Source organism: Manis javanica, chromosome 3 (genome assembly GCF_040802235.1).
Source record: "Manis javanica isolate MJ-LG chromosome 3, MJ_LKY, whole genome shotgun sequence".
Taxonomy (NCBI): Eukaryota; Metazoa; Chordata; class Mammalia; order Pholidota; family Manidae; genus Manis; species Manis javanica.
This window is the reverse complement of record NC_133158.1, coordinates 132,715,274-132,859,452: the sequence shown is the minus strand read 5'-3', so window position 1 is coordinate 132,859,452 and position 144,179 is coordinate 132,715,274. Positions and strand designations below refer to the sequence as shown.

General features: G+C 36.4%; 2 protein-coding genes across 7 annotated transcripts in view; one reads left to right on the top strand and one right to left on the bottom strand.

Moving 5' to 3' along the window:
- The window catches only part of NCEH1 (neutral cholesterol ester hydrolase 1), a 62,549-nt gene extending 17,041 nt beyond the window's left edge, over window positions 1-45,508 (bottom strand). Inside the window, exons 1-2 of the mRNA XM_037003172.2 lie at window positions 45,163-45,508; window positions 285-513 (exon numbers count right to left, since the gene is read on the bottom strand). Coding sequence (XP_036859067.1) covers window positions 285-513; window positions 45,163-45,300 — 367 coding nt within the window. The 5' untranslated portion in view covers window positions 45,301-45,508. The remainder of the gene's footprint in view (window positions 1-284; window positions 514-45,162) is intronic.
- Window positions 45,509-73,926: 28,418 nt separating this feature from the next.
- ECT2 (epithelial cell transforming 2) lies at window positions 73,927-133,593 on the top strand. 6 transcript variants are annotated; one of them, XM_017666599.3, is made up of 25 exons: window positions 73,927-74,057; window positions 77,081-77,231; window positions 77,866-77,945; window positions 78,045-78,137; window positions 79,713-79,895; window positions 81,089-81,178; window positions 81,904-82,011; window positions 83,286-83,359; window positions 84,065-84,195; window positions 84,334-84,449; window positions 84,548-84,610; window positions 85,932-86,154; window positions 95,811-95,944; window positions 101,527-101,646; window positions 104,249-104,317; window positions 105,432-105,542; window positions 106,197-106,293; window positions 107,894-107,975; window positions 114,778-114,856; window positions 115,017-115,136; window positions 118,164-118,302; window positions 119,607-119,761; window positions 127,413-127,520; window positions 128,526-128,672; window positions 131,718-133,592. In XM_017666599.3, the coding sequence occupies exons 2-25, from the start codon at window positions 77,108-77,110 to the stop codon at window positions 131,805-131,807; spliced, it is 2,736 nt and encodes a 911-aa protein (XP_017522088.1). In that variant the 5' UTR covers window positions 73,927-74,057; window positions 77,081-77,107; the 3' UTR covers window positions 131,808-133,592. The 6 variants fall into 6 exon arrangements, with proteins under 6 accessions (XP_017522088.1, XP_073088177.1, XP_073088176.1 ...); XM_073232076.1 differs by lacking the exon at window positions 73,927-74,057 and adding an exon at window positions 75,466-75,633 and having other exon boundaries at window positions 85,932-86,067; window positions 131,718-133,593; XM_073232075.1 differs by lacking the exon at window positions 73,927-74,057 and adding an exon at window positions 75,468-75,633 and having other exon boundaries at window positions 131,718-133,593.
- The last annotated feature ends 10,586 nt before the right edge of the window (window positions 133,594-144,179 follow it).

Below are 144,179 nucleotides of genomic sequence, written 5' to 3'. Positions count from 1 at the left end.
ACAGGAAATATTTTCTAACAGTCTCCCTGAATTCACAAAGAGGCAAAAGACTTTATTACTGTAGGGTAATCATATAATTCATTATTCAAACCTACACCCTTCTTAGCATGAAAAGGGGACACGATTAATAATTTTGCTGATGTAACAGGGGTAACTGAGAGTGTCCAGGGAAAGCAAGTCGAATGTGCCTCCTTTCCTCATCCAAAGAAAGTCAGATTCCAGCACGCACCCCCTCCCTCAGGGCCAGCCACAACCCCGAGGCACCTGAAGACGACCAGACATACTTGCACTTGCCAGGGCCCAGCCTCCTCCGTGGATATAAACAACGCTGCGTTTCAGCGGCTCTTCTGGCTTTGGGAAGCCTTCAAACACTCTGACTTCCACCCCGTCAAAGTCGGTGTCAGTCACCTTCACTTGAGCAGATGACCATGCGCTTTTCTTGCCGAAAGAAACGATGATAAAATTGAGTGCCAGCAGATGATGACTCAGGCCCAGGAAGTGTATCAGGTTACTCTGCAGGTGAGGGCAGAAATAGAGGGGAGCAGGCGTCAACCACCAGAGCCACACAAACCAACTCTACGAATCTGAGTTCATGCAAGCAACTGCAGCTGCAGCTTAGGACCCCTGGCTACTTTCACTTGAATTTGCCTTTTGCTCCAAGAGTTTACCAAGTATTTTCATTCAGGAGACCTACTCTCCTTTGATCTTAGGATCAGTGCTGAGAGGGGGTGGGGACAGGTACATTCAGACCCATTTTATCAAGAAGGCTTAAAATGAAATGAACTTGCCCATTTGCAGGATGAGTGTAGCTCTGGGACTGAAACCTATGACTTATGAATTACAGGATTTAGTCCTTTTTCTCCCCCTAGAGCCACACATCACTGTTCCAATGATACACTAGGAGTGGAAAAGGAATACTTTATCTGAATGCAAATAAAAGGAAAGCTTTACATTTTGTGTAAGTGTTTTAAAAGTGTTTTAAGCTTATGTATTTAAGAGTGTCTATCTTAAGAAGAAAGAAATGAGTGTGTGAGAGGGAAGGAGCTGGGTCAACTGAGGCCCGGGCATTTAGAATCCAACCAACTCAGACAAAATCAGGAGCTGTTCAGAAATGTGCAAAGAATATACAGCCTGCTGTCCTTTCCCCTTTGAACCTTGAGGCATCAGGCTCTGCATTAAGCGTTCACAGAAAGATACTTGGTTGCAGAAGGAACATAGAGAGAAGGGACCCACTTCATCCACCCAGCAAAGATCCTGTGGAGTGTAGTCCTTTCTGCTTGTTATCCAAGCTCTTCCTATTGAGGACATTTATAAAACTGACCTCCCCAGGGCATAAATCTGCAATGAAGTAAAAAGCTAACCTTTTCAAACAATATGGCTTCTCTCTCACTTACCAACTTCACATCTCCCTGTATGGCCCCGGAAGATGACTGGTTAGCCAGAGACGGGTAAGATTCCTCAAGGGAGGAACAACCTAAGACAGGCACAGTCGCAGGGGGGCCATCAGGTGAGAAATTGGGGATCAACAGTGGTGAGGCTTAGAACCTCACCCCCCTGTTTTGAGAGAAATCTTCTGCATCCGTGGATGTTTTATTGCCCTTGTCTAGCTTGGATTAACACATAGTCTACAGGCACACACCTGATCATCTACAATTGCTCCCTTACAACACTAAACTATGTTTTCTACCTTTATCTTGCATCTACCTACCACTTCAGCATTTTATTAAAAATAAAAATAATAATAATAATAAAGGGAGAAATGTGAGATCCACATATAAATCAAGTATAAAAATCAAACAAATATTCATATTTGACCTGATTGTTTATAGTTCATAATGCGTGATCAAAACTGAAAGTTTCTGTGATGACTGCCCTTGTACTGTTCACCATGTAAGAACTTATTCACTATGTAAGAATTTGTTCACCATGTAAGAACTTGTTTGCTATGCTTCAGAAGATTGGAAACTGACGAGAATTAGGCTTGAGATGGATTGATGATTGTGCATTGAGCATTGACTCCCCTATACAGAATTTTATTGTTGTTAACAACCATTTGATCAATAAATATGAGAGATGCCCTCTCAAAAAAAAAAAACAAAACTGACCTCCCTGCTAGACTTAATGGCCATGTTTCAAAGCCAGAGAACTGCAAGCTGTCCAGAAGCCAGTGACTAGTCAAGCTAGAGAGGCCCAGAAGTGTCAAAGAGGGATTGGAAACTTTCCTGGCATAGGCACATGAATTTAGATACTGTGTCTCCTACTGGCTCTCAGACCTGGGAAGGGAACAGCTAGAGAGTAGCAGTGCCCTTCTGTAGAATATGAAAACAAAACACTGATTAGGGAAATATTTAATGCCATCATAAGATCAAGGAAACAAGGTGACTGGCAGAAATCAGCACTATACGAAGTCTGCAGGACACTGTACAGAACCTACCTCGTTTCCTTTATGTACTGCATGCTCTGAGTGCATGCAGACTCGACTCAATTTGCTCATACCTTTGCAGAAACACCTCTGCTGTGTTAGCTTATGATCACTTGCATTAACAGAACTTCTGATCAACTACCTACATTGTTTACAATACTGACAGGTGGCCTGGAGGAAGAAGTGTTGATTGAGAAAGGGACAGTTTGTTCAGGCAGGAAAAAAAGACAAGCATACAGGAGTAAGAAAGAGTGGATGGGTGGGAAAAGAACCCAGAAAGTTCCTAAGATAAAACCGTGCTAATGTTTGGCATTGTATTAATACATTAGAGAATGAAAAATAGTTATCCTACAGACAATATTGAGATTGTTTCAAAATTTGAAAATGGAGAGAATCAAACAGTAACCTGTCATTAACCACTTCTTATCACAGTTATCAGTCTGAGTGCCCACAGGGCTAGGGTAGGTTATTGAATTCTGGCTATATGTTTCTGAGTTAGATACTGTATCCTCCATGCGAAGAAGAGAGAAGAAAAGCTTAAAGACTAGGTACCCAGCACAGAAGTCAGCCCATACTTGACAGGACTCAGAGCAGCTGCCCAGGCCTACATGTTCTAAGCTCCTGAGGAGCTATAGGAACTACAGAATTGCTCTAAAGATTCTGACTTAGAACATGTAGGCCTGGGAAGCTGCTCTGAGTCCTGTCCAGTATGGGATGACTTTCACATGTCTGTGTGATAATATGTGGCATGATAAAATTGTAAATATTATCTAACCTTTTTCTCCAATATCTAATGCTTCCTTTAGTTCTTCTCACTACTCCCCTCCCATCACTACTGCCCAGCAAATAAATTGAGTAGCTGAGCCTTTTTGTAGCTGTTACTTTAGGGAAGGGATATGATAACAAATAGCAAAGAAATAGGAGTGTCTTCATGTTTTATTTTTCCCCTAAAGCCTATATGCTTTGGAGAATTAAAAGAAAAAAGATGATTTAGAGGATTACATGATGGATAAGAAGACTCCTAGAATGGGTAGAACGGAAAATGATTTGCCAAACTAGGTGGTGGGGGAGGGGAGGAAAATGTGCTGGAGATGAAATGGGGACAGTATGGGCTGATATCTGAGATCTAGGAAAAAAAGAATCCTAGGATGCAGCAACCTCAGGTATGTCTGTGGGATTTCAGAGGAGTAGATATGTGCCCCATGCCCAGAGAGAACCACAGTCAGAGGCAAGAACCTAGGGAAGAATGGCTGCAAGGTATGTCTAGGATGGTGGTGCCTCAAAGGGCTTCAGAGAGTTGCCCAGGCTCCAGCTGGTGCGGGAGTGACAGAATGGTCCCATTCTCCACTAAAGTGTACAAGAAGCAAGGGCTGCATGGGTATCGTGCAGATGGACCTGAGGCAACCTATCCATTACCCACAGCCTATTATTTGTTCTCAAGGGTCCAAGAGGAACAGAAGGGAGCACTAATGAACCTGAAGGGGTCTTACAGACAAGAACAAAGGATATTTGAGGGCAGCTTACAGGGCTCAAATATGAATGCCTACAATGGTAGAACAATGATGTGTGCTGAGGATGACTGCCAAGATGGCTTTTCCACCTCGTTATGCTTCAACGTTGTATAAGACCCTCCAAAATCTCAGGTAAACAGCAATGGAGAGGAGTGCCTAAATTCACTGGGATAAACTTCTACCTAAAGAATGAAGGCTCAAAACATAGATCAAATAAGGTTTCCTGCATCCTTGAGTTTGTGAAAAGAGATTCAGATCCACCCAAGAAACATTCTCAAAATAATAGTTTCCTGAAATCTCTTTAGAAGTAGCTGGAAAACTCCAGTAGCACAAAAAAGCAGGCCAAGTGTTAAAAACCCACAGGTTGAGAACTGACAGTCTTAGCTAACCGAAGTATTCTAGGATGGTGTCAAACTTGCCTCCATAACCATTCCAGGATCTAGGAGGGGAATTCTGCCTGAAGAGGTAGAGGGATGAAGGATACTCACTGCCCCTCAGTGGAACCAGACACAGGAAAACAGGTGGGCCACTGGTTCGCTACCCAGGTATGATGGCTGAGAATCAAAAGACAAGCAAGCATCAAAGGAAACCAAGCAGAAACTATACTCTGCTTATTAATACATGTTATTTGTTTTGTTTGTGAATGGCATTGTTCTCTGTTCATTCATACATCTAAATTAGGGAATATATTCTATAGGCAGGGAATCTTAAGCAAGAGAAAGAGACAATCTTCTGGAGCTTAGGGAAACAGAGGAGAAACAAGACTTGTAAATGAATAGCTGCTGTTAGTTAGCTAGCAATATGAGCACTAAAAGAGGCCTACATAAAGGGTTGCACAAGCACAGAGAAGGAAGGCATTTCTTCTGTCTGTTCTTTCTGGGATGAAATCCAGTAAGGCATCTAAATGAATTCTGTCTTAATGGAAGATGAAGCATGGGTAGCAAGCAAAAGGGTCAGAAACCAAGATGTAAAAGTGTTGAGCAAGTGTTATAATCCAAATGCCTCTGGGAAGGTAAGGTAAATAAGGGAAGGGGAGGCAAGGGGAGCATGGCAGTAACAGGCTCGATCTAAAGCAAGTACAGCACCAAAGTGAATGACACAGACCCCAGAGCCAGGGTGCCTGGGTTAAATCCCAGATCCCTCTCTGACCAGCCTGGGGATCTAACCCTCTATGTGCCTTGATTTCTCATCTATAAAACAGAAATAATACTACTAACTATGTCAAAAAAAAAAGTAAATATACATGAACAGCACCTTGAACAACAAAGCCTTATCCAGGTTGATTATTGTTATTATTATACCTTTGATCCAAAAGATCATTGTGTGAAGGATGTAAGCCCAGAGACAGAGAGGGCAACGTCTCTGCAGAAGCTGAGACTATCATTGTTTCCCATTTTGTACATCTGTTATTAGGATCACATTGATTACCAAATTCTGAAACTATTATAGGTTAAACAGATGTAAAATAATTATCTCTAAAAAGTTCACTTGTATGCTCATGTCAAAGGGAGAGTATCGGAAAAGCCACAGAACACTTGATATTCCACATACATCAATAACTTAGCATGTGGTCAACTGTCAACATGAACCAACCACATTCAATACTTAGGGCATATACTATAAACCACTACTTGCTTCATTTCTCATATTTGAAAGTTTGTATTTTGTCAGTGGTTCTCCAATTTTTCCAGTGATGGCCATTTCATCCTGACAAACAGCTTTTTAATTTTTCTCTTCAGATTCTAATCCTGACAATTATGGGAGAAAAAAATCATGGAACATTTATCTGCATGAAAATTGATGATCTTTTCTTAAATATTGCAAAGGTTGAGTGTACTTTCAAATGCAGATTTAATATTTTTATCATCATGCAAATTACATGACTTATATTGAAGACCACTGTACAGATTACCTGTGATTCACTAACACAGAATTTTTGTTCCACAAAAACCTCAATGTTTGTGCAAGAAACTACCAAAGGTCAAATAACTATAACTCAACAAGTATTAATTAGGCACCTACTACATGGAAAGACTGCTACATGTTCCAAGAATGTGAAAGTGGGTACAAAATGGACTGAGCATTTAAGTAGTCAGGAACTTAAATTTTGACTGATTCCCTCCCTTTCCACAAATTTCCATCTCTCTTTAAGCTTTCACAGTTCTCTGAACTTTCTCTAAGGCTTAAACTCTTAAAGGAAATCTCTCATTCTGAGATATTGATACAGATTAATTTTTTTTTAAATCACAGACAAAACAAAACACATCTGTAGGCCAAATCTGGAATAAGGGCTATGAGTTGCAACTTCTGATGTAGACGATGATCCAGTTCAACTGAAGGTGCAGCTGGAAAGATGGCAGCAGATTAAATGCTCTTAAGTATGGACTTTAGTTGCCAATGGTAAAACAACATACTGGATACTTTTTTTTTTTATGAGACTATACTTTGGGAAAAATTATGCAGCCACAGTGCACACAATCTATTGATGAGAGAGGAGACTGAAGGAGGCTAGGGCAACAGCTGTAAGAACTTGGCAATTGTCCACAGGAGAGAAAGTGAAGCTCTACCCCAGGTAAAAACAGAGGAGGGAACATATGCAAGAAAGATCACTGAGGAAGAGTTGATGGGCTTTGGCAACTGCTCAGAGCAGAGGGACTGGGACCAGGTAGGGCAGGCTAGTGGGCCACGTAAAGATTTGAAGGTATGGAGGCTCTTCACTGGGGGTTTAAGAAACAGAGAACACAGGCAGAATAGTCAGGGAAGGTAATGTAAGATCCATTGTAGTATCCTTCCATTTAAAGCCAATGGGACATCTCAGTAGATAGGTCTAAAAGGCAGACAGCGAAGGTGGTCAGAGATTCAAGAAGGTCAGGCCTGGAGGAAGAGGTCAGAGTAACACTTAGGAAAGGTAGCAACGAGACAAAACATGGTGTCAAAAAACAGACCATGGAGGAAAACATTCTTTGACAGGCTAGAAAGAATAATCTAGAGACAACTTAGAGAGTGGCAAAAAGAAAACTAATAGTGAATCATACTGCAGAAATCAAATTTGAAAGAATTGTTTTAAAAAGCTGACAGTCTGACAATTCAAGGAAGGACTGAAAAATGGCCATTAACATAACTAGAAAGTCATCACTAGCAGCCAAAATAAGGTTTAGATGCCTCATAGAGGCATAATCCAATTATTTCAATAGCTTTAGCATCATTATCTTTGCTATGCGCAAGATAGTCCAGCTCTGCACTTGGACTACTGCCCCCTTAAGAGGTTCAGAGGCTACATTCATCATTGGCTATGTCGAGATTTTACCATCCTCCCATTTCAGTCTGCTGAGAATTCCCATACTTACGGTATCTCAGGCCAAGTGGCAAAGGTGCCCGTCCAGGCTCAGTGATAAGCAGGAGTGACATCACCATATCAATTTTTCTCTCTCATCACACAAAACTGGCCTAATTTCCAAGCTATGTGTTCAGGCAAATACAGAACACAGGCTAAGAGCTTGGACAAGGAAGCCAGACTGCCTGGGTTTGAATCTCCTTGCTACTACTTACTGGTTGGGTGTCTTAGGTAAAGTTCCTGAGCCTTAATTTCCTCATCTGTAAAATGGGACTGAATAATCATACCAAATTCATAGAGTTGTTTTGCAGAGTTAATATATGGAAATCACTTGGAACAATGCCTGGCACATGCTAAATACTATATAACTTTATTACTATGATCACCAACCAATAATTTATATTATAAAAGTGTTACTTCAGTTTATATCCCACAAAATAAACCTAACAATATTTATGTGTAGTAAATGAAGAATAACTCGAGTATTAGGGAATGTTTGCTTAATTTATTAAAATTTACAGCTTAAATATTTATAACAACTTGACTATCAGTAACTCTCAAGTTAACTTGTAACTTATGCTTTAACTTGTGAGATTTCCAACATATCTTCTAGTGAAAGCGAGATTCTGAAGATCTCCAGAAACTAAGTGATTTTTGTAGTTCTCTTTGTAATAAATACACAGCATATAGAACTTGGAGAAGGGGAAACAGTGTTATAAACATCAAAGACGATCCTCCAAACCTTAAAGGAATTAACGTTACTAGATGACTTGGAAAGGAAAATTAAGATTTATAGGCTCATGTCAAGACTGGAGGGGAGGATTGTCCTATGAATGTGAAAGACCTCACACCCTTACACGGGCTGATTCCCATCCAACCGCACTCTTAGAGGTAGAGTAGAGCTAATGCCACATTGCTCCAAATGCTTCACAATTCAGCCAGCTGGCCAATGCTCTACCTCTGAGAGAGGGGATAACAGACTGAATGGATTCCCCACCAACTCGCAGGAAGCTGCCAGGAAAGCTATAAAGGCAATGCAAGCAAACAGAGTCAGAGCCAAGCCCTGCCTCTTATCAACTTCGTAGGTTATATAGTTATTACATTGCTCTGAGTCTCATCTCCTTTCACAGAGCTATTGTGATAAAATTTAATTTAATTAAAACATCTGGCATACAGCAGACATTGATATATTTGTTCACTTAATCCAATGGTTCTCAAAACTGGCAGTATATTAATATCACCCAGGAGCTTTTCAAAATGACCAACACCTGAGTCCCATCCCACACCTATTGAATAATCATCTCTAGGAGTGTGACTTTAAGCACAGGTCTTTTTTCAGCTCTCTAGGTGATTTCAGTATAAAGCAAGGTTGAGAACCACTGAGTAAATTAAGTCACCTAATTCATTCAGCCAATGTTTATTAAGCACCTATTTGGTCATGACTGGTCTAAGCACTGGGGATCCAAGGATGAAGGATGAACAAAGCACAAGGGCCCATTTTTGAGGACTATACAAACATGAGAACATCCTAGATACAATAGATGATTACGATATGATGTAGAAACTTCAAGAATAGAGATAGGTACATAGGTTATGTGGCCCAGCCTGGGAGAGAAGAGACAGAGGCTGCCTAGAGACAGTATCAGCTGAGATGCACTAAGCTTTAATGAATGATCAGTAGGCTGGAGGAGAGAAAGGGGAAAAGCACAGAGATGCTCCTGGGTGCGCTGCAGGTCCACACTTGCCTCACACTTTACAAGTGTTCAGTGTCACTGCTCCAGGAAAGGCAGGAAGGCATCAAAGGCATCTCTCCTATTCCTACCCAGAGGGCAAGGGAAAAAACATTCCTTCACTTGCTGGAGGCTGGATCTCTAATCTAACCCAACTCTGATGAAAGGACCTAGCTGTCTGAACACCATTTCTGGGAGGCTTTAGGCTATATGATAAATTCCACCAGAGGGAAAGTCAGTTTGCTCAAGGAAATCAGGAATTGAAAAGTTGAATAAAATTAAAAATGAAACCTTAGGAACACCATCATTCAAAGGGGCAGTGGGGAAAAAAGGGACAATAGGCAGAACAGGAAGAACCAATCATTAAAAGACACACCCCAGTCCACCCCACTCCACCCGCCTCCACCCCCCAAAAAGAGGAGGAACTATTTGCTTGGCAAGAGAAACAAGAGAGATTGGAGAAGTTAAGGGGGGAAGGGAGTCTCAGAAAGAGCAAGTTGTTAAATGCCCTCAGAGAGGCCCAGTAGGTCATTGGTGCTGGCAGTGGGGTGAGGGGATCACTGGGGAAAGGGGTAAGGACATTCAGTCTGAGATACTGGCTGGAAGCCAGACTGACAGGTCACACAGTGGGTGGGAAGGAAGAAATAGAGAGTGACTATGGACTGCCAGCAGTACTTTCCCTGCTGTGGAGATAAGGAAAGCAGTAGGACAATGGGCAGAGGGAAAGGGTAAAGAAAACCTTTTAAGGTAAGAGAATCCAGCAGGCCTTTAAGGAAAGGACCTGTGAACAAGGAGAGACAAAGAGAGAAGGCAATAAATGACAATGAACTGAGACCCTGGAAGGAGGAGACAGGATCTGGAAATTAGATGAAAGGGTTGGCCTTGAGGGAGGACTAGCAGGTGGGTTTATAGAGGCTGGAAGGAAAGCTGAGAGGGCTTATCTCCAAAAGAACCCCATTTCCATTGAGATCAGTTCTGTTTTTCCCCTAAAGACAGGGACCTTTCAAAGACTGCCCTCTTCAAAGGGAACCCTTTACAACCTGGCTTCCAGCCCCAAATCTCTGACTAAAAAAAAAAGGTCCTTATTTGGTTCCCCAGTGATCCCCTCACCCCACTGCCCTCACCAATGACCTACTGGGCCTCTCTGCAGGCATTTGACAGTTTGCTCTTTCTTGAGACTCCCTTCCCCCTTAACTTCTCCAGTCTCTTGTTACTCTAGCCAGGCTAATAATTAAGTCCTTTTTTTTTTTTTATTGATTGTTTCTTCCTCTCAAGCCCACTGGCCTTCTAAATGATTGTATTCCAAAGTTCCATTTTTAATTCTGTTTAACTTCACAATTCCTATTTTCACTGAGCAAGACAATGTACTCCTATGGCACATTGCCTAGCAAAGAGGAAGTGCTTACTAGGAGCCTATTAGGTTGAATGGTTATGACCTCTGTCTGTATGCTGGGGACTACCAAATCTCTGTCTCCAGTCCCTGATCTTTCTTAAGCTCCAGATCCATTCTTTCCAACCACTTCCAGGATCCTGCCTATAAGCTCTTCAAAATTAACATGCTCCACTCTTCCTCCTCTGCCCCCAACTCAGCAACTCATTCCATTAAATTCTCAATTAATGATCTAACCACAAATCTAACTTCCAAGCTAGAAACCTTTATTTGGCTCTTTTCTTCTCTCATGTGATAGCCAATCAATCACCAATTTATGCCAATTCCACCTGCCAGCATTTTCTGAATCTAGTTCTACTCTCAGCCTTAAGCCCCACTCACACTGCGGCCTTGATGAGATGCTCATTATTTCCCGTGCTTGCCTACTAACAGGAATTTTAGACAATACCTTCCTTCTCTATAACCTGCTGCATACTGCTGTTAAAGGTTCTTATCCTAAAAGGCTGATCACATTACCTGGTCACTTAGAAACTTCCACTGACTTCCAGTTTTCTACAGAGAAAAAAAATATATGAACTTGGCATTCCACTCTGACCTCACTCTCCATTCCAATCCTATTTCTCACTACCCCAGCCCTTTGTACTCTCTAGTTCTCTAGAGTTGAACATACTCAAGCACAACTTGCATAACTTATTTTTTTCTGTGCCTGCTATTGTCCTTGGCAATGCCCTTCAGTGGTATGCTGGACCCAGTTCTTGCCAGGTCACAAAAACCAATTGTTAAATATACAAGTCAGCTGACATTCAGGTCATTAGCTTGAAATTGGCCATGGCGGGAGTATTTACGTGATGGCAATCAGCGATAGCTACAAATCAGGGTTTCTTCACTCCCCACCCTCAGTAGGGCACTCCACTGCCTCTAGCTCACCCCTCCTCTCTCCCTGCTTCTCTAGAGCATAGCACAGTACTTTACAGTGTACACTAATGAAGTTGACCAGCCAAGGTTCAACCCTGACTCTGACACTTAAGAGTTGGTGATTCCGGACAAGTCACCAAACCCCTCTCTGCCTCAGTTTCTTAACCTGTAAAATTGGGAAGACCAAAATACCTACTTTGTAGAGCTTTTTTAGGAATGCCTGGCATAGAATTTAGTATATAAGTGAGACAGGGACCATGGGCTTAGACAGAATAGGGTGAGGGCCTCTGGAAAAAGCAAGGCAACATATTTACAGTCAAAGCAATGTAACAATGTAAAGTCTCTATCGAAACTCTGTGTTTCACATTATGCAAAGTCAAGGTCACACTAATTCTCTAGGGTAAAGATACCGGACTAGGAATATAGACATCTTCAATGACATCAGTTAAATGTCAAAAGGTCAGGAGAACCTTTGAGTGTTCTGCAAGGGTATCTCAGCATAACCGGTGACTTCACTGTAAACAGCCCTAGCAAACAGACAATAACCCAGCCTACCTTGAGGGCAGGACAGGTGGTACAAGTCTACACCCTAAGCCCTCAATTCCCAAAAATTCTCAAATGCCTATAAATCCCCTAGACAATGCACCACCCTGGGCTCTCTTGTCCCCTCCTGGCGTGAACCAGGAGCTCTGTCCTCTCACTTTATTTCTAAATAAAAGCCCTCCTATCTTGACTGTTTTCTAAGTTTATTCTTGGACTCCGCAAATAAGAACTCCAACATCATAAGTGCTTATAATGTTACCTCTTTTTATTTGCTCATGTCAGGCCCTCATAGCATTTCAGCATGTCATAGAATGAAGTCTCACTACCTTAGCTTAGCTATGGTAACACATAGAGTAAATCTCACATTAAGTTTGCAGCCAGGCTGACTCACCAGTTGCATGTTCCTAAACTGATAGATATACAAGGACTCTAGGGTAGAAGAGGTCCTTTAAGTGTTATAAGCCCATCCTCAAGGCTTTGCCAGGAAAAACGGTCATAAAGAATCATTTGCCATCCTCCTGCTTTGACATTCTTTGAACAAGGGCAGAAAGGGTTCAGGAAATACGTGATGGAGAAAAGAGAGTGCAGACCTTAGGCAAAGACCAGAGCCAAGGTCTAGCTCTGTCCTTCACTAGCTGCAAGACCTGGGCAAGCTTCCTATGTTCTCTAGCCCCGAATTTCCCAAATAAAGAGGGAAAACAAGAGTGCACATCGCCTGCAGTTGTCCCCCTCTCTGGAGGCCCTTCATTGGCAGCAGCCTTGCTCAGGCCTTTGGTAGGTCCCCATTTGGTTCAGGACCCTTGCTACACCTGTCCTTCCCTTCTTATATCTTTAACTCAGCATTTCTATAAAATAAACCTTTTATCCCACACTCTGAGAGTAGTCATGGACCAAGAGTTCTGTGTGAGCCACAGCTGCACTCTCTCCATATGGTAAAGCACTAGAGGGAATTATTAAGCCAAATTGTGAAACACAAATATAATTATGTAACAGCAGGGTTCTCTGAGGAGCTTGCTCTATTACAAAATTTCAAATTTATCTAGCCCAGTATCCAAGGATTACATTGCAAGCTACAAAGCAAACCTGAAGAAAGCCCCTCCATCACTCAGTTAACAAGGTGACCTAGAACAGAGAAAGGGAAGAGCACAGAGAGGGATCTGACACCCGAACCCCATCGCCCTAAAGCTCCCTGCTTGTTCTCTCACTCCCCAGGCTGCGATTCAATCTAGGGAGGCACAAAAAGGATAAGCTTGTCTTATTCCAGTTCTGTAACCTTTCTTACAATCACAGAGAAGACAGACAGTTTCTGTATTATGAAAAGATTTGCTCCAAAAGCCTCCTATATTCCATCAGGATATGTCAGGGGGAATAATAGCTCACATGTACTGACTGTCGCTTTCTGCCAGTCACTGTTCTCAGAGTTAAGGAGTCTTAGACCAAGAGTGGTCCAGTGGATCCAATGGTGTAATGAATTTTAAACCAAGAATTTTGGTTCCAGAACCCTTTACCATCCCCTGCTACTGCTACTCCCAAGTCAGTTTATTCTCAAACCTGTATCATAAAACTGGAAGATTTCACATCTGGAATGAACATTTAGCCTCCCATTTTACACAAAGGGAAACTGAGCCTGGGAAGGGCTCCATGACTCGCACAGGGTTAGTAGCTCCTGAGAGCAGCTGTCGCCTTCACAGCTTGGGGGGCAGAAGGCATCCCCCTCTTCCCTGCCCTCGCCAGCACATTTCTCTCGCAAGCCTTATTGAGAGGTCACACTGCTTTCTCAGCCCTATCTCACTCTCCTTGCCTTCCAGAGACAATGTACATGACAGTTGAGACTTCAAAAAATTGATTTGAGTTTTTTTTTATTCACATCTCAGTTGCCTAAAATAGCAGTAACTAGATTGTGAGCTCTTTGGGACAAGGTCTGAGACTTGGGGATCAAGTTGTTTTCCAAAGAGCCTCATGTATAGCTGGCCGTAAACAAATGTCCTTCATGAGGCTACTCAGGCTGCTAAAAGCCTCCCTTGATTGTCAGGACAAGCCGCATTTGTTTTCATCTCTGTGTCCCAAAGAGCAGCTGACTAAAGGCAGCACAAAAGAGCTGAACTTCTCAACAAAACCTCCCAAACTCCCTTCTGCTATATGGCAATTCAGAGCTTTGCCTGCTCATGCCCTTGGCCTGACTTCACAGTGTGTCACACAGAATACTACAAAAGTTGGGTTTAATTTGCTGCTTTATGTAAGGTGAAGGAAGCAGCAAATTAGACATGACCTTTGAAAAATTATTTCTTAAATGGAGTGCAAACACAAAGATACAAGCCAACCGATTTTGGAAAGATATCTACAGATGTCTGAAGAGTTAGATTCAGATGATTATAATAAATTAAGATCCCTATGTGTACATTCAGAATGTGATTTCTAATAAATATATACTATGTAACAAAGATAATAAATTATAATAATTACTCTTTAGTGCTTCACAATTTGTGACTGAACTTTTATGTGTTTGAATCTCACAAGGACTTGTACAATAGGTTAGAGCAGATTTTATACTCATTTTATGCTCATTTGAAGCTTAGAGAAGTTAAATGCCTTGCCAAGGATCATAAAGCTCTTATGTGAACAAGGCAAGTACTGGAATCCAATCACTGAATGCTATTGCCCAGAGTTCTGAGGAAAATAACTAAGCAAACCATTATTTAAACCTGAGCTTCTCCCATCACACAGGTTTTAAACATTCAAGAGTGTTCAAAGGTTCAAAATCAGGGTGGGAAAGGCGAGCAAGTCAGAAAATGTATCCCAAACTCTACCCTGCTGATAGCCTATTAGTCAGCAGATCTGCTAGGCTGGTTAGAACAATTTGCCTACCTAAACACTGCCTTAAAAAACTGGCATTAGTACAAAAGCCAGTGGGTTTACACCAATTAGAATTTCTATAACCAGCAGCTCAGTCATTCCTGGCCTGAGGCATAAGGAGACATGACAACCCAACAGTCCCAGAGGCTCAAGGATATAGTCACAGGCTTTTGTGGTAGAATCTGAGTCCCTAACAATGTAAGGTTTACATCTACCCAAGGAGAGGTTTCTTGATTTACCAGATGCAGGATATCGAAACAATTTAGTCCTGACAAACGTTTAGTCAAGATCCACAACAAAGAATCTAACAGGTATAATGTCTAACATATTAAGTCTATATCAAAATAGCTATACAACACATGAGGTAACTATATTGCCCTCCTGAGGTGCATTTATAGAACTTACACAAAGAAAAGGGTCCATATCTACTTTTCATCCACTCAGTAAACATTTGAGTGCTTATTGCATACCAGACATCAAAACTGGTACTGAGACAAGGGGATATACAAAGACGGGCTCCATGCTTAAGGAGCTGACAGTGCATAAGGTGGATATACATACACCGCAATGCCGTAGTGCGGTAAGTACCATGGGAACATACACAGAGAAGAAGTAACAATTTCCACCAAGAAGCCTACAAAGCATTCATGGCATTGATGACATCTGAGCTGGGTCTCCAAGGTTAAATAATTTGCCAGAAGAAAATGGGGGAGAATGGCATTCTATACAGTGGAACAGAGTATGGTGATATTTAAAGGTACAGAAGACCAAGGCTTTTTGGAAAGTTGGGATGAACAACTGTTCTGCGGCCCTGAGAGAAACAGCATCGGCACTGTATTTTAATATATCAAAACATTCTTAATTGATGGCTTTGAATCTGTTCTTTATAATACTTTTTAAGAACATTTATTCCCTTTTCTGTCCCCAACTCCCCCTTGCCTCTCAATAACCCTGACAAAACCCAGGGAAGTAAAAGTCTGATTCCACTAAAAAAGATAGAGCCCAACTGAAAGGACAAAAGGAGTGTGTCTCACCAGTAGCTTAGTAAATCATTAATTTTTAAAATTCACCTGCTTTTAAGAGGTTATTGAGAACTAGTCTTTTTATCTCTCATCTGTAGTATCACCATTCCACAATCAAAACTGTCCAGTCCAAGGCTACTCAAAGGGTGGTTCACAGACTGGAAGCATCTGAATGCAAATTCCTGTGCCCAACTCCACCCAATGGCATTAAGGAATCTCTCCAGGTGGTCTTTTGCACCTAGAGTTGAGAAACACTGGCCTAATTAATTCTAAGTGTTAAACAGTCTTTTATTAGGCAGTATTTGTAATTACTGATTTTCTTGGCAACGAAAACGGGTGAACCCATCTGCATTAAATGCTGCGAAACGCAGTGCTTGCAGTGAATGACTCGCGTTTCATTGACAACTGCCGGCCTCCCTCTGGATTGAATGGTCCCTTACCCTAATTCCCACTGATCTTCAAGACACCTCTTCTGTGAAGCCCGCCGGCTTCCACCTGTCGCCCCACCACCGGCGCCCCTCCCTTACAAAGAGCTAACTCCTTTATGCTCGGTGTGTCTTGCTCTCGGGGTCAAACGTGACTTAAACGCATCTCCATTTCTGCACCTCTCCTTTCTCAGTGTGAGGTTTCCTTTTTTCCGTCGCCCCTGTGAACTTCGTAAAGGCAGAAACCGGGTTGCAATTATCTGTATATCCAAGCACCTAGACGGGCGGGCGCGCGGCTGTGGGGTAGAGATGAAGGGAGGCGAGCGTCAGGGCTGCTGCCTAGGCTGCAGAGGACGCATAGGCCTGGCGCGCGGAGGTAGCCCCCTTCCTGCGGCAGCTGCACCCCACCCGCCCCCTCCCGCGGCCCCAGCCCCTCCCGGCAATGGGAACCACTCTTTCCGCGTCAGCGGGCCACCGGCCTCCGCGAACACCCTTCCCCTTTGCCACTTGCTCTCAGGACACAAGGGACCTAGTAGCTCTGCCGCCGGCCGCGAGGTAATAACGGAAGGCGCCACACAGGGTGTACACTGAGCGCCGTGGTCACTCGGCAGAGGAGTCCCAGGCCCGGCAGAAAATGCACCAAAGCCTAAGAACGGCTTTAGTGACGGCCTGCCAGTCTTTGCGAAATGCTGCAAAGCAGGACCAGATGGAAGCCAAACTAGATAAGGAAGTTCTGGCTCTGGAAGAACGTGTAGTGCCATCTATATAAAGCCTTGCTTGACAAGATCTATGATTCCACTGGCAAAATGGAGGGAAACGATGAGCCTTAGAGGCTGAGGATCCGAAGAGGTAGGAAGGGGAGGTGGAAGAGGTGGCACCTAATGAGGATACCCACTCAGAAGGGTCTGAACACGTGGAGACATAAGAGGGGGCAAGAATGAAAAGGAGAAAGAAAGTGAAGGAAAAAAAACCACGGAAACATTTGAAAATATTGGTGGGCTTTAAAAAGGGCCAGGTTTTTAAAAGAATATAACAATGTGCTACGAACAATAAACAACAATAAAATAACAATGTGACTCTATTCTGACATTTCTGTTTCTAAAATCTGTTAAATGGAAGCAATCAGATCCTGGCCAGCCCCTTAGTTTTGAATTTGATTTTCATTTTGAAAACAATATATCCGTACGTGGTGAAGAAGAGTTAAAACGGAGACTATTTTTTTCACAATCTCTTCTGTGAGGACTGGGAATTGAGGTTTATAAAAGTGGTCAGGCAAGTATGAAGTAAAGATTTTCACTTTGAAACCCATTCCCCATACTATCACACTACACATGAAACACCCCAGCCAAAAACTGAACATGTTCTCAGTGCTTAATTCTTCAGTCCCTTTCAGCCCTGAAACTGCCTAGTGCCGAAAAAGCAGAATCCAAGAAAAATGCTGCCTTTAGAACCTAGAGATGAGCTTTACTTGAGAGGAGAGTGATGGATTTGAGGAAGCTTGTGTTGGAATCAGAACACTACTGTTAAGAGGCTGGAAAACCCCCAATCCAAGTTTGTGTCCCCCAGGTCCCTCTCCGGCTTAGAAGTAGAAAAGGTTTAAGTTTATTTGCATTAGTTGTGCCCTCATTATTTTGCTATATAAATACAAAATGGCTCATAGTCACATTTTGCTTGTGGATAGACTGGCATACAGCACTAAAGGATTTTCAGGAAGAACATGTTCAGTCTGAAGACTTTTAGTTTTATAGTGAGTTTTGAATTGTGTGTGGCCCAGGATTTATAAGGACATAAGCATAAATTATTTGCCACTGTGGTGTTAATGAAACTTAGTATTTATCAAACATTTTCCTCCTCCCATATCGGGCACTGGGTAAATAAGGTGTCTAAGCATATTTTCTTTCTGGTAAAGCTTCTCTGAAAGTTACCATTTTATCATTCTTTTATGACTTAAAACAAATAGGATCATTAAATAAAAATGAGGGGAAGAATGTTTGCAACAGGCAATAGTTCTTTGTTTGAAGTTAGGTGCCTTTCCACACAGGTCATAAACATAATAACAGTGCATCTGCTCACTGCTTCTTCCCTAGCACTTAGTGCATTTTGCCTGGTATACAGTATGTGTACACCAAATGACTGTCCATAATCACACTTAAAGCATGTAATGCTTGAAAAAGAAATACACTGGTGCTTCCCATATATCTGAAACTACCAAGAAATACATTACTGTGTATAAGATTATTAAGTCTAATTTTAACTTAGCAAGTGCCCAAGAAAATCAATTCTAAACAATGTCACAAGACTACAAACAAACAAAAACTGGCAGCTTACCAAGGTGTAATTATCCAGACTACTAACCAGAAAAGGATACATCTGGGTGAAAGTTAATCAAGTAAATCAGTTCCTTAGGAGAGTTCATGAGAATTCAATCTGGTTCAGATGTCTCATGGGTTTATTTGGGAAATTAAGCCACATTAACATAAGAAGCCAGCAGATACCATCCAGTCTATGCAAGAAAAAGCCCAGGAGTTGAAACTCCGAGTTGCACAGAGCACCATTAAAGTTTCACCCTCTCTGAGTTTGTAAAGGGCCTCTGTTGACCTACTTCTCTTTCATCTCTCAGCCCTCATTTCTTCATACCTCTTGGCTCACCAAATCCCTTTCAGAAGGGCTCAATCCTTACTAATTTAAACCAAATGCAAACAATTTCACACAATTGTAAAACCTAAAGAGCGCACATATATAGACTCTCCTTGAAAACTGAAGAAAATGATGCTCAGAGAGGTGAGGTGACAAGCCCCACATCACCCAGCTACTGACATGTTTCAACTAGACCCTGAGACAGCAGATCCTAGCAGCATGTTTTTTTTACATCTCTACTAAAAAGAAGTTCCAATTTATCTCAAAGTTTCTGTGACCTTAACTTTTCTTTTAGTCTCCTACAATGCAAAATCACTTAACTCTGCACTTATTTTTGGTGTTTTAATTCTACATTCCCACCTTACTATTCCATCTGCCTCCCAGACCTAGGGCTAAAATATCCATGTTTCAACAGGATCCTGCTGAATCCTTGCTTTCTGCAGTCATTTTAGTACGTCCAGTGACCTGATCCTTGAGGTTTTTTGTTTGTTTTGTCATGTCTGGCTTTCTAGGCTTCTGTTGCCTTTTTACACAGAATGTTAGACCTGGAAGGAAAACTACAAAGAAGCTTTTCTCAAACTGAGTTCTTGGGAACAGCAGTTTGAAGAGATAATTCTGCACAAAGAATAAAGGGTTTTGTGATCCTATGATGGACTGAGTTTGGGAAATGTCTGTATATCAAGTCTTCTCTGTGAGATTCACAAGCGCAACTGCTTCGAGAGAGACTGACAAGCCCCAGCAGTAAATGAGACATTTATTTAACTCTACTTAGTCTTTAATCTCTTCACACCTACGAACTTTCCTTAAACCTCACTTAGTCTAGCCCCCTTTACAAATCAAAACAGAACCCACATGTGAATGACTTACTAAGGTCACCTCTATTCTGGGGCCATAGCTAGGGATCCAATCCAGCTCTGACCCAGGCCAGCACCTACTTGCAAAGCATTATTTCTCCTCTGCTGGATCCAATTCTTTCTGGTCTTCAGCACACACAATATTCAACCCTTTGACCCAAGATGGACTGCAAATGTTCACAGTGTGCCTGTGGGGGAAGGTGGATGTTTGATCTTATTTCAGCTTGATCCTGTAACTGGGTTTCCTCAGTTACACTTCTATGCAACACTAAACACTGGGACAAGAACCTGCGAAGCCCTCCTAAGGATCTTTCTCAGGGGTTCCATGCCCAGAACAAAGTGTCAGGAGGTAACTTGAAGATGAGACTTTTCAGATGGGGCTCCTCATCATTAGGTCAAAGGGTTGGGTGAACGTAGACCCCTCCAAAAGTTTAGTGGTAAATGCCAAACTGCCCTTCCTTCCCCTCCATGCTTCCTTTTCATTTTTGCCAAGTTTTTCCAGTTGTTTCTAGAGACCTTACTATGTCATGAATCAAGGTCTCCTCTCCATTTTTTTCTTGGGGAGAGGGATAACTAGGAAGAATTAACCCAAAGGAGGAGTTTTAAGAGAATGGAAACATGCTTTGCATAAAGAGAGGTGGGCCAATATTAGAGGTCACTATTCTCCCAGGAGAGGAAGGCCACAAACCAACAAGAAGGGAAGTTCTTCCAGCCGTCACTAGTCCCAGCTCTGCAAACTATTCCTATCACCATGAAAAGACAAAATTACAGGCAAACCAAGATCACAGAGACACAAGAGAAGGAGACAGACCTAACCAGTCTTCCTGACAAAGAATTCAAAATAAAAATCATAAACATGCTGACAGAGATGCAGAGAAATACGCAAGAGAAATGGGATGAAGTCCGGAGGGAGATCACAGATGCCAGAAAAGAGATCACAGAAATGAAACAAACTCTGGAAGGATTTATATGCAGAATGGATAAGATGCAAGAGGCCATTGATGGAATTGAAACCAGAGAACAGGAACGCATAGAAGCTGACATAGAGAGAGATAAAAGGATCTCCAGGAATGAAACAATATTAAGAGAACTGTGTGACCAAGCCAAAAGGAACAATATCTGTATTATAGGGGTACCAGAAGAAGAAGAGAGAGGAAAAGGGATGGAAAGTATCTTGGAAGAAATAGTTGCTGAAAACTTCCCCAAACTGGGGGAGGAAATAATCGAACAGACCACGGAAATACACAGAACCCCCAACAGAAAGGATCCAAGGAGGACAACACCAAGACACATAACAATTAAAATGGCAAAGATCAAGGACAAGGAAAGACTTTTAAAGGCAGCTAGAGAGAAAAAGGTCACCTATAAAGGAAAACCCATCATGCTAACATCAGACTTCTCGACAGAAACCCTACAGGCCAGAAGAGAATGGCATGATATTTTTAATGCAATGAAACAGAAGGGCCTTGAACCAAGGATACTGTATCCAGAACGACTATCATTTAAATATGATGGTAGGATTAAACAATGCCTAGACAAGCAAAAGCTGAGGGAATTTGCTTCCCACAAACCACCTCTACAGGGCATCTTACAGGGACTGCTCTAGATGGGAGCACTCCAAGAAAGAGCACAGAACAAAACACCCAACATATGAAGAATGGAGGAGGAGGAATAAGAAGGGAGAGAAGAAAAGAATCTCCAGACAGTGTATACAACAGCTCAATAAGCGAGCTAAGTTAGGCGGTAAGATACTAAAGAGGCTAACCTTGAACCTTTGGTAACCACGAATCTAAAGCCTGCAATGGCAATAAGTACATATCTTTCAGTAGTCACCCTAAATGTAAATGGACTTAATGCACCAATCAAAAGACACAGAGTAATAGAATGGATAAAAAAGCAAGACCCATCTAGATGCTGCTTACAAGAAACTCACCTCAAACCCAAAGACATGTACAGACTAAAAGTCAAGGGATGGAAAAACATATTTCAGGCAAACAACAGTGAGAAGAAAGCAGGGGTTGCAGTACTAGTATCAGACAAAATAGACTTCAAAACAAAGAAAGTAACAAGAGATAAAGAAGGACACTACATAATGATAAAGGGCTCAGTCCAACAAGAGGATATAACCATTCTAAATATAAATGCACCCAACACAGGAGCACCAGCATATGTGAAACAAATACTAACAGAACTAAAGGGGGAAATAGACAGCAATGCATTCATTGTAAGAGACTTCAATACACCACTCACTGCAAAAGATAGATCCACCGGGCAGAAAATAAGAAAGGACACAGAAGCACTGAACAACACAGTAGGGCAGATGGACCTAATAGACATCTATAGAACTCTACATCCAAAAGCAACAGGATATACATTCTTCTCAAGTGCACATGGAACAGTCTCCAGAATAGACCACATACTAGCCCACAAAAAGAGCCTCAGCAAAATCCAAAATATTGAAATTCTACCAACCAATTTTTCAGACCACAAAGGTATAAAAGTAGAAATAAATTCTATAAAGAAAACAAAAAGGCTCACAAACACATGGAGGCTTAACAACATGCTCCGAAATAATCAACGGATCAATGAACAAATTAAAATAGTCATCAAGGAATATATAGAAACAAATGACAACAACAACACAAACCCCCAACTTCTGTGGGACGCAGCGAAAGCAGTCTTAAGAGGAAAGTATATAGCGATCCAGGCACACCTGAAGAAGGAAGAACAATCCCAAATGAATAGTCTAACGTCACAATTATTGAAATTGGAAAAAGAAGAACAAATGAGGCCTAAAGTCAGCAGGAGGGACATAATAAAGATCAGAGAAGAAATAAACAAAATTGAGAAGAATAAAACAATAGCAAAAATCAATGAAACCAAGAGCTGGTTCTTTGAGAAAATAAACAAAATAGATAAGCCTCTAGCCAAACTTATTAATAAACAAAATAGATAAGCCTCTAGCCAAACTTATTAAGAGAAAAAGAGAATCAACACAAATCAACATAATCAGAAATGAGAATGGAAAAATCACGACAGACTCCACAGAAATACAAAGAATTATTAAAGACTACTATGAAAACCTATATGCCAACAAGCTGGAAAACATAGAAGAAATGGACAACTTCCTAGAAAAATACAACCTTCCAAGACTGACCAAGAAAAAACACAAAAGTTAAACAAACCAATTACAAGCAAAGAAATTGAAACGGTAATCAAAAAACTACCCAAGAACAAAGCACCTGGGCCGGATGGATTTACCTCGGAATTTTATCAGACACACAGAGAAGATATAATGCCCATTGTCCTTAAAGTTTTCCAAAAAACAGAAGAGGAGGGAATACTCCCAAACTCATTCTATGAAGCCAACATCACCCTAATACCAAAACCAGGCAGAGACCCCACCAAAAAAGAAAATTACAGACCAATATCCCTGATGAATGTAGATGCAAAAATGCTTAATAAAATATTAGCTAACCGAATTCAAAAGTATATCAAAAGGATCATACACCATGACCAAGTGGGACTCATCCCAGGGATGCAAGGATGGTACAACATTCGAAAATCCATCAACATCATCCACCACATCAACAAAAAGAAAGACAAAAACCACATGATCATCTCCATAGATGCTGAAAAAGTATTTGACAAAATTCAACATCCATTCATGATAAAAACTCTCAGCAAAATGGGTATATAGGGCAAGTACCTCAACATAACAAAGGCCATATATCATAAACCCATAGCCAACACTATACTGAACAGCGAGAAGCTGAAAGCTTTTCCTCTGAGATCGGGAACTAGACAGGGATGCTCAGTCTCCCCACTGCTATTTAACATAGTACTGGAGGTCCTAGCCAAGGCAATCAGACAAAACAAAGAAATACAAGGAATCCAGATTGGTAAAGAAGAAGTTAAACTGTCACTATTTGCAGGCGACATGATATTGTACATAAAAAACCCTAAAGACTCCACCCCAAAACTACTAGAACTGATATCAGAATACAGCAAAGTTGCAGGATACAAAATTAACACACAGAAATCTGTAGCTTTCCTATACACTAACAATGAACCAATAGAAAGAGAAATCAGGAAAACAATTCCATTCACAATTGCATCAAAAAGAATAAAATACCTAGGAATAAATCTAACCAAAGAAGTGAATGATCTATACTCTGAAAACTACAAGTCACTCTTAAGAGAAATTAAGGGGACACTAACAAATGGAAACTCATCCCATGCTCGTGGATAGGAAGAATCAATATTGTCAAAATGGCCCAAAGCAATATACATATTTGATGCAATCCCTATCAAAATACCAGCAACATTCTTCAATGAACTGGAACAAATAATTCAAAAATTCATATGGAAACACCAAAGACCCCGAATACAAAAAGCAATCCTGAGAAAGAAGAATAAAGTAGGGGGTATCTCACTCCCCAACTTCAAGCTCTACTATAAAGCCATAGTAATCAAGACAATTTGGTACTGGCACAAGAACAGAGCCACAGACCAGTGGAACAGACTAGAGACTCCAGACATTAACTCAAACATGTATGGTCAATTAATATTTGATAAAGGGGCCATGGACATACAATGGCGAAATGACAGTCTCTTCAACAGATGGTGTTGGCAAAACTGGACAGCTACATGTAGGAGAATGAAACTGGACCATTGTCTAACCCCATATACAAAAGTAAACTCAAAATGGATCAAAGGACTGAATGTAAGTCATGAAACCATTAAACTCTTGGAAAAAAACATAGGCAAAAATCTCTTAGACATAAACATGAGTGACCTCTTCTTGAACATATCTTCCCGGGCAAGGAAAACAACAGCAAAAATGAACAAGTGGGACTATATCAAGCTGAAAAGCTTCTGTACAGCAAAAGACACCATCAATAGAACAAAAAGGAACCCTACAGTATGGGAGAATATATTTGTAAATGACAGATCCAATAAAGGCTTGACGTCCAAAATATATAAAGGGCTCACATGCCTCAACAAACAAAAATCAAATAATCCAATTAAAAAATGGGCAGAGGAACTGAGCAGACAGTTCTCAATACAGATGGCCAACAGACACATGAAAAGATGCTGCACATCACTAATTATCAGAGAAATGCAAATTAAAACTACAATGAGGTATCACCTCACACCAGTAAGGATGGCTGCCATCCAAAAAACAAACAACAGCAAATGTTGGCGAGGCTGTGGAGAAAGGGGAACCCTCCTACACTGCTGGTGGGAATGTAAATTAGTTCAACCATTGTGGAAAGCAGTATGGAGGTTCATCAAAATGCTCAAAACAGACTTACCACTTGACCCAGGAATTCCACTCCTAGGAATTTACCCTAAGAACGCAGCAATCAAGTTTGAGAAAGACAGATGCACCCCTATGTTTATCGCAGCACTATTTACAATAGCCAAAAATTGGAAGCAACCTAAATGTCCATCAGTAGATGAATGGATAAAGAAGATGTGGCACATATACACAATGGAATACTACTCAGCCATAAGAAGAGGGCAAATCCTACCATTTGCAGCAACATGGATGGACCTGGAGGGTATTATGCTCAGTGAAATGAGCCAAGCGGAGAAAGAGAAATACCAAATGAGTTCACTCATCTGTGGAGTATAAGAACAAAGGAAAAACTGAAGGAACAAAACAGCAGCAGAATCACAGAACCCAAGAATGGACTAACAGGTACCAAAGGGAAAGGGACTGGGGAGGATGGGTGGGTAGGGAGGGGTTATGGGGGGGGAGAAGAAGAGGGGTATTAAGATTAGCATTCATAGGGGGTGAGAAAGGGGAGGGCTATACAAGACAGAGAAGACAAGTAGTGATTCTACAACATTTTGCTATGCTGATGGACAGTGACTGTAAAGGGGTTTATAGGGGAGACCTGGTATAGGGGAGAGCCTAGTAAACATAATATTCTTCATGTAAGTGTAGATTAAAGATAACAAAAAAAAAAAAAAAGAAAGAGAAGGGGGATTACTCCCTGACAGGATAAAACTAACTGTAAATCAATGATTAATGCATGCTTTAAATATCCTTAATTTTGATCACTTAAAGGGTGTCAGATGATCGGCTATGGATGTACACTTTTCTGATAATATTCCTTTCTCTACACAATGGTATAAAGGGCATATCAAAGTGTGGGCAAAGGGTCTGTTTGTGTTTATACAGAGGATCAAAGCCTAATTTGGCTACCCATAAAATGAACTAAGATATGATATGAAGAAGAACTTCCAACTTCAGCACTCTCTGGAAGAGACATACCAGAAGATGATCATCAAAAAACCTCAACAAAGATCCAGGCGATGCTGCAGTTGAAGCTGCATTCATCCCACTGGTTCCTGGACTTGCCATTGGAATGAAGGAGATATCTAAGCTGGCCTGTGCATACAGTAAAACAAAAAATTTGACTGGATCTATACTGTTGGAACTCAACCAAGAATTAGGAGAAGTGCAAGTTGTAGCGCTCCAAAATCTTACAACTACAGACTATCTACTGTTAAAAGAACATATGGGATGTGAACAGTTCCCAGGAATGGGTTGTTTTAATTTGTCTGATTTTGCTCAGACTGTTCAAGTACAGTTGGACAATATCCATTATATCATAGTCAAATTTTCACAAATGCCTAGGGTGCCTAAATGGTTTTCTTGGCTTCACTGGAGATAGCTGGTAATTATAGATCTGCTTTGGTTATGTAACTGTATTCCTATTATGTTAATGTGTGTGTGCACTTTAATTAGGAGTTTAAAACCTATACATGCTTAAGTTACTCTACAAGAAGATATGTCAAAGAAATGATCAATCTTCCCATGTTTTCTTCCATCTGCTACCTCTATAGCTTTTCTTCTTCCTTCCTAATTACAACCCTTAAATAGAATTCATGCCTCATATCGACACGGAGTATCGTAACTCCTCCAAGTGGTAAAGATACCTCAAGACAAATGCTGGGCATAGAAGCCACAGGGCATAAATCTGCAAAGAAGTAAAAAGCTAAGCTTTTCAAACAATATGGCTTCTCTCTCACTTACCAACTTCACATCTCCCTGTATGGCCCGGGAAGATGACTGGTTAGCCAGAGACGGGTAAGATTCCTCAAGGGAGGAACAACCTAAGACAGGCACAGTCACAGGGGGGCCATCAGGTGAGAAATCGGGGATCAACAGAGGTGAGGCTTAGAACCTCACCCCCCGCCCCTGTTTTGAGAGAAATCTTCTGCATCCATGGATGTATTATTGCCCTTGTCTAGCTTGGATTAACACATAGTCTACAGGCACACACCTGATCATCTACATTTGTTCTCTTACAACACTAAACTATGTTTTCTACCTTTATCTTGCATCTACCTACCACTTCAGCATTTTTTTAAAAAATAGTAATAATAATAATAATAATAAAGGGAGAAATGTGGGATTCACATATAAATCAAGTATAAAAATCAAATGAATATTCATATTTGACCTGATTGTTTATAGTTCATAATGAATGATCAAAACCGAAAGTTTTTGTGATGACTGCCCTTGTACTGTTCACCATGTAAGAACTTATTCACTATGTAAGAATTTGTTCACCATGTAAGAACTTGTTTGTTATGCTTCAGAAGATTGGAGACTGATGAGAATTAGGCTGGGGGTGGATTAATGATTGTGCATTGAGCATTGACTCCCCTATACAGAATTTTATTGTTGTTAACAACCATTTGATCAATAAACATGAGAGATGCCCTCTCAAAAAAAAAAAAGAGAGGCGGGCCCTTGTTTGTACAAACTGCATGCTGTCTGTTTGGGGATTTCCAGAACAATTGAAAAGTGAAGAACAATGATGGAGAGAATTAAAGGATGGATGTCAGATAGTTCTCACTGATGATAAGCAGCCCATACACTTCTGAACAATTCCTTTACCCAACCAAACAGGCCTACTCACAGTTCCCCCAAATGCTCCTTCTTACCAACTTCTGTTCATATTTTGCATTATTTCCCTCTCCCCTCCCTTCCCTCAACCCCCCTGCAATGTATTATGAACGATTCATCAATGTATAGCTTTGATCTTAACATTCTCAGAGTTGTTCCAGCTCAGTTTTCACTTCTCTGATTTCACAGCCCTTGCTAACTGTACTGCCCACTTGAAAATTACCCATGTACTTACTGCCTCCTGACATCTCTAGGCTTATGTTTCTGTCTTACTTTATTAGCAATGCAACAGTGTCTCATCTCCCCAAATAGATTCTGAATCCCCTTAGCATAGGAACCATTTGGAACACTGTGCAAAATGAAAATTGTTCAATAAATACTTGTTAATTACATGAAAGAGTAAATGACTGTTAACTGTAGATCATAGGTCATAAATTCATGTCTTCAGAGGCCAGAGCAGCTAATGCAAATGAGTAAAATATGCATAATACATCAGGGAGTGTGGAGGCTTGTGCCAAACTGGAGAAAAAATGCCCTGAATTAGGAAGAAACTGCTGCTCTCAACCAGCAGCTGCATGATTGTATGATGTGGAAATTCTGGCCCAATGTTGCCATATGACCTGATTTTTCACAAGAACAAGGAAGCCCAGATCACTGTGTGAACTGTCATGCATTTTTAAGTGTTGGCAATGAATTTTAAAATGTTTAATATACAAGTGGAGGGCAAAAATAACATATCCTAGTTCTGAAGCTGGTTGTTTGAAAAATCACATTTTTTTCATACAAAAGTACAAACAGTATGGATCATTGACAGTGTTCTATCCCCAAACCTGGAAAATAAAAACAAAACCAAGACGTTGAATTAGAAATATTTGACTTTCTTTGGTTTTGTTTTATATTTTTAAAGTATGATGATGCACAGAAGCAATTTAATTAGAGAACAATGACAATGGATGTGGGATCATGGTGAATTCTGAATGGCATGTATGAGCTCGCTCATGGGCTACGGAGGCTGCTGCACTTGTTTCTTTAAAGTTTCTTTTCCCTTCAAAACACATAGATTTCCTTTTCCTTGACTGGGGTAGATTTTTTGTCAGAAGTAATTGTGGTCATTCTTGGGGGATTACGAAAGAAACGGGGCATAAAGATTAATTTTTTTGATCTTTATCAAGCCATGATCAACTGGCTTAGAGTTAGGAGACAAAATAGATATGTTCAGAATATGTCACATCACATTATCACATAAATATGAAAGTCCAAGCTGCCTAAATGCTGTCTCCTTCAGCTCCCATCAAGGATGCCAGGGAGTCAGAACAGGGTGTTACAATGATAGGTGCCCCACATGGCACTAAGAAACACTGGCCCCTCTCCTTGATGCTGATAGATGTTGACAGGCTACTAAACACTTGGTGGTAACCCACTGGTGTCCTGGACACGCAGGGCCCTACAACATAAGCAGGAGTAGAAGCTGACAATCCTCACACAAACTGAAAACCAAAACTACTAGGGCATGTAAATGTCTTAACCCTTGCAAAGAAGTGGGGAGCTCATATGTGTGATCCAGCGTTGCTACTACTGACTTTTTTTTAACAACTGATTTCAGAGACTTTGGTTCATTCCTTCATTTATATACCTTTAATTAGGACAAATCCTCCTTCCCTGGGATTGAATTTAGTTCCTGGGAAAGCCGAAGTTCCCCTAGGTAACAAGGTGTGTGATGAAGCCGAGGACTGCATTTCTTCATCAACAAGGTGAGGCTATTAAGGAATGAGATTGATGTGCATGTGTACCTCATGAAATGGCTTGGAATGAAATTCCTAAAGAAATCATCTGATGCTCTCAGTATTAGCAATGGCATCGTCATTACATGAAGCTCAGAGGAAAGATACTTGGAGCCACAGGCCCTCTCCTAACAAGCCCCAATATTTCCCTTTGCAGGGTAGGGTAGCAGATTGGAAAGACCATGAGACTAACTAAAAGATCAGGCTGGAATCCCTTCTTCACCATTTACCAGTTGTATGAGTTTTGCAAAAACATTTAACCTCTCAAGTATTTTTTTTAACATAGAGGTTTCCTTAAGTATAGGGTGAAGTAGGAATTACACTTATTTAGTACTTTTCCCCCAGAACAGAGCTGATACAAAGGGGATGTGGGATAGTCACTGAAGGAATGAACAAGAATTCTCATGTCAACAAACTAAAATTAAACAAAGTATCCATTTAAGCTATTAAGTTAATATGTGTTTAAAAATCGATTGCAAGAGTTCTGGCTGGAAGGAACATAACACAACTGGCATTCTCTCACATTGCCATTATGCATCTAAACAGGGAAATTACTTGGAAATCAGAAACAGGATGGTCAAAAGGATTGATACTCTCTTTGCTCTAATAGTTCTATTGGAATTTCTTGAGGAAAAATCTTAAAAACAGAAAAACTTACTTACACAAATATGGTCACTGTAATATTATTTATTTATAATAGCAAGAAACTAAACAGTCTAAGTTTCTGGTGATAGGGGAAGAGTTAGATTAAAAATGGTACATGCTATATGATACATCCACTACAAAGAGGGAATACTACACAGTAATAATGTAGTAAACCCATCTAGTAAATTATAAGTAAAATAAATTGTGCTTAAAACCTGTGTATGTACAGCATAGCATCTAAAAGAGTAAGACAGCTTATACATAAACAGGTTGAAAGGAAATAGAACAAAAAGCAAGTGGCGGCTGTACTAAGGTGAGATTGTGGTTAAGCTTTTCTATTTCCTGTATCTTCAGTAGCATTATATGCCTCTTACGATACATATAGAAAAAAATTCAGTCCTTCAATTTCCTAAAGGAATTATGCTTCTTTAAAGCAGCTGTGAAAGCCAGTGATTCCAGAACTTAAAGAACTCTCTCCACCCTCTGATATCCACCCACTGTGCGAACACACCCTTTACCTACTCATATCCCTACACACCACTTTCCAGAACACACCTCTGCCTGACAACTTGTCCGTCTTGCCCATGCAGTATATACTTTCCTCAAAGATACAGAGGCCTGAACTGTAGGGTTCATTTGCTACTGGAATTTCTCCTGCTTCCTCTCACAACCAAACTCCTGATCATCCTCTGCTGTTCATCTCAAATAGTCCCTCCTCCTCGGCACCCTGCGCAGCCGCTCCTGCCTCAATGCTCTCTAGTACTTGTCTCAAGCTTGTATTTTTTGATACTTATTATATTGTCACTGTCAGTTTCTACATCTACCTCGGCCACCTTTTTTCCTTAGGCCAGCATACTGCCTGATACACAATGAGTGCTCCATATAACTGTTGAATGAATATATTGTTGATAATGCTTCCTTTCACTGTTGCTTCAGCATTTTCTGAAAAAGCAGGCAGCTTGCCCCTTTCATTTTCCGACTTGGGCTCTACATGAACCCAAGCAAAAAGCGAGCACATTTTGCTGGCTGATTGTGCCGGTGAGGCCTTATTTGAAAAGTGGGACGTATGGGGAATACTTCCTGTCAGGATGTTATCACCACCCCTCTTTACTGTAGAAGCTATCCAGGGACTTTGGGTCACTCACCATGTATTCACCCAGCAAACATGTGAGTGTTTACTTTTGGCCAAGTAATTTTAGGAGCTGGGTACACACAGACATGCCCCCTCCCCTCAGGGAGCTTCCAGCCTGGCAAAGGAGACAGAATTACTTAGGAAGGCAAATAACTTAGGAGTAATTAAACAATTACCAACAGCAGTATATTCTATGAAGGGAAAGAACGGGGTGGAGTGAGAGGAAAATAGGGGTGAGACAGAAACTAGTCTGGGTGGTTAAGACAAGGTCTCTAACCCTGGGCCCAACCCCTCTGATGAATAAGCAAGATCCTTTTGTCTCAGGTAGGGCACCACAGCTGCCAAAAGCTGCAGTGTTTTGTTCCAAACTTCAAACAAAGAATGACTTTCTGAAGCATTGCATTGGGGGCACAACAAGAAAAACAAAAACGTCAAGTCAGGCAAAGACTAAAAGCTACTGAAACCAAACAATAATAGAAAAACAAACTGTTTTCCATCAAATTTCACATTTGGCCACCAAAATTTAAATGCTAACTCTACAGGGTGGGAACAGAGAACATTTTTTAGTAAGCAGTTTAAAGTTTACTTCATCAAGAAGCACTTTTTAAAAACCTTAAGTGTTTGTGTGCTTTCATAATCCTCCTCATAACTTACTTAAAGGGACCATAATTAAAACAGTGAAATAGATCTTAACAACACAAGACAGAGTAGTTCCACCCATGGTTCACAAATGTAAAACTCTCCTTCAAACTTTTTGTACCTTTCAGGAACTCAGTAGAAGCAGCTCACCATATGTGCCATGCTGTCACCCCACCTCAGGTCTGCCAACTGCTGTCTTCCTGGAAAGCCCTCTTTCCCCAACTGTGTCATGTGTTTCTTCTCACCCTTTCATACTCAGCTCAGCCAGCACTTCCTCTGGGATCATCTGCCTGAGTGCCCCACACATACAAAAAGGGGTGTCCTTTGCCAGCACTCGGCATGTTCTTGGTTTTCTGAACTAGAATGTGAGCACCTCAAGATCTCAGCAGTGCCTGGCACATTCTGAGTGATCAGTACATTGCTCAAAATCATTGTTCTGGAGAACAAATAATACATGGTTTTCCTCTGTGAAGAGAAAGAGGGAGAGGTGTAACAGTATAACACTATACATTTAAGGATAACTTCAGTGTTTACAAAAAGCCCCTAAATAAACCTGGCTTAGGTTACTTAGTAAACCCAGTTGCACATAAAACCACCACTCTTTATTACACCAGCTTGAGGGATCACAGTTAAAAGTGCTTCCAATGGTTGCTTGCCATTCTCTGAAACCTGAAAACAAGGGGGTAAAAAGCCAGAGTGGGGATTGGGACAGAGAATGGCATAAAGACCTTTAACCACTGACAACAAAACAAATGAAAGTCCAATTTTTTAAGCAGTTAAAGTTATATGATTTGCCTAACAATATGCTTTCATGGAATCAGGAAATCATATTTATATTTTTAGAATAACTGAAAATTACTTCAAAACAGGTTCCTTCTGTAGACTTAACTAATAACAACGTTTTTCTTTTCATCAAGATTATACATTTAAACTGCAGAAGTATACAATCTCAGTTGGCTATGTTAGGAAATGAGACTTCCAAGTTACTGGTTTTGGTCAGTAGGAGCTTCTGTGCCTGTTAAGAACCAAAACTGGCATTTGGGTGTCTGGAAAAATACTGGCCTACTGTCCTAGACACAAGTATAGTATGTGCATTTAAATGACAAACAACTATCACCAGAATTAATAGGTATCATTCTACAAGGAAGCAACTTCAACATTTTTCTGATGTGAACCTCATTTTGAGGAAGACAGGAAAAGCTATTTAGCTTGCAAGAGTCCAAATTTTAAAATATGTTTCTACATAGATAAACCAAACAATATAATTTAAAGTTAGTTATTTGGGGAAGAGGAAGTTTCTCTACTTTTCTCTTCCCCTTGTTTTTTAAGAAATATATATATATATATTTAATGTACTAAATGGTTTTATATAGCTATATGTAACTATTATTTATATATAAAATTCTTCTGTACCTCAGTAATATCCATAAGTAACCTCTACTTTAGGTTTTAATGATAAGCTATCGAGTATATTTCGGCTATTTCATGCCAGAAATGATAGTTTGGTATCAATATTGCCAATTTCAAAACATTAGTTTTGGCAAACAGCCCTGAAGCCATCCAACAAACAGCTACAGGTTGTGGCACTGAAATATGAAAAGCACAGTCACCTGGGCACACGTTGTCTGGCTGACACACCGAGGGGCCCACCAGGACATGAGCTGATGAGAGTCCATCCTCTGGCTCCACAGTCTCTGGAGAATGCCACATTTGACCACCCGTTCCTGCTGGTCCTCTTTGGTGGTTTACTAGTCATTATTTCCCCAGTTCTCCTCATTTTTCCCTGACTGCTCTGTCTTCTTTGTTGTCTTTATCTCTTCTTGGCAACTTTAAAACTGCTTTATTCTCAGTCAATACTGTTTCCTTTGGGGATTACATGTCTTTCCCAGTTTCCAGTTGCCATTGACCTGCCAACTCATTTCTCCATATGTCCCATATTTTCCTTTACATAATTACTTATCACATATTTTTGGCATGGATTGTAGCTCTAGGAAGGCTAAGTTCTCTTTATCCCGTGAACTGCTATAACCCCAGTGACTGGCACAGATGATTGTTCAATTAATGGCTGATAGAGGCCACAGCAAATTTCTTCTATTATGGTGGTCAACTGAAGACACCTACCTTTAATAGCTTTAGAAGTCAAAGTCATCTTTTCCATAGTCATAAGACAGATCTCTGGGCCCAACAGAGAGCAATCATTTGAGCAAATCCAAAGCCCTTTGTTGAGGAAAATATAAACCCTGCTTGCAAGTACTTCTTCACTACCTTTGCACTGTGGCAAGATGGCCCAGTATTAGGACAGAATTCGAGTTAAGCACTCTGTATAACAAACTGTACCTTCGGCACCTAAAGTCTAAGGAAGTCTTTTCAGGTGGCACATAATATTTTAAAACGAACTGATACCTTGGCAAAGTCCCATGGAGATCTTTGACATAAGACAGTTATAGTCAAGAGACAGGAAATTTCTCCAACTTTTGGAGCACTGACTCCAAAGCTAGAGTGCCTGATTAGAGTTCTGGCTCTAGACATGTGCCTTGGGCAAGTTACTTAAGCTTTCTGTGCCTCAGTTTCTTCATTTACAGTACGGGAATAATAGCAGTGCTTATGTCCCAGGGTTGTTAGAAAGATTGGTTAGAACAGTATGAATTAGCTAGGAGGAGGAGGATTCAAGTATCCAGATGGATCATCAGCAAACGAAGCCCATGGACTCCAAAAGTTTAAACATAGGAAGAGGTTTTCATTCTTGCTATATACCAAACATGGTGTTAAGAATATTATAAATACAATGACAATGAATCCATACAATAAGCCTTGAGGGAGGCACTGTCATTATCTTACTTTCATAGATAAGAAACTAAAGCTTAGAGAGTTTAAGTAACTTGCCCAATGAGCCTCAAAACCAGTAAGGGCCAAAGCTAGGGTTTAACCCAGTAGCCACAGTCAACAGCAGTACAGGTTAAGATCTACACCTGTCCTGAAATCCACTAACCTGAGAGCAGTAGGAGACTGACAAAAATAATGGTGAAAATAAAAGAATAAAAACCAGTACATTACTAGTGGAGTGTACTGTATACAACTGCCAAAAATCAGGTCTGGACTAAATAGATTGATTATGTGCCAAGTACTGTTCCAAGTGTTTTACATACTAGTAAGGTATGAGGATGACAAATAATAAAGCTTTATACACATATTCTAATGCAATCTTCACATAACTTCATGGGCTAAGTATCATGACCACTTCCTAGATCAGGAAACAAAACCAGAAGTTAAATATACTTTTCTAGGTCACACAGCTAGTATAGCTCAGAGTCTGGATTTGAATACAGGTCTCCCTGATTCCAAAATCCATGCTCTTAAACACTACAAAAACGATCCCCAAAACATGGTAAATATTTTATAAAAACCTCATGACACTCAAGGTATAAAGATCTCCAGTCAATTAAATTTAGGACTCAGTCTATGTTCTCTTTAAGATTCAAAATACACATTAGTATGGGAGGAATTCTGAAATGTTCTACAATGAAAAAAAATCTTGATTAACTGTTTAACTGTTTAATCAGCATTTCCCAGCCTTATTTAACCATGGAACCGTTTTTAATGTGTGATACAAAGTCCTCCAGGACTAAAATCTGTAATACATAATACACTCCTTCCCTGCATGATGCTTGCTTACTGTGGATTGCACAGCTAATACAAAATTTTTCAGAGTGAAGGGTGTGGAGTGGAGTGTAAGGGGAGGAGAGGAGACTGAACAATCATAACAGGAAGCTGTGGAATACAGTTGAAAGGGCTACACAATCCAGCAACCTAGTTCACAAGCAGCCTCACTAGGCAGTCACGTGTCTGTGAACCAGTTACTTAACCTTGCTCAGTGTCTTGCCAGGGGGTTTCAGCCCCGGGAATGTTCACTATGGATTCAATGAGACTGAAAAATGACAATGGAACGTTCTTGGGGTGAAAGGGTTTATACCCAACTTTATTCCTACGATGTCAGGTCAATCACTAGAATCCCATCCACTCACAGCACGTCTGCATGGAGCAGGCCAGTCTCTGCCTCTGGGCCTCTCTGCCCCTGCAGCCGTTTCAGTCTCTGTCCTCAGCAGTGCCACCACTCCAGTCTCGTCTCTGCTCTCCTGCAGCATTGCAGCAGCCGTGCCACCAGAGCACTGGGCGGAGCTCTTTATATTGAGTCAATTGCAATGTATTGGCCACACGTGTGTAGTGAGCTAGCTGACCAGGGCAAGGTGAGAATCTTCACTTTATCCACACTGAGCTTCCTTTATCATTATATGAGGACATTTATTACTATTTCACATGATGGCTCTGTTAATTACTCAGTAAATAGATCCATTATTATGCAGATATCCATCAGTAGTCTATTCTACTCTAGTATTCTAATAGTCAATTAAAAGCAGATAATTTTTATAAGTAGGACTGCCTTGCCTTGAGATAAATGTCAAGATTATTATTGATTATTGCTCCTGTTCTGGACTTGCTTCTCACTAAGGGAAGAACTGTGCCAGGAAATGCAGTGACTGAAACCTTGGGACAGACTGGCCCTGTCTTAGAACTGATGCATGAAGTAGGAGTAGGGAGATAAACATCTTGCATTTTAGAAAAGCAGACTTCAGAACAGTCAAAGAAAAGGTAATTTGAGTCCCAGGGGAGGGACAAAATTATGGGACAGGCAGCAAATAAGAGGGTCAAACTTATTTCTCATGGGGCATTCATCAATTACCATTCAGGAGGAAAAGCAGAAAGGTGGATGTTATCAAATGAATATGGAATTCGCCAATGATCTCTTAAGGAGATGGCCTGTAACTGTAACTAACCTTTAGCTAGGAACAGAAACATAATTCACTACAAATTAAAAATCAAGCATAAATCTGCAAATACATTATGAGGAAGTTAGAAACCCAGAAAACAGCAAGGCTTGCAAAAAAAACTTGCAAAGAACATCAGAAAGCCATTCTGGGGTAAGTTCAGAGTCAGAAGCACACAGAAGCATTAAGTCTGCCTCTTGGAGCAGACGGAGTAAGACTGAAAGAAAGCAGAACCATGAATTTCTATTTTCTCTATAATGAATGATCTTCAAACAAACAAACAAAAAAAACACTCAAACAGTGAGAGGGAAATTATGTCTATAATAGATGAGAAATCTTAAGATTTGGTGGGAAGCATATACATAAAGAAATATCAACATAAGGGAGGAAATATACAAAGGCTGGCTATAAAAGAAAAAATGCTAGCAGAGTATAAAGGAAAGAGAAATTCATGCTGACTGGGGGAAAAGAGCAAGTTTCCAAAAGAGATGATTTCGGAGTAGGTGTTGAAAGATGTGATTTTTGTCAAAGTAAGGGTGGGAAGGCGTGCAAGTTAGAGGTGACAACAGGAGGAAGGTGTCAGATGCAAGTGTGTAGATTGTCATGCAAACACTTCAAGGCTAGATTTAGCAGAGGGGTACCAGGTTGTAGCAGTCCCTAACTGTCAGCTAAGGAACTTTGTACTTTGATTCTGCCACTAGGCAGACTAGTCTTAGTGGACAAGAAGCCAGGGGGTGAGCAATGGGGGATGGTTCAATACAGAGTTAACATTCAGATTTAAGTAGCCCAAGCCATACAGGTATCATTCCACGACTTTGACTTGATTATGATGAATGCTTGCTCATCAAATAAACGTGGGCTGAGCATCTGTCCAGATTTGTCTGGGAATAATTTTGGCTTAAATTGTTGTTCTAGCATGACGATTAAAATGTCCTGGACAATAAATTATATGGCTACCTAGGTATATGTAACTTGGGGACTATCTGTGCATTTAATAGCAATTATAATAAATGTGTATAAATAGCTACAGACTAGAGGAGAGCTTCCCAATAGGTATGCCACAAATGAGCTACAGGTAGGCCACACAATATTGATGTTTAGGTATTTTAGAGAGGTAAAAACTTAAAGCCAATTTTTCTAAGTATTCAAAATTTATCAGAGTTGAAACCATTTGAAAACCATTTGTATAATTCTCTTTATCAATCTTGAGAATTCTTTCACCTCATATACCTTCCAGTTTCCCTTGGCATACTTTACTAATGTAATCAAGTCTGTGGCATGAAAAAAAGATTGGGAAACACTAGTGTAGACAGAATTAACAGCGGGAGCTCACCAAGAGGTCAGGACACAGTGTGCTAGTGACAAGGTGTCATGAGCAGCCCCACATGCATGGCCACAGCTATGAGGGGCCTGCCAGAGAGACAGCACCAGAGGCGGAAAGGGGCAAATTGATCATGCAGGACTTTGGCTTCACACCAGCCTGGCCCAGCAGTGAGAGCAGAAACTAGGAGTCCAGGGATTTCGATTCCAGTCCCTATCTTGCCAGTATAAATAAACATGTGATCTTGGAGAAGTAAGTGACCCTTTATGAACTTGTTTCCTCACTTGACTAATGCCAACCAGTTCTTTATTGTAAAAATAAAATGAGATAAATGAAACCCTCTGTAAAACCTAGTGCTATATAAATCTAAGGCATAATAAAAAGTCATGTACTTAGGGTCTCATTTCTCTTGGGGCTGCCTCCTCTTCCTCTCCCACTGGTATCCACCCCCCTGGAGTACCCTTGGTAGGATCTCTCAATCCCCCCCTCCACCACCACCCTGCTCACTCCACACACACCTGTTCCCACTACTTCCACCACCACCCATTCACTGGCCACTTAAATCCATGCCTCCAGGCCAGCTCTCTCCAGCCTTCCTGAGCACTGACTGGTCTTGTGTACACAAGCTATTTGTGAACAGCTATCTTTGGACTTGTGCCAGAGATATGTCAAAACTAGGTCCAAAATTCTTATTATCTTCACTCTCAGATATGCTCCTTTTCCTAAATCAGGGTCATTGTCACCATTCACCCCATTACTCCCCAGTCTGTCCCAGGCGACATCTTTGACTCTTTTCTCTCCTTCACTCTGTACTCTCCTTCCATCAGCAAGCCTGGTCAGCTGCACTCCTAACCAATCCCATGGTATTAGTTCATGCTCTCACCTCTCATCTTCACTTGCTCTCTGAAACTCTAGTCTCTACCCTGCCACAGTGAAAGATTGTTCTCAAACACTAATTTGACCCTGTGATTTCCCTGCTAAACATCTTTCCGTGGCTCCTTTCTTGGCCCACAGAGCCCTGCATTATCTGGCCTGTGCTTCCTTCCTGCCTCACTTCTGCCTTTTGACCCTTATGCTCCAGCCAGGCTAAATCACTTTTAGTTCCTTAGCCGTATCATCTTCTTCCATTGGAATGTCCCTTCCAACTTGAATGACCTCTTCACCCTCCTTTCTTCCCCTTTTCTGCTCTCCCACTTTCTCTCAGTTAGCTCCTATGAAAAGGCCAGCTGGTACAATGGTGAAGCTCTTGAGCTGAGAGTAAAACAGGCTGGACTTGAATCATTATTGCACCACTTATAAACTCTGTCATCTTGATCAAGTTACTTTTCTTTGCATGTCAGTTTCTCCCTTTTTAAGATGGAAAATGAGAATACCTGCCTTATGGAACTATAGCATGGACTAAATGAATGGCATCAAAACAGACAGCATGGTCACACAGAGTAAATACTATATGCTTATTAATGTTACTTTTTACTGTAAACACTTCGCCTTGATAACTCAGATTAGATGTCAATGTGAAAAGGAAACATCCCCAATGCCCGAGTCTATATTACATGTCCATTTCAAGGCTTTTTCAGCAACCCATAAATGCCTCTATCATAAGTCTCCTTCTCTTTGTAGCTGTCAATGGTTTATCTCCTCTTCACTCAACTGTGAACTCAGTGTCTTTTTCATTTTTGCTTTGCTAGTTCCTAGCATTAGTGTTAATATGTATTGAATGAGGGATGATTTCTGAATGGTAAGACTTTAATTTTATTTTGGAAACACTGGAAGACAGATTGTTATCATTTCATGATATGCCACAGATTAGGTAGAGAATATACCTAGGTTTGCCATTGTAAATTGAAATATATTTCTTAATTCTTTATAAACATAAAGTGAAGGAGAAAATAAGTGGTAGATATTTCCCACGTGGTTTCATTTGGCAGTAAAAGTAAACATATATTCACTATTTTAAAACAAGTAATTATGCATTAATAGAATGTTTAAGAATGATTACTGCATTTTTACATCTCACAGAAATGTCTTCAAATCAAGCTCAAGCCATAAATAGGATATCCTATTAAGATAAAGAAATATTGATGGCATTTTTGTGCTCAGGGCCATATTTGCAGAGTTCTAGAACAAATAAAAAGGAAAACTATGCATTGGGCATTTTCTAACACACCTGGTAGCTGAAATCAATCTCACCTTAATGTTTGATTGGCTCCACCAGAAAGTGCTCTCTACAGAGACCAACTCAGATTGCTCACTTGTCAGAACTAATACTCACTAAATACTGTCCCTGAAGCTATTTTTAAGGCTTTCTGCTGCTAGGTGTCTGAAGAAAATCCCTTCAAGTCAGCTAAAAAATATTGTGGTTGGTGCGATCTCTAATGTATATGAAGAAATACATATCAAAGCTAGTCTGGAAGGTGATAGAGAAAAGTTATTACTTACTGTTTTCAATTTAAATTTACCTGGCATTAGTAAACATTCCAGTTCATAAGTGGTAACGAAAAGGTTAGCAAGTTGGAACTCTGCATGGCATCTGGCTGAGCTGTCATTTAAACCACACCTACACAGCCCAAAGGTACATCATGTACAGAAAACTCAGGTGAGAGCACTGCAGATTTCAACAAGTTTGGGGATATTTTACAAGATGAAAAATCTTGTTCAACTAGTCCAAGATCACTGTCATCCATAAGAAAAAGGGGGCATATACAGTAGAAATACACATTTCAACAATCTCTGTATTATATCATGTTACCAAAATGATACATTGTATAAGAACTAGTAACTTAGGAAATGATCAAGATAAGACAAGGCAAGCTCTTTCTCTGAATTACCTTCAGATACTATTATCTTTAGTCACCATCTTTACCACCCCTCTTGTACCTAATTTCTCCCTCCCATGAGCTTCTCTAATTGTACCTCTTCTGCAATACCTGTGAGCTCCTATCTTATTAACCTTCCTGCCTCACCTCTCTGACTTTTAAACTTTATGCTCCAGCCAGTTTAAACCACTTTTAGTTCTTTAGCTGTATCATCCTCTCCCATTGGAATGTCCCTTTGGGCTGGAATGGCCTTTTTACCCTCCTCCCCCACCTTCTCTCAGCCAACCCCTATAAAAAGGCTATCTAGTATTGCTCATCATATATTAATATATATGCTGCATGTATATAACAATGATAACAATGTATATGCTCATGTATGTTAACACGGCATGTTCATTCTACTAGGCTGTACTTTTAGTTCATTTTAGCATCTCCCTAAAACCTCACCCAGTAGACTTCCAATCTATGTTACATGCAAGTGACTGAGCACGAAGCATGCCACTGTGATGGCTGTATCAGGGAATAAAGGATGCCTTTTTTAAAGAAACCTGATTATTTCCTTCATAGATCAATTACTAAAATAATCAATTATTATCTGTATGCACATCAATTCTACTTTAGATGTAGGAAACCTACTACAAAATTTAAAAAAATACTAATTTATTACTATATGTCCTAGAATCACTAGAATACACAGATATGAAAACTGAAGTTATACCCTTATGGCCCAGGCAGGTAAAAAATCACTATAACCCTTTTGTTTTTTCTATGTGTGTGTGCATACACACACACACACACAAAACTATGGTTTGAAACAGATATTTTAAATGGGATTATGGCACATCTGCTGTTTTGTGGTATTTTCCCACTTAATGTACAGTATAAATCTCTTGTAGTAAATGTGAAATAAAGTAAAATAATAAAAAATTTAACAACCTAAATTTTTTTGCATAGGACTCCAAAATATGGGTTTGTCATAATTTAACCTCTTATTGTTACATTTTCATTCTTTTAAGTGCTGCTGCAAAAAAAGAGAAAAAAAGGTTGCTGAATGTTCTCCCATATTTGTCATACATAGCAATGCTTTTTAGGCTAGGTGAATAAGGTTTTTGATCCTGTAAAATGTCTCCATTTTTATAGCTACAGCTTTGTCTGTATCCACGATTCCAGAAATTCATCCAGAGGGATTTCTGGGTCAAAGAACAAATATGCTTCTGTAGCTTTGTTTATATGGATATTGCTAAACTCAGCAATGTATATTCCTCAGTATCTGCATCTGTACTGGGGTTACCATTTTTAAAAATATTTGCTTGAATAGCATTTTGAAACAAGTCTTCAGAGGTTCCCAAACTCCTTCTTTTTGTCCATCTTGTCTCCTGCCCAGTCTAAACCTCTCTCTCCACTGCCCTTCCCAGACCTACTTGTTTGTGCTCTTCTACTACTCGAGGTTTATGATGGCTTTCCTATAATACTGAAATTTGCCTAGCTAGTATTTTATCCTCTTAGTCTTACAGCCGAAGTATCAACAAACTAATCTGATAAACTAAGCCATGCTAATATAAAGGGGCTCACTTCCACCAATAAGTGTGCAATTTAACTTGAGCAGTTCAATGAAAATACCTTACCTGCAATGCATTTTATTTACCTCAAAGAACAATGGTTCTCAAATATTGCTGCACACTGGGAAATCACCTGGGAAGCTTTTAAAAACTACTGATGCCTGGAACTCACTCCCAGAGATTCTGAATGAACTTGGTATAAGGTATGACTTGAGCAATAGGGTTTTTTTTAAACCTCCCTAAATGATCCTAATGTAGCATCTGTGTTTGAGATGACTTCAACATTTCAAGTAGCTCCTTCTTAGATATATTGGAGAACTCTAAGGAAGGACAGTGAACATAATCTCAATAACCTGACTCATCTGCACAAGATAGATAAAGGAGATAAGAAGGGGGCACCCAGGGGTGAAGCATTTGCTAATGACAATAGAATAAAAGTAGCATTTGTATTTCTTGTTGCTGGGCACATGCCTACTGTGTTAAGTAGGCCAAGCTTCCCCTCTGAAGTAGTTTCAGTTGCTTTTGTAATTGAGCCTATGAGCTCGAACTAGAATTATCTGGGTAATAAACTTTAGGCCATGCAATTAGCAGTAGCTCTCTGGGTTTCAATGAGGTAAGTTCCTTCTAGTTCACATTTGCTTCTTGTGGCATCAAAGTCGGGCAATCTGCCAGATTTCCTCTACCATCAATAGTGGGCCTTTGGGACAACTCAGGATACCATGACAAGCTCCAGGCATTTAACTACATTCCTAAACCTTACAGCAACCTTATAAGGTCGCTATTCTCCTTACTTTACAGGGAAAACTGAGGATCAGAGAAGTTTAGTAAATTGCCTGGCCTCACAGCCATGAAGTGACCTGGCTGTAATGAGAGTCGAGAAGGTATAACTCTAGCATTCATGCTCTTATTTACTTACAATATGTCAAGTCACGTTGAAGTGACAATGATAAAAATTGTTTTACTGAGTAGATTAGGCTTCCATGTGGTCTGAATCACCTTTCTGATAATTCACAACTCAGAAGAGAAGCAATGAGGGCAAGCCCACTCCCGGGCCAAGGTGTCAGGCGAGGATACTTGTTACCTCATATATCTCTGTGACCAGGCGTTACACATGTTAATTTAATCATTCCCAAACACCGTCTGAGGGAACATTCTGTAGGGGACCATAGAGTCTAAAAGCCTTGCCTTTGATAGGTTGGCAGCCTAACTGGGGAAGAAAGGCTCTTCTCCAAACCTGGCTTTTCCCATTTTACTTGTGATCGGGCAGACTTCCTTGGTGACCTGAAAATTAAGAATAATCACTGTGGCCAACATAGGTTGATTTTTTTCCTGTTTTCCTTATTCTTATTAATCTTTATTCTTATTGTAGAAGGCTATTTAATCCCCCCAGGTAAATACTATTGCAGTCCAGAATCTTTGAAGGAAGTTACTCCCAAATTATATGATTTCTGGAGAAAGAGCAGCATTGCAGGGCTTCCTACACAAAAACTGCCTTTCTTGGAACCAACGCTAGAGAAGGGATGGCCATTTCTTCTACCATGTCAACATTACAGTAAGCAGGAGGGAAGGGAGGGGACCTAGAGCTTCACAGGCATTTCCTCAGAGACAACAGGAGACTTGAGGGTGGAGAACATGCAGGATTCAAGAGAAGCAAATGCCTACTAGGAATATGCTACAATACCCCAGTTAAGATTGTTTTGACAGGACAAAGCCTCAAAGACTAATCCTACACATTATTAGAATGGACAGGGAAAAGGAACATCAACCCTCCTCTCAGAAAATCATGTTTTTTTTCCCTCTTTTTCTCTAGTCATTCCTTGGTGGGGGAGGGAGTGGGGTGGCGAGGGGAGGAGTTTTCAAAAATAACCTGAGATTGAAGCCCAAGGTTGGGAAAAGGAAGAGACTTGGTTTGGAGGAGCATTAGGAGTTAGAGTTGGCTGCTTAGAAACACTGTTCCATCACAGGGCTCGGCCTTGGCTATAGATTGTAATTTAGATTTTAGAATCTCTGGCACTAAAAATAATGCCTCTTGCCATAAAAATAGGCAGAAACAGTTATATTTTATTGTCTGCTGGGGAAAAGAAAGGTAAGTAGAGAGAAATGTTACCCTGCCCGGGTGAACTCAGGCAAAGGTTATCTCCTCCACAGCCGAGGACCTAATACAAATGCTGCAGGGCAGGCAGAAAGCAAATGCATCACGTAAACAGCAACCGCCGCCACCCACCGCCTCTCCTCCAGCCAGGCAGACTACCTGGCCTCCTTTCTTGGACTATCTGGTACCGGCCACACAAGAAACAGGACATCCATGCGTCCCTCAAGTACTTAGGGAGGCCCTCCCTGCTGCCGTCGGGAATGGCGAGCTTCGCAGTCGGGGACCTTGTCAGCCGGCCCGAGCCTGAGCCCGCGCCCGCTTCTGCTTTTAAGGTGGCTGCATCTCCTGGATTCAGAGCCTGCTTCTCCCACAGTCTTACCAAAACGTTTAATTCACTCTTTGCCAGCCCGTATAGGAGCACGAAAATAGGGGAGGGGGTAGTTTATAAAACGCTGGAAAAACTGTCTTTTTTTTTTTTTTTTTGATGTTGCAAACCCAAAACGGGGATATTTAGGGCAGATGAAGGATTAAACTGTTGTCAAATTCTACTCTAGAACTTCACCCCTGTCACCATCGCAGACAAGGAGACACAGAGACAGTCCGATGGTAGCTAAAGGAGACAAATGCGACACCCTGAAAATGCCAGACTGAACCACCTTAAAAAGCGATCGCTTCATTGCGTTAGAAAAATAAGCATTCTCATGGGACACGGTCCGGAAATTTTGCTTCCCTCTTCAAATACTGCTTAAGAGCCAGGGAGAGAGAATCAGCGCTGGGCTGCGTCTCACCACTTGCTGTGCGCTCCGGAAAACCGCGTCCAGCAGCATCAGCTTCCAGGGATCGGACACGGAGCTGGGCAGGGGAATGTAGATGTAATAAGCGGCCAGCGCCACCAGAGCGGTGAGCAGGACACAGGACGACCTCATCCTCCCCCGGCTCGGCCCGCCAGCGTGTGGACGAGGAGGTCAGGGCGATGCCACCTCAAGACCTCCAGCAAGTTTCTGCAAGCGCCAGCCGCTCATTCACCCGTTTCTTACATGCCCAGGAGCCAATCAGAGGCGGCGTCAGGAGGAAGTCGGAGCGCTGACGTACCCCTTCTCCTGCGTCCTTGCAAAGTGTTAGCCACTCCAGGTTTGAGAAAGCTCTGGGGCTGCGCTGCACGCCGCACAGCGGACTCTGGAGGACACAGGTCTGTACAGCACGCCTGTGGCCAAGGGCGCCCTCCTGAAAGCTCCCAAACGGAAACCCTGAATAGAGTCGGTGTGATGGGTCTCTACCCAAAGCACGTGGGCCATTCTGACTCAAAATGGAGATCCTGAGAAAGATCCTAAAAATCCACTCTTTTCTAGAACCCCACTTGCAATGGAGTGTAAATTCCAGATGATGTGTGGTGAAAAAAGATAATTCTCACAACTTAAGCGGTGACAAGCCAGTAGTGCATCTAATAACACCCAAGTCTTGGTTTCCAAATCTCATTCTCCAGTAAAAGGAAACACTAAACACGGTTCCTTGGCTGATTCCAAGGCTGGGGTAGGTAAAGATGAGCCTGTTGTGTTCGAAGATAACGAAGTGCTCAAAAATGATGGCGACCGGTCAAAAGGACACAGGTGGCAGTTTGAAGGGTCCCCAATACCTGAAGCTGGAATAATTAAGCATCAAAATAAATGATAATGGACTATAAACCAATGAATAAAATAAAAACCCTGATAATATAAATGAATAAATGAATGGGGAAACACGACCTGAAAAAAATTCTTTCAGTGGGTCAATGTTAGAAGAAAAACCATGTGAATCCAGATTTCCTATTAAAGATGGGGTGGGGAGGGTATGGAATCGCAAAGAGAACCTCAGGAGCAGAATTACAATCAGAGATCCAGTAGGAAAACATTTGGAAGAACCGTTTTAAGGAGGTGGTAAGAGGACAACTCCAAACTTACTGGTCAAGGCCTTATAGCACCTGGTACATATAATTTTGCATCTTAGAGCTGATGACCGAACAAACAGCAGAAGCCCCACACCTGACTTCTCCTCCCTCTTCAGCCAATAGTAACAATATCGGTTTTATAGATGAGCCTCCTGGGGCCCAGAGCAACTTGTTCATCATCTAGTTTGTAAGTGATGGACCCAATATTTACTTCTCTGGTATCCCAGTACAGGGAGCTTTCCTGAGGTGGTGCAGTGAGAGGCAGAAACAAAGAAGGAACAAAGAAACCACTACAATTCTCAGTGCTTTTTCTGTAGATTTGAGAGTTGTAAAAAAATAAGACCAATTTGAGATAAACACCTTCATCATTTGTTTCCAATAAATACATTTATTCAACAAATATACCTGGCCCACACTAGGAAATAAAGGAGTTGGGATAAGTCCAGAAGGTCTCTGCCCTTTTTTGATTTTATATGTTTGGTGGTGATGGTGGTGGTGGGTGGGGAGTGAGCATAGGTAAGGTACAGAAAAGAGAGCCAACCAGTAAATATACAAATAATAATAGCTAACATGCATGGAGCACTTACAATAAGCCAGGTTCTGTCGTTTGTGCTTTGAATGTATTAGCTCATTTAATCTTCACAGCAATTCTATGAAGTAGGAAAAATTATTATTCTGGAAACAAAGGTGTTAAAAGATGAAGTGCTTTGCCCAGACACACTCCTACTAGTGAGCTGTGTAGCTGAGTTTGGAGCCGACAGAGTCTGGCTTTCATGCTGCTGTGCTTTACCAATCAACTCTGCTGCCAGGTGATTAGGACTATGAAGAAAATATAACAGACTGATGTGACACCCTGTGGCTGTTTGCTGCCTTAAACTGAGTGATGAAAGGGACCTCATTTTTTTTTTTTTTGAGAGGGCATCTCTCATATTTATTGATCAAATGGTTGTTAACAACAATAAAATTCTGTATAGGGGGGTCAATGCTCAATGCACAATCATTAATCCATCTCAAGCCTAATTCTCGTCAGTCTCCAATCTTCTGAAGCATAACAAACAAGTTCTTACATGGTGAACGAATTCTTACATAGTGAATAAGTTCTTACATGGTGAACAGTACAAGGGCAGTCATCACAGAAACTTTCGGTTTTGATCACACATTATGAACTATAAACAATCAGGTCAAATATGAATATTCGTTTGATTTTTATACTTGATTTATATGTGGATCCCACATTTCTCCCTTTATTATTATTATTATTATTATTTTTAATAAAATGCTGAAGTGGTAGGTAGATGCAAGATAAAGTTAGAAAACATAGTTTAGTGTTGTAAGAGAGCAATTGTAGATGATCAGGTGTGTGCCTGTAGACTATGTGCTAATCCGAGCTAGACAAGGGCAATAAAACATCCACAGATGCAGAAGATTTGTCTCAAAACGGGGGGGGTGAGGTTCTAAGCTTCACCACTGTTGTTCCCCGATTTCTCACCTGATGGCCCCCTTGTGACTGTGCCTGTCTTAGGTTGTTCCTCCCTTGAGGAATCTTACCCGTCTCTGGCTAACCAGTCATCTTCCGGGGCCATACAGGGAAATGTAAAGTTGGTAAGTGAGAGAGAAGCCATATTGTTTGCAAAGGTTAGCTTTTTACTTCTTTGCAGATTTATGCCCTGTGGCTTCTATGCCCAGCACTTGTCTCGAGGTATCTTTACCACCTGGAGGAATTATGATACTCGGTAAATTCTATATGAGGCACGAATTCTATTTAAGGGTTGTAATTAGGAAGGAAGAAGAAAAGCTATAGAGGTAGCATATGGAAGAAAACATGGGAGGATTGATTATTTCTTTGACATATCTTCTTGTAGAGTACCTTAAGCATGTATAGGTTTTAAACTACTAACTAACTTGTGCACACATATTAACATAATAGGAATACGGTGACATAAACAAAGCAAATCTATAATTACCAGCCATCTCCAGTGAAGCCAAGAAAACCATTTAGGCACCGTAGGCATTTGTGAAAATTTATCTATGATATGATGGATATTGTCCAACTGTACTTGAACAGTCTGAGAGAAATCAGACAAATTAAAGCAACCCATTTCTGGGATCTGTTCACATCCCATATGTTCTTTTAACCGTAGATAGTCTATAGTCGTAAGATTTTGGAGTGCTACAACTTGCACACCTCCCAACTCCTGGTTGAGTTCCAACAGTACAGATCCGGTCAAATTCGTTGTCTCACTGTATGCACATGCCAGCCTAGACATCTCCCTCCTCATTCCTATGGCAAGTCCAGGAAACGGTGGGGTGGACGCAGCCACAACCACAGCATCGCGCAGATCCCTGTGGAGGCTTTTGATGATCATCCCCCGGCACGAGTCCTCCAGAGAGTGTTGATGCCGGAAGCTCCTCCTCATATCGTATCTTAGTTCATTTTCTGGGTAGCCAAACTAGGCCTTGATCTTCTGCATAGAAACAAACAGACCCTTTGCCCACACTTTGACATGCCCTCTATACCACTGTGTAGAACTCATTGGAAGTCAGCACACAGGAGCTGCTTTTTTTTTTTTTTTTTTTATTAAGAGAAAGGCATATTATCAGAAAAGAGTACCTCCATAGCTGATCATCTGACACCCTTTAAGTGATCAACATTAAAGATATTTAAAGCATGTGTTAATCTTTGATTTACCAGTAGTTTTATCCTATCAAGGAGTAATACCCCTTTCTTTCTTTTTTTTTTTAATCTTTAATCTACACTTACATGAAGAATACTATGTTTACTATGCTCTCCCCTATATCAGGTCCCCCCTAAAAACCACATTTCGGTTACTGGAAAGGGACCTCTTTAAGGAAATACCCTTTGAACTGATATCTGAATAGCTAAGGAAACAGTCATGTAGGAATCTAGAGGCCAGTAAACAAGAGCAGAGGCTCTAAGATACTAATGAGGACCAGAACCTAAGATGTCAAGGATCAGACAGTGCTAGTGAGACAGGAGTAGCATGCAAGGGGTGGTAGTTCAGGCACAGTTAGAGAGGTGGCATGGGTGCAGGAGGGCAGATCGTTTCAGTGTGGGCAATGGTAGAGGCTGAACACTGGTGTGATGGGAAGCAATTGGCAGCTTTGCAGCAGGGTAGTAACAAAATCTCATCTATATTTGAAAAGAAGCATTCCAGGTGCTAGTAGAGAACAGAAGGCCAGTCAGGAGGCTTTTCCAATAATCTGGATGAGAGATGATGGTGGCTGGAGTGGCAGTGTGACAGTGGGATGGAGAAAAGGGGTAGATTTAGGACATATTTTAGAGATAGGAGAGGACATACTCATAGACTGTTGACGGATGATAAAAAGAGAAGTCGATAAAATGTTCTGCTGCTAAGGAAACAAGGTATGATTTGAATCAAGCAATTGATGTTTCTATGTCTTATATTAGTTTTTATTAAAATTTCCTAGTTATATAACAGCAATACCGTTGCTTAACAAAATCTTCATTTTTATTACTTACAAAGATTTATGGGGCTCTCTTGTCCCCTCCTGGCGTGAGCCAGGAGCTCTATTCTCTCACTTTATTTCTAAATAAAAGCCTGTACCTTGCTCTCCTAAAAAAAAAAAAAAAAAAAAGATTTACCTAAATGCTATATACTATGTATACTATGTGAAGTGGGCTTCACCCAAGGACAAGCAGAACTTTATATCAACAAATGCTTACTGAGTCCCACAGTCTGCAGGATAAGGTGGTAGGTGGTCTATTGATGAAAATGGACCCATTCCCACAAAAAGTATCTGCTCTAGTCAAAGAGAAAGTCAGATAAATGTATTATTACAAATATGTATAATATACAGAGACAGAGGGGAAAGGAGTAGGAAGAGCCACAGGAAAGATAATGGCTGAGCAGACTCTGCTGGCTCAAGAGGAGGGTAGAGGTGGACATCAGGTACAGGACGGTCCCAAGCAGAGAGAAGGACACATGTAAAAGTCTTGAAATGTGGTGTGAACACAGAACCACAAGTAGTTCAACATTTCTGGAGCAACAAATGAAGAGAGGTGGTGTTTAACCTGAAGAGTTAGGCAGAGGTCACACAGTGCAAGGCCATGTATGTGATGCCCAGGAGTCTGAACACTATCCTGCAGGCAATAGGGAGGTATTGAAAGTTTTATATCAGATCTAGTGACAATGTAGAGTGAATATTGGTAGGGGGCAAACAGAGGAAACTGTTGGGAAGGTGTTGCCATGAAGGTGCCCAAGGAAGAGATGATACTAGTTTAGACTTGTATCAAGTGATGGTAATGGGCTTGCATGATATATAAGAGGTGGACTTGGAGCAGGGTGAAGGAGTAGTCAGGATGAATTTCCATGTTTCTCACTGAAGCAACTGGATGAAGAATGGTGGAAGAATCGAAGGTCTAAAGGAAAATGAGAAATTCAGCATGGAGTATTTAGGTTTGAGGAATCTACCCAAGTAGACTCCTAGACATACAAGTCAAGGGCTCATAGGTGGGATCTGGCTGGGGACTTAAGTGTGGGAATCTTCATCCTGTAACTGAAGCCAAATGAGGGAGAAACTCAGAATGCAGGGTGTGCGGAAAGAAAAGCAGGCCTACGGGCCTTGGAATTTACTCTTCAGGAGAAGGAAGAGGACAAGTGGACCAAAGAGGCCCAGAATAGCAGAAAGGGAACTGTCTGATCTACAGTAATGGGGTAGTGATGAATAATGCAAGTGGAAGAAATCATTTAGAAGTTAAATCAGTGCACTTTCCTAACTGGATTCTTGAGAGGGCAGAGAAGATTGAGTCAAGAAGGACTTCAAAGTTTCTGGATTGGATAATGTCACTGACATAAGAAATATTAGCTATAAATCAGGCTTGGTGGTAAGATGATGAATTCAGTCCTGTGATAAACACAGAATTACATTCAGCAATATTCTTAGCAATATGCTCTAAATGCAGTGTTAAACAATTGATTAAGGTTGAAGTAATTACATGTTATGTTGAAGAAAATTAGTTTGTGAATTACAATATTTATAATGTGTGTGCCTAATCTGCATAATGCCCTCACCTGATGATGATTTAAAACTTAATTTTACTGGTGGGGTCAGCAATATGATCACTTAAGACAGAAAACCTTGGCATGTGTTCAAAGAACAAAAGGAAGTCTTTTTCTTGCAACCATTCTATTATATCATAGTCCAAATATCTAAGAGTTCATAAAATATATCCAGCGTGGGCCTGCTTATGGCATTTCCAGAAAAAGAGCAGTGTTGCTCCCTGACAGAGAACATCACACTGCCTCCTCCTCCCAACATAAACACGGCTCAGGGACCTCTCCTACGCTTCATCTTCCAGGTTCTTGGGTCATGCCCATAGTAACTGTTTCCTTTTGCTATTGTAACAAAGTACCACAAACTGAGTGGCTTAAAAATAGAGGTATTTATAGTCTTAGAGTTCTAGAGGCTAGAAGTCTAAAACCAAGGTGTCAGCTGGGCCTTGCTGTCTCTGAAGGCTCTAGGAGAGAATCCTTTCTTGCCCCGTGCTGGCTTCTGTGGTTCCTGGCAATCCTTGGTGTTCCTTGGATTGTAGATGCATCCAGTCTCTGCCTCTTATCTTTGCATGGCTGTCTCCTCTGTGTGTCAGTTTTTGTCTCTCTTATCTTCTCATAAGGACACCAGTGATACTTGACTAAGAGCTCATACTATTTCAGTATGACCTCATCTTAACTAATTACCTATTAATTAGTCTGCAATGACCCTGATTCTAAATAAGATCATATTCTGAGGTACTGGGAAGGGAAGGGAATTTGGGAAGGGTATGCGGCACATTCAGTCCAGTCCAGTACCCAATAGTTAAACAGGTACTGGAAGTACTTTAGCAGGGCATCCTGCCCCTTTCCCCCAAAATGGCTGTGTATGGGGGTCCCCAGGCCTCCTGAGATATTTTGGGCAACTTCTGTACAGGGGGATTTCTGCTTCCCTTGCTCATCTTCTGAACCTCAGGCTTTTCTTCTTGACATCTAATCTAGTAACTAATGCAGGCTAATGAGGCAAAGGGTGGGTGAGAGTAGGGGATGCCTGTGAGTTTTCCTGCACCTTGTAACTGACTAATGGCCTCTTAGAAGTAATACTTTGTTTTGTAACTCAAAAGAATGACTGTACTGTTCAGATTTCAACCTGATAAGAGAAGAATGTATGTGGGAAGATCATAGCCTGTGTTGGTGGCTATTTGCTTTGTAGAAACGTTAAGCCTGCTTCTGCCCAAATAATCTATGGCATTTACACACACAAACACACACACACACACACCCTACCGTTTAAAAAAAAATGAAAACAATCTAAAATAAAAAAAATGAAATGTAAAAATCAGAGGTTTAAAGTCAATAGAAAACATATGAAACCAAAATTTTTTCAAAGTGTTAGATCAGGTACTCCCAAGGGAGGGAGGTACTCTGCAATACAAGTTGGGGTCTATGACCAATAAATACATTGCTTTAAATGAGACACAGTCCACTTTTAAAAAACTTTTTTGCTTTCCAAAGAGGTAATTGTTTCTTTGGTGTCCTTGGTGGATCCTCCCGCAGGAAAAGGTGTGGCCCAGGTAAGTGACACTTTTAAGTGTGTACGATTTTATTTTTTGCATGTGAATGTGTGTCATTAAAAGCAGCATTTCACAATTAATTTAGCAAGCTGTCATTTTAAGGCTCCTGGGAAACGGGTCAACTTACTGTATGATATTACATCAGTGCTGTTTTAGACTTTTTTTCCCCTGTAGTTTGTAACTCAGGTATAATAATTTGCTATACATAGTAAAAACATGATATGACAGACTTTTATTGCATTTGTTTAAACATTTAAAATTCCTGTTATTTTTAAGTTTGTATTTTATACATGGATTTTTAGTAATGTTTATATTTTAATGTTTAATTACATTTAATAATGTTTGTATTAATGTAGCATTAAATACAGTATTAAAAAGACACATAGGAAAGTGGTTAACCTTACCAAGAGTAAAGGGATGTGAAATAATTTTTAGGGTCTTCTTTTTCCTCCAAAAAATTATAAAGATAGAATAGATCATACAGATGTTAGCAAAGGTAGATAAATAGATAGTATCCACTTTCCTTTTATAAATGATTCTATAGTATGAATACGTAGAAAGCATATTCCTTAATAAAGATTAGTTATTTAAAAAATTTTTTAAAACACCTTGGAAATCATATCAATGCTTTCTTGTTGAAAAAAATTTATTCTAAAATAAATATATAAAAATGTTTCTTCCACATATTAAAATAGGCAGATATGTCTAAATATAAATGGAACACCTAACTCTTAAAATTACTTAAAAAACAGTACACTACCATAGGCAACTGCTTAGGTTATAGTAAGTGAATATATGTTATAAAAACAATTATATTTAAAACAATTCAAAATACTTTAAATACAACTGGAGGGAAATACAACCTCAAATGCATTTGTGTTTCTATAGTAGAACTATGAATTATTTTATTTTCCTTCTAATACTTTGCATTTCTCAATTTTCTTCATTCATTGCTCTATAATAATGTTTTAAAAATAACTTAGAAGTTCACAAAGATGCCAAAGAAAACCACCTTACACCAGATAGACCTGGACTTTCATTGAAAGTTACATCTATTTATATCTTTTTATCTAATTTTAAAATTCTATTCATAAAACAATCCTCTATTTGCCTCAAATACTCTATCCTATTAGAAAAAAAGTTGGGTGGGTAGAGGGCAGTCTTGTAGCTCTTAACCTGGGGAATCTGGACAGATAGAGTCAGAATTGAGTTCTTGGACACCCTGCTGGTATTCAAGACTTGGCTTTATCATAGGCTATATGACCTGGTGCAATAAAATGAGTCATAAGAAATACATATTTGGTCATTCAGATGACCAAATATATACTTCCTGGGTATATTTAGTCTTTATCCACAGCTCCTGAAAACACTGCAGTCTTCAAGGTGAAATGGATGTTTGTCATGTTAATGAGAGACTTTTGGCTGGAAGTTGAATCAGCCAAGGGCCAATAATTTAGTCAGTCATGACTATGCAATGAAGCCCTCACAAAACCCCCTGAGAAGAGCTTACTCCTCTCTAGGATACTGCATCTCAGTTGGGTAGAGCACCTATGCTTGGAGAACCAGAACGCTCCCACATGTTACCAAACTAGGCCCCAAAGCCAATGAGGATAGAGGCTCCTTTATTTGGGACCTTGCCCTATGTATGTATCTCTTCATCTGGCTATTAACTTGTATTCTTTACGATACCCTTTATTAAACTGGTAAACATTAAGCATTTTCCTGAGTAGTGTGAGTCCCTTTAGAAAATTAATCGGAACTAAGGGGGAGGTTGTGGGAACCTCCAATCTGTAGCCAGTAGGTCAGAAGCACAGGTAAGAGCCTGGGGCTTGCAACTGGCCTCTGGAGTTGGGGGTAGAGGGTAGTCTTGTAGGATGGAGCTCTTAACCTGGGGAATCTAGTGCTGTCTCCAGGCAGAATTGAGATGAGTTCTTGACACCCTGCTGGTGTTTAAGAATTGCTTGGTGTTATGTGTGGGAAGACCTCCCCCTCCCAACACATTCATTGGAATCGGGTACAGGAACCCAAATGGAGTTATACTACTATTACTGCTGTGTATAATGCTATTATTGTTACTGTATATGAAAGAACACATTTTACCTTGGAAAAGTTGTTTATCATTTTTGACTGTAAGTTTCTTTGTAAAACAGTAGTTTGGACGTAGGGACTCTAAGGTTCCTTCTAGCTCTAAGAGCTACCAGTTGTATGAGAATGCAAATACAGGCTAAACATATTCCAAAAGGAACTTTTAAAAAGGCTCTAACAGTGTACTTTTATATGAAAAAATGTTAAGAGCTATCATAAAAAGTAATGTATATGGGAAAAAACAGGAATGATTAAAATATAGTATTACCCCAATAGGTGATCATAATCAAATCACAGAAATGTATCTTTGGCCAGAAATTCTATTATTGAAAGAAACATGGAGCATAATTAAACTCTTCTAGACTCATTGGCCTAATTAGCCTAAAACTATTTTTCCTTTTCTTAACTAAAATGGATCGTTCAGTTTTTGCAATACTCAAGACTAACTCATTATAAATTACCTTATAAATAGAGCCCTATTTAATGAGTAGAACTGCAAGATCAATTCTAAAATCAGTGGTAGAAATCTCAGCACACAACAAAAGAAGATATAGTCTTTTCCTAATAAAGTAAGATGAGACTTACTTCCCTGGCTATGTCTGAAAAACATTCATATACTGAAGGTTTTTTTGCATATGATGGCCCATTTCTACTAAATGAAGGTTCCATTGATTTTAGAAATTTTTTGATCAGCTACCTTACAATAACTGCATCTCACAAGTTTTTAAGAATTACCTTTTATGTTAACTTTTTCATTTTTGTTTTTATGAAATTTCATCCTTTCCAGGCTATCTAAGTCCATGTGTTTTGTGCTTTTCACAACTAAACTGAGTTGACAGGAACCAAGCTAGTTCTCCAACAATCAAATTTTGTTATGGTAACTCTCAACATTCTGAAAGACCTACTTCCTACACATTCCTTGCTGAACGAAACACCTCCTGACTTTTTAAACTAAACTTTCATTTTATCCAGGTCATAGATTACCATAACTGCTAGAATTTGTAGCAAAGTGAAGAAAAAACACTAAACTATCTTTAAGGCCAGAATAGCTACCATAATTAGGAAATAATTACTGATTGGAATTTGGTACTTTTCTTTCTACTTTCTGGCCAGACCATTCAATGTTAACATGGAGATTCTATTTTCCTTATTTCAGTCACTAGCACTACTGTTGTACTATAGTCTAGATGCTAATTCTATAGCTCTCAGTGATCAAAGCTCTTGCATATGTTTTTTCCTATTTAATTCATACAATTCTGTGAGATTGGTAGAATAAAAATTATTTTTTAAGCAGTATTATGGATGAGAAAACTAGGGCCCAAATAAGTTAAGTGATTTGCTTAGCACCATAGAGTAAACAGCACCAGGACTTAAACCCAATGTTCTAATGACAATTTCTACCTTCTTAAAAACATTACCCCTTAAATCCCTTTTCATAGTAATGATAAGGAGGATGGGAAGAAATTAGTAATGTAAAATACAAACAAAGTAATTATAATTTCATTTTTATTTTTCTAATCAAAGAGTATTTTTTCTTTAAGTTTCTCTTTAGGATAGAATAACTTCTCTATTCTTCCTTCACAAGTAAAAAATATTTTTAAAAGCCCTAGTTTTTTAATACTTGCAACCCTTCAAACCTTAAACAGATTTATAATATTTAGCAGTCGAATTTTTAGACATCATGCATTGTGTGTAAGAAAGCTTTCAAGGCAGAGAAATATTCTGGTTACCTCAGAAATTAAATATAGCTCAACTAAAATTAAAGTCAGGATCTTTATTGGAAATATCTCTCTTGGAAATGCTAAGGTTACAGATAATAACAATCACAGGAGATAATGATATAATGTATTTTATTTCTTAAGAGTGCAGTTTCTCTCTGTATAAAAAGTATGAAATTAAGTTTTAGTGATTTCTATATTATATTACTGTCATCCTCAAGTGTGACTTTTACTTGGTCTCACTCATATATTCAGATTTTTACTTATTTATTTAATAATATTTACTGAGTTTGTGTCACTGTGCTAGATCCTGAGATATAAAGATCTTATAGTGTGGTATGGGAGACATAGTCTAATGATAAAAATACCATTCCTTTATTGAATATCAAGATTCATAATATATAAGGTTAATTCTCCTATGTCTTTATTTCAGTTTTTAGACAACTGATTGTTGGATCTGTGTTGATGGCTTATGAGCCACTATATTCCAAGAATATTTGCTCACTAAAACAAAACAATGCCAAATATGGGTGCATATTATACATCTCATTTAGATACTGGTGATTAAAGGGGTTTTGTAAACATTTAAATATTTCATTGCTATTCACCAGTTTTTATTAACACAATGCTTTTTTTAAAATATAAGTATCATTGATATACAATCTTATGTTGGCTTTAAATACATAACACAGTGGTTCAACAGTTACCCATATTATCAACTCCTTACCCCCTCCAGTGCAGTCACTGTCCATCAAGGTAGTAAGATGTTACAAAATCATTAACTGTATTCTCTCTGCTCTACTATTATCCCCATGACCAATTTATATTGTGATTGTGAATTATTGTGGCCCTTGATTCCCTTCCTCCTCCCTGCACCCTCTTCAACCCAACCCCTTTGGTAACCACTAGTTAACACATGCTTTTTAAAAATTCTTTAAGGAACAGAAATACTTGACTTTGGAAAAATAGTGAATTTAGCTCATACTCTGAGAAGTCATAGTTAATACAGATATGTGACTGTAAAGCAATGTATCATTTCACAAGCCACCTTCATGTATTCAGCAATAAAAACCTCAACACTTCAAGATGTAGTGCATTAAAGATGCTAATTTGCAATTCAGTAAAATCCGGCAAAAAATATATTGAATGCACACCATATTTCATGCATTATGATAGGGGGCAGTAAGTTTACAAAGAGGTGACTTTTCTGCCTTTAAGGAGGGGACAGACTTGTATAGCTCGAAATAATACACTATGGGAAGCAAAACACAAGAATAATAGTCTGTGAGAAGTGCCACTATGCACCATATTTGAGTCAAGTACTGCCAGATCACCAATGTAGCAGCAATTAATTCATCCAGTTAGAGGTAGGTGATCACAGAAACAGTAACATTTTCTTTAGCCTTAAGAAGCAAAAAGAATTCAGCCAGGCACAGAAGTGGAGAAAAACAAAATTTGCCACCACAAAAATCACAGTGCTATATGGTTTCTTAAAAAATTCTTTCCTACAACTTTTGCCTTTGGGTAGATTAATACCTAATTACTCAAAACAAAATTGTTTTTAAACACCTCTAGAAATTTAACAACTTGTTTTCAGGTTTAATCAATCTAACAGAAAAACTCTTCTCTCTCCTAAGACTAACCAAAATCTCTGTTGATTCAGTTTAATCTTGTTAGTACAAATATTCAATCTTGCATGGTCTCAGATACTAAACAAATAATTATCATCGTCTTTGTAAATGAAACCTTTCATAAACTTGAGAAAGGAGACCCAGATCCTGAAAAATTATCATTGATCCAAAGTGTGCATATATACCTTCGTAAAGATAGAATACCCTAGGTCCACGCACAACTCAGGCAGGGCAATCCTTGCCCCTTGGCAAGGGAAGGGGGCAGTAAATATGTCCTGAAGAACCTTGATTATCAAGGTGTATTTAAGCTTTATCCTGACCTCTAATGAAAGGTGAGTAACATAATCAGATCTACATATTTAAAGAGACTATAGTGTTAGTGAATGCCTGCTATTGTGGGCAGGGCAGGAGGCAAGTCAGCATGTCAGTCTGGACGTGAGGACCTGAGGGGGAAGAGCTTGGACCCTGAATAAGATATAGCAGAAGTGGTGGAAAAAACTAAAAAGATTTTAAAGGGGTGTAATATGCAGGATTGCTGTGGGTAAAATGGCAATATTTCCAGAATCTCTCGCCTGGCTTTAGTTCATATGAACATCAATAGGTGTTTCCTAGGGGTGGAGAGAATTAGTCCATCTACATAATCACAGGGCATGCAGATGGTTTATCTGGACCGGAAAGGTTGGGTGGAGCCCTCTTTTGCTGTAGTCTGGGCAAGAGAGAGACAAGACAACTGCTTGTAAAAAATAAATGGGTTTCTTAGCTTTATTTTGTTGGATTCTCCCAGAGGAGGACGCCGCCCCAAATCACTCACGAAAGACGTCTCTTGATGCAACAAGCAAGAGGAATTTATTCAGGAACCAGCTAGCTGGGGTCCAAGTTAGCCCGACGCAGCGGGTCTCAACGAGGACCCCGAACAGTCAAAGCCAGAGGTTTTAATAGCATAGCATTTTCAAAAAGACAGTATTTTCTTACACAGTGTTTTAGCAAGATAAGCTTGGTATGCATGACTATCCGACCAAGGTTAGCAGTCTGAAGGCCGCAGCTGCCCACCACCTGGTGTTCATGATTAACTGATTTGAGGTTAGCTAGCTGAAGGTCACTACATTTAACACTGGCTGACTAATTTGTTTTTCAAGATTCTAATAATTTTCCTTCTCCTAGGCTAGAGGGTGGTGTTTAACCCTTTAAGATGGCTGTACTTATGCACTTATGCTAACTTTTGATTTTTCAGATCCTACAATTTCTCCCTTTGATTGATTTCAGTTTCAAAAGTATTTTGCCCCGGAATTTTTCCCCCCTGGAGTTACAATTGCTAAACTGTTACAATTTTTAAAAGCATATAAGACATTAGTGACTCATAGAAAATAATTGCCCATTGTTTTATTTTGTTTTGTTTTATAATATGTCTGGAGAGTCCTTATTTTAGAGTTTTATTGTGTTGAAAATTGGATTATGTACTGTACTTTTGTTTTTCCCTTACTGAACTTTATCCTACTTTGTTGATTACATTTTATAAGGTCTTAAAGTAATTTAAAATTCTAATTCTATCTACTAAGGAGATATTGTCCCTTTTATTTACTGCTGTATAGCTAGTGCCTAGAACAGTGCCTGACACACAGGTGCTTAAATATTTTGAATGAATGAATAATATGAAGTAATATTGGTAATATTATTAAGTAAAATTGGTAAATTCACTCAACACTTTCTTTAAATTTAGTGACAATTATCATTTATACAGATTATTGATAAATATATTTAGAGAAAGAGATTCAAAGGAAAAAAGGGAAAAAAGGAGAGAGAATAGGAAGAAAAGTAGGAGATAAACAGGGAGTGTTGGAGGGAAAGAGAATAAAAAGGAAAAATTTAAACTATAGAGCCCCCCAGAAATATTCATTTTATTCCATATTGTTTAAAAGGTAAATTATCTGACTCTTCATCTACCTCATAGTGAATATGTTTGGGACATGTGAATGTAACATTCATCGCCTGAGCTTCACAGGGGCCTCCCAGAATCTTCTGAACACTGCTTCTAAATGTTGGTGATTCCCACATTGTGAATCCCAAGACTGCAAGCTGGAAACTTTAAATGTCACTTTCCCAGTCTCTGTCACATCTCAGACACCCAGCGTGTGCACTAGATTCTGCCATTTGCAGCACTTACGGGTATCTTTGACTCAAAAGAGCATCGTTAGGAAGGAATCCTTGTGCAGTCTGGCTGCAAGGCATGGGGCTCTCACTGGCATGAGAGGTGAAAGCTGGTGGTAGCATCTGCACTCATTGTTCTCAGAGGCACTGTGGACCCTCTCCCCATGGCTTTGGGTATTGCTTAGCTGCTTTAGCCTTTGAGAATGCTTGGCCCTTTTCTGTGAAAACTGGCAAGAGTGAGTTGGTTCTGTTGTTTGCTACTGAAAGCCCTGATATAGCCATTACAGAATAAGTTCACAATTACAATGATTTTTAATATTTTATAAACCCAGCTCATTACATGTGAATTCCTGGAGATGGAGGCTAGCCAGTGGTGGCATGCCTATTGGATCCTCAGGAATTACAACAGAGTTGCATTTATTCTTTCTCCCCTGTCCTATCCATCTACAGGTCCACATCACTGCATTTTCAGAATTAGATTTATGAATGCACATTCACTTATATATACTGAGTTTGATATTATTTTTCACTCATGTTTTCCAAGAAGACAAGATAAACACATTGCTGAGGCAAGTCTAGGAATTTATAGAATTGCAGAATAGAGTTCTGAAAGGCAGCCTGAGGGATGAGAAACACGACTGGCATCTAGTCCTGGTTCAATTATGGACCAATTTGACCTAGTTTCTTCCTATGTCAATGGGAGAGTTGTGCCAATAATAATAGCTATTATTTATCAAGCATATGCTGTGCCAGTCACTGCTGAAAGAGAAATATAAATAATATCAATGCCTCAGGCTAAGAGAGGAGACAGGAGAGGTTAAGTCACTTTCCCAAAGTCACACAGTTCAGTGATGGCAGAGCTGGACTGTGAACCCAGACATATTGTTACCAAAGCTTTACTCCTTAACCTTCACTAAGTGATTTCTTATACTTCTTTCAGGTATAACCCTCTATATAAATTTGTATTCTTTTGTAAATCTAGGTAGGAGTGCAAGGAAGATGTAAGCTGACTTTCGCAAGCAACACTGCATTTTTAGTTTTAAGCTGCCTAGGTTGTGCCAGGTTTCTCTGTAGGCTTAATGACCTGTTAACTCTTGTTGAAACTGACCTAGAAAGAGGAAGAGCCTGGAGGCTTGCCTGCCATGGGAAGAATCCATGATTAATGACAAATGTGTGTTTGGAATGGCACAATGATAAGGCAGAGGCCCCTGGGATGGGACCTGCACCAGTAGCTGGGTACCAGTAAGCATAATGGAGTCGATAGCAGTAGCTTTGGAATAGAATTGAAATCCTTGATGGTTATAGAACAGCAATAATCAGACTGGCAGCTGCAGAGTGGTGCCAGTGTCCTCATCATTGAGTGTCAACATCATCAGCACCTATTATTTCTATGTACCAGGCAATGTTCTATGTATTTTGTGTTATTTTATTTAATATTTTTTGGTTAGCTTATTTCCAGTTTTACTATAGATAAATGTGTATATTCACACAGTCTTATACAATATAGTTCTTTCACCTGCTTTTATAACTTGATATGTTCTATGAATCTTCTCTTGTCCTCTGAAAACAGAGCTTGTCAAACTGTCCATGAAGGATCAGAGTTCTTTTTGATGCTTTCAGCTCAATGTTTTTTTTTGTTACATTACTCTGATCATGCACTTGGATGTCACAGCAATGTTAAATTTCTATTAAAGTTTCTTGAAATTTCTGGCTTATCTAATTGTGAATCAATAAGTTTATAGACTGGTTCTGATCTGCAGACCACACTTTGAGCACTGTTTTAAAACACCTAAAATTATTGCCTGTGAAGAAAAACCAATTTGATAACCAGTCCTGCTCAGGATATAAGGTAGAACCATTTCATGGCAGTCACTCCATTCAGTGGCTCTAATTTTACTGCCATGAGAAACAAAGCAAACTCAGCTGTAAAAATACCATGCTTTGTTATAAAATTAACTCCCCGTAGCATGTTACCAATTACAGGAACTTGCACTTCAACCTAACTTTGTTATTCTCCTACATCTAATCAGTCACCAGCAAGTTTTCAATTTTGTTTACCCTGCCTCTCACATTTGCCTTGTTTTTTATTGTTTATGGCCATAGACTCATGATTCCTGGGCTATTAAAAAGGCTATCTTCATAGTCTCCTTGCTGCCAGTATCTGATTCCTTTTCTTTTTTTCATCATTTAGGAAATGAATGGAGAAGAGACTGATTTTAAGGTTTTCTCTAGCTCTGATATCCCATGACTTACAATAAAAAAAATAAGTATGGAAAGGAAGTACAGCCTGGAGATAAGCAGTGAAGATTAGGTACAGTCAGGCCCAATAAGCTGACAATCCAGAATCTGTAACTTTGGTGCCCTTGCATTGATGGTTTTTATTTTTTTGTTTGGTGCTCTAACCCTCAGAGTAGTAAATATTTCTGTAACCCCAGGAAGGCAACCCCTAAGAGGAATGAGAAATAATGAGAACAGAATAGAAATAATGAAAAGCAAATTTAAATCTATAGTATTAATACTTTTTTAACTGTTTGGAGTATAAAAGCAGCAATGTTTTGTAATCAATATAACTTATGTTTTTTTAGCTAAATAAATGTGTATAAATATTTAAGGAAGTCTGATATATGAGATTTGCAATTTTTAACTAATAATTATGAAACTGTAAGTTTTAATGTTTCATTAAGTAAATAATGTTTATATTTAATTTGTTTTGATTTAGTATCTTATAATGACTCATGTTTAAACAATTAGTGCAGTAAGTTAGCATTAAACAAAGTACATAGAGGAGTCTATGAAAAATTCCATGACCTTGAAGATACTATTAGCACTTCCCTTTTATCCTCAAGGAAGTAAGCCATTTATGTCTCAGAAGTTCTAGAGGGAAAAAGGAAAGAGGGATAAGATAGAGGCTAGTTCTTAGGGGTGAAGATGGATTCTGGTCTGACTTTGAGTGTATTTTCCCTGAAACATGGTGGAGGCAGTTCTGAGAGCGACGAAGATCTCAGACCCACTCCCACGTAGCACTCGAGGAGAAGGAAAAAACAGGGCCTGCTGATGAGTAGGGGCAATGTGAGGATTCCTGGGGACTGAACACCAAGTGTCTTGATTTGGGGGAATAAAAGGTACTCTTGTCCAATCATGGCATGAAAGGAGCAGAGGGGGCTGCCAGCAAATAATTTATGCAGCCATCAGTAATTAACATGGTGATCAAAATGGACTGAAGATCAGAATCCTTTCCCCTCAATTTTTTTTGGTTATATATGATGTCCCAGGTATTTATGATCCTAGAGAGGGGGTGAAACCCATCTGCTTTATCTTCATTCTCACTGTATAATCAACTAAACAAGATGGATTAATTTCCCACCAATCCTGATGAGTAGCAATCTCAGGCAGATATATGTAATTTAGAACACTAAAAAAAATTATGGTTTTTGGCTCCAGTATTGTGTAGCATCAAGGACCACCAAGTGAAACAGTTATTGGTAAAGCCCAGTAATGTGGTATAAGCCAAGGATGGTGAACTAGAACCTAGCCCATCATTTCTGTGGCCCAGTAAACAAAGCCTATGCTGAAATCCCTTCTCCTGATGCAAGAAGAGGAACTGCACCCCAATAATAAACTTTTTTCTGTGTTGAGGAATTCTAAAGTACTTTCAAGAAACCAAGAAAGAGCTTGCTGAGGAAGTACAAAGTCTGTTTTACTAAAAAATTCCTTTCCCTATGATAATTTTGTGATAAACACATTTGATTTATCTCTAAGGATCTAAAATAGTAAATAAATTCACCACCATTCTAGAAAGATATTAGGATAGACTCTAGAATGGGAGCTCAATTTTTTTGTAGTTTTTTTCATGTGTTGTTTTGAGATTCACAGTATTCTAAAGTTTATGGGTAGATGGTTTAATTTTTTATTTAAAATTCTGGACAAATATGTGAACTGTGGTTTCCAGTGTAAGTATTCCAAGAGTTTCCAGGAAATGGGTCTTTGAAGTTATATTCCTTATTTTCATACATGAAAACATTGTTCTTTCTGCTTGGGGTAAAGTTGGTAAAAACCCTTGAATGTACACAGGGAAGTGCTTGGATGAATGCTATTGTTACCTAATAAGAAGACAAAGGTTTGATAAGGACAAAGGCACAATCAGGGCTGTTTTTCCCCAAGTTTTATATTCTAAAAGCAATCGATGTTCACAATTTAAAAACCAAACAATATAGAAGTACTGTCTAGAGGTATCTATTATATGATAATGTATTGGCTTCCAATTTCACATTAGAGTTCTCAAGAGCAGTGATTTAATATATATCAATTCCTTGGTCAGTCACATTCATGCCAAACAGAAAAGAAAGCAAACATAAAGGATTTTAATTAGGAAAATGAAAGAATGTAATTTGAAAATACTGATATTCTCAACTCTATGATATTATACATAACAGCTCTATTTAATCTGCAAAAAGAGGAGCATGTAAAATGTTAATGAAAAATTAAAGGAAATTATGCTTAATGAAGGAGAAAATAGTCTAATTTTTTTATTAGCCTTTATAACATAAGTTCAACTGTGTGTGAAAGAGAAGGTAAAAATAATGAGAGATAAAACATTATAGTTTTTTTTTATATAGTCACAACTTTCATGTTAGTATGTATTAGGGGAACATTTTTCTATTTTCTATTTTAACAGAAAATTACCTATTATGGATGGTTAGAACACTATATGGTCCTGTGACCTCCAGTTGTACAAAAAGGAAAAGCATTGTTATAGAATGGGGATTGTCTAGATAGAGTTCACCAAAGACTCTGAGCTCTATGAGGGCAAGTCCACATCAATTTGTCTCATTGTTTTATCCATAATGCCTAGCACAATGCCTGCTGTATAATACATACTTAATAAATATTTGTCAAATAAATAATAATAGTAATAGCTAGCACTAATCTCATTTTGTACAATCCTCACAAAAACTCACAAACTATATCATAGGGTACCCATTGGTTGGTTCTCTATTCAGTAAAGGTTCAGAACTTTTGGAATCATATAATTGCCTAAATTTTAAGTTTCCTATATTTCACCTTTTTTGCCCAAAATATGGAATTTCTTTTCCTGCCTCTCTGGTCCACAGCATCTCACAATTTACTTGGTTCTGTATACTTGCTAGAATTTCAGTAGCTCAGTCATTGTGGATTTAAAACTTCTCTCGGGTCCCAGTGCTTTTGAGCTCACATCCCATTGGTTGTAAATTCCTGTAATAACAGTCACTCCTTTGCTTTATTTCTGCCCCAGGATTTAGTAAAGATATCATATTCAGGGTCAATGTATTATGATTGTAGGAAAAATGAAGACAACTGGGAAACCCATAAGTTCAGTTACATGAATAAAAAATACAAATTTGGGGAACAAAGAAAAACTTGGCAAGGGTATCAAAACTCTGGTTTTCGTAATTTGAAATATATCTCTAAAAGACAAACTCTGTTTAAAGGATATAACCACAATACCACTATCACACACAGAAAAATAAATGTAGTAATTCCTTAATGTCATCCAGTACCCAGTCTGCATTCACATTTCTTTGATGTTCTCATATCTTAAAATGAATTTTTATCAGATATTTTCTGTCATATGAAGATTTTAATACAGTAAAGTAGAACTAATTTTACAGTGAACATCTATTTACAGATTACCAAGATTATATAACATTAATGTCTATTATTTCTGGTTTTATCGTGTGTATTTATCCCTCTACTTATTCATCAGTTCATCCACTTTTCTTTTTACGTATTTCAAAGCACAGACATCTGTACAGTTTCCCTTAAATACTTCAACATATGTATCATTAACTAGAGTAAAATATTTGTTTAGTTTTGATGTAAACTTTCCAAGAATAAATGCACAAGTCTTCAGTGTATATTCATTGAGTTTTGACAAATACGTATATGTATGTAACTCCAACTGCTATCAAGATACAGAATATGGCCATTGCCATCATGCCCTTTTCCATTTATTCCCTTTCTCCATCCCCCGATAGGCAGCCACTGTTCTGATTTTTTTGCCATTATAGATTAGATCTGACTGTTCTTGAGCTTAGTACTGACTGTTCTTATCTTTAATTATAGCCATTCTAACAGGTGTGTAGTAGTATCTGAATATAGTTTTAATTTGCATTTCCCTGATGAATAATGATCTGCTTTTCATGTGCATATTTACCATTTGTTTCTCTTCTTTGGTACCATATCTGTCAAATCTTTCTTTGCCCACTTAAAAAAAAATTGGGTTGCTTTTTTTATTAAGTTGTGAATGCTCTTTATTCTGGATATGAGTCTTTAATTACAAAAAAAGTTTGTATCATGATCCAAATAAAATCTATATATTGTGTTTGGTTATATGTCTCAAGTCTAATCTGTTGATTACTATTTATTGCTCATTTTCTCTTTACAATTTGTTTGGTGAAGAAACCAGGTTTTCTTGTAGAGTTTCTGTAAGTCTAGATCTTGATTATTGCACCCCCATGGTGTAACTTATGTTTCTCTGTTCCTTGTATTAATCAGGTCTAGAGATTAGTTAGATTCTATCTCAGAAACAATTTTCTGTGGTCAGTGGTTTTTAAATTCTGTGTTCTGGAAGAACTTGAGTTGCTGCAGTGTCTCTATGAAGGCAAATCAGGATCTCTCCCTCCTTCAATTCAGCTTAGCTTTTATCTATTTTATGTATTGGTGTTCACTGTGGTGTTTCATTTGAAGAAATACTCAAAAAGCTGTAGACAGCTGATAAACTACAGGCTAAATTTTCATTATAATATGTAGGTAATATTTAAAAAGTTTAAAAATCTTTCTACCCCACTCAAAAAAAAATTGAAAAAATAAAGAAAAAAACTAAAGAACAACAAAGGGAAAAATAAAAAAAAAGTAAAAACAAACAGAATATCTTTCCTTCCGTCATTCTTTCTCCTTTTGCTTATTCTTTCATTCAGAAATGTTTTGAGTACCTACTATGTAGCAGGTACTGACCTGGTCCCTGGAAATATACCAGGGAACGAAACAGACAAAACTCTCTTCCTTTATGGAGCGTACATGCTAGTAAAGAGAGACAGACAATAAACAATAACATAACAAATAAATATATAATGTTTGGTCATAATGGCTATAAAATAAGAGTAAGGCAAAGGGGACCAGGAGTGCTTGAGGAGGGATAGTGATACTGAGTGAGGAGATCCCCTAGGTTGAGAAGGTACATTTGAGCAAGAATTGAGGGAGAAGAGTGAGCAAGTCATGCATGTATGAGGGAAGAACATAAAATAAGAGGCAACCGCGTGAATTAAGAGCGCCCCTCACATGTTTGAGGAGTAGCAAAGGAGGGCAGTATAGCAAGAGGTAAGTAAATGTGTGAGGGGGAGAAAAGAAGGTGATGATGTCAGTGAAGACTGTGTGGGGTCATGAAGACTATTGTGAGAATATTGGCTTTAGTATAGAAGAAATAGGTTTTGAGCAGAGTGACATGATCTGTCCTATGTTTTAATAGGAATACTCTGGTTGCTTTATTGAGAATAAAGAGTGAAGATTTAAGGGAGAACTGGAGAGATGAGGTAGGAGGATATTGTAATGATTCAGGTGAAAGCTGATGGTAGCTTAGAAAAGGGTAATGGAGGGGATAAGAACTGGTCTAATTCTGGATATATTTTAAAGGTAGCGCCAACATGACTTGGGTTTATAAAAGCAACACATCATGGCATTCCAGGTCACGAGAAATAGAAATCAATTCTAACTATTTGAAGGAAAAAAACCCCAAAGATTTAATTTATTTTGCAAATTCAGAGAATCAGTATAAAGATCAGCCTTGGGAAGTGGGCAGGAGCTATAGAGTTCCAGAGGCACAGACAGTAGAAACACTAGCAAAGATTATTGGACACAGAGAATCTGGTCTGCATACTGCTGTTGTTAATAGAACACATGAGCTTTAACCATTTCCATATTTTTAGCACATGCTAAAAATTCAAAGTCCTATGAGAGAGCATTTGACTGGTTGAGCTTTAATCATGACCAGAGATTGTGGCTTCATTCAGATTTACAATAACAGATGATCATTACCTCTCACTAAAACCATATTCAATGAGGGATTCCTCAAAAGGGAAATCAGACTATTATTAGGAAGGAAGTATTAAATGTTCAATAGCCAGGAAAATAACTGTCCATTAAAATGCTCATGATAGAAAATTGGAAAAGTACCAAAAAAATGGAAAGGAGAGGGGGAAATAATTTTCCCAAATGCTACTGCCCAGATACAGACACTAAGAACATTTCATCTATTTCTTTACAGTTAATTTTTCTATGCACAGGATTTACATGTGTTATGCACTTGAATATCATTTGCAACATTGTATCTCACCTTTAAATTTCTTCCCCAATGCATTTCTATTATTTCTTACATGTGACTTTTCCTTCACAACTAAATCACAGTTACTCTGCTTATGTCAAATGGGCATAAAATTAAGGTCAAATTTCCACCATTTTTTGATAACCTGGGTTCCATTTTTATTTCAACTTCACTAGAAATTCCATTTTTCCAATCATATGAACAGCAGCAATAAAACTATTGCTAAGTACAATCAAAGCATTCAAATTATTGTAGCAAATACTGCTCTACAAAGGAGGAGTTGCTGTCAAAAAAGAACCTGGCAGACAATGTCACTTTGGGATACCTCGGATGTTAATGTCAGAGGTGTGGAAGAGGCATAGCTGCCCATGTGAATAATGTATGAAAGTGTAGGTTGTAGGAAAATTGAAGTTTTAATATAGATAATTATCTATGTTCTTAGCCACTGTCAAGTCTTAACTTGAATCAGTGTAGTACCATTAGCACTCTCTTCCACTCATGGCTGAACTAGCTGTGGTACAAAAGTTATTTGATTCTTGGTAATTGACTCAAATGTCAATTAAAGATGAGCATTATTTTATCCTTGATATAAACTCATAAATTTTAGAAATGTGCCACTTAATTTGTCCTAAAAAATTGTCATAAATAATGGGTCAGATAAAAATATAATAGAAACTTTCTTTAGTATCTTTGGAAAAATACTGATGTTACAATAAAAATTCATTCATTCATTTGTTCATTCATCCACTTGTTATTTCAACAAATATTTGAGTGCCTTTTACATGCTAGGCATTATGGGTAAAATGGTGAACAAAAATTCATTTTCCCAACTTTCAAGTAGCTCAGATAGTGGAGGAAACACATATTAACCCAATCTTTGATAAATATTGGTCATATCTTTGCTAAGTAGCACAAAATAGATACTCATGGTGCGGAGGTTGTAAATGGGGGTTTTGAAAGTGTAGGTAGTTAGAAAAGACCTTCCCAGCAGTGGTATGTGAGCAGTTGCTGAAGGAAGAGAAGTTGCCTACTCTAGGTTAAAAGAGTGGAGATCACAGAAGAGCAAGTGCAAAAATGCATGAGAAGGAAGGCAGGTATAGAATTCAAGAGAAAGAAAGGTAACATGGTGTAAAGAAAGCTGACAATGCAGTTAGAGGTCAGACCATGGAGGTCTAGTACGATTGAAGTGTTTTAAAAAGGTGGTGATATGATGGTTTAGATTTGCATACTGTCATTCTGAATGCAGACTGGAGGATGGTTTAGAAGAGGGAAATATGGATTATTGGAGATCAGTTACAATGCTATTCATGCAACAAATTCTGAGAAGGTACTATGTGCCAGATGCTGGAGATACATAGGTGAACAAGACTTTTACGGAACTGAAAGCATCTTAATGCTTTCAAAGGTAAAAAATGTAAATATTATGAATAAAGATATTAGTATTTTTGTAAGTGTAATATAAAATATAATATTAGTATCTTTAATAAGAAGAATAGATTAATGGAAAAAGATGAATGGAAATGCAATCTTGGTTTTGTCACTAACTAGTTGCTTGACCTTGGTAAAGGAATATAACCTCTATGCTGCTGGCCTTGGTAAAATTCATGTGTAAAATAAAGAATGGGACTAATGAGCTGAGATTTTTTTCTGCATCTAAAATTTTACTAATCAAATTACATAATTTGAAGTAATATCCTCATCATATTTGGAAACCTCTTGTTCCATCAAGGAAAGCTAATTCTATTTGTCCAAGTGAAACTTTTAAGTGCTAAATTTGTACAGTCTTGCAAATCTATGTCAAGTGATTTATAGTCTAATGAATAAAGCAACGATTCATATCCTAATTACTAACTATTGAGGTGTGCAAAAGCTTCTTCTGGCTCAGAGTGACTATAATTTCTAAAGCTTGTTTTAATGCAGAGCTGACAGGTTAGAAGATGTTGTATTATAACGAACTTGGTAATATGGTGTTTTAGTTAGAAATGTTCAATAATTCCAAGAATGAACAGAATTTCACTGCTATTTAAAAAAATTTTTGAAATAAAAATCTTAAGTGGTAACTTCTTAGAAAGACTGAATCTTTGTATCTGTACCTAGTATGGCATTATATGTAGCTATTTTCTTCGTAAATGCTTTGATGGGGTAAGGATGGTGGTAGAAGGAGAAAAAGCAATTACATGAGATCTACATGACATTACAGTGTTAATATTTAGTTACGGTAAAACACAATCCTACTATAAAACATTTAAATGTATTAAAAAATACTATTATTGGTTGATAACATTTCACATTTTAAAATAGTGTCTAAAAATTGTAATATACTCAATCACAACTTTAGGTAATAAAATGAAAGTCCACTACAACAAATGTTGCCCATTTATTGCAACAAATTTACTAGTTTTTTTTTTAGATATACTAGTTATTAGTAGAGTGCAAACTACAAACCACAAAGGTGGGAGAAATCTTGTTCACTCCGCATTTGAAGAATGATTGCATGGGAAGTGTGCATATTTGTGGATGAGGGTGGACATAGGGTAGAGAAAGATATTCCATAACCCCAAACTAACTTTCGTAACTCCTCATTCTCTGCTGCCCTGAAGGAGTGTAGATGAAAAAAAAAAAAAACAACGATGGAGATGGAGGGGCAAGGGGGGAAAGGAAAAAAGGGAAATATGAATAAAGAGGAAAAATAAACAAGGAGGGACAAGCGTGTGATGGGAGGCAGGAAAGATGGTCCAGAGGGTCACCCCATTTGGAGATGGAGGTGGGGAAGTAGATACTCTAAAGGGAGAATCTCAGCGGTTCTGTCTTCCACATTTCATTTTCCCGACCTCAGAAATTCTTTTATTGTTTGGAGAAAATAGGTCACACACTTTAGTATATTAAGTACTTAAATTCAGTTCAATTCCTTTAGCATTTTGTGTCTGAAATCTGTTCATTCAGCATCTTAGGAGCTGTGGATGGTGCTTAAGAATTTTTTGATGGTTTATTGTTTCAAGGAACTTTTCATTTGATCTATCTTCCCCCTTCAAACTTTGAAGAGTTTTGTCCCCTTGACATTTGAATTTAATAATTATATTCCCACTGAAGGCACTGGAGGAGGAGTCTAACATTTAACATAAAGAATCTTAGCTAGGACCTGCCTTGGAAGAGGACAGAGGCCTGGCTAAGGGCAGCAGCAACAGGGCCCTGAGCACAGCATGGTTTCCCTTAAGAGAAGGAGATTAGGTTTTGGTGCAGAAGAAGGAATGTTCTCCCGCTGGTAGGAAAAGAAAGCAGTGGAGGTCTTCCCTGCATCAAGCAGGTGTATGGCAGGGCAGAGAACAGAAGCATAGGTGCCATTGCTCCTGTGATCAGGAGTGAGAAGTCAGTGTACAGTACCACCAGTCCTATTAGGTAATTACAGGGCCTCAGCTGAAATAACTAATAGCAAAAGTAGGAGCAGTATTAACAGCTAACATCTATTAAATGTTTACTATATGCTAGAATATGTTTTAATTATATATCTATTAGCTCTATGAGTCCTAACGACACTATAAAGTAAGCACTATGTACCCTTTTATAGAAGGACAAACTGAGGCAAAGAGAGGTTAAATGTCTTGCTTAACATGGCTAGGAAATGGAAAAGGAGGTTGCATGGTTATGAAACGGAAACAGATCGTAGTGCCTGTTTGCTAGTCAAACTGCCTTATATCCCTGCAAAGAAATCAAGCATAGCTTTTGTTATGCTAGCAAACAATTCGTGCCGTGATACCGTATAGCTGATCACTAGAGTTGGGTGCAAGGCTTGTATAACAGGGGGCAGTGCACAGGGAAAATATGCCGCTTTCCTCGCTAGCATATTTCCAGTGATGAGAACTTTTGGAATGCTGGGCACGCCCTAGTTTAACTATGTAATAAGCACATTCCAAAGTGAAATTTCAATACTGTTTTTTCTTCTTTTGCCTTAACGGTTAGCAGGGCATTCTACTGAAGGGCAGACTGCAAATATTCTTTCATCAACAGGGAAACCGGTGATTAGCAGACTGTTTCAATCATTTTATGGATTGCATTACAAACTTTCCATGTCTAACGTGGCCTGACAAAATTAGGAAAAAACTATGTAAACTCCCACGATCGGTTTGAGATGTTTTAAGTGCTTTGTTTCAAAGTGTACGTTTTCGTCTTCTTACTGGGTTTAAGGTTTTAGCAACGGGTTCCCTTTCTTCCTTTAATCACAATTAGGTGGGAACTACGCAATACCTATCTGGGGGAGGTGTATTTTTCTTGAGACTGTGTGTTATAGTTAGAAATTGAATAGATTGTTTTACATAACAAGAATAGTTAATTACAGGAGAAATGATACATTCTGGGTGTTAGATTTTAGGGGAAAGTAACAAGAGATCTAGCGGTGGTGGGAGGCGGCAGCAGGAAGCAATTTACTTAGGCTCCAGGAAATTCTAGAACCTCCTAGGTTTTTTTTCATATGTTCAAACTAAGTTTGTATTTTAAAACTCCGAGAAACACTAAGAATTTATTCCAATCACCCGTTAACTTCCTTAGATCAGAGCACAGTGAGTGCTTTACATACATCAGGATTTAATTAAGTGGCTACAGATTTGAAGTACACCTGGAGGGCCCCCGAGTTGTGTCTCTGGTCCAAGCCAAGTCAACACACCAAAGTCAAAACCCCTTAGCTCAACTCTCAGTAACATCCCTGATGCAGAAAGTATACAGGCAGGAAGATCTTAGAACTCCCAGCAACCAGCCGGGAAAAATTCACCTGTGGAGACACTGATTAAGGATTTTGTGGCGCTTAAAAAAAAAAAGTTGGCAGAGAAAACCCATTCAACTTTCCTCAGAAAACGGATGTTTGGTGAGTAAACCAGCGGTAGCCACAAACACACGTTCTACGCCCTCAGGGAAGCCCGGCAGCCAGACCCGCCGCCTCTTAGGTGCATCCGGGCACTCTAAACACTCTTGACCTTCCGACGTCCGAGCCGTTTATTTGAAACACACGCTCAACCCAATCGCTCGGAGGCGTAGGGGAGGCGGGAGAAGAGCGGCGACCAATCACTGTCCCTCTGGAGACTCCAGCCTATAGGAAGGAGGTTGACATCACGCGCCAATCGCCATGGCTTTTAGAGAGAATGGTTCACTTTTTTGAATTGGTTTTTGCTGCGCTGCGAGGAATGGCGGTAACGGTGAGAGGACCGGGCGCCTGAAGAGGTGGAACTTCCAGGGCGTTTTCTGAGAGTGGTGAGGACTCTGGGTGTGGGTAGGAGAGGTGGGAAAGGGCCAGCGTCCCCGGAGCCGTGGGCGCTGTGCTGGGATCCGACAGCCGCGCCCCGGTGACCGCGAATTCCGGAGCGCCCGGCGCAGGCTTCCCGGCTCCGGGTACTCTCCACCGCACTGCCCGCAGCGAGGCCGTGACGCGGCGTAGGGCCCGAGGTCCGCAGGTGGCTGGGCTTCCTCACCGCCCACCTGGTTAGAGAGTTTTCCCGGAAGAGTGTCCGGGTGAAGGCAGGGAGCTGGGAAGGTGTCTTGATAAAACCGCTGCGGCTCGGGGCGCTGGCAGCTTGCAGCCTTTGGGGGCTTATCGCAGAGTGCTTAGTGGTTTCACTCGAGGATTCTTGGCTTCTTTTCTGTGGGAAGTTTTTAAAAATGCCAGCCTATTCCGCCCCGACACCATCCTCCCTGATACAGAAACATATGGCTTAGTGGTTAAAAGCTTAACCTCTGGAAATCAGACCGGGTTTGAATCCCTGATTACCACTAACATTGTGATTTAGGGGAAGTTACTTAACCTCTCTGTTCCAGGCTTTTTAAAAAGTAAAAGGTTTAGAACTATGTTTGTCATATATTAAGCGTTAAATAAATGTTATTTGTTAGCTGTAATGTTATGTAATGTGAGCAGTGTTACTGTCAGTAAAATCAACATACCCAATGTTGCATTTTTTAGCTCCTCCTTCTTGACAGATGATTGCCTAGAAAAATAAGTAAAAAGTAAACCTAAAGTGAATTATTTGCTTTAAGGACCCATTTTATCCTTGGAATGAAAAGAAGCATGTGTTGTAGTTTAGTCAGAAGCTCCTTGATTATGTTCTTGGATGAAAAACAAACTGTATAGATTTATGAACACTGATCCTATTGTGTTCATTTCAAAATTTACAGAATGCATGAATATAAAAAAGTGATTAGTTTCTAATCAGAGTGTTGGCTATTATGTCATCAATTTACAATGCAGCTCTTTATTTCTAAACTTTGAAGCTGTTTTGGCAATAAATTGATCATATACAGTATCATCAGAGATAACTTCAACTTTTAGTCACCTGTTTTGATAGACTTTAAGCAGAGAGGCAGAGAAGAAAAATGTGAACTCATATAGTATTTTTAATTTATTAAAATCTCCCTCCTCTTCCATTCCTTAAATCAGATTAGTTCATCTCTTGACATTAAAAAACAAATGTTCTTTTAAGGAGACTTTGAATGAAAGCACATATATAGCCTATTCTTTTTTCATTGAAATCACTTAAGTGTGAGACTTAAAACAACAAATAAGGGCTGGCTGGAATTTATCTTTGATTCTAAATAAAAACTCTTATTAATAACTATAGGGGCACTGCTTTGGAGAATGTTAGAATAATGATTGACAGTGATGTATGGTAAGAGTGTAAGAAGTGTCCACATTGTGAAAATTATATGAGAATTTAAGATATCTATTTAGTTTTCATCACAACTGTATTTGATTTGTATTATGTCTTTCTTCAATGTGAAAACTGAAGCTAACCTAAGTACAGAGCTGAGACTGGAAGCTGAACCTCCTGACTTTGAAGTATGCACCTGCACCTAACAATTGGGCTTAGGTCTGTTGTTAGTATGCATATCTTCACACTACTTAGTATCACCATCCAGAGATCAGGCTAATCATACCTTATTATTTTTCTACAGCATACAGTTTACTTAAACTATTAGTTTGCTAAGAATCTATTTGTGTAAGATATTTGTGTATTTTATTTATCTGAATCAAAGGAAAGGATAAGATAGATCAGATATGTACCTCCAGGTAAAGATGGGCGGTGGGGGAGGTTCCTCTTACATTTGCCCAATATTCTGGACATTTATTTTAACATAGTAAACTTACATAACAACCCCAATTTTAATTGATTAAAATCTGTTTAACTTTTTATTCCCTGCTTGCCTAACATTTCAACTCTTAAGTCCTGGGAATCTTAAAAAAACACAAGTTTTTCTTTCATAGTCCAGAGTCATATTGGCACTAAATCTGTGCATAATTGTGCTGTTAAATCTTTAAGAAGTAAGACATTTGCAAAGTAATATGAAAATACAGATAAGGGATCAGTCCTTTTATACATGAGAGATTCAGAGAAATCCACAGAAAATAAGCCAAGACTGGTGGGTTGGAAGTTGAAAGATACGGTAGGTGGAGAATTGAGCATTTAATAAATGTAAGTAGGTGTGGAATAAATTTTGATCTGTGTTTGAAAAATGCTGAGAAGTACAATGTGGCTGGAGAATCACAGTGTATAAGGACTTAGGGAATTCTAGGGGATGAGGCTGAATAGGTAGGCTAGGACCAAATTGTAAACCTGATGGTGATTTTAGACTTGGTCATATAGGGAGAAGTGCTCATGCAAGTTCTTCACAGGGAAGTGATATGGTCACATTTATTTTTAGGACTATACAGTCCTGAGAACCTTGTGGAGAGTGACTGCTGAAGAAACTGATGATGGGGAAAGTTGTTTGGAGCTGTTGTATTTAGCAACTGTGGCACTGGGCATAGAGTAGAGGGGCCAGGTTCCAGAGTACTTGAAATGGTATTGCTAGGAATTTTGGGGAGGGTTAATGAGGTGGATGAAAGTAAAGATGGAACCAGTTTTTTGAAAGCAATTATTTAGGGGATGAGTGATATTATAAGTGGATAGAGGAAAATAAATAGGTTGGTTGAGGGCAAAGATACAAAGAAGGGAGGTAGAATAATATTTATGACTGTCTTTTGAGCGCTCATTATATGTCAGGTAATGTTTTGAGTACTTTCAATACATTGTTATTTTTTCTGTGTTCCTAAGAATCAGGTATTGGTATCTTTATTTTACAAAAGAGGAAACTGGCTCAGGCAAGTCAAGTGATTTTCTGTGCTTCAGTATTAAATATGAGTAATGATACTTTTTATAAATTCTAGGTATGGAGATTTTAATGCTTGTTTTTGCTCAGCAGTCATGTTTGTTTCATGTATCTTTATTCAAGTTTTATTTTTTCAGCCAACAAAAAAAAGGAGAGTACAAACAATGGCTGACAATAGTGAATCCACTGCTGGGAAGACAAGCTTGGCAGATTCTTCTATTTTTGATTCTAAAGTTACTGAACCTTCTAAGGAAAACTCATTTATTGGGTCTACTTTATATGTTGAAGGTAAACCTGTTAATCTACGTTAAAACACCAAATTGCTTTTTTAATCCTAAATTTACTGACTTGGACCTTTCTTATGATTTCATAACTGTAATACTAACTCTTAAGCTGGTGTACAGATTTTCAGTAAATATTTGTTGATAGAATCTCTTTACACTACATAGATTTTTGACTATTGTTTGGATTAATGCTTTCCAGCTTTGACTTGACTGGGAGGCATTTTATTGTTGGATGCTGCTTTTTCTGTAGTAGGGGCAATCTAGCTACAACATAGTTAGTTAAAATTTACTCAGTTATGGCTGGTTAGGTGAAGAGCCCACTTCCCTTAATACTGTATAAATGGGTCTTTCCTAAAGTTGATGCACTGTTGAGGAGAATGGCTGTGCAAAATTGTGAATGCTTTTTTTGGAGTGCTGATGTTTGTATACTCTGCTACAATTTCTCTTTTCCTGAAGTGACATTTTAAAAAATGTTGGCCAAATTAAAAAATATAAACTGGGAATCAAGTCATTTTTATTTTAGAGAATGTTATGATCTCCTCAAAGATGGAAAACATACCAGATATAGAGGGATTAGGAACTATTGATTTTGATGTTAGTACCTGACAAACATATTTAAACATTTTTAATTTTAATAGAAGAAATGCCTCAGGTTGAAACGAGAATGATACTAGTTCAAGAAGCTGGAAAACAAGAAGAACTTATAAAAGCCTTAAAGGTATGGAGTTAAGAGTTTAAAAAAAAATGGTTTTCTTCCATCAGTGTGTAAATAACTTTATAGTTTTCTTAATCTCATACCTAAGTCTCTTTTCCACAGACTATTAAAATAATGGAAGTCCCTGTTATAAAGCTAAAGGAAAGTTGTCCTGGAAAATCGGATGAAAAGTTAATAAAAAGTGTTGTTAATATGGTAGGTCAAGCATTTCATTGCATGTGGCATGCTACACTTCCCTTGATTGTATTGTTACTCCACTTACGGTGATTGAACCTAATTTGGGCACAGGGTGTAATTGTGCACTCTTGAAGCTAGATGAATAGGAACTATTTCATATTTATTTTTAAAATTTGGGTGTTTCTGAAACCCCAAACTACACCAGATATTGTAAATAATCCTTATAAAGTAATAAATTCTTATAAAGTAATTTGTCATTTTAAAATTTAAATGGCATGTCATGTATTTACAAAAGATCTGATACTTTTCTTTAAACTCTTTAGTTTCTTTTTTCTCACTAATTTTATATTTATTCTGAATTCTTGTTTTATTTCCAGAATTATAAATCAGATAATTGACAGTCATTTGGGAATTTGCCTTAGCATATGAGATATATCTAATTCTCTATGCCAGCTATATTAGTTTGCTAGGACTACTATTAAAATTTACCGCAGACTGGGTGGCTCAAACAATGGAAATGTATTTTTTCACAGTTCTGGGAGTCAGAAGTCCAAAATCAAAGTGTTGGCAGAGTTGGTTTCTCTTGAGGCCTCTCTCCTTGACTTGCAGATGGTGACTGCTTTCTTGCTGTGTTTTCACAAGGCCCTTCTTTTGTGGGTGCACATGCCACGAAAGATCGTATCTCTTCTCTTTGTCCAGATTTCCTCCCAAAAGGACACCCCCCAGATTGCATTAGGGCCCACCCATATGACCTCATTTAACCTTAAGTATCTCTTAAAAGGCCCTATCTCCAAATATAATCACATTTTGAGGTACAGGAAGGTAGGGCTTCATCATGAATTTTGAGGCTGCATAATTCAGCCTACCCCATGAGCCTAGCAAATAAAGCCCAAATAATTTACTGACCTGTTCGGAATTTTCTTTTAAATGGTTTTGTTCTTTTTACAGAGGAGTCATACAGCTACTTAAATATCTTCATTCTTTGGCATAGATATACAGTATAAATTGTTAAGTGGTAACTTGTCTTTTTATATCTTACCTTTGCCATGTGGCAACTGCCTACATATTTCACACCTTTCTCTTTATTTCCTTCATATATACTGAAATGATTAAGTTAATTTACATCCTTTTTATAGATGTTAAGTACCATAGTATTTCTATTTTTCTGAAGACAATTTGTGCAGGAAGAGCTATATGTATGGCATGATTTTCTTGGTCAGAATAAAAAGCAATGGTGGGTATCTTATGCATTGTACTATCAATATGTATGTGCTTAAATTCATCATTCTTATTTAAATGTCCATAAGATGATTTATAATGACTACTAAGTTGTGTCAGAAGTTGTCTTTATAATATTAATCTTCAAAATTTAAGATCTTAATGTGGATGGAGATAAATATATATAAAAATATAAATAAGTAAACAAATAACGCTGTTCACTATTAAGTCCAGCAGTCATTATATGATTTAAAATTTGTTACAAATGTAAAAGCAAAATTTTTGATATTGAATTTATTTTTAGGTCTTATTTAGAGAGAGTGAATTTTATAATATGTAATTTTTATTTCTAATAACTACATGAAAAAAATCCAGGAAATTAAAGTGCCCTTTGTAAAGATGGAATCAGTTGAAGAATTTGAAAGTTTGGATTCTGCAGCATTTGAAAATGTATTCATAGTCATGGACTTCCAGGATTCCATCTTTAATGAGTTACACAAGACTGACTGTAGAGTTATTGGACCACCAGTTGTATTAAATTGTGCACAAAAAGGAGAGGTAAGAGAATATGTTTGTTATGATTTTTCAAGATTAAGTTTTTAACTCATGAATTTTGTGAAAATTCATAAGCAAAAAATTCATTGTTGAGTCTATGAAGTATTTAGTCTAAGACTTTTGAAAGTTAAACAATAGAAACTATACATTCATGTAGGTGTCTATGTATGTGTGTGTATATATATATATATATACACATGTATATACACGCACACACATATATGTATCTTTCTCAATACCTGCAGTGTTTTGGGAAGAAATAATTTGCTTAAATTTGGGTTTCAGAAATGTACACACATACATAAATTTTTATTTTGCTCCACATAGGATAGAGACCACATTTCCATTTTTATCAATTACTGCATGATTTAAAATTACAGGAATTATTTTAGCTTTTTGTTTTTAAATAGCATTTCAATATAGGAGTTGTAGTAGAGTTAGTCCCTATTTTGGTTTTATTGTTCTGTTTTGCCATTCTTAAGCTTGCCATATTAACTTAAAATTGCTTAGTTCATTCATTGTGCTTTGTTTGTTACAGATACTAGTAATAATAGATGATAATTATTACTTCTCTGTTTCGATTCAGAGGTGTTGCTTTCAAAAACCAAATTAACTTTTTAAAGACAAGAATTATAAAAAGAATCTTCTTGCTTAATGGTGGGAATTAAATATGTACCTATATGTATTTTTTTAAACCATTCTCTCTCTGGTATATAACCATTGGTTAAATTATTTACTATGTCCATTTTTAGCTCAAAAATTAGAATCATATTTGGTTCACATATAGGTGTTACTTACCTAGTGTTTATTACAAAATATCTTTAACCTGTTTTAACTTTAATTGAAAGCATTTATAATAGTGTATGATGTCTGAGTCTGTCCTTAAAGGCAACAGTTGATATGTGTCAATATATTTTGGGACTAAAGGTTTACATATAAATGTTTAATTTTTCCACTAGTAAATTGTGTTCAGATTATATGTAACAAATGTGATTTGGAAGTCATGATGCATGTTTTTATTGTGAAACTTGTATTCCAGCTTTTGGTTTTTTTTATTTTGCATATTGCTAAATGCAAGTAAATCTTTGGATTGGGAAAGTTGATTGGAAAGGGGGAGTATGTTTAGCTTGAGAAAGATGTGTTCTGTTTTCTACTGTAAAGAAAGCTTACAGATTTAAAATTGTTATATTCTTCAGCCTTTGCCATTTTCATGTCGCCCACTCTATTGTACAAGCATGATGAATCTAGTACTGTGCTTTACTGGATTCAGGAAGAAAGAAGAACTAGTAAGTATTTTGAAACAGTCTGTTCAGAGAATATTTTTTCCAGCCAAATAAATTTAAATTTGCATTTTTTCTTGTAGTTATAGCGTGGTTTTATTGAAATTATTGAAAGATAAAGTACTGTGAATGTACCAAGTTTTAAATTTTGTGAAGAAGCATTCTGAAAAGCATTGTAAAGAAATAGATATTTTGTCTAGGATGGCGGGCATGTGAATTAACAAAAAAATTTCATGACTGTCATTTCTGTTTAAATGATCTTTGATATAACTATCATATTAGCCACATTATTTAAAGTTTTTATTTGCATATTGCAATTTTTGTTATACAAGGCAAGCCTGAAAATAATCTCATTGCTTTAGAGAATTCATAGAACCTTCTTTCTTTGATTCATAAAAATTTCTGTGTTGGAGCTAATGGAGTATTACTTTTAATTATGTGGGAAGAATCTTGATGTGATAAAACCTGTGTCATTTAGGCTGTGTGAAAACTGGTTGTTTAACAGTTTTGTGTGATCATCTCTACTAGCTTACCTCTGTATAATTTTGCCTCTGCCAATAAGGCAAATGATTCTTTGGCAAAATGTTAATTTTTTGACAAAAGTTAAATTTTTCTAAAAATTGCTTGTACCTTATAAATAAAAATTATTCAGTAAATGGTGAAGAAATTGAAAATTTAAAATTCTGTTCAAATTAATCATAAAGTCAATGTTGCATAATTTTTCTTTTGAGGTCAGATTGGTGACATTGGCCCATCACATGGGTGGAGTTATTCGAAAAGACTTTAATTCAAAAGTTACACATTTGGTGGCAAATTGTACACAAGGAGAAAAATTCAGGGTATGTAAACTTGGGTATTTCTGTGTATTTCAATATAGCATTCTTTTGGGATGGATTTAATAATAGCACTGCATAGTATGCTAAGAATTAGCAATTTAATTTTTGCTATGTGTATATTTAGTAAAAATTTTAAATCAGGAGTGGTCCCCTAAGTTCTAAGGAGGTAAGGGGACTTGAGTTATGTCTTGAAAGACAGGCATTGTGGAGGTTAGTAGATGGATAACATTAGCAAAGGTTACTATGAACATTGGTGAATGAGGGGGTCAGGAAGTGATTAGAGCAGACTTCACTCTTACTGGTTTTTAAGAACAGAAATATGGTCTTATAAAATGGTCCTAAGATTTAACTTGTGAAAATTGTAAAAGAATGGGAGAAAGTATTCTTTATTTTTTTTATTAAGGTATGATTGATATACACTCTTATGAAGGTTTCACATGAAAAAACAATGTGGTTACTACATTTACCCATATTATCAAGTCCCCACCCATACCCCAATGCAGTCACTGTCCATTAGTGCAGCAAGATGCCACAGGTCCACTATGTGCCTTCTCTGTGCTACACTGTTCTCCCTGTGATCCCCCACATCATGTATACTAAACATAATACCCATCAATCCCCTTCTCCCTCCCCACCCACCCTCCCCTTTGGTAACCACTAGTTCATTCTTCGAGTCTCTTGAGTCTGCTGCTATTTTGTTCCTTCAGTTTTGTGTCATTGTTGTACTCCACAAATGAGGGAAATCATTTGGCATTTGTCTTCAGGAGAAAGTATTCTTATCAGGATTAAAATTTTAGTTTAAGACTTCACTTTAAATATTTTAGGAAGAGGTTATCATTCTGTTCCCATATTCAATTGGTATTTATGTAGCAAATGGTAATTTTAGAGTAATGTTGAATTCCTGTTAGATATGCTTCCCAATTCATATTGAAGTTTTTAGTGAATTAAACAGATGTTCTGTAGTGCTATCTTGTGGGGGGGGGGTGTCAGTGCTTCTAAGGAAATAGAAATGCAATAAAGATGAACTTAACGTCAGATATTTATTTAAAATAAAATAAGAAAACAGTTTGAACATCATGGAACTTGTTTTAAAGTTATTTTAACTTAAGTTACATGATTGAAAAATAGCCTTTTCTGTTAATTTTTCTTTATATTTTGTTACAAAGTAGATGAACAATCATCTAAAACTGCAAATAAGTGCTGTGTAATTGTTAGAACTTCCAAGAATGCAGTTATTTAAGGCAAAAATTCATCAAAATTAATGCTCATATTTGTAGATCGCTGTGAGCCTGGGTACTCCAATTATGAAGCCAGAATGGATTTATAAAGCTTGGGAAAGGCGGAATGAACAGTAAGTATTTAACAATTCAGTAATTCATTATTCAAATTAATAAACAAACTATAAAGCTAAAGAGTAAAAAACCCAAAATTTATAGATAGTATTTATAGATAGTAATGAATTCAGTCTTCGGGTAGCCAAGGGGATGAAGTGTAGGTGAGGCAAAATTATTTAAAAAATTATAAAAAAATGAAAAGTGAAAGATACCTGTGTTGTCTTTTTACTTTGTGAAATTTTTTCATAAACTCTCTAAAATTATTAGAAAATAATTAACATTTTCTGTTAATGCCTAATGGATTTGGATGTTTGGATTATTTTACTTTTTCTTATGTTTGTCTACATGTTAAGTAGTGATTGTAATTTATAACCATGTTAAATTTTCCAACCTCGTAATTCCTTGCTATTGTACTTCATCATTACTTAAGATTTCATGAAATTATAGAATCCCTGGAATACATATAAAACTTCTTATACAGAGCAGGAATTAAAATTTGTTAGGATTATATGTGATCAAATTTTGTCAGATTATTTCTGGGGAGATGAGATCCATCAGTTTTTCTTTTTTTAACTGAAGGTTTTGTAAACATAAATGTAAAATATTTTCAACAAGTGAATTGTGCTTAAACCTTGAGAATTACTGGAGATTTATAAATTGATATACCTAATTTATGGAGTTTAAATAAAGCTGATTTTAAAAGAATATACTTTTTTTTTTAGGGATTTCTGTGCATCAGTTGATGACTTTAGAAATGAATTTAAAGTTCCTCCGTTTCAAGATTGCATTTTAAGTTTCCTGGGATTTTCAGATGAAGAGAAAACCAATATGGAGGAAATGACTGAAATGCAAGGTAGAATTTGGCATAATGTACAAGTTATATTTTACTTCCCACTCCTGCTTAGTCACTCCTAATGAATATGCTTCCTTAAAATTTTGGATTTGGCTATAAGTAGTTTGACTTATTTATGTTTGTATGCATTCCTTTTAGGAGGTAACTATTTACCTGTTGGAGATGAAAGATGCACTCACCTTATAGTTGAAGAGAATATAGTAAAAGAACTTCCATTTGAGCCTTCAAAGAAACTATATGTTGTCAAGCAAGAGGTAAGTAATTCTAGAAAGATTGATTTTTAAAAAAGTAACTACTAGTAGTTTTTCTGTTAAGGAAAATTCTTAATTAAAATGTTCTTTCTCTCACTTAGTGGTTCTGGGGAAGCATTCAAATGGATGCCCGAGCTGGAGAAACTATGTATTTATATGAAAAGGTAGCTTTTTTGTCCCTTATTTATTCTGTAAACTCAATTGTACAAAGATAACACTTTTCTATCTAGAAAGAGCATGGTTTTAGCATACAGATCATCTTTTATACCATGTTTAGGAGTTTCAGAATAAACAAACAACTGGATATTGAGTAATAGTCTATGTAGATTTAAGGGAAACTATTCAATGCAATGCATATTATTTTAATCTACTGTGTCATTCTGTGCTAATTCTTGGTGATACCATTATGAACAGTAACATTCCTATCTTCAGAAACTTAGAACCTTAACCGAAAGACAGATGCACAGTTATAGTGTAAAATGGTGTGTGCTATAACTGAGTAAAATATTCTAACTAGTTTCACTCTGTGAGACTCAGGCAGGATTGAAAAGAGCAAATATATGTTGAGCCAATTTAGTGGGCTAATCTGGTAGGACATTCAGGTTAGACAGGCAGGAAAGAGTATGAAAGTACATTGAAACAGCAAGTAGTTTGATACAGCTTTAGAGAAGCATATGGGAAAGAATGCCAACAGGTAAAGCTCACTTGAGGTAGGTGGGCAGATCAACAGTTTCTCATATGTTAGAGAGTTTGGGTTTTATCCTGTAAGTATTAGGAGCCATTGAAGAATATTAAAAGAGATGTCATTTAAAAAATGACTCTGGTAGTAGAATATAGGCAAGGAAAATGCAACCTTCATGCTGGATTTGGTGAAGAGGGGTATCATTCACCAAAATGTGGCATAGAGATAATAGAATCAGGCTTTAAGGAAAGATTTACTTCAGTTTGGGCTTGAATTTGAATGGAATATTGAACATGAGGTGTGGATTTATTGTGCTCTAAAATCTAAATAGGTGTTGTGCTTTTCTGTTCTCAATGTAAGTTTCTTAACATAATGTTTAAAAAATATGCCTTAGATTTTGGGAGAGAGCTCTGAAAATCAAGTGGTATTCAACAAATACTGGAGAGCAGTATGTACAGGCAGTATGCTAAATGCTAGGGATACTGTGAACAAAATATGAATGTCCCTGCCCTCCTGGAGTTTATGGCCTAACAGGGGAATAGGCAGTAAACAAGCTTACAGATGAATATGTAATGGTGATAGTGCTGTGAAGAAAAAGAATGAGATGTTAGGGGTTAGACAATTACAGTGGTCCCTTGACTATTAAGTTTTATGAAGCTTCTGAATTACCTGGCAGAGTATATAGCTGTAAAATTATTGTGCAAAACCCAGATTTTGTCAGATCCGTAATGTATTTTTCTTTTGTTCCTGTCTCAGTAAAGAACCATGGAAGTAAAATTGAGCTTTTGTGCTTTTGATTGCAGGCTAACACTCCTGAGCTCAAGAAATCAGTGTCACTGCTTTCTCTAAATACCCCAAACAGCAATCGCAAAAGACGTCGTTTAAAAGAGACACTTGCTCAGCTTTCAAGAGAGACAGACATGTCACCTTTCCCTCCCCGTAAGCGCCCGTCAGCTGAACATTCCCTTTCTATAGGGTCACTCCTTGATATCTCCAACACACCAGAGTCTAGCATTAACTATGGAGGTAATTCACTCTTTTAAAAATTGATCTTTAAAATTTAGTGGAATGGAATGATGATTATTATATAAATTCCTGCTAGAGTGAATTTGAAAGGTTTTGCCCTTAATTACCTTTTTTCTATCTGAGGAGAAAAGGCACATGAAAATGCTTCCATTTAATGATTGCCTACTGTTTGCTAAGTGCTTTACATACTTTATGTATTCATAAGATAGGTTTTATTACCCCCTGTTTTAGAGATGACTAGACTGAGGTTAGAGAAGTAACTTGTCTAGGTTCACACAGCTAGGAAGCGATACAGCTGTTGAAAGAGTAAATTCTTAACACTGGCTACAAACAAGATCACAGACTGTGACATGGAGAAAAGAGGAACAATAAACTCACAGGAGGATGAGTTTACTTTGTTCTTAACTGATAAGGGAAGGCTCAATTAACACTTTTCTCTTGGTCACCAAATTTTTCCTCTGTTTTTGTTTTTTTAGTCCATGCACAAATAGATTTAAGTAACAAAACCTCCCTTTGACCCTATGACCCTCTCCAGATAATATCTCATTTCTTCCCTTTCACATGAGTACTTTTCAAAGAGTTGATGATCCATTGTCTCATTTCCTTGCTTTTCATTTTCTTTTCAACTCACTCCAACTGAACTTGAGTTGCACGAAGTTGCTCTTGCTAGGAAGACTGGCAGTTTCTGTGCAATCAACAGCATTCATAACACAAACAGCTAATCCTTCCTGGATACATTTTTTTCTCTTGGCTTTTGTCTATCACTAATTTTTCATTCTCTTTTGCCTGACTTCTCTCTCCAGCCCTAAATGTTAAATGTTATTCCTGGGTTGTTTCCTCTCTGTTGTATTATTCCTTAATGATCTCAGTTAATTCCATGGCTTTAAAGACATTTATATGGTGATGACTCCCAAATTTGTCTTTTCCCTGTCCAACTGCCTACTTGATACCTCCTTGTCCATGTCTGAGACACATCTTAAACTCAACATTATCAAATTAGAACTCTTCCTTCTGTCTACCCATCTCAACTCTATTCCTTTGCCACTCTTCCTTTAGCAGCCTTTTCTGAAAAAGGGTCTTTTAATATGATTGCAATAGTCACCTAATTGGTCTCTATCCATTTTGCCTTCCTACATGCAGCACTTAGAGAGGGCTCTAAAATATATATAAATTAGATGCTGCCACTCCTCTGCTTAAAGTCATTCAGTGGGTTTGTATATCTTCCAGGTTCCTGTGTAGTCCTTCCTCACCTACCTTTAACCTCATGTAGTGTCATGCTCTTCAGTAATATTCTTAAAGGTAGATATTCTTTAGTTAGGCCCAGAAAACAGGTGTATTTGAAAGTATAGAGGAACAAGAATACAGATAACAGTATACAAATAAAATTTTTAGGGAAAAGTGAATAGGTCAATTTGCTTGGAGTGTGAAACAGTAATAGTTAATTAGAAAGGATAACTGGAACCTAATATTGGAGGACTTTGAAATTGGACTGGCATGCTGAACTGTATTTTGTCAGCAACAAAGAACTTGAGAAACTCTTGAGCAGCAGAGTAATTGATTTCATAGGTAACCTTAGTGGATTATTTTGAAGAATGATTAGAAGGAAGGCAGTTTAGAGAGATCAGACCATGAAGTAATCTACAATGACTTGGGCCATGAGGTAAAGAAGGGTTGGTAATTGGTGGAAAGAAAAGTCAGAAGCAGTAGAGAAATACTGAGAATGGAGTGATAGGAAGGGAATGAGAAGAGATGATGGCAAACTATTAAATAGAAGAAACATTACGTTGGCAAAAATAAGTTAATATTTTGAAGGAAAATAGTGTATTTTAGAGAAATTCAACTCAAATTGAGGTATTTAAAGGTCCAGTAGGCATTTGGAAAAGGTGAAATCTGTAAGACTGATTGGGTGATTAGGTGATTGGTGGGGCTTAATGATTAGTAATGTAGATCTGAGAATTTACTGGTTCTGCAATAGGCATGGGATGGTAAAAGCTGATTTTATAAAGGACTGAAGCTTGAATATGCAATTTAGGGGACAGAAGAACCACTAAAGAAAACAGAAATGACAACTATACTAATAAATTGGCACTTTATGTAATAGAATCCCCATTTTATAGTTCTCTGCTTAAACATAATACTTTAATTAGGTCAGTCTTTGTCAGTTTTTTTCTCCCTGAAGTGTCTCCTATGGCCGAAGATCCTGGATCTGGTGAGAGTAAACTGCTATAGTGTATGGCAAATGGGAAATTCTTTGAAGTTTGCTATCTTTAAAAAGCATTTAAAATTCTGTAATATACATTATTATTTTAATAATGTTTAAATTAGTTATTATTGAGTAAAAGTTTATATGCTGGGACTAAATATCTTTTATGTGATATTATTGCTTGTTATACATTCCTGTTTGTACAGAAAAACTTGATACTAAGGGATTCAATATATAAAGTAGAAGTATTCTAACTACAATGAAAGTAAAAATATATTTTAGCTTTTATAAAATTTCTTTTTTTCTTCCAAATTTTTTTGAAATACAAAGTATAATAATGTATCTTCTTTCTACTTTGAGTTGAAATGGATGGTTTATATTATAAGATACTTTAAATTAACAAACAATATGCAGTTGATGTTGGGTTTTTTAGAGGGAGGCTTCCTTCATATATATATGAAAAATTTTCTGTTACTGTTGTTGTGAAATCAGAACAACCTCTTCTTTTTTCTTTTATTAAGGTATCATTGATATATTCTCTTAGGAAGGTTTCACATGAAAAATAGTGTGGTTACTACATTCACCCATATTATCAAGTTGCCTCCATAGCCCATTGCAGTAACTGTCATCAGTGTAGTAAGATGCCACAGAATCACTACTTGTCTTCTCTGTGCTACATTGTCTTCCCCATGACCCCCCAATACCATGTGTGCCAATCATAATACCCCCTAATCCCCTTCTTCCTGCCCTCCCCCACAACCTCTCCAACCCCTCCCCTTTGGTAACTGCTAGTCCCTTCTTGGGAGTCTGTGAGTCGGCTGCTGTTTTGTTCCTTCAGTTTTGCTTCGTTGTTACACTACACAAATAAGGGAAATCATTTGGCATTTGTCTTTCTCCACCTGGCTTATTTCACTGAGCACGATACCCTCTAGCTCCATCCATGTTGTTGCAAATGGTAGAATTTGTTTTCTTCTCACGGCTGAATAGTATTCCATTGTGTATATGTACCACATCTTCTTTATCCATTCATCTACTGATGGTCACTTAGGTTGCTTCCATATCTTAGCTATTGTAAATAGTGCTGTGATAAACATAGGGGTGCATATGTCTTTTTGAATCTGAGATATTGCTTTCTTTGGGTAAAGTCCTAGGAGTGGAATTCCCAGGTCAAATGGTATTTCTATTTTTAGTTTTTTGAGGAACCTCCATATTGCTTTCCACAATGGTTGAACTAATTTACATTCCCACCAGCAGTGTAAGAGGGTTCCCTTTTGCTACCTCGCCAGCATTTGTTGTTTCTAGTCTTGGATGTTGGCCATCCTAACTGGTGTGAGTTGATATCTCATTGTGGTTTTAATTTGCATTTCCCTGATGATTAGTGAGGTGGATCATCTTTTCATGTGCCTGTTGGCCATCTGAATTGCTTCTTTGGAGAACTGTCTGTTCATATCCTCTGCCCATTTTTTAATCAGGCTATTTGCTTTTTGGGTGTTACGGCACGTGAGTGAGTTTTTTATAGATTTTGGATGTTAGCCCCTTGTCGGGTATGTCATTTACAAATATATTCTCCCATACTGTAGCATGACTTTTTGTTCTGCTGGTGGTGTCCTTTGCTGTACACAAGCTTTTTAGCATGATGTAGTCCCATTTGTTCATTTTTGCTTTTGTTTCCCTTGCCTGAGGAGATGCATTCAGGAAAAAGTTGCTCATGTTTATAGTGAAAAGATTTTTACCTATGTTGTCTTCTAAGAGTTTTATGGTTTCATGACTTACATCCAGGGCTTTGATTCTTTTCGAGTTTACTTTTGTGTATGGAGTCAGACAATAATCCAGTTTGATTTTCTTACATATAGCTGTCCACTTGTGCCAACACCAGCTATTGAAGAGGCTGTCATGTCTCCATTATATATCCATGGCTCCTTTATCTTATATTAATTGACCATATAATGCTAGGGTTTATATCTGGACTCTCTATTCTAGTCCATTGATCTATGGGTCTGTTCTTGTGCCAGTACCAAATTGTCTTGATTACTGTGTCTTTGTAGTAGAGCTTGAAGTCGGAGACCATAATCCCCCCAGCTTTATTCTTCCTTCTCAGGATTGCTTTGGCTATTTGGGGTCTTTGTGGTTTCATATGAATTTTCTAATTATTTGCTCTAGTTCGTTGAAGAATGCCATTGGTGTTTTGATAGGGATTGCATTGAATCTGTTGATTGCTTTAGACAGGATAGCCATTTGACAATATTAATTCTTCCTATCCATAGGCACAGGACATATTTCCATTTATTGGTGTCCTCTTTAATTTCTCTTAAGGGAGTCTAGTAGTTTTCAGGGAATAGGTCTTATGCTTTTTGATGCAACTGTGAATGGAATTGTTTTCCTGATTTCTCTTTCTGCTAGTTCATCGTTAGTATATAGGAATGCAACAGATGTCTGTGTATTGATTTTGTGTCCTGCAACTTTGCTGAATTCAGTTATTCTAGTTGTTTTGGGGTGGATTCTATAGGATTTTTTATGTACAATATCATGTCGTCTGCAAACAGTGACAGTTTAACTTCTTCCTTGTCAATCTGATTGCTGTAGCTAGGACCTCCAGTACTATGTTGAATAAAAGTGGGGTGAGTGGGTGTCATTGTCTTGTTCCTGATCTTAGAGGAAAAGCTTTCAGCTTTTTGCTATTAAGTAACGTGTTGGGTGTGGGTTTGTTGTATAGGGCCTTTATTATGTTGAGATTCTTGCCCTCTATACCCATTTTGTTGAGAGTTTTTATCATGAAAGAATGTTGAATTTTGTCAAATGCTTTTTCCGCATCTATGGAGATGATCAAGTGGTTTTTGTCCTTTTTGTTTATGTGGTGCATGATGTTAATGGATTTTCTAATATTGTACCATTCTTGCATCCCTGGTGTAAATACTACTTGATCATGATGGATGAATTTTTTTGGTTTTTTGGTTTTTTGGTTTTTTAATTCAATTTGTTCATATTTTGTTGTCTATTTTTGCATCTATGTTTAGGGATATTGGTCTGTAATTTTCTTTTACTATGATATCTTTTGCTGGTTTTGTTATTAGGGTATTGCTGGCCTCATAGAATGACTTTGGAAGTATTCCCTTGTCCTCTACTTTTTTGAAAACTTTAAGGAATAATGGGTATTAGGTCTTGACTATATGTTTGATAAAATTCTGCAGTGAAGCCATCTGGTACAGGGATTTTGTTCGTAGGTAGTTTTTTGATTACCAGTTCAATTTCATTGCTGTTAATTGGTCTATTCAGATTTTCTGTTTCTTCCTGGGTCAGCCTTGGACATTTTATCTTTCTAGAAAGTTGTCTGTTTCTTTTAGGTTATCCAGTTTGTTAGCATATAATTTTTCACAGTATTCTCTAAAAATTTTTTGTATTTCCTTGGTGGCTGTAGTGATTTTTCCTTTCTCATTTGTGATTCTCTTTATGTGTGTAGACTCTTTTTTTCTTGATAAGTCTGGCTAGGGGTTTATCTATTTTGTTTATCTTCTCAAAGAACCAGCTTCCTCTCTCACTGATTCTTTCTATTGATTTATTCTTCTCAGTTTTATTTATTCTGCTCTAATCTTTATTCTGTCCATCCTCCTGACTTTGGGTCTCAATTTTTCCTCTTTTTCTAGTTTTGTTAATTGTTAGTTTAGACTGTTCATAAGGAATTGTTCTTCTTTCTTGAGGTAAGTCTGTATTGCTATATACTTCCCTCTTACCATTGCCTTTGCTGCATCCCACAGATTCTGCAGTGTTGAATTATTGTTGTCATTTGTCTCCATATATTGCTTGATCTCTATTTTTATTTGGTCATTGATCCATTGAATATTTAGGAGCATGTTGTTAAGCCTCCATGTGTTTGTGGGCTTTTTTATATTCTTTGTGTAATTTATTTCTAGTTTTGTACCTTTGTGGTCTGAGAAGCTGGTTGGTACAATTTCAATATTTTTGGATTTACTGAGTCCCTTTCTGTGGCCTGGTATATGATCTATTCTTGAAAATGTTCCATATACACTTGAGAAGAATGTGTATTCTGCTGCTTTTAGGTATAGAGTTCTATAGATGTCTATTAGGTCCATCTGTTCTAATGTGCTGTTCAGAGCTTCTGTCTCCTTATTTTCTGTCTGGTTGATCTGTTCTTTGGAGTGAGTCTCCTAAAATGAATGCATTGCATTCTATTTACCCTTTCAATTTTGTTAATATTTGTTTTACATATGTAGGTGCTCCTATGTTGGGGGCATAGATACTTAAAATGTTATATCCTCTGGTTGGACTGGCCCTTTTATCATTATAAAGTCCTTCTTTGTCTCTTGTTACTTTCTTTGTTTTGAAGTCTATTTTGTTTGATACAAGTGGTGCAACTCCTGCTTTTTTCTCCCTTTTAATTGCATGAAATGTCTTTTTCCATTCACTTTTAGTCTGTGTATGTCTTTGGGTTTGAAGTGACTCTCATATAAACAGCATATAAACAGGTCTTGTTTTTTTTTATCCATTCAGGGACTTTATGTCTTTTGATAGGTGCATTCAGACCATTTTATATTTAGGGTGATTATCGATAGGCATGTAGTTAACTGCCATTGCAGTCTTTAGATTCGTGGTTATGAAAGGTTCAAGGCTATCTTCTTTACTATCTAACAGTCTCACCTAACTAAACTCAGTATGCTATTACAAACACAATCTAAAAGTTCTTTTTCTTTTTCTTTTTTCTCCCTCCTCCATTCTCTATATATTAGGTATCATATTCTGTACTCTGTTTATCCCTTGACTGACTTTTGGGGTAGCTGATTTAATTTTGCATGTGATTAGTAATTACTTGGTCCACTTTCTTTACTGTGGTTTTATTTCCTCTGGTGAGAGCTATTTAGCTTTAGGAACACTTCTATCTATAGCAGTCCCTCCAAAATCACTGTAGAGACAGTTTATATGTGGTAAATTATCCTGGCTTTTGCTTATCTGGCAATTGTTTAATCCCTCCTTCAAATTTAAATAATAATCTTAGTGGGTAGAGTATTCTTGGTTGAGACCCTTCTGTTTTATTACATTGAATATATCATGCCACTGCCTATTGGCCTGTAAGGTTTCTGCTGAGAAGTCTGATGACAGTCTGATTGGTTTTCCTTTGTATGTGATCTCTCTCTGGCTGCTTTTAATGGTCTGTCCTTATCCTTGATCTTTGCCATTTTAATTATTATATGTCTTCATGTTTTCCCTGAGTCTCTTGTGTTGGGAGATCTGTGCACCTCCATAGCCTGAGAGAGGATCTCCTCCCCCTGATTGGGGAAGTTTTCAGCAATTACCTCCTCAGAGACATTTTCTATACCTTTTTTCCCTCTCTTCTTCTTCTGGTACCCCTACAATGCGAAGTTCTCTCAATATTCTTTCATTCCTAGAGATCCTTTTTTCTCTCTGAGCCTCACCTTGGTTGTATTCCTGTACTCTCATTTCTATCTCATTTACTGTCTCCCCTCCTTCATCTAATCTGCTTTTAAATCCCTCCATTGTATGTTTCGTTTCAGAGACTGTATTCCTCAACATTTGAACCTCATTCTTGAATTCCTCTCTCAGTTGTTGAATATTTTTCTCTAGCTCTGTGAGCATGTTCATAATTTTTATTTTGAAATATCCTTCAGGAAGATTGATGAGTTCAGTTTCACTTGGCACTCTTTCTGGTGTTTGTGGGATTTTGGTTTTAACCAGGTTCTTTTGACGTTTCACACTTGTATGTGGCGCCCTCTAGTACTCAGAAGCTCTACTCTCTGGAGCTGCTCAACTCCTGGTGCAATGGTGGTGGTTGCACATGAGTGGTGCTGGTGCTTGTGCAGAGGAAAGAGCTCTTTCCTGCTTTTCCGCTGCAGTGCCTGCCTTTACTGCCAGGGCCAGTGGGTCGAGTGCACAACAAGAAGCCTCTGTGCTTTGCACTTGTAGTTGCTGTAGGCGGGGCTGCCCTCTGGTTGGCCTGGAACAATGGCAGGTGTAGTCAGTTTGCTAGCTCATGCTGGCTGGGAGGAAGGTGCAGCTGGCTGTGTATGGGAAGGGAGGGGCTCGTAGCTGTGTAGCCAGCCAGGGGGATGGAGTGCCTGAAGATCCTCAAAGTTCCCAACCTGCTGGGCTGTGTGCACCTGAGTAATTTTGTCCACCTGTCCTTTCTCCTGAGTAGAAAGCTCTGAGCAATCCTTGCCCCTTAAGCAGCCCTCTCGCTGTTAGGAAGTCTCTCAGACTACCCGCCTTTCTTTTGCCCCTCAGTGGCCGGTTGTGGATATGTGTTTTCCACAAGCAGTTGGAATCTCAGTCTCTAAGTATTCTGCCTGTCTAAGCTTTCTGACCCGACTAATCTCCAGAGCACCATGTAATGTAGGTTCATGCTTTCAGAGCAGATCTCCAGGGCCAGGTGTCAGCAGTCCTAGCCCTACACCCCCTCCTTGCTCCCTTTCTCTTCTTCCTGCTGGTTAGCTGGGGTGAGGGAAGGGCTTGGGTCCCACTGGATCATGCCTTTGGTACTTTACCATTTTCCTTGAGGTCTGCTGTTTTCTCCAGGTATAGGCAGTCTACCGCAGTCTTCTTTCCTGTTGCTCTTTGAGGATTAGATGTATTTGCTATATTTTCACATTATATATGGTTTTGGGAGTAGGTTTCTGTCCCAACTTTCATGCTGCCATCTTTAAGCATCCAACCTCTTCCTTTTTCAACTTAAAATATTTTATATGTTGCTTTCCAATTTATTATTTCAGCTATTCTGAAATAATTTCAGATTGCCAAAAAACTGCCAAAAATAGTACAGTTTCTAGTACACTCTGCTCAGATTTCCCAAATGGAAATTAGCATTCATTCATTCATTTTCTTTTTCTCTCTTTTTCTACACACACATTTAAAAAATATATCTGCATTGTTTAAGAGTAAATTACAGATGTAACATGCCTTTATCTCTATATACTTAAATGTGTATTTCCCAAAATACAGAGACATTTCTTATATAACTATGGTACAAGTATTGTAATTAGGAAATTAACATAAATGCTACTATCTATTCTTAATTTTTACCGATTATCCCACTAATATCCTAATGTCCTTCTTAGCAAAATAAAAATCTTTTTTCTGGTCCAGGATCCAATCCAGGGTGACATGTTTTTATGTTATCTCTTTCTAATCTCTTCTAATCTGGAATAGTTCCTCAATCTTTCTTTGGTTTTATCATAACATCTTGACATTTTTGAAGAGTATAGTCTTCAAAATATAATGTAGAATGTTTATTAGTTTTGACCCATTGATCATTTTTGACCATTTTTTACTGGCCTTATCCTGTGAGGAAATTTCACTTTAATGAAAATCTATCAGGTGGTATATTTCTAAGAGTCGGTATCCTTCTCTTTATTTTCCTGTTAAATCTGTACAATGTTTGGTACTTACATCTACCTTCCATTAAATCTTTTCTCCTTTTTACCTTTAGAAACACCAAAGAGTTGCACTAAGTCTAAAAATTCCACTCCGGTTCCTTCAGAGCAGTCTGCAAGGTGGCAAGTTGCAAAAGAGCTCTATCAGACTGAAAGTAATTATGTAAATATACTGGCCACAATTATTCAGGTAAGAGTTTGGTTGCAAAATGATTTTTATTCCAGTGTACCTCAGCAAAAAATCTAAGATGTTACTACTTAAAAGAAAATTATATAAGCATAGAATTTGAACACAGATACTAAAAATGAAAATGTGTGACAAAAACTGCTGTTAGGGACAGGCCATAAATGTAATAGTAGTTTTTGTTTATGCAGAAAGAGCCCTATTTTTCATAGTGACTTTAAAATGCAAAGGATCCTCAGTAGATAATCTTAGAGGGGACTGAGTTTAATTCAGTACTTTGCAGGTTCCTTGTCACGATAACTGCATTTATACTTATATTTAGAAGTGATGGGTAACTGGTTTTCAAAGTCATTGCTTTCTTTAATACTATACATAGTGAAAAAGCAATACAATGAAGCAAAACAGTATGGATATCAGTAATTTTTTTCAGTAATGCTTCCATGTTTCAAATATACAGTTGTTAGTCATAAATGTTAATGCATTGCTTATCAATATTACAATGTACTCTTAAGTTATTTCTGAAGAAAAATAATTCCTATGAGTTCTTGTAGGATGAGTTTGAAGATGTTAAAGAACAAACAAATTCAAGGTTATGAAAGAAATAATAGGACATTAATGTAGTATCTGAAGAAGGAAAATGTATTTGTTTTAGGTAATGAAGAAGATAGTTTGTCAGGAAAATAAATACCAACAAGTTTGCCTTTAAATAGAAAAATGATAGGTAGTTTCTGATTTGGTTTAATTTTTAGCTGATCTCTATTTAAATTCTTGATGTAACTCATTAAGGTCCAATATAATAGCTTTAGTTGCTTGTACCATTGATAAAATTCATAGGTAAGAAATGGAAAAAAACATCTTTCTTGGTATTCATGAAGAGTTTATTCTTCGTAGTTAATTTGTTTATCAGTAGTCAAGGTTTTATAAGGCCCTCTGCTATATTAAACTCTACTTGTTTTAAGTCACTCTTCTTCAAGGGAAATCATCCTAGATGAGCTTCTTGTTGAAGTTTTTATTGTCAGCCAAAATGGAGTTGAGTAGCAGAAAGTCCCTTTGGCATATACTGTGCTCATGTACTTCCTTCTGTGGCATTTATTGCCTAGAAATGTAAATCCTTTCAGGCTATGGTAAAAGCACTGGAGTTTCAGAGTTCTAATTTGGATATCAATTAAATTCATTAAAATTCCATTAAAACAAAGCTCTTAGCATTATTAGATTATAAACAGTTTCATATCACTATGCTTAGTATAAACTCATCTATCGTTTTATTTAAATGATTATGGTCTAAATTTATGATAGTGTTCTCTACAAAAGTTAATGTTTATTTTAGGACTAATATGTTCCTTTTATTTTTTTTGAAATTGGATTTGGAATAACTTAATTTTAACTTAGCCTCCAAATTAAATATCCAGAAGCTTTTTCTATATAACACTTGGGTGTCTACTAATAAAAATATTGTGTCAGGTGTTAAAGAGAATTTCTGTTTAAAGATGCTTAGACTGGAGAGGAGATAAAACATCCACATGTAATTATAATACCAAGTGGAAGGATATGATCATCATGAGGAGGTTTAGTTAAGGTATTTAGAGATTTGTGAGGCGAAAGTTACCACTCTTCCAATTTAGGAAGGCTGCTAGGCTGGGATTTTCAGTGGGTTGAACATTGGGAAAAGCATCATAAAGAAGACAAAAACTGAAGTGAACTTTAAAGTATGAGTATGATTGGTATATACAAATATTATGGGTGGAAAGTACATTTGAGATTGTGCAAACAATATAGATATTTGAAAGTGTGTATCGTTCAAGGTTTTATGAGTAGTCCAGGGTAATTAGAGTTTCGAGTGGGTTAGGGAATGAGGTGTGGAAACAGTGAGAGTTGAGATTAGACTGCCTGTGCCAGACCAGAGAAGACCTTTGTTTAGTGTGCTCTGTCATCTGTTGGGAATAGAATAATTTTTGATGAGAAGAGGAAGATGATACGATCTAACTTGCATTTTAGGAAGATAAACTTGGTTCACTTTAAGGAGGTATTGAAGAGGGGAAATTGTGGAGGTAAGGAGATCAATTTGGAGGTTACTTCACCAGTCCTGGTTAGAGATTTTGAGGACCTGAATTTCTTAGATGTTATCAGTGAAAATGGAAAGAAGATAGATGTGAGAAATACTGGAAATGTAGAGTCAGTAGTTTTTGGCTATGTAATTTTATATGGGAATTAAAGCAAGTGCAGAACTATTTTAGGGTAGTTTAACATGTCTTAAGACTATTGAGAGGTTTTAATGAACCTCTATGTATTTTAGTTGTCTGAATAATCTTGTTCAGGGTTTTTAATTAAATGTTGACTAGATAAATGAATGTTTATAAATATACTCTATTGTATTTTTCTCCAATCTCATTCCATTCCCTCACCTCAGAGATAATTATTTGCAGTTTTTTGCTTATCATTTCCCTTGCAGATCTATCACATGTGTAGGAACATGGACTTTATAAATGTAACTATATTTGTGTGTTTTTAATGACTTGCTTTTTTCTCTTGATAGAAATGTTCTTGAGACACATCTGTTTTGTTACATGTAGTTATATTCATTTTCCTGGGTGAATATTTCAGTTTATTTAATTTTTCTTTTTAACGGACATTGGAGTTACTTTAAATTTTAGTGTTGTTTGTATTTTACTATTACTATCAATGCTACTGTGAATATTTTTATTCATGTCTCCTTGAGAACATATTCTGGGTAAAAATCTAGCATTTCTGGGTTGCAGGTTATGCACATTTTTTACTTTACTGAAGTTGATAGTAGATTAGAAACCAGGTTTTACATTGGTCTTTTGTGCCCATTGAGACTTGTATAGGTGAAGCTCAACTTTCATCAGTTGAGGCCAATGTTGTTGGGGTAAAAGCTGTCTTTAGTGTTCAACTAAAAATGTAGGGATAGCTTCTGACCTCTGAAGATACTTTACTTTATTATTAGCTTCTTGATGTATTTAGGAAGAGGTTTTTCTTATTTTGGTATAGTTTTAGTTTTCAGTAGGTAGGGTTCACAATACTTGCAGAAATGGAAGGACTGTTAAGATTGTAGGCATTCTTCAAAATAGTAACAATTTGGAATCTTCATGTAGGTCCTTACTGTTAGTAAAGTATTTTCTTTTTACCTTTTTTTTTTAAACTTCTGTTTCTCACCCCCCTGGCCATTGTGCTTTTGTTACTGTCATTCATTTTACTTCTACATATATTAAGAACTGAACAGTACATTATTATTTTTACCTTAAATAGTAAATCGACTTTTCAAAATTTATACTTTTTACGTTACCATACAATAAAATAGACTTTTTCTTTGATGTATAGTTTTATGAATTTTTAACACAGGAGAAAATTTGTATGACCACCATTACAATCAGGATAGAAACATTTCAATCCTTAAAAATCTCCTGGTACTCTTCCTTTGTAAGTTACATAGTTTCCTAATTCCAACTCCTGGCAGCCATTATCTCTTCTCCATCACTATAATTTTGTCTTTTTAAATAATGTCATATAAATGGGATCATGTAGTATATAATCTGTTGAGGCTGTCTTCTTTGAGACTTTGAGGTTCATCTAATTTGTTGTGTATATCAGTATTTCGATTCTTTTTATTGATGAATAGTGTACCATTGTGTGGATGTACCACAGTTTATCTGTTGACACATTAAAGGACGTTTGGGTCGTTTCTAGTTTGGGGCAGTTATGAAGAGAGCCGTTAACATTTGTGTACAGGTTTTATGTGAACATAATTTTCTATTTCTCTTGGGTAAACCTAGGAGTGGAGTTGTTGGATCGTATGGTAAGTTGTGTTTAACTTTATGAGAAATTGTCAAATCCTTTTCCAGAGGAGCTATATAATTTTGCATTTCCACCAGCAGTGTGTGAGTTCCAGGTACTCAGATCCTCATCAGTCCTTGATGTTATCAGCAGTGTTTTTATTGTAGCCATTCAAATAGGTATGTAATGATATCTCATTTTTGCTTTAATTTTCATTTCTGTAATGGCTAATGATGTTGAACATCTCTTCTTGCCCTTACTTGACATCTGTAGATCTATATATTTTTTGTTGAAATAACTTTTCAAGATTTTGCCCATTTCTAATGGGGTTGTTTCCTTCCTAAGTTTTGAGAGTCCTTCATGTATTTTAGATACTAGTCCTTGGTCAGATGTGATTTGCAAATATTTTTTCCTAGTTTATAGTCTGTCTTCTCAGTCTGAGTCTTTTGCTGAGGGAAACTTTATTTTTGAAGTAATTTATCAGGGTTTTTTTTATAGAAAAGTCATACTTTTGATTTCATATTTTAAAACTCTTTAAGCCTAAGTCACAAGGTTGTCTCCTGTGGTTTTTTCTACATGTTTCATAGTTTTAGTATTTTTGTTTAGGCTGATGGTCCATTTTGAATGACTTTTTTGTTTAAAGTGTTATATTTAGGCTGAGGTTCATATTTTGCCTGTGGCCGATGGTGGTGTAGTACCATTTGTTGAATGATTAGTTTTCCTCCATTGAATTGCTTTGGCACTTGTGTCAAAAATTAGTTGTCCATAGTTGTGTGAACTTATTTCTGGACTTTATTCTGTTCTGTTGATCTTGTATGTTTCTCCTGTTACCATTAACACAGTCTTGAGTATTGCAGCTTTATAGTAAAAAGTTCCTTTGCCTTTCCATATAAATTTTTAGAATAAGGTTTTCTTTATCTGTGAAAAGTCTAGAATTTAGATAGGAACTGGGTTAAATTCATAGATCAATTTGGAGGAAAAGTGATGTTCTTAGTGTTTTGAGTCTTTTAATCCATGACCATATGTCTTCATTTATTTAAGTCTTTGATTTCTCTCATCAGCATTCTTTAGTTTTCTGTATCATATATGTGTTTTATTAAGTATTTTAATCTTTTATTATAAATGAAATGCTTTTTAAATTTTGGTTTCCATTTGTATGTTACTAATACAGAATGTACAGTGTGTGATCAGTGTGTGATCAATGATCTGCATGGTGAGAGTGTGTGTGCATGTGAGAGTGTGTGTGCATGTGCATGCTGACCTTGTATCTTGTGACCTTGCTGAACTCAGTTATTAGTTTTAGAAGGGTTTTTTCCTTTGCTTTTTTAGATTGATACAAGCATCATCATCAACAGTCTTCTAGCTTCAAATTCAGTTTCTCCCCTAAACCAAGTTTCCATGCTACCATTTCAAAACATTTAATACTTAATACTAAGTATATGTCTAGAAATAACTGTTTATTGCTTTCTTTCTTAGTAACTTCAATAAGAGTAGAAATAACTCTGTGTCATATTAAAATTTTAATGATTTGTAGAACTGAGTGATAAATTTTTATTAGATTCTAACATAACATTTAATTTTAAGAGTATATATACACACATATACAAATACATAAATAAATAGGTTATAATACAATAGAAAATGTTATGAGAAAAAAGGTCTTCAATTTAGGAAGAGGTATTTTTTTTATAATGACTTTTTTATTTTTAATCAACATTTCATTTCTTATCACTGTCTATGTGTTAGTTTTTTTTTTTTTCCTAACTAACCTAGTCTTTTTTTGTTCCGCATTTTAGTTATTTCAAGTACCATTGGAGGAAGAAGGACAGCGCGGTGGGCCTATCCTTGCACCAGAAGAGATTAAGACTATTTTTGGTAGTATCCCAGATATTTTTGATGTGCACACTAAAATAAAGGTAAATTTGTGCATTAGGTTGGTAGTAATTCTTTTTGGATTATTTATATTTATTATGATTTTTCAGGTACTTGTGATTAGATAAATAAGTTTTGTACCTAAAATTTCTTACTCCCTCCCTCATTTATTCTTTTGAATCATTTGTTCCCTTGATCCAGTGCCTTATTAGTTTGTTTGCCTTTTTTTTTTAAATTTCAATTAATCTTGAAAATAAGGAATTAAGACCTGTGAGAGTCTTTTCTATAGACACATGTAGTTGGTAGCACTATTTATTTTCCTGTTGTTCCTCTTGGGTTTTATGTTTTTGTTTTGCTTCAGTTTGTTTGAAAACTGTGAAGGTGGAAGACACTTAGAGATCATTTCATTCATTGTTCTTGTTATAGTCAGATAAATACCAAAACCATGTAAGAAAATGTTAGCCCCTTTTAATGATTATCCTTTGAGGAAAGGTCCATGATTTTTAGGTATCAGTCTCACAGTGAAGTAATTTTTTGGGCAGGTTTAAGCTGAACTCTTAAAAGTAGTTTAGCCTTATTTCCTCCAATTTTCCCTCTGTGGTGCTTGAGCAAAATTGATCAGTTTTTTCAAAACAGCCCATACTAATGTTTATTCCATATAGTATGTGGTGTCTTATGTCTAACTTTAATATGGTATATTTTTGAGTTTCATGAATGATATAGCATGTTAGTTGTTTGTTCCTTTGTATCCCCATATAATATTCCATTATATGGCTATTGCATATTTCTATATGCATTCACCAATTGATAGAAATTTAGGTTGTTTTATTTTTGGCTTTTACAAATAATGTTGCTATGCACATTGTGTACAAGTCTTTGTGTGGGCATGCTATTATTTCTCTTCATTAGATACTTATGAGTAGTATTGCTCTTGGGTCATATTGGTAGTCTTATATTTACAATTTTTGAGACAGTGCCAGGCTTTTATATAATTTTGCATTCTCACCAATAGTATATAAGGGTTCAAATTTCTCCACATTCTTGGCAGTACTTTTTTTATAGTCATTCAAGGATGTGGTGAAGTGGTGTCTCATTGGGGTTTGATATGCATTTCCCCAGTGATTAATGATGTTGAACATTTGTTGTATATTCTCTTTGGTGAAATGTGTGTTTAGTTCTGTTGCCCATTTTTTGATTTGGGTTGTTGTCTTTTTGAATTGTAACTTTTCCATAAATTCTAGTTAAAGTGCTTTGTCAGCTATGTGTTTTTCAAATATTTTCTCCCAGTCTCTTGTTGCTTGTTTTCATTTTCTTAATGCTATCTTTTGAAGTACAAAAGTATAATTTTTATCCACTTTTTTAATATACTGTATTCTTGGTGTCATATCTAAGAAATTTTTGCCTAAACTAAGGTTTTAAACATTTTCTCCTAAAAGTTGTTTTGTTTTACCTCTATATTTAGGTCTGTAATCTATTCTGAGTTAATTTTTTGGTAAAATGAGGTTCTATCTTTTTGTATGTGGGTAATAAGGACATTTAAAGTAATAATAACTCATCACATGGTAGTATAAATAACATTCTTTATGAAAAATAATTGATTTCCAAAACATTGTGAGAAGAGTGATGTATTTCATTTTTTCTACCTGGCTTAAGAGGTGACTGTTTTAGTATTTGCTTCTGAATTCAGTGTTTTGCAGTATCACACATGTAGCCTCTAAAAAACGCTACTGAATACTTGTGAGAGAAATGAAAAAGTCAAATAATACTTTAGTATTGTAATAAAAATAGTTTTAATCTCACAGATCCTACTAAAAACTTGTCCTCGGGCGTCTGTGTATGGTTGAGAACCTCTGGTATAAGAGTTTATTGATTAATTTCTATTTTAAAGTCTCAGAATTTTAGGGCATGCCATTTCTTGGCATCTCATTTTATAATCTGAATATGTTTTATTATCTTAGAAAACTTCAATTGTCTTCTAAATTTTTACAAATATATAGTATGTTAGTATAACAGTAGAGGGGTTTTATAGAGCAGGGATTAGCAAACTGTAATCAATAGACCAGTCTGGCTAGTTTTAAATTTTGGTAAAGTTTTTCTTGTTCTGGTAAAGTTTTATTGAATCACAGCCATACTCAATTTTTATGTATTGTCTGTGCTTTCTCTCTTCAGGGACAGAGTTGAGTACTTGTGACAGAAATCATATGGCCTGCAAGCCTTAAAATATTTATCATCTGGCCCTTTAAAGCTTGTTAACCCCTGTTATAGATTATAGTTTCTAATGGCTGATATTAAATAGGATGCTTCAGCAACAGGATTGAAAGGAATTTTCTATGCCTAATAACTCCAGTCAGCTTTATAGTTAATAAGAAAAGATTGAACTATCACATCATATTGGGGAGTTAGGGTTAATTGTATTGACTTGACCTTTGTATAATAGTTTTCTCAATTATTTTTCAAGGAGTATTTTCTTTATTGTCATAGTTCCTTGTTGAGGAGAAAGAATGTATTAGTTCTGCACATCAAATTAAGACACTTTGTAAAAGTGCTTCTTTTAAATGAGTTTTTTGAAAATATTAAAAGATGTTTAGTGTTAAATATTAAAAGGTGTTCAAGTTGTCTTAAATGTTTCAATTTTTTCTTTGTCAGGATGATCTTGAAGACCTTATTGTGAATTGGGATGAGAGCAAAAGCATTGGTGACATCTTTCTTAAATATGTAAGTATTTTATTTAAGTTTTCAGGTTAAAGTTTCATCTTATCATGGACTGGGATGGAATTAAAGTTACCTGTTAAATGTGAGAACTTTTACAACTTTGACAGGATTGTGTTTGTAAAATATATTGGAAGTGTTCTTGTGTTCTGAAATATTACTGTATGAAATTTAACACTTTTCTTGGTAGCCCCATGTCACCAATAGGAACACTAATTGTACTGTGCTATAATCTTTTTACTGTATATCAAATTATTTGCCCTTCATAAATGTCCACAAATTAATTATTTTGAAATTATTTATTTTTTATTTTTTCTTAGTTGGCATCTTTTTGATGTCACCATGGCTGTTGAGCATAAAAGCTTCTAATGAACAGCTTGTTCTTTACTAGGATAAGGACCATAGAGCTTAATTTTGTCAAATAAAGTAGGTTCATTTTGAATGAGATGATATGAAAAGGATTTATAAATTTCAGTCTCTTTGAATACAGTTTATAAGTTTCAGTTCTTTGGGTTCTGGCACATTTACTCTTATTTTTCTGAGCTTTCCTCTTAACTTTCTTACCATACAGTTTCTTGGATGTTTTTTTTCCTGGTTAGTTGAGAATTCTAAATATGCAGTTTATTGTTACATATCTTTCTGATACCTATTAGTCTCTTCAGTTAGCCAAGGCATTTTTCCTTGTCTTGTCTGCATTTTTAGGAAATATAGTTGACCTTTCAATGGTGGTTTGGATCCATCAATAAATAATAGCATGTTCTTGGATTCTGTTATAGATAACTAACTACTATGTTCAGAACTCGAAAATGTTTTGAAACTTTCTCTGTTACGTTTATGTCAATATAATGAGTTGTAATATACTTTTGTGTCTTTCTGGGTCTTTATTTACTGTTTGCTGTTCAAGTTTCAGTCTGTGTATCAAGTGATGCATTTTTGTCCAGCAGTTAACTCATTTGTTAGAAGTTTATAAACTAAATTTCTGCATTTAACTTGAAAAGAAACTTAAGTTTTCTTTTGTATACAATCAATGTCAGATGTGACCTGATAATTAGGCTTTTAGTTAAGTTGTCAAAGGATGACATATGTAACAAATAAATGTTTTTTTTTTTCTTCATCTTAGTCAAAAGATTTGGTAAAAACTTACCCTCCCTTTGTAAACTTCTTTGAAATGAGCAAGGAAACAATTATTAAATGTGAAAAACAGAAACCAAGGTTTCATGCTTTTCTGAAGGTAATGTATATTTCTTTCAAATAAAAATCTGAGAATAATTTCTGAAGTTCATTAAAATTCTACTTGTAAAAATGTATCCATTTAAGAACAACTTAATGTAAATTTGTTAACTTCAGCTGTAGCTGAGGGTTGTGATGTTAATCTTGAGAAGATTTGGTGTACTAGGTAGCAGGGTACAAGAGGCAGCTGAGTAATGTTGCTTTTTTTTTAAGTTATGCATGTTTGGTTTTCATGTTTTAGTTTTAGTTCTCACCTAACAATTTTCCAAGGACATTTTGATTTATCTTTAAGGATTTTTTTTTTACCTTACCCAGTGCCTTACTTCGTTTCTCTTCGGTGTCAGCATAATGAATATTTTAAAATTTATTTCTTCTGAATGATGTAGAATTAAGAAAAACTTAAGATAGAATGTATGTAGAAGTATGGAGAAGAGCTCACTTTTTGTTTAGGATGTAAGTCTTGACTGGCCAGGAAGTTATTTCATTCAGGCCCTGGAAGATTATTCAACCATAGTAATCTGCCAGAGAACAACCTCCACTAATACCTCTCCGTTGGTTCTTACCAGGGTCCTAATGATAAGGTGTAATCTAATAAATGTAGTGTGTCTATGCAGAAAATCTTTTTCTTATTGTTGAATAAATTGATTCCTTTCAGATAAACCAAGCCAAACCAGAATGCGGGCGGCAAAGCCTTGTTGAACTTCTCATCCGACCAGTACAGAGGTTACCCAGTGTTGCGTTACTTTTAAATGGTACTTGTCTGATCTGTTTTTGATTTGGCTGCTTTCATCATTTGGCTGTTTCTGAAACTGTCCTAAAAAATTTGAAATTCTTCTCATTTTCATAGTTTTCTTAGATTTCAGCATTAAAGGTTATATCTTTTACATAGAAAATTTCTTTATGGGTAATCTTAATAATCACTGCTGCTAAAAAATTCAGTCTGGCCTAAAATACTTTATTCTGATATCAATTATATGACTAGTACTATATATTTATTTCTCCATTAAAATGTCTTACGTTTTTATGGTATGTCACTACTTTAAAATAAATTTATATCCATGTAAACACAAAACTTACCCACAAAAATAACAAGATGAGAGATGATTCATATGTTTCAAGTTATTTAGTCCTATTCTGAATCTAATAAAATTTGTTATACTTGGTCTTATGTTTACTTTTTTTTCTTAGATTGTACAGAACACTTTTGAAACATCTGTTTATTCCAGGACTTAAACTACAGATATCAATGGAAAAGTTTTACAGCAGAGTTAATTTTTATGAAAAAAAGTTTTTTTTATATGCACTAAAGAAAAGCATATATATATGTCTTTACATTTAGCTGACTAAAGAAATGAATATTTTTATGACAGTGTTGGTTTTTATATTTTTTTAAACTAGGTATGAAAACTAAATTACAAATAAGAATACATCTGTAATAAATTATTTTTATCCCCAAATTTAAAGTACAGTATATGTATACAGTAGTATGTATAGCAGATAGGAGACTAATTTTGTGAATGTTTAATCTATTTTTTACTTCAAAACATTTTGGTTAACATATAAATTATAGTAGTAACTAAAAAAATTGTTATTTGTTCTTTTAAAGGTTCTAATATAGAGTTACTGCTTATAAAATGATATTCCCAGACTTAAAAAGTTGTCCTATTTTATAGATTATAAAGAGAATGTATGAAAAAGTAAACCTAGCTTTACAAAGCAATGTGGCTTTTTTTTTCTTATTTACTTACCTTCATTACTGTTTCATTAAGTACTTGCAGAAATCCATTGAATGATTTCTAAGTTTTTCTTTTAATATTCCACTTCAATCATTAGGTGGACATGGTACTAGGGAACCATTAGGTAGAACATGGCATATGAAGTATAAACAACCTGGGTAAGAAGGGTCAAAGTATAAGCATCTCAACAACCTCCAAACTGAAACTACATTTAAGGATACACTGAATACTTTCTGTGTTGGAGTCATGGGCCCCAGTATGACATATAACATATATATAATGATTTCTTAGTTAATTGAGGATCATGTGTTTTCATTGTGCACTATGGGGAGAGTTTGAGGAACCTAGGCATCCCCAAGCTTTACTGAAAGGGAATTGAGATTGTAGTGTAAGAAAATATGTGTTACATTATCTGAAAATTTAGTTAAAATATGTGGAAACCTTAAGAAACATGTAAAAAGAGAGGTATTAAAAGAGCATTGCATAAAACTTTTTAAAGTAAAGATTAGCTACTTTTAAAAATTAATGAGGCTGTATCAAAGATGGCAGCATTTTTAAGTGTCAGATGGAAACCACTGAATTTTTTTAACATGGAAAAAACATTTTATCATTACAGATCTTAAGAAGCATACAGCTGAAGAAAATCCTGACAAAAGCACTCTAGAAAAAGCCATTGGATCATTAAAGGAAGTAATGACGTAAGGACATTATTTCATTTTTTTATTGTTCCTTAGATTTAGAGTAGAATTGATAGAACAACTAGGTAGAGTCATAAATGGAGAGAAAAAAATCAATAGCAAATCTTTGTAAAATGATATCTAAATTACTTTTCTAATGTAGTTATACATTAAAATGATAGAGAAGTATTATAAATATATTGATTAATCAAAAATATTTATTTCTGAAGGCATTAAAGTATTAGGCACAGAGTAACAATGGTTTAGAAATATGAAAATGTTATAAATGCACTATTAGACATTTTCCTCATATGCCTCCAGTCATAGCTTGTTTTTCATGTAAACTGCCCATGTAACTTAGGAATTTTGACTCTGGTGAAGTAAATAGAAAAGGTTTATAATACCTTATTCATTTCTACTTTTGACTTTTTGTTTCTTTGAATTTTATGGAATTAGATTGATGGGATTGATTGGAGATGTATTAGAATATAAAGTCAGTGAAAGTGATTTTGGGAGCTTGATTGTTAAATTTAGGCTAATTTCTATATATCTAACTTGGAGACATAGCTCTGATCAGAAATGATTTTTCCTGATAATTATAATCCAAATTGAAAACTCTGTTGCTATTAATTACTTTGCCTCATGGAGGGTGAGGGCATTTCAACTCTTTGGACTTTACGTACTAATATTTAATAGATTTAATGATTTCTGAGATTCAATGAGGTGCTACTATATGAAAGAGTTTCTTAAAATACTTGTAAAGGAGCTCTAAGAGAAACTTTACTAGTTCTAGTAGAAGGTTCAGCAGTAGAATAATGCTCAAATTAGTGAATACCAGCCACTGTTAATGCTGTAAGGTTCATGCGTATTTTATTTTTTGCTTGTGGTCATATTTTATGTTTATTGGTGTGGGTAAAATTGTAGTATTTCCAGAATCTCTCACCTGGCTTTAGTTCATCTGCATATCAGTAGGTGTTTCAAGGGGTGGAGAGAAGTGGACCATCTACATATGAATAGGTAATTATAAGGGTGTGTGAGGGTTTATATGGACCTAAGAGATTGGGTGGAATACCCTTCTGTTGCAACTGGTCAAGAGAGAGACAGATGACTGCTTGTAAGAAATAAATGGGTTCCTTAACTTTATTTCTCCTTTTGGCTAATTTCGGTTTGAGAGGTATTTTGCCCTGGAATTTTCTCCCTGGAGTTAGAATTGGCTAGCCTTCATGCTTTTGATTTGTTACTTGGGGGCAAGATAATTTTTCTTTTTTTTTTTCCTGAATTAAATTTATTTATTTATTTTAAAATTTTATTTTATTTTATTTTTTATTAAGGTATTATTGATATACACTCTTAAGAAGGTTTCACATGAAAAACAATGTGGTTACTACATTCACCTATATTATTGAGTATCCCCCCATACCCCATTGCAGTCACTGTCCATCACTGTAGTAAGATGCCACAGAGTCACTATTTGCCTTCTCTGTGCTAACACTGTCTTCCCCATGATCCCCCCCACACCATGTGTGCCAATTGTAATACCCCTCAATCCCCTTCTGCCCTACCCCACTCCTCCCCTTTAGTAACCACTAGTCCCTTCTTGGAGTCTGTGACTCTGCTGCTGTTTTGTTCCTTCAGTTTTGCTTTGTTGTTATATTCCACAAATGAGGGAAATCATTTGGTACTTGTCCTTCTCTGCTTGGCTTATTTCACTGAGCATAATATCCTCCAGCTCCATTTGTGTTGTTGCAAATGGTAGGATTTGTTTCTTTCTTATGGCTGAATAGTATGACATTGTGTATACCTTCCACATCTTCTTTATCCATTCATCTACTGATGGACACTTAGGTTGCTTCCATATCTTGGCTATTGTAAAAGGTGCTGCTATTAACATAGGGGTGCATATGTCTTTGAATCTGAGAACTTGTGTTCTTTGGATAAATTCCTAGGAGTGGAATTCCCGGGTCAAATGGTATTTCTATTTTTAGTTTTTTGAGGAACCTCCATGTTGCTTTCCACAGTGATTGAACTAGCTTACATTCCCACCAGCAATGTGGGAGGGTTCCCCTTTCTCAGCATCCTCGCCAGCATTTGTTGTTCCTAGTCTTTTTGATGCTGGCCAGCAAGATAATTTTGCCAACACTTTATAGTTTAACATATTCTGACACATTATTTACCTTGATCCTTTCAACAAACTATGAAGTAGGTAGTCTGTGTTAACATATTTTCAGAATAGAGAATTTGAAAGGTCACTGCTTGCTCCATTTAACTGTTTAATGTGCAGAATACCACTATTATTTTGATGGTAGCTTATGCTATTTCTTATTTGTATATAATATATTTTGCAAACAAAGATTATAAAGTAACCTAAGTAAGGATTAGTCTTTTGACCTGTTTCCTGCTTAAGAATAGTGTCATCTGGCTGCTATAGGGATAATGAACCAAACTGATAGGTGATTAAAGATACCGCTCTTTTTTAACATTGTTTAAGCTTCCTGAGAATATAAGTATCTTTCTAATATATCCCTACCCTAAATGTCTTTCTCACAGATTTTCAAGAAATATTGAATTATAGGAGCTGCTATTTTAATGTTGAATTGTGATGCTAACTTATAAATCTTACAGAATTTGACAGTATCTGAATTCTTGGGATGCTTTAACAGTTAAGCCTAGGGATTTTACTAGCAAAGATGGGTTAATTCAGGAATAGCAAAGAACATGTACCCTGGAACATGCAGGGTACAGCAGAACTGTAGGCATGTCCAGAGAACAAAGGAGAGGACCACTTGTTTGCAAGGAAAATGGTCAAGGCTCTTTCTGTGCAAAAAAGTCCATTGGCATAAACTGGAAGTTCACATTTTGTGGCTTTTCATTGTCTGAGTTGTGACAGTCTCTCACTGGCTGGGCTGTAGCAGGGAGGTAGAAGGTGGAAACCTTTCTTCCTCCTTCGGGAGAGTAAAATAGTTAAAAGAGTATTGTGCCCATCTATTTGGTGGGGTCTGAGATTTAAGAGGAGAGATGGATGTGAGAGCTTCCCCTGCAGGCCTCCTGTTGTCAGTGAATTTTCTCTTAATTTTCACAGCGCCAATTAACTAGTCCTTGCCATTTAAACAAACCAGTAAAACCTGAAATTGGATTCTTACACATTAGTTTCACATGCTTAACTAAAACATTAATTGTTATGGATATATTCTGTAGTAGATTGACTATGTTTTTTTCCTCAACAAACTCTATATGTTTAAAATATAATTTGATTAATTTTGGTTTATTTATACTTCCATGAAGCCATCACTACCATCCAGAGAAGGAACATTCCCATCACTTCCAAAAGTTTACTCATGCATTTGGTAATCCCTTTTCCTGCTTCTCTCTGTCCTGCCTGTCCCTAGACAACAGTTGCTTTCTTTTTTATTTGTATAATTTGCATTTTCTAAGATTTTGTCAAAATGAAATAAGTGTATTAAATCTTTTGTCAGACTTTTTTCACTCATAATTATTTTGAGGTAGTCCTTAATGTTGATCATGTCATTATTTCACCCTCTTATTGTTTCCATTGTATGTATATACCACAATGTATTTATCCATTAATATGTTGGTGGCTTTTTGATTGTTTCCAGTTTCTGGCTATTACAAATACAGCTGCTCTGAACATTTACAAAGCATATATGGGCATATGCTTTCATTTCCCTTGAATAACTACCTAGGTATGACTAGGGCATATAGTAGGTATATATATATAATTTCTTAAAAAATTGCAAGACTGTTTCTACAGTAGTTGCACCATTTTGCATTTCCACCAACAGTGTATGGTGAGTTCCAATGGCTTCATGTCCTTACTACTCTCTGTGTGAGCATTTTAATTTGAGAAATTCTAGTAGATATGTAGTGATATATCACTATAGTTCCCACTTGCCTTTTCCTAAGTGACATATGATGTTAAAAATTTTGTCATGTGCTAATTTGCCATCCATATTATCTTCTTTGGTGATATGAATATTCAAGTCTTTTGTCTGCTTTTTTAAAAAATTTGAATTGTTTTCTCTGTTTTGAGAGTTCTTTATATATTTTGGTCAAAAGGCTTTTATGTGACTTGCAAATATAATCTGTGGCTTTTCTCTTTTAATAGTTCCTTTGCAAAAGCAGGAGTTCTAGATTTTTATGAAGTCCAGTTCTTTAATTTTTTTTTTTAATGTGGTACTTTTATGATTTTACCTAAAAAATATTGGTTTTACCCAGCAAAGGTCATAAAGATTTTCTCCTGTTTTCTTCAAGGAGCTTTTTACTTTTAGTCATTGGGTAAAAATCATTTAAGTCTATGATAAATTTTTAGTTAATTTTTATATAATGGGCAACATATGAATTGGTATTCATTTTTTTAAAAATATGGAGATCTATTCTAGCACTATTTGTTGAAAAGACCATACTTTTCCCATTGAGTTGCTTCTGCATCTTTGTTGAAAATCAGCTGACCATAAATGTGAGGTCTTACTTCAAGTCTTCTGATTCATGAACATTTAATTCCATTTACTCTTCAGTTTCTTTGAACTATGTTATGTAGCTTTCAGAATATAAGTTTTGCACTTCTGTGAAACTTATTCCTAAGTATTTTATTCTTTTTGATGCCTTAGTAAGTAGACTTGCTTTTTTAATTTCATTTTTGGATTGTCCATTGTCTGTGTATAGAAAGTCAACAGAATTTTATATATTGATCTTGTACACTGAAACCTTGCTGAATTTGTTTTAGTTCTAATAGTTTTTTAGTGGCTCCCTTAATATTTTCTGTAAACAAGATCATGTCATCTTCAAATAGATAATTTTACTTCTTCATTCCAATCTGGGTGCCCTGTATTTTATTTTGTTGCCTAAATGTACTAGAAGCTCCAGCACAATATTAAATGGAAGTGGAGAGAGAAAACATCTTGTCCTTGTCTTGTTACTGATTTTAAGGGAAAAACATTCAGTCTTTACTAAGTATGATGGTAGCTGTGAGATTTTTATGGTTCCCTTTATTGGGTTAGGAAGTCCTCATTCCTAGAGTGTTAAATGTTTTTATCATGAAAGGGTGTTGGATTTTGTGAAATGATTTTTTTTGGGTCCATTGAAGTGGTCATGTGGGATGATATATTACCTTAATTGATTTTTGCATATTAACTCAAGCTTGTATTCCTGGAATAAAATTTCACTTGCTCAGGGTGTTTAATCCTTTTCATATGTTGCTGGATTCTTTGCTATTACTTTGATGTCTATATTCATGAGGGATGGTAGTCTACAGTTTTCGGGTGAGGTTTTTGACTGGCATCAGGTTAAGAGTGGTTTCATAGAATAAGCTGGGAAGTGGTTCCTCCTCTTTTATATTTTGGAAGAATTTGTGCAGAATTGGTATTAATTCTTCAGATGTTTTGCAGGATTCATCAGTGAAGCAATTTGGGCCTGGGATTTTTTTTTTATTGTGAGAAGTTTTAAAATTACTAAATTAATTTCTTGTTACAGATCTGTTTAGATTTTCTATTTCTTTTTGAGTCATTTCTGCAGTTTCTAGAAATTTATCCATTAAGTTTAAGCTCTCTAATTTGTTGGCATATAGTTGTTCAAAGTGTTCCCTTATAATCCTTTTATTTGGTAAAGTGGATGTGATGTCCTGCTTTTATTCCTGGTTTTAGTAATTTGAGTTTTTTTCTTGGTCAGCCTAGCTAAAGCCTTGTTAATTTTGTTGATCTTTTCAAGGAAACAACCAATTTTGTCAATTTTTGTTGTTTTTGTATTCTCTGTTTCATTGTTTTCTACTTTTTATGATTTCCTTCTTTCTTCTTGCATTAGATTTAGTTTTCTCTTTTTTTCCCAGTGTCTTAAAGTGGAAGGTTAGGTTATTTATTCGAGATCATTTTAAAAATTATACACATTTATAGCTATAAAGTTCCCAACCCTGCTTTAGTTGTAGTCCTAAGTTTTGGTATGCTGTGTTTTTGTTTTTATTTATCTCAAAGTGTTTTATAATTTTCCTTGTGATTTCTTCTTGACCCATTGGTTATTTAGGAGTGTGTTAATTCCTACATGTTTGTGAATTTCCAAGATTTTCCTTTTGTCATGAATTTCTAATTTTACTCCATTATTGTTAGAGAAGATACTTTGTATTATTTCAGTCTTTATGAACTTAAGAGGTTTACTTTATGGCCTAACCTGGAGAATGTTCCATATACAGTGGAAAAGAATATGTATTTTGCTGTTGGTGAGTGGAGTATTTCCATCATTTTACTTTCAGCTTATCTGTCTCTGATTCTAGATTGTGTCTCATATAGATGGTATATAGTTGGCTTGCAGTGTTTGCTTCCTGTCTCAGAGGAGTTGACTTCCAGTGTCCTGAGAACTCTTGTTTCTTTATATTTTGATGGCTTTTCAGTTGTTTCAGGTGGAAGGGTATCCTTTCCTACTTACTCTATCTTATTCTTATGGGAGCAGTAGTCTTAATTTTTGTTTCAGTAAACTGATTATGATTAGCATATGACTTGGGATGACCTGCATAAAACCATATCTGAATTTAGGTGAAGAGTTTAGGTTAATCTGAAATTTTTACAGGTTTAATATATTTTGGGAAGTATATAGTGAGTATAGTAAGAAAAGAATACTAAAAGAAGTATAGTAAAATATTTTCTTAAGCACTTTCTGTTCAGTTTTTTTTAATGTAGTATGGGATACTTTTAGGGAATATTTTAACTGATTCAGTTATCAAAATGAAGATAGACTCATGTAAAAGTCTTATTTTGTGATATGAGTTGTCATTGCATGTAGTTGTCATTTTGTTTTAAGAACAGCTTTATTAATTTTTCAGCCATATTAATGAGGATAAGAGAAAAACAGAAGCTCAAAAGCAAATTTTTGATGTTGTTTATGAAGTAGATGGATGCCCAGTGAGTATTCATTTTTGATGATCATCCATTTTCTTTTTTTTTTGTTATTTAGTTTCTGCATATAAATGGAATGTTTATACCATTTTCTTTTAAATGATAACTTTAAGAAAATTACTTGCTACCAAGTAATGTCTTTCATTAATATTTTCAATCTATACAGGCTAATCTTTTATCTTCTCATCGAAGTTTAGTGCAACGAGTTGAAACAGTTTCTCTAGGTGAGCACCCCTGTGACAGAGGAGAACAAGTAACACTCTTTCTCTTCAATGATTGCTTAGAGGTAAAGTTGTACTTAATATGGTATAACAACACTGCTGATTTGGGTGTCTTCCCTGAATGTTTAAAATCAAACTTTCATTGAAGTATAATATATATGTAAAGTGAAACTTAATCACATTTTTTTGATTGAGACCAGTTGTTGGTTTAATACCATTAATGAAATGCTTTTAGTAGAGGGCCTAATTTTAACAAGTATGATACATTTTCATCACTTCAAATCTAAGCCAGAGTAAAAATTTAGTTTATTTCCATGCAAATAAATGCTTGGGTCAAGAATTTTAGGAACTACTTTTTTCCATGTATGCAAGATCTGCAAAATAATTGCATTTTTGAAATTTAAGTAGATTTTCCCACGAAAGAAGTCAGTATTTGGTTGAAGAGGGAGATAACTTGAGTATTTAATATTATGAATTATGATTTCTTCTTAAGCCCCCACGTTTTAGAGTGAGTAAGTGTCAGTGTATCAGGCGGGGTACAATGATACTAATTCTTAATTCTCATCTAAATTAAATTTTTCCCTCATATTCTCCCTACTGACAAATTGAATTATGTTTGTGTGCCTTTTCAACTCTTTTCTTTCATTCTTTTAATAGTGTATTTTTAAACAACTAAAAAATCTAATGTGGAATGTAAAGGAATATATTTTCCTTCATCTCAGAAGAGAAAACTGTTCTGATAAAACAGACATTAAACAGAAGACTCATTAGACATTTCTGTTACTGGGTTTTCTGTTGCTTTCATTAAAGTGATTTTATGAGTTTATTTTTTCTTTAAAGTCTACACCTTTTCCTTTTACACTTTTCTACTTGAGGTGCTATTCTCTTATCATATAGATTATTATTTAAAATATAAAATACCAGGGAATCTTAGAGAACAAGCCATGCATAGTTATGGGGGCTATAAAATCTTACCAAAATTTACCTGTGTGAAGTGCAGTTTTATTGTTGTGAGGTTAATGAAAAATGTTATTTCTGTTTGATCAGTAATGTTACAAAACACAAGATAATGAAAATGCTATACACAATAGACCATACCTTGAACTGAAAAAGTCATAAAATATCATGAAGCAGATGACTCTGAGCTACTCATCTCCTCCATAAGACCTTTGACCTGCTCTGCTTTTGAAAATGGGGACTAGGTGGAGTCAGTTTTCAACGATATTTTATCTGAATTTGCATCATCATGAGGTTTTATTGTACATAGTTGCTGAGTACTTTTATTTGTTTGCTTCTCTTAAAGCATTTTAAAGTTTTTCCTATTGAAGTTTGTAGGTCATCTGCCTTTATTCAGTCTAATAGATTAGGTTATCTTTACTTCCTTACTAATCCATCCTAGGTTTTATCCCCTTAATACCCCAGTTGTGGTTGACTTTAAATTTTTTATTTTATGTCTCTTTCAGATTCTGTGAAGTCTTCTATAGCTGGTTCATTGACTTACCTGCCACTTTAATTCCTCCACTTGGTCATTCCCTGCGTCTTCAAAATCCATTATGTGATGCCCTGGCTTCTCATTTCCTTTACATTACTAAATACAGTGACTTCTTGTTCTACTCTCTCTTATCCTCCCTATCTTAGAATCACATTAACTGAAACAACTATTTCTAACATTAAATTTGGACTTGAGATTTATAATCCTAAACTTTTATTCTTTAGCTTGTTTGTTTGAAAAAAGAAAGCACTAAACTGTTACCAAATTTGGAATGAATAATATGGAAAAATGAACATTTAAAATGGGTAAAAACTAATTGATTTCTCTTAAATATGACAAGTGATATACACTGAAGCTAAACTAATTTAGGATTTATGGATTTATTTTCCTATTTATATATTATCTGTGTTTTGAGTTTTTACCTCAGTGTACTTTTGTGTCATCAATGGCAACTCTTGTCCTTTTGAAAAATGAACTGTAACATTGTATATAGTCAAATTAATTTAAAATATATTCTAATATTACAGTGGAAATCATTATTTTAAGAAAGTATTGGTTATTTCTACTATATGAATGTAAATGAACTTTTAATATTTGATATATAACATAGCTCCATGCCATATTTCTGCTTCATTGTGAATATTATACTGTCTTTTCATCTTTTCTCATTAGCCAACACGAGGTAGCACATTTTTTAGCCATACTTTGTCATATTTGTGATGACCATTCAACTAAATTCATTAAGTAACTTAGTCTAAATCATTTTGTGTTAATGTCTCTCAGTTGATGATTATGATCTCAGATGTTCTTTGAAAAAGGCAAAAAATATACTAGGCTTTCATGGAAATCAAAACAACACATTGAAAGATCTTATAAAATTCACAGAACTCAAGTGCATCATCAGTCACAAGGTCTTTCTAATTTCGCTACTGTTTTTTCCAGCATTACTTTACCTACCTCTTCCTTTTGAATGAGTTCCCAGTTCAGGCAAAGTCAAATCTTAACATGGCACTTTGATTAATAATTTGTATTATTTGTTTCATGTATTATTTAGTTACTTTTTTAATCTTCCTCTTTCTCAATAGTATTAAATATCATGAGATCCAGAATCATTTGTGTATTATTCACTCCTTTATCTTGCACAGATCTGTGATAATTGTGAATTCTGCTTTTAAGTTGAAATCATTTATCTTTTCAACCCAGGACAAAAGATTCCAGAGCAACTTTTGCCTTCCTGAACTCAGGGGCCTTTTAGTGAAGATTCTTCCATCCTTTGATCCTATTGCTTCTCAGAGTATTTCTAAGGTTTTTCACACTTCTGGGACCTTTTGTGTAGACCCTGTCCTGTTGACCTGTTGGCCTGTTTTCCTGGCTTTTGCGCTTTTCTCATACAAACATGAGCATTTCTGTTACATAATTACATGTATGAATTTCTCACATAGTAACTCTACTTTTTGTAACAGTAAATCTGGAATGACTAATAGTCATATATGAGCTGCATATAGATTTATGTTATTAGTGCCATTTTATTTTTATATTAATTTAATCTTTAATTGTGTTTATTCATATTACTGACAATGACTTTCTTTTCTGTAATCAGATAGCAAGAAAACGACACAAGGTGATTGGCACTTTTAGGAGTCCTCATGGCCATACCCGGCCCCCAGCTTCTCTTAAGCATGTTCATCTAATGCCTCTTTCTCAAATTAAGAAGGTGTTGGACATAAGAGAGACTGAAGGTATGCTCATTGGATAAACTATTGGTAAATGAAATAGTTTATATTCTTTGTAGGTCTGCTTCACTCCCGTAGGCTATTTTTTTAAAAACTGGTAAATTAATCTTTAAATATATTTGGTTGGTTCTAGTAAAATAATTGTTCTTATACTTCTTTCCCAACTGCATCTCCAAAACTGACTTGATTTTCTTAGTTTTTTTCAATTGATAGTGCTATATCAACTTGTGGAGCATCTTTATCCCTTAAGGAACAAAGAGCTTTTAAATGGTCACATGTCAAAAATAGTGCCCTAGCCTAGCCTAGTCCCACACTAAAACTTATTTTTATTCTTTCAGAATCCAAAAGAAATCACCACTCTATTACCTATGTTCCACATCTTATACTTTGCTTTTTTGGTAATGCCTGCATTGTTAGGAATATATTTAGGATATGACCAGGAATCGTAGATGTGCATGAATAAATGCAAGTAACTATGGTAAACTTGACATGGGACAAATGTGTATAAAGGAGAGCTTTTACTTACAACTGTGACAGTGTTAGGGAGAGTTCTTTGAAGGCCTGAAATTGCCAAAAGTTTTTAACCTACCAAAAATAGTATCATCTGTTTAACTGGCATCTAGAGATTATGTGCATAGCTGTATTTTGGATATTAGGTGTATGTTTTTACAGTGTTTGCTGGTTCTATTACTCATCCTGTCCTCTAATGATGGAAGGCCTTGAGTTTATGAGAAATAATTAAAACTTGAACTACAACTTACATTGCTTTCTTTATTCATTTGTCAAATTCTGGAAGTATCAAGGGTTACATAGTACATTTATTTAAATCTCCATATTTGGGGGTTATAACTAGAGGTTATAATAATTGTTTAAAATAGGTTCTGTTTTAGCATCTTAGTTATAAAACATTTTGTAACAATTTTAATATTTGGACATTTTATTTCTTTGAACTAGATCTAAGGTTGAGTCATCAAATTATTATAATGCCATTTTAATTTAAAACTCAAATTCTGAAATTCTAAGAAATGATGTATCTATTTTAAAAACACCATAGAAAATATTATATGTCATGGAAAATACTGCTGCTTAATGTCATTATCATCTTTGTTCCTCACATACTACTACTATAATCCTTTCCAATGTTTGAGTGTACTATGGTGATGTTCTTTGTCCAATTAAAAATAGAAAGAACAGGAAGGGTAGAGAAGGTAATTTCATTGGAATTTTGTTGCTCTGAGGGAACTTAACTTGTATGATTCTGTCCTTTAACAAAGAATAACACAATGTTTATGCTTATTCTGGAACCTTAGATTGCCATAATGCTTTTGCCTTGTTGGTGAGGCCGCCAACAGAGCCGGCAAATGTGCTGCTCAGCTTTCAGATGACATCAGAGGAACTTCCAAAAGAAAACTGGCTGAAGATGCTGTGTCGACATGTAGCCAACACCATTTGTAAAGCAGATGCTGTAAGTTCTTAATCCACTTACAATGAAAGTTTAAACTCCATGGCAGTGCATTCAGACTAAGCCTTTACATTTCTAATGATTTGTTAATTATGAATGTAGAAGAGTCTTAGTTTTGTGTGTATTGAGGAAAACTGGTTTAATAGGTTGTTTTGGGAAAGATTTTTAGAAGTGTAAACACATGAAACATTACTTTGAGTCTCTAGATTACAGATAGGCTTGTATAGCCTTGTAGCTTCTGTGGCTGTGATTTAGAGAGGCTCTTGGGATTTGATGTAAGGTATCCATGATTTTCATTGGTGTTTTTTGACCTGGCTATTTGTAAAATAAAGGGGATTTTGTTCTGTTGTTTTTTCATCTTACTGAAAGCAATGGGTAAGTTGTAGCAAGTTGCTTTGCTTTTCCTTTCAGGCAAGTTGCCAATCCAGTTCTCTCAATATATCTTCTTAGAATCACATGCCATTATAAATATTCATTATCTTTCTCCTGTACAGATTGAAGTGAAGATATATGGGAAAATAAAATTACTGAAGTTAAATGACTCACTAGAAGTCGGGTAGCTTGTAGCATATCTTAGATGAAATCTAAATCCCTAAAAGATAATTTGATTACTTCATCATGTGTGGGAAACACATATGTGATAGATAGGTATAGATCTATTTTTGCACAGATGACATAGAGGAGAATGTATTGATAAATGACCCTTTTCAGTTACAGAAGTGCTATAACTGAGGTTGCCTTGGACATTTCTATAATAAAAATAAAATGTTTATCATAGTTAAGTCTGACTTTGAAAATATTGAGGTGTAGTAGATTATACTTGATTAAAGCACCTACATAAATGTTTAAACAACAGGCTTTCTGATCTGCTACTTTTTAAAAATTTCTGTGGGCCAAGAATATGTCCTTATATTTAAAGGATTGTTCCACAAAAAGGTTCATAGAGGACAATACAATTCTAGTGCATAAAACAGAAAAGTGATGGAGACAGCTTTTGTTATAAAATTTACAAAAATGCTCATTATAAGGAAGAATTTTTTTTATAGTTCTGGATATCTGTATATAAAATAGATCCGTGCAGTAAAGTGACTGCCTGTTGTAGAAATTACTCATGCATTTATCATGGTGTCAGACTAGATGGCTTATGCAGTCCTTTCCAGATGTGTCCAGTGTAGAAAGGTAATGGAAAATTTCCTTAAAATAAAATCTATTGAATTACTAGCCACAAGATGGCTAATAGTCCTAAAACCAAAATATAAATAGCTAATGAAAAAATTTCATAAGGTAATATTAGCCACAAGATGGCAGCAAATATTTATGCACTATCTTAAACCACAAAGTTCTTTCAAGTTCTGAAATTAAGAAATATGTTTGTAATTGAGATAGTGACTTCAGTTGAGCTCTTTCTCACATTTAAAATACTACACATAGTAAATTTTTTAAAAGCCCTAAGTTAATGAATGTCTTACCATTTGAGAACATTTGCCATGTTGAAGAGAATGTATTATATAGATATACAAGATGTAAAAGATATAAAAATCTGATTCTTTGAATCAGTTTTTCACCTGTTGTACATTATTTGGTGCTTTAAATAGTTGGAACTTACATAATTAATAAAATAGGTACAACTAGTTTATTCTGAACTATTTCATTCATCTTGCTGATTTGTAAATGATTTGAGAATAAAAATTTTCAGGTTAATTTAATCTAATCTCATTGTTTTACATGCAAAACCAAGACTAAAAGCCTAAAGCTAAGGTTAGAATCCAGTTTTCCTTATCCTTTGTTAAACCCTACTGATAGTTTTTCTCCCCATGGATATGATACCCTGTGTTCTGATACTTGAGAATTTAAAGATTACCAACCTGTACCCTTGAACTGTATGGTACATACTCTTAAGGTTCATATATTGCTTGATGTCAATATATGATGTTGAAGCCATTGCAGATTTCCTACCTCTAAATCACAAGTATAATTTAACAAATCAATTTAAGCAAGGTTTGCCACTCTCCTCCCTTGAATTTGAATAGGTTAGAACTAAAAAATTAAGTGCCCTATGCAACAATTCAGTTCTTTTACCACTAATTCTTTTATATTAAAAAAAAATAGAGCTCTTCCTACATCTTGGTCAGATTACCACTGACTACTTTGAATAGCAATATTCATTCTTAGTTTTTAAACTTGTTACTAGAATTTTTAACTATATGAGAAGTAGACTGAAGATAGAACATAATGTGAAAAGAGGTTGTACTTCTGAGCCAATGATGTTTATAATAGAGTTAATATGCTTTATATTTAAAAGTATAGTTGCTCAATTAAAACCACAATGAGATATCACCTTACACTAGTTAGGATGGCCAACATCGAAAAAACTAGGAACAGCGAATGCTGATGAGGATGCGGAGAAAGGGGAACCCTCCTACAGTGCTGGTAAGAATGTAAATTAGTTCAACCATTGTCACAAGCAGTATGGAGGTTCCTCAAAAAACTAAAAATCAAAATACCATTTGACCCAGGAATTCCACTCCTAGGAATTTACCCAAAGAAAAGAAGTTTTCAAATTCAAAAAGATATCTGCACCCCTATATTTATCGCAGCACTATTAACAATAGCAGAAATGGAAGCAACCTAAGTGTCCATCAGTAGATGAATGAATAAAGAAGATATGGCACATATACACAGTGGAGTACTATTCAGCCATAAGAAGGAAACAAATCCTACCATTTGCAACAACACAAATGGAGCTGGAGGATATTATGCTCAGTGAAATAAGCCAGGTGGAGAAAGACAAGTACCAAATGATTTCACTCATATGTGGAGTATAAGAACAAAGAAAAGACTGAAGAAAAGAAAGAGCAGCAGACTCACAGAACCTAAGAATGTAGGGAAAGGGACTGGAGAGGGTGGGTGGGAAGGGAGGGATAAGGTGATTAAGGGGCATTAGGATTAGCACACATAATGAAGAAGGGGGGCACAGGGAAGGCAGTATAGCACAGAGAAGACAAGTAGTGATTTTATAGCATCTCACTATACTGATGGACAGTGAGTATAATGGGGTATGTGGGGGGACTTGATAATGGGGGGAATTTAGTAACCACAATGTTGCTCATGTGATTGTGTAGTAATGATACCATCACAAAAAAATGGCATGGCCTAGCACTGCAGACGGCACAAAGTCTGCAGTGATCTACCTCACCTGGAAAGGTAGCTCCCTACCTCTTAAAAAAAAAAAGTATAATTGCTCTTCTGGTTATAGTCATAATCAGTATAAATGTCTTATTTGCACTACTTTACTATCAGAAGATCTAAGTTATAAATTAACGTGATTACAGAGTTTAAGGAAATGATTGATGCACAGCATCGGGGAGGGGACACAATGACACTAGGTATTTTTTTCTTTTGTATCTGTGAATGTGAGGACTAGTGGGAGAGGAGAGCTTAGGGAAAGCAGTGCCTGATAACTCACTATGTAGGTGGACTTACTGACTGACGATGTCAGAAATGCTAGAAAATTGTGAATTAACATTCATGAACTAGGCCTCTAAAATCTGCACCTGAAGCTCAGTTTCTCCTGAAATTAATATCACATATCTCAGTGTTAGAAATTGATTACTAATTTCTAATCTTAAACTTAGCAGATTGTCTTTAAAACTAGTTTTGGGTACACATGAATTTGAGGCTGATTGAAGAAATTCTTCCCCTCCCAGGCGTCTTTAATGCTTCAAATTCTTTGAGTAAGTCATAAAATGTTTTCAGAATTATATTAGTATATTGTTAAAAATGAGTTTTCTCTGTGGTATAAATTTCATTTTTATTTTATTTTAGGAATTTAGAGGAGTAGATTAGAAAGAAAGGTTTTTTATTTCAGAGGGAATGGGAATTAATTAAAAAGGCAATAGAAAACAGTGTAGGAATACTGAAAATAAGTTTACCCTACTTTGCAATTTTGTGTGTGATTTGCCCTATTTATGTTCTTCTATGTAGAGAGCTAAAGGAAACACTTCATCTTTATGTAATGAAGGAAAACATATTTGTATCAAAACATCTTTTTTTCTGAATTTGCCTCTATCTAGGAACATAAAAAACATATCAAATAGTAGGTTTTCAGTGTGTATTTGTTGATTGAATGAAATCCAAATTGAAATCAAATGAAGTTAAATTGAAAATTAAATGAAATGAAAACAAAAATCAAGTTCATAAAATTAAAGTTACACCTGTGCTTGGTTTATGGTGCCATATGTACAACAATATAGGAAATGTGATGCCTCTACTATGAGAAGTAGGAAATCTTAATGATGTGGAAACTTGCAGGTTTATTTGAATAGGGATGCAGAAGACAGGATAAGCAGAGCTTGAATCAGTCCTGACTACTTTGTTTCTCATGGATTAGCAAGAAATGTTAACTATTCAGAGTTACTTTGCAAGTATGATTGTCTAGAAAATTGAGAACCAATAGAAAATTATTAGAACTTAGAGTTTAGTTAAGTAGTCAAATAAAATATAAATATATACATACCAAGTTTTCCTCTATGCTAGCAGTAACCAGCTAGAAAGTATAGGAAATGAAGCCCTTCTTTCCAATAAAATTTGGTATGAACTTAGGAGATTTTAGTATAAATCTAGAAATAGTTTATAAGTAACAAATGAAGACTATTTTAAGAAAACTGCACTACAGAGACTGATGTTCCTGAAGGAGAATGCTAACTAGCATAAAAATGTCTATTGATTGCAGTCCTTAAAAATCCTATAGGAAACTTCTGGTTTTGACAAAATAATTCCAAAGATGATTTTTAAAGAAAGAGCAGCAATAAGAAAATTTAGAAAACAGTACTTCCTTTATGAGATATTAAATTGTGTTTTAAAATTTACAATGATCAGAACAGTATCACACTGATTCAAAAATTTACAGATTAATCAATGGAAAGGATAGATGAACTTGAAAGAAAACTTCCCTGTATGATAAATGTAGAACCTTAACAATTTAATAAGATTTTTAACATATAGTGCTTAAATAGTTAACTATTTAGAGAAAATGAGATATATATCCCAATCTTATATCCATATAAGTTAATAGTTAGATTGAATCTAGTTGGTTGTTTTTTGATACTAAGTTTTAGGAATTCTCTATATATTCTGGATATTAATTCCTTATCAAATTTATGATTTGCAAACAGTTTCTCCTTTTCTGTAGGTTGCCTTCTTACTTTGTTGGTAGTGTCTTTTGCACATCATTTTTAACTTTCTGAAGTCCAGTTTGTCTGTTTTTCTTTTCTTGCCTCTGTCTTTGGTGTCATATCCAAGATAGCTCTACTAAATCCAATTCTTGGAGCTTTTGCTGTGTTTCTAAGACTATGAAAAGTTTTAGTTCTTTTAGTTTTATCTTTGATCCATTTGAGTGAATTTTTGGGTATGGTATAATAAGGTAAAGGTCCAACTTCATTCTTTTGCTTGTGGGTATCTAGTTTTCTCAGTACCATTTGTTGAAAAGACTGTCCTTTTCCTGTTGAATTTTCTATTCTTTTTTCTATTCCATTCCTGTCTTTATTCTATTCCATTTCATTCCATTCCTGTCTTTATTCTGTTCTATTCCATTCCATTCTGTTCTGTTCCTTTATGCCAATACTGTTGTTTTGATTACATTAGCTTTGCATCAAGTTTTGAAATCAGAAAGTTTGAGGCTTCCAACTTTGTTTTTCTTTTTCAAGATTGTTTTGGGTATTTGGGAGCCACTGGATTTCTATATGCATTTTAGAATGAACTTTTCCTGCCAAATAAAAAGCATGGATTTTGGTAGGGATTTCATTGAATCTGTAGATTGTTTTGGGTAGTGTTGACATCTTAACAATAGTAAATCTTCCAGTTCATGAGCACAGGATGTTTTTTTCATTTATCTGTGTCTTCCTTAATTTCCTTCTCAGCAACATTTTATAGTTTACAGTGTATAAGTCTTTCATCTCCTTGGTCAAATTTATTGCTAAGCATTATTTTATTCTTTTTGATGCTATTTTAATAGTTTGTTTCTTAAGAAGAAAGTAGAAGCACTTCATGTTTAAAAACAGAAGAATGATAAAATTCTAGTATAATCAGAAGAGACTTCATTAGCTGTACATTAAAAGTAATTCCTTTGAATTTTTAATGATGTGAAAAAAAATATCCATAGTATATACAGCTAATTGAAAAACCAAAGATAACAAAGCTGAACAGTATGACTCCAATTTTGTTTAAAAATTTTATTCATATAGAAAAATATCTATAAGAAATATACCAAAATGTCAGTAGTAAGTGCTTAGTAGAGTTGTGGGTGATTTTTTTTTTTATTAAAAATTTTCTTTCTCATTTTTTATAACAGGTATGATTTTTTTAACTCAGAAAAAAATTGTAACATTATTTTTAAAAGATTCTGATGACCACAGTACTGTTATCTGATTGTGATTCAATAAGCAACTATGGGTCATCTAGCAAATGGATCAAGTGGAAAGACAGGATCTAGAACTTGCATGGTAGATTAGGTTGTTCCAAGAAGATTTAGCTTCTAAGATAACTTTAGCTGTCTATATGGATGTCAGTGGTGAAGAGTCAAAGCAAGCATTTATAATCATAGAATATAATATTTAATACCATGTGTTCATAACTTAATATTTCATTTCTAAAGACTGCTGTGTATCATCTTGTTTTAGCTTTATGATTACTATGGGTTAGGTATACCAGATATTTTCTACATTTTGCAGATGAGGACATTTTCAGAGAAACCAACATTTATAAGTTTGTATAAAAGTTTCTCTAGCCACAGAATGATATTGCTGGAGGAGAATCTTATAGTGCTAGTGAAGCAATGTGCCGATTCATGGCCTAGATTTATACATTTAAAGTGAGAATTTGGTTATAGGAATATGCAAAAACATTTTGTCTAACTTGGTTTCTTCTGAAAGTCCAAACAAAATTTAAGTAAGTAATATTTTGCATGTACATGGAGATTAGTTTTTTTCATTTAAGGTTAATTTTGGTCAGTGGTTCTTGGCCTATATGAAATCTCCAATTCCTTTCAGAATGTAAGAAAAGCTATGATTCCTCTCCTCAGAAGAATTTACTTTCTATTTATGTACATACAGAATTTTGCGTATAATTTCAGGGAGTTTGCATACCTCCATATTTCTACCCATTGCCACTTCTAGGAACTCTTGGTCACAGATTCAGAATTCCCGATTTAGAATCTGCCTAAATCTTAAAAGAAGAAGAAAGTGGGGGAAAGTAGGAGAAAGTAAGGAAAGTGCTTGTGATACTGGACTTTATATTTAAGTATTATGTCTGCTAAATTTCTAACATGGCTTTTAGAATTGCTAATAAGATTTTAAATTGAGTTCTTTTCCAATTGCTTTGGTGTCCATGGCCCTTGCATAGAATTTTTCATTTACCAGATCCTTATTTTCCAGTATCCTTAAATTAGTATATTTCATAGTAGAAATTATGTTAATAAGCTCATCCTGAGTAACTTCATTAATGTATATATGAATGTATACACACACACACACACACACACACACACACACACACACACACCCAAATGTATATAAGTGCTTAGAGATTTGATTTTAGAAACAATTGTATATTTATTTATTTATTTTGAGGTAATTTTAAAAGGTGTTCCTTTCAACAGGAGAATCTTATTTATACTGCTAATCCAGAATCTTTTGAAGTAAATACAAAAGATATGGACAGTACACTGAGTAGAGCATCGAGAGCAATTAAAAAGACTTCAAAAAAGGTGAGTTTTAGTGGAATTATTATGTAATATATCTCCAAAATGTATTTTTCAGAGTATATTAAAATGATGTTGCATAAACACCAGTGTAAAGATGGTCTATATGTTTTTTGGTTTAAGGAAATGGCCCACAGAAATAATAGCTTTCATTAGTGAATTGTTTAGTACAGAAATTATAACAACCTATTTTCCCTCCTATTCTTGTTATAGTGAGACTTCTGTGAATTGTACTTAAGTAGAAATGTACTGATGGTGTTTTAGATAAAGATTATAGATATGTGTACATTCATCTTAAATATCACCTTAGATATTTTTCATCAAAGGGTACATGACAGGTTTAGGAGACCTGGGATCTATTCCTGACCATAAGTATGTTTCAGTATTTTAATGATGAAGATCACTTACCTTATCAGATTTGTTGAGAACTATGTCAAGAATGTTTGTAGTAGGGCTTTTTAAAAGAACTAGTATTTCAGTGTTCCAGGAGAGTCCTGCAGCTGTAGTCCACTGCTGGGTCTACAAGTTTTTTTGTTGTTGCTTGCTTTGCCTTTGAGGGGAAGCCTTGTACTTTCTTTAATCATCTTTGTGCCTCCCAATATATAACATGTATGGTTCAGGATAGATAAAAATGTTTAAATGATGATTCAAATGAACTCTTTCACTTTTTCAGTAAAGAAATTGAAGTTCAAGTGGTTTTGAATTAAAGATTCCACAGCTAAATTTTAGCAGAATCAGATAAAAATCCAAGTTTCTTCTCTCCCTGGCTAGGTTTTTCCTCCCATTTTCTTTCTCTCATTGGACTGTGTTGTATTGCTCTATGAGTGTAAGATGGAATAGTCTACAATGTACTACACTTTTCTCTGCCTCATCAAGAGATTTTTCTAATTCTGCCATACACTATTTTGTAGAAAAACTTCTTATGTGTCCTTGGCTTTGTTTATGTGCAGTTCTTATCAGTTATATTAGATTTATCTATGCTTCTTCAGTCGTGACTCTTTTTAACTCTAGGTCACACGAGCATTCTCTTTCTCCAAAACTCCAAAAAGAGCTCTTCGAAGGGCTCTTCTGACAGCCCAGAGCTCAGTGGAAGGAAGAAGTCCTCCCAGCAATGACAAGCACAGAATGAGTCGTCTCTCTAGTGCATCATCGTTAGCAGTAAGTGACTTTAATGGACCAAATGACTTTTATGGAGTTGATAAGGAAGTTGTTAACTTTTTAAAGATGGAAATCTTAGTATATTTTTCTTTTATATATCTCTAAATTTCTAACCTCTTTAATTGGGTAAAGGTCACTGAGAAAACTTAATGAACGAGAGACATACTTAACATGTAGTTTATTTGATATAAAATTTGATTGGGATTGAGGTATGTTTGAAAATCGCTAGGAAAAGAAACATTTCAATCTGGCCTGTTACTTTAACTAATATAAATAATGATGGTTCTGTTTATACTGATTGGCTCCTGTAATATAGCAGGGACTGAGTTTTATTCCCTTTACTATTTCTGTGATGAGTAGAATATAATCTCTGAAGCTATGAACTTCAAAGGATTCTATGGGTTCTAAGTCCACTTGTACATTTTAAAATGTTAATGAAACAGTCCAAATTGCTAATAATGTCAGAATTATTAGACATTTAATTAATCTTATGGAATTTTCTAACATTTATTACTGTCACTAAGTGTATGAGTCTGTTCTTTGTAATATTATCATTAACCCAACCTACTAATAAAGTTAAGAAAAGCAAGGGACTGCCACTACTTAGTTGTATGTCCTTCTGCAAGTTTCATATTCTTTTATCCTTATTTTTTCAGATAAAAAAGTTTAAAGTTTAATAGTACTTACCCTGTAGTGTTATTGTAAGGATTAAGTACACATGCACACACACATTTATGATGTGATTATATACTGAGAGGGAGTTTGAATAGTGGTTAATTGTTAAGTGGTTAAGCATGAACTGTGGAACTCACATGTTCAAATCCTGGCTGTGCTATTTATTAGCTGTATGATTTGGCAAGTTATTAAGGATCTGTTTCAATTTCACTATCAGTTAAGTGAATCTAAAGTAGTAGTTTTAAGGATTAAATAAGTTAATAATATATGCAAAGAACTTTGAAGAGTACCTGACGCATAGTGAAACTCTAGTATTTAATAAGTGGTTACCTTTTATTATACAGAATTTTTACAGACAAGGCACATAATATGAACAAACTGGTATTTAAAAAAAAACTAAGTAGTTAATACATCTAAGAATTACAGCTTCAACGTATGAATATTTTCATAGAGATTTTTTATTATGGTTAACCTTCCTATGAAAAAGAAGTTATACTTAGTTGATAATATAAATATATACAAAGAAATTTGATCAATGAAAGATGAATCAAAATTGACTTATATAGTTAGCATTCATTTATTAAAGTCAGATTATAAACTTTTTGAAGTCTAAAGTACTATCCCTTGTTTATTGCCTACATCTATAATAACTATTATAAACATCATTCCTTTTCAAATGGAGGTAATTGGATTTTTTAGAAAATTTTTAGAAAATTTATATTATTTATGGTTTTGTCACTTATGTAGACAGTATAAATAAGTACCTAAAATATATGACATTCATGTCCTCATCTCAATTGCTTATTTCTGTTCTAACAGATTGCTCATTCTGTTTCCACAAGCAATATAATGGGATTTACTAAGCATGTTTATGTTCAGCGCTCAAACTCTATGGGTGGGCGCTCTCAAAACTCCTGGTTTCAATCTATACGCCATTCTGCCTCACGAGCTAGTTTTTCAGAGATACTAGAAGGAAATACTGATTTTTCAAATTTCAAAAAGAGTTCTGTGCAAGTCATCTTTGACATTTCTGAAGAATTAGGAGATAATGCCAACCAGTAATGGAAACAAGCTTCGTGAAGCTTAATGTGAGCTTATTAGCTATTTGAAATTTGTGTTTGTGAAAAAAAAGTATTCTTTCTCCACTGAATCACTTATTAGGTGGGTGGGTTCTTTTGAATTTGCAACTTTATAACTGGTTTGAATTCACAACACTTAGGCTTAATAGACTTTCTTTGCATATTGGCACACAAAAATATGGTTGTAAGGTAATCTACTCAAGTCCAGAAGAATCAGTCCTGTTAGAAATTTTATTTATGAAAATGATATTTTTAAAGAATAGTAATTGTCATGTAAAGTGGATTTATATTCTAAATCTGATTCTTAATCTTAGACCTCTGGCATTTATATAAAATTTATGATTTTAGTAATATGACAGATCATAAAAGATCCACCTGACAAAAATGTAAACTTTTAACTACTTAAATCATCTCGTTGTATGAGTGGTAATACTTTACCAACCTCGCTCTTTAAACACTTCATTTACCTTGTTGAAGAGAACTTACAGCTAGCTAACCTGTTGTGTCCAAATTTAGTTACAGTTAGCTATTCATATATGTTAAAATAAAACAGTAGCTTTCTTTGTAATTAATTCATTTTGATTTTTTACCCACTATTGGATTTTTGTTATTCTTGTGCGTATTTTTTTGTTACTGTTAAATCTGATAATATATAACTTTGACATCTGAGGCACTAAGTTCATACAGTTTAGTAACTTACTAATCTCTATTACCAGAAACACTGCTGTTTCGCTCAGTTTTTATATGGGGCAAGATTTTACATACACATATATATGGATTGCACACATAATACAAAAACTCCTTAGGAGTGTCTGACTTAATTTTAGAGAATCATTTCCCATGAAGTAATTTCATTTCTCTTAATTCTGCTTTATGATTAAATTGAGAAGAAATCACTAGTGTTTTTTTTTTTTTAACCTCAAAAACTTGTTTGCTTATTTATAACCTTTTTAGTAACCCAGAAACACTGGATCATTAATATTTCACAAAGAGGTTAAGTACCACTACTGGCCATCAGCCGATATCTATTCCAATTGAATTAATATATAGTTAACTAATCTACCATTTGTTTTTTGTTTCTAGAATATTAAAATAGTTTTACTTATGGTTTCTCTCCACTCCCCCTCCCCAATTTTAAATTCTTTGATTTATTTATAGAGTTTAAAATTTTCAGATATCTTTTGACTAATTGTGGTCATTTATAAATTATAGTAATGATATCATGAAGCTAAACTGTATAATTTTTTAAAATAAAAATTTTAAATATGAAATACTTGTCTTATTTTAACAGGGTATCCCATCTCCGTCCCTCATCAGCCTTCCTTCCTTCTTTGAAAGGAGAAGTCATACGTTAAGTAGATCTACAACTCATCTGATATGAAGCTCTAACAAAATCTTAATTTATAGAAATTTATAAGCACCTCATACTAAAATAAGAAGCTGACTTAAATGGTACTTGTCACTAGCACTTGGTCAAGGCTGGAAAGAAGATAGGTAACACTAAACTATGCCATTTGATTTTCTTCTGGAAAGGGTAAGGTTAACATCTTATGTTTTTCAAGTTATTCATGTAAAAAAATATTGATTTTGATGAAATTTTTTTCTTTGCTTGAACCCTTCATTTGTAGGCCAATAATTTAAGTTTCCATGATTCCAGCAACTTTGCAACATGATACAGTAAATAAGTTTTATTAGTGGATGCCAAACAACTGCTGTGAAAATCTTTGTATATTGTCCATGAATGAATTTTTGGAAACACTTATTTGTGTGTCTCAATTTGTACAGAAATTAAGTGATATCATAGTACTTACCAGACAAAAACTTGCACTGATTTCTGATTAAGTAATGGGGTCTTGTTTCACATGTGCTGTTTGAAGTAGTTGTTTAACTACTCCTTTTACAGTTTATTTTATTCTCAAATGTTTTAAAGACCTAGCGTGTGGATGTAAAAAGATTGCCCTTATTATCAAGAATAACAGTTAAAAGAAAATGTCACAAAATACTTTTGCAAATTGAGATAAGGACAAAAACATTAAAAAATAAATGTATATTTTGCATGAACATGATATTGGTAAATACTTGTAGCTATTTCAAAGACAGTTTATTTATGGTATTTTAGCCACTAGCAAATCTTGGTTTAGTTTGTTAGTGTATGAATTTCATTTAGAAGAATAAGACAATAGGGAAATTGTTGTAAAGATTGTTTATACTCTTTATGAAATAATTCTAAAGTTGGTATCAGTTTTACTAATCTGTAAAATACATTGATATGTGTATGGTCAACTTTTTATTGTGGTCTCAAAATTAAATGTAAATTTAAAATACATTTGTCTGCTGTTGTGAAATATTTTTCAAACCTTGATACTTCCTTTCACAATAATTTTTTCTTCATAGTAATACAAAATAGTCAAGTTCTTATAAGTTAAATGTATTTTATTTCCTACCTGTTTAGGGAGTACTGCAAATGTTTAACAATTTTCACTTATCCATTTTAACATTTTAACTGACAGTGCAGATTTTTTCTGTGCCACATATATGCTACTTTTGAATAGTAAATGACCTCTTATTGATATATTTTAAAAGCAGTTTTAAATACTTTGTAAATACTTAAAACCTGAGTATAATGTTTCATGTTTTAAGCAATTTCTTTAGACAAATTTTCATAGGCTAGTATGAATACCTTCCAGAACGTCTGCTCTGTTGTGTATTTGTTTACAATATTGTGTATTTATTTACAATATTTATTTACTTATTCCTCAACACAGCACCATAATGAAGCCAAAATTGAGAATGGTTTCCCAGATAGCTCCCATATTCCTTCTTCCATTAATAATTTTGGGCATTATGTATATTGGTTTCTTTGTAGGATAGGAATTTTTAATTTGTAATCTACTTTGCAGAATGGAGGTAGTGAACCCTGTGATAGTTTATATAAAATTTTATTTATGTGCATACACACATTTTTTTGACAAAAAATATGTAGTCTTTATCATCTTATTGGGCATGAGTGTGGGGCTTCCAGGAAGAAGCAATGACATAAAGCATAAATTGGAAATGTATTGGATGTGCACTGGTAATATATAGTAGTTAACTAATTTTAATTAACTTCAAATGGAATGCTTCTAGTTTTTATCATTAACTATACCTGCTCTAGTTTCTGATACTTTTGGTATAACCCAATTATCAACTGAAGATAGTTTCTATGTATTCTTCATCTGTTAAGATGGTTTATTGTGTATAAATATTAAATATAAACCTTTATTGAGAAAATGTTTTATTTATTGATCATTAATCTGGTGGATTATATTAAAACATTTTCTAATGTTAACCCACTCTCTATTTGTGGGTACATTATACTTAGTCATGATGTATTGAATATAGAGCCATAAAAAAATCACATATGAAAGAAACATAAGAAAATGTTTAACTCCATAGCTAATTTGAAAATCTGGAGAACTAGACAAAGAATAGCCAAAGTTTGCCCAAGAAAAGAAAGATTTCTAAAGGCCCAATAAATAGCACAACTTAGAAAGTTAAGTAAATGTATACTCGTTAAAAAGATGTGAATTCCAAATGACTTTAAAGCTGAGTTCCAACATTTAAAGACTTTTTAATGTATTCTAATAGTCATACTCTGCAGACTTAAAAAAGACTGGCAGCTATCCAGTTCATTTCATGAAGTTAACGTAAGTTTTATACACACATTTTAAAAGGATAATGTTAAAAAGAAAAGTAGTTGTTAATTTCAATTAAGAATATAGAAGTACACATTCTAAGTAAAATATTAACAATTGTCTGGAAGTGCAATTAAGAAAGAAAATATAGCCTAGCCAAATATAGGACCATTAGATTGTCTAATAAACATAGTGGTATGAATTTACATAATGGTCATGGTAAATGGTATACAGTTTTCTTGTCTGAAGGAAGAGAGAATCAGTCATGTGTCATACATCATGACTACAGGATGACAGTGCATTACACATCTGGATATATTCTCATACTTAAGCCTTCTTAGACTAAAACAGTTTGATTCAAGTGTATTCCTCAACTCAGCACCATGATGAAGCCAAAATTGAGAATGGTGTCCCAGATAGCTCCAATATTAGTGCTAAAGATATAAAGAGCCTTTTGAACTGCTTTAGGGCTTTTACTTGCATCAAATAGTGTTCTTCCAAAAACGCAAGGGTGATTCAGTATTTGGAATATTGATAGGACTTATATCAGTTTATAGGAGAAAAGGCATATTATTTATCAGTAGATACCAGGTAATTTAGTAAAACTCAGCCACTGTTCTTTTTTTTTTTTTTTTTTTTTTTGGTATCATTAATCTACAATTACATGAAGGACATTATGTTTACTAGGCTCCCCCTTTCCCCAAGTGCCCCCCACGTCCCCATTCACAGTAACTGTCCATCAACATAATAAGGTGCTGTAAAATCACTACTTGTCTTCTCTGTGTTGCACAGCCCTCCCCGTGCCCCCACACACACTATACATGCTAATCATAATGCCCCCTTTCTTTTTTTCACACCCTTATCCTTCCCTCCCCACCCGTCCCCCCCAGTCCCTTTTCCTTTGGTAACTGTTAGTCCATTCTTGGGTTCTTTGCTTCTGCTGCTGTTTTGTTCCTTCAGTTTTCTTTTGTTATACTCCACATATGAATGAAATCATTTGGTACTTGTCTTTTCTCTGCCTGGCTTATTTCACTGAGCATAATACCCTCTAGGTCCATCCATGTTGTTGCGAATGGTAGGATTTGTTCTTATGGCTGCGTAATATTCCATTGTGTATATGTACCACATCTTCTTTATCCATTCATCTACTGATGGACATTTAGGTTGCTTCCATATCTTGGCTATTGTAAATAGTGCAGCAATAAACATAGGGGTGCATCTGTCTTTTTCAAACTGGAGTGCTGCATTCTTGGGGTAAATTCCTAGAAGTGGAATTACTGGGTCAAATGGTATTTCTGTTTTGACCATTTTGAGGAAACTCCATACTGCTTTCCACAATGGTTGAACTAATTTACATTCCCACCAGCAGTGTAGGAGGGTTCCCCTTTCTCCACAACCTCGCCAACATTTGTTGTTTGTCTTTTGGATGGTAGCCATCCTTACTGCTGTGAGATGATATTTCATGGTGGTTTTAATTTGCATTTCTCTGATGACAAGCGATGTGGAGCATCTTTTCATGTGTCTGTTGGCCATCTGAATTTCTTCTTTAGAGAACTGTCTATTCAGCTCCTCTGCCCATTTTTTAATTGGGTTATTTGCTTTTTTGTTTGTTGAGGTGTGTGAGCTCTTTATATATTTTGGATGTCAACCTTTTATCGGATCTGTCATTTACGAATATGTTCTCCCATACTGTAGGATACCTTTTTGTTCTGTTGATGGTGTCCTTTGCTTTACAGAAGCTTTTCAGCTTGATATAGTCCCATTTGTTCATTTTTGTGTTTGTTTCCCTTGCCCGGGGAGATATGTTCAAGAAGAGGTCACTCATGTTTATGTCTAAGAGATTTTTGCCTATGTTTTTTTCTAAGAGTTTTATGGTTTCATGACTTACATTCAAGTCTTTGATCCATTTTGAATTTACTTTTGTGTATGGGGTTAGACAGTGATCCAGTTTCATTCTCTTACATGTAGCTGTCCAGTTTTGCCAACACCATCTGTTGAAGAGACTGTCATTTCCCCATCGTATGTCCATGGCTCCTTTATCAAATATTAATTGACCATATATGTTTGGGTTAATGTTTGGAGTCTCTATTCTGTTCCATTGGTCTGTGGCTCTGTTCTTGTGCCAGTACCAAATTGTCTTGATTACTGTGGCTTTGTAGTAGAGCTTGAAGTTGGGGAGTGAGATCCCCCCCACTTTATTCTTCCTTCACAGGATTGCTTTAGCTATTCGGAGTCTTTGGTGTTTCCATATGAATTTTTGAACTATTTGTTCCAGTTCATTGAAGAATGCTGTTGGTAGTTTGATAGGGATTGCATCGAATCTGTATATTGCTTTGGGCAGGATGGCCATTTTGACGATATTAATTCTTCCTAGCCACTAGCATGGGATGAGTTTCCATTTGTTAGTGACCTCTTTAATTTCTCTTAAGAGTGTCTTATAGTTTTCAGGGTATAGGTCTTTCACTTCCTTGGTTAGGTTTATTCCTAGGTATTTTATTCTTTTTGATGCTATTGTGAATGGTATTGTCTTCCTGATTTCTCTTTCTATTAGTTTATTGTTAGTGTATAGGAAAGCCACAGATTTCTGTGTGTTAATTTTGCATCCTGCAACTTTGCTGAATTCTGATATTGGCTCTAGAAGTTTTGGAGTAGAGTCTTTAGGGTTTTTTATGTACAATATCATGCCATCTGCAAATAGTGACAGTTTAACTTCTTCTTTACCAATCTGGATTTCTTGTATTTATTTGTTTTGTCTAATTGCCGTGGCTAGGACTTCTAGTACTATGTTGAATAACACTGGCAAGAGTGGGCATCCGTCTTGTTCCCAATCTCAGAGGAAAAGCTTTTAGCCTCTCACTGTTCAGTATGATGTTAGCTGTGGGTTTATCATATATGGCCTTTATTATGTTGAGGTACTTGCCCTCTATGCCCATTTTGTTGAGAGTTTTTATCATGAATGGATGTTGAATTTTATTGAATGCTTTTTCAGCATCTATGGAGATGATCATGTGGTTTTTGTCTTTCTTTTTGTTGATGTGGTGGATGATGTTGATGGATTTTCGAATGTTGTACCATCCTTGCATCCCTGGGATGAATCCCACTTGGTCATGGTGTATGATCCTTTTGACGTATTTTTGAATTCGGTTTGCTAATATTTTGTTGAGTATTTTTGCATCTATATTCATCAGGGATATTGGTCTGTAGTTTTCTTTTTTGGTGAGGTCTTTGCCTGGTTTTGGTATTAGGGTTATGTTGGCTTCATAGAATGAGTTTGGGAGTATTCTCTCCTCTTCTCTTTTTTGGAAAACTTTAAGGAGAATGGGTATTATGTCTTCTCTGTATGTCTGATAAAATTCGGAGGTAAATCCATCTGGCCCAGGGGTTTTGTTCTTTGGTAATTTTTTGATTACCGATTTAATTTCGTTGCTGGTAATTGGTCTGTTTAGATTTTCTGTTTCTGGGTCAGTCTTGGAAGGTTGTATTTTTCTAGGAAGTTGTCCATTTCTCCTAGGTTTCCCAGCTTGTTAGCATATAGGTTTTCATAATACTCTCTAATAATTCTTTGTATTTCTGTGGGGTCCGTTGTGATTTTTCTTTTCTCGTTTCTGATTCTGTTGATGTGTGTTGACTCTCTTTTCCTCTTAGTAAGTCTGGCTAGAGGCTTATCTATTTTGTTTATTTTCTCGAAGAACCAGCTCTTGGTTTCATTGATTTTGCTATTGTTTTATTCTTTGCAATTTTATTTATTTCTTCTCTGATCTTTATTATGTCCCTCCTTTTGCTGACTTTAGGCCTCATTTATTCTTCTTTTTCCAATTTTGATAATTGTGACATTAGACCATTCATTTGTGATTGTTCTTCCTTCTTTAAATATGCCTGGATTGCTATATACTTTCCTCTTAAGACTGCTTTTGCTGTATCCCACAGTAGTTGGGGCTTTGTGCTGTTGTTGTCATTTGTTTCCATATATTGTTGGATCTCCATTTTCATTTGGTCATTTATCCATTGATTATTTAGGAGCATGTTGTTCAGCCTCCATGTGTTTGTGAGCTTCTTTGCTTTCTTTGTACAATTTATTTCTAGTTTTATGCTTTTGTGGTCTGAAAAGTTGGTTGGTAGGATTTCAATCTTTTGGAGTTTACTGAGGCTCTTTTTGTGGCCTAGTATGTGGTCTATTCTGGAGAATGTTCCATGTGCACTTGAGAAGAATGTGTATCCTGTTGCTTTTGGATGTAGAGTTCTGTAGATGTCTATTAGGTCCATCTGTTCTAGTGTGTTGTTCGGTGCCTCTGTGTCCTTATTTTCTGTCTGGTGGATCTGTCCTTTGCAGTGAGTGGTGTGTTGATGTCTCCCAAAATGAATGCATTGCATTCTATTTCCTCCTTTAATTGTTAGTATTTGTTTCACATAAGTTGGTGCTCCTGTATTGGGTGCATATACATTTATAATGGTTATATCCTCTTGTTGCACTGAGCCCTTTATCATTATGTAATGTCCTTCTTTATCTTTTACTTTCTTTATTTTGAAGTCTGTTCCATCTGATACCAGAATTGCAACACCTGCTTTCTTCTCTCTGTTGTTTGCATGAAATATCTTTTTCCATCCCTTGACTTTAAGTCTGTGCATGTCTTTGGGTTTGAGGTAAGTCTCTTGTAAGCAGCATATGGATGGGTCTTGCTTTTTTATCCATTCTGTTACTCTGTGTCTTTTGATTGGTACATTCAGTCCATTTACATTTAGAGTGATTACTGAAAGGTACATACTTATTGCCATTGCAGGCTTTAAGTTTGTGGTTACCAAAGGTTCAAGGTTAGCTTCTTCACTATCTTACTGTCTAACTTAACTTGCTTATTGAGCTATTATAAACACAGTTTGATGATTCTTTTTTTCTCTCCCTTCTTATTCCTCCTCCTCCCTTCTTCATATGTGGGTGTTTTGTTCTATGTTCTTTTTAGAAGTGCTCCCATCTAGAGCAGTCCCTGTAAGATGCCCTGTAGAGGTGGTTTGTGGGAGTCAAATTCCCTCAAGTTTTGCTTGTCTGGGAATTGTTTAATCCCTCCTTCATATTTAAATGATAATCGTGCTGGATACAGTATTCATGGTTCGAGGCCCTTCTGTTTCATTGCATTAAGTATATCATGCCATTCTCTTTTGGCCTGTAGGGTTTCTGTTGAGAAGTCTGATGGTAGCCTGATGGGTTTTCCTTTGTAGGTGAACTTTTTTTCTCTCTGGCTGCCTTTAATACTTTGTCCTTGTCTTTGATCTTTGCCATTTTAATTATTATGTGTCTTGGTGTTGCCCTCCTTGCATCCCTTGTCATGGGAGTTCTGTGTACCTCTGTGGTCTGAGAGGCCATTTCCTCCCCTAGTTGGGGGAAGTTTTCAGCAATTATTTATTCAAAGACACTTTCTATCCCTTTTTCTCTCTCTTCTACTTCTGGTACCCCTATAATGCGGATATTGTTCCGTTTCGATAGGTCACACAGTTCTCTTAAAATTCTTTCATTCCTGGAGATCCTTTTATCTCTCTCTGCATCAGCTTCTCTGCGTTCCTGTTCTCTGTTTTCTAGTCCATTAATGGTCTCTTGCATCTTGTCCATTCTGTTTTGAAGTCCTTCCAGAGCTTGTTTTATTTCTGTAATCTCCCTCCTTAGTTCTTGCATATTTTTCTGCAAGTCCATCAGCATGGTTATGACTTTTGAATTCTTTTTCAGGAAGACTGGTTAAATCTGGTTAAATCTATCTCCCCAGGTTCCTTCTCAGGGGAAGATGTAGAAGATGTTGAAGCTGTCTGGGTTAGTCGTCTCTGGATCAAATTTTTTTGCCTTTTCATGTTGATAGTTGCAGTGGAGTGCTATTGACGCGTCTATCAGCTGGGAGAGTCAAGCCTCTTTCCACTTGGCTCCTGGCCTTTCTTTACTGGGACAACTGCGACCCCTAGTGGCTTGTGTTGGGCAATTGCGTGTAGACTGAGTCTTTGTATCTTGCCCTGCAGGTATGGAGGGAGCTCCCTTGCTGAGGGCGTGGCCAGCCTCAGGCTGCCGCTCTGCTATGGCAGGTCCCCGGAGGGGTAATGGATGAGGGGCTGTTTGGCTGTTTACCTCTGTGAGGGGGTCTCAGAGCTGTTGCCCAGGGGTTTAGTGTGCCCAGAGTTCCCTGGAATTTCCAGCTGCTGGACTGTGACCTGGGATGCTTCCATCTAGTTGTGGGGTCCTTGTCCCTTTAAGTCTTTCAAAAAGCGCTCGCTTTTCTTTGTCACAGGGGTGCCGGCTTCGGGACCCACTCACAGGTCTTACTGTCCTGTTTCCCTAGTTTCCAGTACCCCACGTATGCACTGTGCACTCTGGTGCGGATGGCTGGGGCTGGGTGTTCAGCAGTCCTGGGCTCCCCCTCCCTCCCCGCTCCGACTCCTCTCCTCCCACTGGGAGCTGGGGTGAGGGGTGCTTGGGTCCCGCCGGGCTGCAGCTTGTATCTTATCCCTTTCACCAGTCACTGGGTTCTTACAGTTGTGGATGTAGTCTAGCTGTTGTCCTGTGTCTTCTGGTATCTCTTTTAGGATTAGTTGTATTTGTTTTATTTTCAAAAATATATATGTTTTTGGGAGGAAATTCCCACTGTCCTACTCATGCCGCCATCTTGTCAGCCACTGTTCTTAATAAAATTATAATTAAAGACTTTTGGGCAACATGACTAAATGTAGCGAGTGGATGTCTTTCTAACAGAAACATCAAGTGTTTCTTCATTAAAATTATTTAAAAATAATTATGTAACTGAGGTTGAAAGAAAAATAGGACATCACCAGGTATGAGAAACTGAGAGAAATCAAAGTCAGGGTGGTAAGTGCAAACTGATACCAATGATGAGCTGGAGGAATTTAAGATCAAGATATAGGCCTTAAAGGACTATAGTGGATCCCTGCCTTACCCTCTTTGCAGGCAAAGGAGATAGTATCTTGGGATCATGGAATATTATAGATCTTGAATTAATACCCTGCTATATAGATCCTAAACTGAAAAAATCTGACCTATCCATTGGAAATGGCTTAGGGCATATGAAACTGTCTTTCAGAAAATAAAAGGTCTGCTGAAGATTAGAGCTCAAAAGTAAAATAGGAAGTGAGGAGGTGTGAGGAGAGTAAACTTAGGTAGCAAATAATCTGTGACCCAAGAACTTGGAAGTAATGGATCAATCAAAAAGATACTTCAATGTGTTTATAAAAAAACTCATATTGAATAATTGGCTAGCATGACTCAAAAATATTTAAAAAGCTTGACTTGAAAAAGAACCATGTTTGAGCTTCTAGAAATTAGAGACACAGATGAGTAGAAAACTAATGAACTAGAAGATAAATATGAGAAAATTACCCAGAAGTCCTCACTGAAGAGTTGGAAAGTACTAGGAGGTGTATAAGAGATATAAAAAATAGAATATGAACATCCAACATTCCTGTATCTGGAAAGAAAATTAGGTCATGGGAAGGAGTAGAAAGCAGTATTTGAAGAGAGAATAGTTGGGTTTTCAAAGTTTGTGGAAAGACTGGGGACTTAAACATGTCAACTACTAAGCAGGATCAATAAAATCCTCACCAAGAATAATTAACAACAAAGTCTAGGAGAAAAATAGTGGAGAGTTCTAACATGTTTATGAATAGAAAGATTGAATAATGTAAAGAGATGTGGATTTTCTCCAAATTAATGTACACATGTAAGTCCAACCAAAAGCTTAGTGGATTTTTTTATGGAACTTGTTTAAAAAGTGATACTTTATTATGGAAGGTTGAGGAGTTTTCTGATAAAAGTTCCAAGGAAAGCAAGAAAGTTATTACTATAAAAAATCAACATAGTTTAACCTCCATGGGGGCAAATGAGGACCACATAGGAACTTAGCTTGCTGCTGGCAGCATTCTACTTCTTAACCTGTGTGTTCTACAATTCATAGTAGCTTATTTTTTTACTTAGTTCTTTGAGAAGACCAGTAACACAAACATCTGGCAAGTCTGAGGGAGAGAGAAATAGTGTTAGGTATGATAGATAACTGTATGTGTGCTTTATAATAATATGAACAACTTTCTGCCATTCAGTTTGAAAACTTAGTTGAAGTTGATAAATTAAAAAAAGCAAATGAACAAAACTGACATGAAAAATACAAAAACCTGGTTGCTACTATAATTATTAAATAATAGACTACAAAGTTACAATTCTTTCTTACAAAGAAAATAAATACTTGGCCTAGACTATTTTAGGGTAAGTATACCTCAAATTTAAGAAACAGATTGAAATGAGAACATTTTCCATATTTTAGTGAATTTAGCATAACCTTGATAGCAAAACAAAGAACAGGAAAGGAAAATTACAGTCTAATCTCATTCAAGACTATCAATGGGAAAATTCTAAAGTGGCTAATATTCTAACTATTAGTAAAGTGAATCTGCATTATATAAAAAAGATACATCATTACCAAGTTGAGTTTATCTCTGGAATGTGAGGTTGCCTTTACAATACAAAATCAATGCAATTCACCACATTAACAAATAAAGGGAAAAATCATAGGATCATTTCCATAAATACATAAAAAAACATTTGAAAACTGAAATACTGCATAGAAAAGCATTTCCTTAAGCTAATAAAGGACTTACAGCAAAAGAAAAACTACAGTGTATGTCTCCCTTGATGAAATTTTAAAAGTATTCCCTTCAAGATCAGAATGCAAGAATGTCCTTTTAAACATTATATTGGAGCTCCTAGCCAGTGCAGTGACAATACATTTTTTAAAAAAAGGGAAAAGATACAAGAAATCAAGAGGAAAAAAATACTCTTGTTTACAGGGGATTTATATCTACACAGCCCCTTCTCCATTCCCCACACCCCCCAAAAATTCACAAGAGTTTTAATAAGGTTCTGGAAACAATAAGTAAAAATAAATTTTTTTTCCATACACTAGCTAAAATAAAAATCCGTAGTTAAAAAGTAATATAATAGCAACAAAAAACAGAAAATGCTAGAATTTATGCAACAAGATATGCAAGACATGGAGAATATTACAACTTTATTAGAAGGCATTAAAAATATAAGAGAGTATTCTTAGGAAATTTTCTAAATTGATTATCAATTGTCAATAAGAATTTTTAATTTATTAAATTGGCTGATTCTAAATGGACATGATAGAGCAATAGCTAATAATGGTTAAGATAACTCATGAGGAAGAACAAGGTGAGAACATTGCTCTACCAGATGAATGACATAAATAATATGGCCCTTAGTGCAAAGATAGATAAATTGATGTATTGATGTATAGAAAAATTGATTTATTGAACAGAATCAGTTTGTCATTATATAATAAAGCTGTCATGACCAAACCTATATCAACCCTCACTTAGGGAAACCCTTGTATCTGCTGGTGTACAGGTGCAGCATTGCTTATCATATTCCCAAATTAGAAACTCAACGGCTTTGCATATAATGTTCCCAAATTAGAATCAAACAGAATTGATAAGAAAATCATAGTATAGTCATATTATTTAATGACATACAGCAATGAAAATGAATACATTATCTATGTACAATAACAATTTCAGGGGCATACTGAGTGAAAAAGCAAGTCAGAAAAATAGATACAGCATTATTCTATCTATAAATTTAAAAACAAGAAAAACAGTTTTGGTTAGGGGCAGGTAACACTTTGAAGAAAAGGAAGAGCATAGTTGACACAATTCTAGATGTCAGTCACCTCTTGGATAGGAGAAATTAAGGGAGAGGATGTGGTCAAAGCACAGAGGGAACATCTGAGATTGGTAATTTTTTATTTCTTAAACAGAATAGTATATATGGGTATTTCTCATAATATTCATTTTATATTTTAAGTTGTATTATTTATTTGCATAATAAAATTTTTTAAAAGAGAAAAAAATCCTAAAAATAAAATAGCAATAGTAGGAAATCAACTAAACATAATGAAGTCTTTATAACAACTGACAGTGAATATCATGGTACATAGTGAAATACTAACATCATTTCATTAAGTTAGGAAAAGGTAGGTACACCCTCCATCAACACAACTATTTATTTGGTTTTTAAAGTCCTA

Bases quoted from the DNA above. Each gene is read 5' to 3' on its own strand.
- ECT2 (XM_073232075.1), top strand. From the start codon at position 75,556: ATGTCTTTCTTCAATGTGAAAACTGAAGCTAACCTAAGTACAGAGCTG. The intron at 81,179-81,903 runs GTAAGTATTTTG...TTTTCTTTTGAG, and splicing joins TCAGGAAGAAAGAAGAACTA to GTCAGATTGGTGACATTGGC. The intron at 84,196-84,333 runs GTAGAATTTGGC...CATTCCTTTTAG, and splicing joins GGAAATGACTGAAATGCAAG to GAGGTAACTATTTACCTGTT.